At 41.4% G+C, this 119791-nt stretch overlaps 9 protein-coding genes across 14 annotated transcripts; 3 read left to right on the forward strand and 6 right to left on the reverse strand.

Moving 5' to 3' along the window:
- Nucleotides 1-593: 593 nt before the first annotated feature.
- On the forward strand, nt 594-14076 carry syk (spleen tyrosine kinase). The gene is made up of 14 exons (XM_076164073.1): nt 594-797; nt 3668-4117; nt 4375-4535; nt 5697-5835; nt 6188-6269; nt 7597-7652; nt 8449-8517; nt 9697-9769; nt 10239-10398; nt 11832-12041; nt 12414-12603; nt 12712-12852; nt 13138-13250; nt 13340-14076. The coding sequence occupies exons 2-14, from the start codon at nt 3716-3718 to the stop codon at nt 13410-13412; spliced, it is 1869 nt and encodes a 622-aa protein (XP_076020188.1). The 5' UTR covers nt 594-797; nt 3668-3715; the 3' UTR covers nt 13413-14076.
- A 1879-nt stretch (nt 14077-15955) lies between these two features.
- On the reverse strand, nt 15956-21734 carry auh (AU RNA binding protein/enoyl-CoA hydratase). Its single transcript, XM_076164225.1, has 10 exons — nt 21440-21734; nt 20800-20867; nt 19945-20032; nt 19692-19778; nt 19453-19545; nt 18738-18794; nt 18174-18361; nt 17987-18037; nt 17023-17070; nt 15956-16619 (listed from the first exon to the last, which is right to left on the reverse strand). The coding sequence occupies exons 1-10, from the start codon at nt 21717-21719 to the stop codon at nt 16542-16544; spliced, it is 1038 nt and encodes a 345-aa protein (XP_076020340.1). The 5' UTR covers nt 21720-21734; the 3' UTR covers nt 15956-16541.
- Nucleotides 21735-22857: 1123 nt separating this feature from the next.
- nfil3 (nuclear factor, interleukin 3 regulated) lies at nt 22858-29448 on the reverse strand. Its single transcript, XM_076164328.1, has 2 exons — nt 29278-29448; nt 22858-25271 (listed from the first exon to the last, which is right to left on the reverse strand). The coding sequence occupies exon 2, from the start codon at nt 25172-25174 to the stop codon at nt 23798-23800; it is 1377 nt and encodes a 458-aa protein (XP_076020443.1). The 5' UTR covers nt 25175-25271; nt 29278-29448; the 3' UTR covers nt 22858-23797.
- Nucleotides 29449-30761: 1313 nt separating this feature from the next.
- On the reverse strand, nt 30762-64799 carry ror2 (receptor tyrosine kinase-like orphan receptor 2). Its single transcript, XM_076164348.1, has 10 exons — nt 64697-64799; nt 63915-64014; nt 47287-47358; nt 40395-40682; nt 39785-39815; nt 35844-35965; nt 35262-35576; nt 34893-35147; nt 34299-34501; nt 30762-33641 (listed from the first exon to the last, which is right to left on the reverse strand). Exons 2-10 carry the CDS (start codon nt 63976-63978, stop codon nt 32184-32186), a joined length of 2808 nt encoding a protein of 935 aa, XP_076020463.1. The 5' UTR covers nt 63979-64014; nt 64697-64799; the 3' UTR covers nt 30762-32183.
- A 55-nt stretch (nt 64800-64854) lies between these two features.
- On the reverse strand, nt 64855-71707 carry sptlc1 (serine palmitoyltransferase, long chain base subunit 1). Its single transcript, XM_076164349.1, has 15 exons — nt 71616-71707; nt 70172-70279; nt 69996-70090; nt 69112-69205; nt 68914-68986; nt 68652-68784; nt 68368-68497; nt 68172-68261; nt 67909-68016; nt 67628-67723; nt 67297-67393; nt 66928-66982; nt 66605-66722; nt 66295-66368; nt 64855-65657 (listed from the first exon to the last, which is right to left on the reverse strand). The coding sequence occupies exons 1-15, from the start codon at nt 71667-71669 to the stop codon at nt 65564-65566; spliced, it is 1419 nt and encodes a 472-aa protein (XP_076020464.1). The 5' UTR covers nt 71670-71707; the 3' UTR covers nt 64855-65563.
- A 718-nt stretch (nt 71708-72425) lies between these two features.
- ythdc2 (YTH domain containing 2) lies at nt 72426-86952 on the reverse strand. Of its 3 annotated transcripts, none has more exons than XM_076164345.1 (32): nt 86833-86952; nt 86165-86269; nt 85818-85983; nt 85644-85734; nt 85300-85487; nt 84721-84923; nt 84452-84618; nt 83958-84060; nt 83647-83803; nt 83404-83508; nt 82755-82879; nt 82399-82534; nt 81882-82008; nt 81541-81606; nt 81168-81346; nt 80954-81050; nt 80570-80657; nt 80040-80120; nt 79864-79946; nt 79575-79680; nt 79213-79332; nt 78808-79080; nt 78400-78526; nt 77882-78087; nt 77276-77471; nt 75940-76037; nt 75587-75706; nt 75200-75354; nt 74556-74706; nt 73734-73931; nt 73381-73563; nt 72426-73240 (listed from the first exon to the last, which is right to left on the reverse strand). In XM_076164345.1, exons 3-32 carry the CDS (start codon nt 85975-85977, stop codon nt 73187-73189), a joined length of 4143 nt encoding a protein of 1380 aa, XP_076020460.1. In that variant the 5' UTR covers nt 85978-85983; nt 86165-86269; nt 86833-86952; the 3' UTR covers nt 72426-73186. The 3 variants fall into 3 exon arrangements, with proteins under 3 accessions (XP_076020460.1, XP_076020461.1, XP_076020462.1); XM_076164346.1 differs by having other exon boundaries at nt 86896-86931; XM_076164347.1 differs by lacking the exon at nt 86165-86269.
- Nucleotides 86953-89502: 2550 nt separating this feature from the next.
- reep5 (receptor accessory protein 5) lies at nt 89503-95982 on the reverse strand. The gene is made up of 5 exons (XM_076164112.1): nt 95791-95982; nt 95464-95557; nt 91866-92004; nt 90058-90226; nt 89503-89781 (listed from the first exon to the last, which is right to left on the reverse strand). Exons 1-5 carry the CDS (start codon nt 95906-95908, stop codon nt 89732-89734), a joined length of 570 nt encoding a protein of 189 aa, XP_076020227.1. The 5' UTR covers nt 95909-95982; the 3' UTR covers nt 89503-89731.
- Nucleotides 95983-98043: 2061 nt separating this feature from the next.
- dcp2 (decapping mRNA 2) lies at nt 98044-104968 on the forward strand. 2 transcript variants are annotated; one of them, XM_076164199.1, is made up of 11 exons: nt 98044-98304; nt 99241-99392; nt 99720-99847; nt 100456-100554; nt 100653-100805; nt 100906-101018; nt 101165-101257; nt 101851-101926; nt 102132-102236; nt 103221-103272; nt 104078-104968. In XM_076164199.1, exons 1-11 carry the CDS (start codon nt 98237-98239, stop codon nt 104209-104211), a joined length of 1173 nt encoding a protein of 390 aa, XP_076020314.1. In that variant the 5' UTR covers nt 98044-98236; the 3' UTR covers nt 104212-104968. The 2 variants fall into 2 exon arrangements, with proteins under 2 accessions (XP_076020314.1, XP_076020315.1); XM_076164200.1 differs by having other exon boundaries at nt 102132-102221.
- A 2618-nt stretch (nt 104969-107586) lies between these two features.
- hmgcs1 (3-hydroxy-3-methylglutaryl-CoA synthase 1 (soluble)) lies at nt 107587-114512 on the forward strand. 3 transcript variants are annotated; one of them, XM_076164093.1, is made up of 10 exons: nt 107587-107733; nt 109025-109473; nt 109637-109762; nt 109873-110037; nt 110387-110555; nt 110999-111169; nt 111268-111374; nt 111503-111628; nt 111774-111931; nt 112229-114512. In XM_076164093.1, the coding sequence occupies exons 2-10, from the start codon at nt 109026-109028 to the stop codon at nt 112313-112315; spliced, it is 1557 nt and encodes a 518-aa protein (XP_076020208.1). In that variant the 5' UTR covers nt 107587-107733; nt 109025; the 3' UTR covers nt 112316-114512. The 3 variants fall into 3 exon arrangements, with proteins under 3 accessions (XP_076020208.1, XP_076020207.1, XP_076020209.1); XM_076164092.1 differs by lacking the exon at nt 107587-107733 and adding an exon at nt 108046-108161; XM_076164094.1 differs by lacking the exon at nt 107587-107733 and adding an exon at nt 108049-108231.
- The last annotated feature ends 5279 nt before the right edge of the window (nt 114513-119791 follow it).

The raw sequence follows: 119791 nt of genomic DNA on the forward strand, positions 1-119791 counted from the left end.
TGGCCTATATGGATTGATGCAGGTTGACCCAAAGAATAAAATAAATTTGATTCTAGATCTCAGGGTTCAAAAGTTACAAAACTACCATGATCATTACAGCACCACTATCAGGCCAATCAATACCAAAATGTTATTGATTCTGAGATAATTATCCCTCGGATAATGTCGAACCTGCCCACCAGATATCATGAGAATTGGTTCATAATGTTTTGTGTAATCCATCTGATAAACAGACAGATAGATGGAAAGACAAACACTTGGTGGAGGTAATGAGGTCATATTAATGCTGCTTGATATAAAAAAATCGAACATAAATGAAAAATGAAATGTTATTAAAATAACAATTTGAATCAACACACTATGACAAATTTATATACTTCACTGAATCATCATAATGATCGTTGAGTAGAGGTCACATGAATACAAAAACTTAGTTATAACATTACAGTCACATCAGCAAAGTAATCAGCATGTGTCATTGCAATATTTGGAAAAGTTGTGCTGGTCAGTGTTTCAGATGAGAAAAAGGAAGTGCAGCTATTACAAAATTCTACAGTAAAGGAAGTCAGTGAAATAAGGAAGCTTGAGAGCGCCGTCTCATTGCTCTGTTTCAGTACAGCGGGGTTACTAAGTTCTCACCAGCTGGAGGACAGACTGACTGAGAGATTGACTTCATGTGGTGTGTTGTTTTAGTTTCGGAGGCAGTTGGATGGAAGATGCCCTGCTGAAGTGCTGACGAGCTGCACACGACACTAACAGGATTATCAGTGTGAAACGGTATCTGCACTGCATACACGGTAGGTCATCAAGGGACGCTCTGTCTTTGTTGTTATACATTCTTCAACACTTCTATCATGTCTGTCAGTCTAAAGGTCGGGGTTTGTTGATCTATTTTCTAGAAATGTGTGTCACTATCTTGAAACAATGCAGAAAAACAGCTTTGGAAAGGTGCTATATAAAATTAAGATTACTAATTTAACTCAATAACTTTTGGACCTCTTGTTTAGTTTTTAGTTTTTTAAACATATGGCTAACAGCTGTTTAACACAACATATTGAAAAGTACATCAAAGTTAAAAAAAGTCTTGAGGCGTATTTCGATTTTGCACTTGTGATTGGTGGTATGTGGGAGAGTGTGTGTGTGTGTGTGTTTGAAATGTAAAAAAGACAGCAAAAACAGGATATCAGTAAATATTCAAACTATAGCTATGATCAAACAATTACATTATGGACACTAGAAGTAGCATATAGATATCAATAGATGATCAATAGATTATATTTGCAATACGCTCGTAAAACATGCATGTAAAAAATCGAACTGGCTGACACAGAGACATTATTGTGGGGTCAATGTTTGAGTTTGACCTTAAACGTTATAGGATTCACAATGAATGGATTATGTGGATTTGTAATAATTTCGTCAGCCGTAATCTTCATCCTGTGCCAATTGGCCATGCCTATAATTCCTAATGAAAAAATCGTACAGTAAATTAAATGTTTTATTTCAAAAATCACAGAGGTTATGTGATAATATCTTATTAATTTGGTCTTTTTTTAAACAAGCGTTTCTTTATTTTGAACCCTTTATCTTTCCTGGTTGATAGATATGGAGGATGTGACGGAATAGTTAAATTCTAGTATGAATTGTGATTATTTAATGAAATCATTTGAACATTCTTCAGCGGCACGGAGACATGTTTCTTCCAAATAGGGAAGAAAACATCTCACTTTACTTCACTTCACTTCACGCACACCAACTCAAACTATTATTAAGATATAACCCCTGTCATGCATGAAGACACTTCTACCAGGAAACTGTGCAGCTGTAGCATATGTTTATGTGTGTGTGTGTGTGTGTGTGTGTGTGTGTGTGTGTGTGTGTGTGTAGTCTGAAGCAGATCATTCAGCGCCAAGCCAAAGATGTAACATTTTCATCGTAAATGTCTTTGGATTTCGATTAGTAAATTACAGTGAAATACACACAAAATCCCCAGATGCATGCAGGTAGATCATCAGGTAAAAATCAAGACAATGACATTCAATTGGATTACTAAAACAAGTCGTGTTTTAATTTGCTTATTGGAAGAAACATTTAGGTCACTAACGACTTTGATTTCTTGCCATGTAAACCACAGTTCTGTGTGTTCAGAAAACCATGTGCAGTGCAAAGTTTAGATAGGTTTAGCATTTTTGGTCTGGTTTTACTTTGGAGTTTAGCAGGTTTGTTGTTACAGCGACCTGGATGCATATAGACAGACGGCAAGAATGCACGGCAGCCATTTATTAATAATCTGACCTGCGATGGTGTGAAACACTGTACCACACTAAACTTCTACCTAAGCATTCTGGTTACACTTTTATGCCATACTAACTAAAACGCTGGACGAGCACTTCAACCTAAAAGTAAACAACTCTGGCCACTCAGCTTTCTGGTTTGTCTGTCAGCATGTAGCACGTCTGAAATAAGCAAGAATAGGTTACCTGAATGATTAATAATAAACCAATTGCAAACTACAACACAACATGCTGTACCACCTGCCAGAAAGTAAAAGCTCCTAATAGAGACACACCGACTCTGAACCGTCTTATAAAGTAGAGCCTCTGTCTGGATTAAAGTTATCAATGTGTGTATGACAACAGAGAGTGCTGTCAATGTAAACATAGATGTATTAGTGTGGCGGGAGTAATGGGGATGTCATGGAGAGTCATGGGGATATGATTGCCTTCTTATCTAGGATCATGTCTTTTTCTCCGATTCAAGAACAGGTGGTTGAGCTCAGAGCGGGCAGAGACTGTGTATCATAGTCTTTGAAGGGTAAACAGAGAATGGCACAAGCAACTTTAGTGGGTGCTTAGTGCCACACCATCAAGAGTGGCCAGTTTAATTTAGTTATCCACCTAAGAATTGTTGATGGTGTTAGTAATAAAAACCTTTGGGTTTGGGAATGGTCTGCTCTACAGATACATGGGTCCAGATTTTCCACCAAGTCTATTGGCAGGTGGTGCCCCATGTCCCATGGTGACATTGATGCAGAAAGTGTCAGTGTCATTCTTCTATAGCAACAGCAGACATGCAGTATGGCCACTGTCTGGGGGTTTCAGTGTACATCCCGCTAACCTGCTAGTGAGGCAGTGAAGTGGTCAAATTATGAGATAACAAGTGTGCAATGGCTTGACCAGCATACTCAGACTGGGATGATGATCTTGAAACTGGACTCCATTCCATTCTGTTAAAGTGGCTCAGACAGAGAATGTTAATCTGCAACACCTTTTGTGTTTTCAGCAGTGGGGTAACCTCAGCTTGCTTAAATGCTGTTGTGAAATGCCTGGTGTGAGTGCTATGCGGAGTTGAGAGTAGATGAGATGGTCTGCAGCAGGTTGGAGGGTTTGGACGGGCTCTTCAGTTAAGCAGAGTCATGTCCCTCATGTCCCTCCAGGGGAGCACCATTGTTTGTCATTATGACAAATGTAACACATTAATAACCAAGAAACACAGTAAAAACAAAAAATGTTCGACTTATTATTTTAGGTATTTGTATCATTTATTAGTCATGCGGAAATGTTTCTTTCATTCTGCTTCCACAGGAGACTGAATACTACTGGTTAAATTTTGTAAATTTAGATACGATTAAATCAGTCTCACCTTTTGGTTCTGCTTTTATCTATAGGTGACCCTGTGACTGAACCTTTAGTTTAGTTAGCTACCAGCCACCAAAATGGCTGACAGGGTGAACATGTTGCCGTTCTTCTATGGCAACATCACCCGGGAGGAGGCGGAGGAGTACCTGCGGCATGCAGGCATGGTCAACTGCTCATACCTGCTACGGCAAAGCCGAAACTACCTTGGCGGCTTTGCACTGTCTGTAGCCTTCACAAGCCATTGCTACCACTACACCATTGAAAGAGAACCCAACGACACTTTCGCCATCGCTGGAGGAAAAAGCCACAGGGACCCAGTGGATGTGATTGATTACCACTCTCAGGAGCTGGATGGCCTTGTGTGTCTGCTAAAGAAGCCTTGCAACAGGCCCAAGAATATGCAGCCAAAGGTGGGGCCATTTGAGGACCTCAAGGAAAAACTGATACGGGAATACGTAAAGCAGACCTGGAACTTACAGGTGAGTTTTCCAAAAGGAGAAGGATAATTGTGCATAACATTGGAAGGGAAGAAAGAACAGTTCATTTTGACATTCACTATGGATGCCTTTAATAGTGTTTAGCCTAGCATTTAATAGTGTTTAGCCTAGACACAATAGAGTCAGGGAAAATAGAATCTGGGGGAATTTCAAGATAGCCTGTTTTTTTTTAGCCCATTTCTCCTCCTCACAAGCATTTAATGAAAGCACAACTCAAAGATGATGTACTGTTTGTCCAGGGTGCAGCTTTGGAACAGGCTATCATCAGTCAGAGGCCTCAGCTAGAGAAGCTAATAGCCACCACTGCTCACGAAAAAATGCCCTGGTTCCATGGTGACATCACCCGAGACGAGTCTGAGCCCAGGCTTCAAAATGGCTCCCGCATAAATGGAAAATTTCTGTAAGTATTTGGCTACTGTCAGTTTGTATTACTAGTTTGGGTTCTGCGTATAGTAAATGTTGTGATATTAATTAGTTTAGTATTCACATAAGCTTACAGCAATGAATGCACATAAATGTTGAATGTAGGTAGCATATTTTAAATGTGTACTCACTTCTAAGCATATTCAAGTATATATAGCTTTTGAAGCTTCAGCCGAACAGTAGTGGTCTCAGCTGAAGAAGCACAGAGGAACACGCTGTGGTTTCCGCTTTGACGGTTTGCAAAGGACTTCCTGAAATAGCCAAACAAGAGGAAGAATGACAGCAGGGCTATACAGATGTCTCTTTTCTCAGCAAACATCTTAAAGTACTGTAAAGTAACTGCTTTTCCACTGAAACAGTCTGAACTTTTGAGAACAGTGGAGACAGGATGTTGTATCCATGGCTGGAGTGTTTTATAACAGCAACAAAGACTGCTACCACATTTTTACACATTTTAGACCCCCACCTCTCTAAAGTTGAGAGGTGGGGCCAAAGTCAGGGTTCAAGTCTGCTAATTTGTGACTGAAGTACAAGTTGAATGTAAGTTGTGGAAGTCAAGTTCAAAGCCCAACTAAAGTCAGTTTCATTTTTAAATTAAGCAGCACAATAGAAAGAAAGAAAGAAAGAAAGAAAGAAAGAAAGAAAGAAAAAGAATATTGAAGTTCTTTTTCTTGACCAAGATCAGTCAATCAATTTTTTTAAATTTAGATTCACCAAATTTACAAATTAGGTTAGGGGGGAGAATGTATTTTTTGATGTTGTCATGATATTCTGGATTCAAATACACGAGTTTCAAAGAGTATTGACTTGATCCAAACCAGGGTAATCATGTACAATCAATGGCAGCTTCACATTCCATTGTTGGTTCTTCCTAACAAAGGTTGAGACCCACTGTCACTCCATATAAGACATAGACAAGACAAGGTGCATACGTTAATATTAATATACTACAAATACTACTACCACGTCTACTACCCCAACTACTATGAAAATAAAGAATATAAATTATAATTATATTTGATTGTTGTTTAATAAAGCAGATTCACGTGTTTTTCTGTATTTGCGACACTCATTCATCCTTCCTTTTTGTGGATTTGTCTATTTTTTGTATTCCAAAACCTTTCTTCTCTTAATTCAGAATTCGACAGAGGGACATGAACGGATCCTACGCTCTGTGTTTACTACATCAAGGACAAGTCATGCATTATCGTATTGACAAGGACAGGTCGGGCAAACACTCCATCCCAGACGGCAAGAAGTTTGACACCCTGTGGCAGGTGAGCAATACATTTCATATCTTATTGTAATTTCATGTTGATATATATAAATGACAGCAAGGATATGTCCCACTTCTTCCATTACTTTGATTTGGTTCAAGCGGAATCACTTGAAAAGCTTCAAATCAGATTTTTGCATGTGCAGAATGTTTGTTATCATATTGACTCTGGCTCATAAAAATAGATTTGACGTATTAAGCCTTATGTCCGGTAAGGCTCTAAGAATAATTCTTTGTTTCTTGAAATGAATATTTCAGATTTTATATATAAATCACCAAATACACATCTTTCTGTGTATTGAAATTCAGTACCTAACTGATCAGCTAAATCTGATTTTCTTCTATAATCACAGCTGGTGGAGCACTACTCATACAAACCAGATGGCCTGCTCCAAGTGCTAACCGAGCCCTCCCCACGACCTGCAGGAGAGAGGGGTAAATACATTCACTATACATGTTTGTGAGTACTGCAAAGGTCAGATTCTGAAAACGAAAAAAATATTTGACTAAGTCTATGGGCCCACTAAAATGCAATCTCAGTATCTGGACATTAATGGCATCTGATTTCAGCAATGTAATCGTCTCACGTCAGTTCTGCCTGGAAGACTCATAGTTCACGTGACTCATTTATCTGGTCCTCCAATCAAAGTCATACCTTTTTTTTCTAGTAGGCTAAGTCACGTTCCATTCATTACTTCTCCCAATCAGGTCTGTTTTCCGCCTGTTAACTAGCTTAGTCACATCATCATTCATAATTTAGTCTGCACAATCACATGCACGCTCACCTTTTAAAATACCATCCACTGACCTTCGATAATGATTTTCTTCAGAATTTGTAGTTCAGTTACATTTCCTAAAATGTCTAATGATGGCTCTTCGTTTTTGCGGAAACTCTTTTGGACCAAGAAGACATTATTCCAACCGCTCTTGCTTCACCAGCTCCCCGCACAAATGTGTGCATTCAAACTTTGAACTCTCCATGGGCACACTGGCCCTAATAGTCTGACATGGCTTCTCATACCATTTCTATGACAACATCCCCCCCTCCTTTCCCGTCAGAGGACTATACAGTCTTAGAGATCAGCATGCTTCACTAATAGACACTTGGGTGGCACGATTGATAACCATCTGACCTTTATGGAACATGTTGCTTCAAGGCCTCTGTTTTGAAGATACTGTATATAATCTTGAGAATTTCAGAATTTGTCTCAAATATAAGAACAATGGCACGGGACGAAAACAAACAAACTCTTTCTGCTTCTTTTGATGCTTTTTGGTGGTTGGCATCCATACTGTTGCATTACTGCCATCTGCTGGAGTGTCCCTTGCCCACTCAAATCCAATATGCACAGCCGTGGCATGTTTGATTAAACACAAAAGGAGCAAATTGGGATTATCTACTATCAAATCTGAGGGGCAGATGGTCTCCGCAGCATTTGCCCCCTATATGATAAATATTGGTAGCATTCATAATTGTGTGTGTGTGTGTGTGTGTGTGTGTGTGTGTACAATTACGGTTACTCCAAGTAACAAACCTACATTATTATGTAAATAGATGTATTCAGGCATATATGTGGTCTGACCTTTACTACACATGTGGATAACTCTATCTGGACAGATTACATGTAAATGGAGGTATAATTCTGAAATGGGGCTTTTCATGCTGGTGTGCTGTGGTAAATCAGTACCTGTATGTGCTCTGTGATTTCTCTGTGTCTCTATGTTAAATTATAAAGAAATGTAATGAATTCCATTTTGACAGGGACTATAGGAAGGCCAAATCCACCACAGGACCATCCTGGAATAGCTTCAGCTTTGGTAAGTTCTCTCTCTCTCTCTCTCTCTCTCTCTCTCTCTACCACAAATTATTATAAGTATATTGAAAACAGAGTGCAACAGTAATTTAGATCCTTGGCTTAAGAAAATTACGGAAACAGCAGTCTTAGTGTTTTCAATTATCCAGAGGAGTCAGAACAACACCTACATCACCCATTGGCCCACAGCAAACAGTGGACTCACTCTGCCTCACACACAGACACCAAACCACCCCACCCACACCAGTAACCTCTCCCGATCAGTGCCCATTAGAATAAAGGTGAATAGTGTGAGGGTGAAGGTCTAACCTCTTACACTTTCATCTTGTGAAAGACACTTTATACCAAAGACTATAATCATGTTGCAGTACTATACTATTATTATTGAATGTGTTTTGATTTGTCTGACCTTTTTATCTGCTTTTTGTCCATGAAGAACAGGAAGTAAGAGTATTGATCTGAAGCCAGTCACCCACTTTGTTAATTATAGATTTGTGGCTTTAAAAGATGGATTTAAAGTTGTAGTGCTTTGTGTTGCTTTTGCATGACACGGACTTCTTTGACAGTTAACGTGTTATTGCCCTTATGAACCAATTGTTTCTCAACTTCCTGTATTTTCAGTAGAAATAGTGAAGGCCATGATCCAAGACATCGACACATCACATGTTTGGACTCTGAGCTAACTCCTTCTCCTTAAACTGTTCTTACTGTAATGATCACAGGCATGCGTCATTACAAGGTCACGACTGATAATAAAGGTGTATCTTATATTATAACCTCTCTGAAATTGTGGTTTCTAGCATGTTGCAGCAGGTGGATTACTCACCAGACTCAAAAACTACTCTGTTCCCATACCTGGCCGAAAAAAGGTGCACTAACTGAGCGGTAACATTCGTGTGCAGCCCCCCCTAACACGCCCGATTTGATTGTGCTTAAATGTGGTTTGCTACCCACAGTACTAACAACCCTCAGAGACTTCCTGCACCCTTTGCTCTGTCACTTCCCTTCTCCATTCTTCAGATATCACATAATGGAATAGAATGATGCTGATCACACACACAACATTTTCATTTCAAAGTGGTCCATGTGCAATTCTGAAAATAGCCAGCACTCTAAATGCCCCAGTATACTTCATGAGGAATCAAACTTTCATCCTCTCCTGAAACCAGCCTCAACTGAGCCATTTGAAATCAACATCACACACAATTTACTATCATATGTGGCTAAAGCATCTTCTCTTCCACACCCTCAACACTGGCTAATATTTATATAATACAAACACTTAGATTTGCGGATGCATAAGCCCTGCCCACTTTGACAGTTGCCACACACACTTGGAGGTAGCCCTACCACACACAGCTAGCTCCAGTCTGCAGAGATATGTTAACCTTCAAACCTCTGAACTCCTGAGCTCCACACCCTCAGCGTAACCCTCCAACACACTAAATGAATGCTCTAGTTTTGAGTGCTGGCTATTAACCAGTTCCACATTTTCTTTGAGGTTTCAGTTCAGCTCATTTTTCTAAACTAAAAGGAACAAGCATGAACATGAACATGCTTGTATTTTTTTAAATGGATATGAAACACTGTTTGTCAGATATTCAGCTTATTGACCGAAACCATCTATTAGGCAGTTGCTGATATTTTTGAATAATAATTATAATCATTCTATGCCCCTCTTTAAATGCATGTGAATCAAGATGTTGACTCTTGCACTTGTTCTTTTCCTCTTAATCCTTTTGTATGGACAATCATACAATGTCCCATTTCATGGACATCTTGTATTACAGTGGTATTGAGACAATAAATAAATAAGCAATTTCCTGACAACATCATACCGTCACATTTTCCCAGACAACAGCAAGCTATATTTATGTTCCAGGCCTTAATGCTATAATGCAAATGCAACAATTTATCACTGTAATACACCATCCATATAAGACTGGCAGCTTGCTTCACAAGGAAATGTTTTTATTGTCACCTGAGTATTACTGTGATTGACATGAGCTCACACATAACCAATATGTTGTCTCATAAACTAATTGCAGAGCTCTCAACGTGGCCCAGTGGATAATCTAAATCCTTATGAAACCAGAGTCCCAAATAATCAAACAGCCATCGGTAAGTAAACAACAGATATTGCGTTTATGGATGTTTTCACACAGACTCTGTTTGGTCCAGTTGGGTTGGGCGGGTTAGGCGTTAGTTTCTCCTGTGCAGCACCCTGAAAGCAGCACATCTGTTTCATGTCATGTGAAGTAACATTTGGAGAACCGCTTGCTCCCTGATCACTTCAGATCATGAAGGCTTGGCAATCTTCTTCTGATCTTTATGCCAGCAAAGCCCTCCAGTGTAGTTATACAGTCAGAGATCCATCTTCTGGTGAAACTGCCCGGAATTCAAACTCAGGGGAGGGGCCCAGCATTCACACTGGCTCACTAAATTCACACTATTTAATTTAGTTGGTTGTTATTGATTTCACAGTGCACAAATCTGAAATCTGATGATGAGATTGAGGATTACACGCCATTGCCAAAAGCAGTAATATGTCACTAACCATCACCCACATGCATGCTTCTTTCTCCATCAGAGGCCATGCCTATGGACACAGAGGTATATGAGAGTCCCTATGCAGACCCAGATGAATTGAGGAGTTCCACAGTGGAACGCTCTCATCTCTTCTTGGAAGATGGAGAACTGGGTTCTGGCAACTTTGGTACAGTCATAAGGGGTATCTACAAGATGAGGAAGTAAGTAGTTTGTATTCAACACACTTAGAAAAACACTTCTGTGGAACTCTGCAAGCCCAATGTGTTGATCAATGCAAATGTTAACTTCAAACATTTTAATTGGCTATTCCAGGAATGCTTGTATGGTCAACTACAGTGTGGTTTATCTATGGTTAAGTTTATACAACTAAAACAACTTGGTTAAAGTTAGAGAAAGCTTGTGGTTATATCAAGGTAACAGTTATAATTTTGTTTTATATTTGATGGTTGCTTCATACACACTACATCAGCCCTGACCTCTGACCTCTGCCCTCTGACACCCATTTACTAAAGGACTGACACACCAATTTCTGTTTTGACAGTCAAACTAGCATTGACATAAATCACAACCTGAAGAGGTTTCCAGTATTGATGTTTTCACTGGGTAGGCCGGCTGTGTGTATGACATCACAATGGGGAATATTAACCCACCGCAAATTGCAAATTTTAAAGGGTATTTCCAAACACTGAAGAGATGTAAATGAGCAGAGCTGCAGCGCAGGTCATTTGAATGAGGTACCACGAATAAGGATCAGCTGCTGCACACGTCAAAGACCCGAATAAGCATATGTGGAAGGAAGCTGAGCGCAGCAATGTCTCTGCACAGGCTGATAACTACACCAGAGAAATATTAGATATATATTTGATCTGGAGATATTTTTAAAAGTCAGTTACTTAGGACTGATAAAAGATCAATCTGGGAATTCTGACAATGTTTAAACAAATTAGGCTTGGTTTTGCATATCAGGGGGATTTTTTTTTTTTGATGTAGAAATAAAAAGAGGATCAGTGCTTTGACAGTCTTGGGAAATTTAGAGAACAAGGTCTATTTTTGTTTTTACTTCTGTGAATCTTAAGTGTGTCGTCTTATCGCCAACAGTTAGACATAGGAGAGCAGAAGTTTATTTCCTCTTAACCGGTAATGTTTTGTTTAATTTTAAATGAGATGAATCAGCTGGATGAGCATGATGGTGCACACGCAGTCATTACTGGAACTACAGACAGCTGGTGGATCAGATCTGCATCACATTGTGATGACCGTATTGATGATTAATCAGAGAAGAGAACAAAGTTTGTTTCCTTGTTTGTTTGTTTTTTAACAAACTGAATGTGTTTGTGAAAGCGGATTAATGGTTTGAGGTGCATGAGGGCCTGGGAATACAGGCAAATTAGTGTTTACTGCTTCACCAATGACCCTTCATTGCCCTTTCCCTGCCAAACCCTGAGGGGCCCAGACAAGCCACAGCAAATGCTATAAGATAGACACATTTATGTAATTTGGTTTGTCTCTGCCCTTTCACCAACTGACCATGGTGCAAAAATATTCTCTCGTCCCTCTCTTGATGTGATGGTCCATAATAGCACTCTTTGGCAGTGTGAGTACAAATCTACAACTAACCTTTAATTTTCATTAGGACAGAGAAGCCAGTAGCAGTCAAGATCCTGAAGAACAATGATAACAACCCTGTGATGCATGAGGAAATGATGCGAGAAGCCAGCGTCATGCAACAGCTTGACAATCCTTACATTGTCCGCATGATTGGCATTTGTGAGGCGGAGAACCTCATGCTGGTCATGGAGCTGGCTGAGCTCGGGCCACTCAACAAGTTCCTGCAGAAGAACAAGTATGTGCTCCTACTGCTTCCTGATCTGTCATGAGGCAATTTAATGATAATGGTATTCAACTGTATGCATGCTCTACTGAATTTCTCATGCAAAGTCCTGCTATTGGCCGTCATCCAGATAATGAATAGATGAGGTTATAGTTATACAAATTCAGTGGTTCTCAATCATCATCGTGGAATACAGTACTCTGGTTTGATGTCTGGTTCAAAACTTGACCAAGTGTGTGGTTTAAGTTTGGTTGAAAAGACTATTGACACCTCTATTGACAAATTTACTTCATTATAAAAGGCGATCCTGCTGGAAAAGTCCAGACTTTTCATTATAAATGTTTGGGCCTGCCATTTGGTAATTACAAATTGAATCCTCTGCAGGCAAACAAGCGTCAAGAATGTCACAGAGCTCGTCCACCAGGTGTCCATGGGGATGAAGTACCTAGAGGAGCATAACTTTGTCCACAGGGACCTCGCTGCCCGGAACGTGCTGCTGGTCACTCAGCATTACGCAAAGATCAGCGACTTCGGACTCTCTAAAGCGCTCGCTGAGGAGGAAAACTACTACAAGGTGATGGCTCTCTGTCTACAGCAGGACCTTTACGGTTCTTATTTTAGGAAACTAACGAACAAAACCACAGCGACTGATGCAATGTACTGTATGTATCATCTCCTCCAGGCCAAGGGTCATGGGAAGTGGCCAGTTAAGTGGTACGCTCCAGAGTGTATAAACTACTTCAAATTCTCATCTAAAAGTGACGTGTGGAGCTTTGGGGTGCTGATGTGGGAGGCATTCTCCTACGGCCAGAAGCCATATAAGGTATGAATCACACTGATTAATTAGCCAGCTTCGTATTGTTAAAAGAAATGACAAAAGAGTAATTATGGGGCAGAAGCTGTGTGTTTGTCTGGATTAGTTTGTTCTGAACAATCAGATGATCAAGATGCAGTGAAGTATATTAAACCTCAGCTTACAAGGCAGAGTGTCACCCGCTGCAGCTTCTCATCTATACTTTTGTAAATCTCTACTCCACTACTCAATTGTTGTCTCAAAATGCCTGCTGATGTTGCTCTACGTCTAACTATCGTTGCTATGACCTCACAGGGAATGAAAGGAAATGATGTCATGCTGATGATTGAAGGTGGAACGCGCATGGACGCTCCACTGAATTGTCCCACAGAGATGTATGACCTGATGAGGACATGCTGGACATACAAGTAAGTGCCCAGATGTCAATGTCTGCAGGTCTGTGCAAAGGAGAATTGGTTCTTGTGTGGCTGATTCATAGTTCTGTTCTGGTTTACAGGGTGGATCAAAGGCCTGCGTTTAAGGTTGTGGAGCCCAGACTGAGGGAGTACTACTACGACATTGCACAATAAATACTCATTTGGATGTCATGATACTATGCAAACTAGATTCAATTGAAGGATGAATCAAATGCTATTGTCCAGCCTGGCTGATATACTATAACTTTCAAACATAACTTTTGATTTTTCTTTCTATAAGTTACATAAAAGTTGTAATTAACAGAAAAAAGCATGGTTTCTACTGAAAAACAACGCTTTATTTTATACCTCTGTTTTATTTTGTAGATGAGTTTATATAAATCAGGGGTCGGCAACTATTCTCCCTGGGGGGCTACATGAGAAACCTAGTTTTGTTGAGGGTCTAACAGTTTTACATGTTGTAGCTTCATTAACATCATTACATTGGAATTATGTTTTGAAAACCTATGGTGCACTTCCTCTTCAGTATTCATATTTAAAAGGTTTGTTTTATTGAACCGTGGAGCAGAACCAGACTCTGTAATTAGTGCTTCTGAATCTTGTATTGCCCTGTAAATTATGTTTTGTTCAACTATTAATAATAAGTAAATGACATCAAAATGGGACTGGGAATGTTTTTACTTTAGTTTCAGCTTCCTTTGAATATTTTCTGTTGTGCAGATAAAAATGCAAACTGCTAAACTGTGTCCACTTCAACTTCATCACGTGTCTGTTGCTCCATTTTCCTGTTTCTCAATAAAAATGCAGATGTTTTTAAGATGTATTTCACTGGCTTCAAAAATGCAAAAAAGACCAAGGTGAGCAGGTCACTTTGAGAGAACTCCTCTCACTTCAGAAATTGTTTACAATGTAGAACTTGGAAAGTGCAAATGTAATGACTGTAATGAAACACTAGGTGGAGACAACACTGGATGAATCAGATGAAACACATTCCTACTGTACTTTTAATAGCGAACTCCCACTTTCCACCACTGGATAGCACTGTATTTGAGGTTTACATCCACAAGGCTTTATATCAAAGTTTTCCTTCAATATCAACGTAGCGGAGCTCGTTGGATGTGCTGCCTGTTTGAAAAGGCATCTTATACGGCAGGATGCGCTCTAACCTCACAACTGGCACTTGAGCAAACGCCTCTGTTGTGACATTAGGGCAAAAATAAAGGGTCGTAAAAGGGTCCACACACTAGTCTAAGTCTAAGTAATTTCCAAAATTGTGGATTGTTTGCAGTCGCATTGGGAGGCTTTGGTGACATCACAGGTGACACAGGTGACTTTTGCATTTTGACTTAACTTCAAAGTGAGTGAGAACACTCTACAAAGACTAGTGTGACGTGGTTTGCTTTCCTACGGTGATCCAGTGAGTTTATGGGATGTCTAAAGTGATGGTGTGTAATGGTCACCAGGCCAGTGCACATTAAACACAGTAAATACAATGGTTGTATGAATGATTAAAATATATTTTAGTTATTTGATGTGATTCCCTCATACAAGGAAGGAAGGAACACAGAAAAAGAAGGAAGGAGTGAGGGAGGAACAGAAGGGAAGACAGAATGAAAGAAGTAGGAGTGAGAAAGTATGGAAGGGGTGGAGAGAACAATGGGAGAAAAGAAAGACAAATATATTAAGGGTTTTTAAGAGCAAATCTATGATCAAGTCACTGCAAATGTTAAATACATTTCTGCCGCGAGAGATTTTCAAATTGAATCTTAAGTTATTGTGGGCGATTGAAACACACAGCTACTCATCAATTTGAAAATACATTTGATGAAATGAAATACATATTGTACCAATATCCTGATAAGCTTCTGTATCAGATGTGGTCCTTTAACTGAACCGTTGCTGCGCAGTGGATAATAACGGTAACAGTTTCGTGTTTAAAATAGCAAATTGTAGCATTAACGTTGAGATGAATTTGACCTTGAGTATCCTCAACACCTGCTGATAGTCAGTTAAAGTTGAGTCAGACACAGCCGCTATGAAGGTTCAGGGAGGAAGACACCAATCCCCGAGACTGGGTTGACCTGCTTGGTTACAGTTACACCTTGGACGTTTCCCATGAGACTCGGGAGGCCTTCAGTATCGGGGAGCCTCTATTTCTTTGCGCAACCTTTACTTGTGGTGGGATTCCCCTCGGCTTAGTGCTGGGACATCTGCCGGAAGGAGGTCAGCCACAGTGGGGATGTCAGGCTGTGTACTGCAGCAGCATGAAGCCACAGGGCAGCCTGCAGGCAACCGCTGGCCGAGGCCTCAGCAGACTCTTGCTCTGCACGCACGTACACGCATCCGCACACACGTGCAGACACGCTAAAGGCTTGTGCCAAACCTAAAGCGTGAGCCCTCGGATGTGTTATTCTTACTTTCGTGACACATTTGACTGAATTTTCACTCTGAGCAGCTTTCTTCATGCTGGCCCAGAAAAAGGTCAACGTTGGTCCTTAAGAGAGGAATAGATGACAAATCCTGAACAGCAGTGAAACTAGATATTAAGAGTGAATACCACAGTGGCCTTTTCAGCATTTAGGGATAAAAGATGAGAGATATGTCAAAGTTATTGGTTTCTTTCTTTTAAACAGGTGACTAAAATCATTTTTCACCAAATACTACTAATTATTCATTACGAGAAGAAAACAAGGAAATCTCCATAGTGCTCCTTTAATCTCAAATCCAACATGTCCTCTGCTGATTATACAAGTGAGGGAAAACATTTAGTCCCGCGATTTCATGCAGATATCACTTACTAAGTGCTGGAAGCACAAGAATACATTTGTATCTCTCTAAAAACCAATAATCCTTCTGACACACTGTGCAGTCTAGTGCAGCACAACTTCACGGAAATTTACATGGCGATCGGATTACTTCAGGTGGATTTGTCGACTCATCCTGGAGGGTTACCGTTAGTGACTATAACCTTCAATCAAACAGTAAAGAGTAAGAACCAGTGTAACTACGTCATGTTACAGGTTGCAGAAATATGATTTACAGTGTTATAAAGCAATGGTCAATGCCTAGTTAGTATGATAGTTCACAAATCTGGAAATTGACACAATCAGCAAGTGCTTTAGATTTTCACCCAACCCTGGGTGAACCCTGATCTGTGCACACATTCCAGACGGCGTCTCAGGGGTCCGGGGGGCCCCTGTATGGGTTTGTGGTGACAGGGTACCATTGCACTCCTGAATATGTTGGAAGCAGTAACAGGAGAGATTTGCAGCGACTGTGACTTCACTCCCCTTTGAAGTGAGGACGCCGCTTCTCCTTGAATGCAGAGAGACCCTCCAGTCTGTCTTTAGTGGGTATCACCTTAAAAACAAGACAAAAAGGTTCCCCATTCACTCACTGCTGGCTTGCTGTTGAAAACATTTTGAACTTACCATTAGCAGTTCTCCGGTAGAGGTACCTCACTACAGCCAATTTATGATTTTCAAATATATGCCTATATGTGCCAGTTGTTGCTTGTAGGTACAGTAAAATTTGCCAAATTAGCACAATTTGTTTGGCACCTTCTTTCCAGTCTGTGGGATCTTAGCACCTGGATTGGCAAATTCTCTTCAGATCTATTCACAAAAAATGCTAGAAGCTTATTTTTACTAAGGAATGGGGAGGATAAGATAGAAGAAAAGGGTGAGGTGGACCTCCCTCCTAAGAGTGTGTGTTTTGTGAAAGATCCAAACGCCTTTAATTAGCGAGTTATTGAGATGATCACCTGAGCATAGCACGCCTCTTCAATGGCCAGACCGGTGGATAAATCGACCTGAAAGAGAAGCGATCAAACTTCAATGAGGGGAAACGTGTGGGTGAGCGCTATACATGAAGGAATCCATGCATCCTTTGCTTCCTGAATACAAAACTGGTTGCTTGAGTGGCTTTGAAGAGGAAGTTGAGGAAATCCAGGCGTCAAATGTTTATGCCCAGTGGAAACAAATGGAGTGACATACAATCTTGCACAGTTTACACAATCATCCACTTATACTTATTGGAAAATAATTCTGCACTGGCACATTCACATTCAGTTACTTTTCCTCCGTGACTCTGAGGTTGCGAGTTTCTTCCTTTAGTTGCTTTCATTATTGCAAGGAACACCTTCTTCTGGCAAGGACAGTAATGACCCCCCCACCCCCCACTCGGCAGTGCAGTCACAGCTTCAGAGTAGAATGAGATTAGGTCCAGTCTACCCATTCACTTTGTCACAATATTAAAGAAAGTCACAAGGTTACAATTTTGTCACACATACTGTTTCTTCCTCATTGACACATTTAGAGACTTCTGTTCGGAACTTTTTGTACATTTAGTACTGTAAGATAAACTAATGCAACCCTACCAGAGTGGCACCTGGTAGGGTCAGTTGGAGAGTGTGTTCTCTCCCCTTATAAACACACACTGTGGACAAATCTATCCACAGTGTGTGTTTGTCTACCATGTGTATTATACCACTGTGAAACTGTTTACCATGTGTATTATACCCTTTCACAACAGGCTCCTAATGGAAGGTCATGGATAAGTTGTTTATAACATTGTTAGTAAGTTTGTAAGTACACACCTCGACTGTGTGTACTTATGCAGTCCACCAGTACTGAATTAGTTGTTGAAATAATTCACCTCATAATCCTACAGCGTGAACATTGACAATGTATTGGTATGTCTGCAGATGTGTTTGGAGTAAATCTCACCTCTATCCCCTGGTTGATTGACAGTTTTGCCATCCTAATTGCAATTGGACCCTGTAGAAATAAAAAATGAAGCAGATAATAGTTTAACTCATCGCCGTCTGTGGTTTGATGAGTTAGAGTTTAGCAGAGGAAGGGACTGTAGTTGAAGCTTCATCAAACAACATCACATTTTCTTATGTTTTTATACCTGAGGGTTGATTTCACGGGCAAGCTCCAGGGCCCGAAGGTAGGCGGCATCTCCGCTATCATTCTGCTCCACGGAATGGCTGACGAGGCCCAGGCGGTAGGCCTCTACCCCGTCTATTGCTCGGGCAGCAAAAATGAGCTCCTTGGCAAGAGAAACTCCAATGACCCTGGGCAGACGCTGTGTGCCACCTGCAGAGGAACGAGACAGGAGAAAGCTGTGACCCTGCACGCTTGGCTGCACACTAACAAGAGAAGAATAAAGTTTATAAATAAGGTATGCATAACAATCTTTCATTTTATGATCCTCCTGTGAAGAATTTCTACAAGTCTCTTCTGAAATACTACTACTACAACATTTTCAAGGCCGAAAATTCAAACACTCATCGTGGAAAACAAAAGGTATTCAAATCCTTAAAATGGTACTTTGTCCAGACCTTGACAGAACACACAGTTCTCCTTGGTGCCATGAGGTCTTTTTGCTCAAGGGTTCTACGTCATATCAAGTATACGGTCCTAAAGTAAAGGTATATTAAACTGCTGGATAATAGCAAGGGAAACGCCTCACCTGCCCCTGGAATAATAGCAAGTTTAGTCTCCACCAGTCCCATTTTGGCAGAATTGGCTAGAGAAAGAAAAGAAAGAGGAAAAAGTGAAAAGACTTAAAACATTCACAAAGCAGATTCAGGTCTTCATAAAGTGGCACAACTTCATGTTTTCAATTTTCAGCAAATCCTGACTTTCACTCAGTCGGTCTGCATGCACAGTAACATTTGTCCCTCTGTTTGGGGCTGCTCACTTTGACTTTAACCATTGGGCAGCCACAGTGCAGTGCCAACTTCAGGTCTACAGCCTTGACCTTTATGAAGGACATTGGCAGGATCATAAAAGCTGCAGTATAGCTCATCTGACACACCGGTGGAGGATGAGGAGGAGGAGGAAGGAGCACTGATGCAGCCACTGGCCACTTGTGACGAGATCAGAAAATGAGTAAGGGCAACCTTTTTCTGTAAGCACCAACTCTTTCCAGCACTCTGCCTACACTCCTCGGATGATCTGACAAGAGATAATATCAGGTGATCACAACATAGAAACTGTAGTAGTTGTCAATATCGTTTTTGGGGAAACTGGAAATAATAATATTAATGAACTGACTAATTTGAGTATTAATTGTACCACTTGTGCCAGTCATCTCCTTTCTCCTGCCCCTAGACACACCTGTCACTTCCTGCATTGTACGATATTCAACATTCTATAAACTATCTAAAGTTCCCCCTTCTTACATGAAATTCTGATGTCACAAGCCAGAGCCATTTCCAAGCCACCTCCTAACGCAGCTCCATCGATTGCAGCGATCACTGGCATCGGGAGATTACCTGTAATAGAAAACCCAACACTTTCACTGCTTTCAGTCTTTGTGCTGAGTGGACTGAACACACTATACACACAGGTGCAATCCAATGTCTTTCCTTCTTTAACACACAAGACACAACCAAGCCCCATCCATCACTAAAGCCTGTACCGAGTTCTGTGATGAGCGCTCTTGCTTTCGACACAAACGGTCCCACTTCACTTTGGTGCATCTTGGCCCTTTCCTTCAGGTCTGCACCTGCACACAGGGACAAAGCGTCAACAAGGTGCAGCTTCCTCCCACTCATTATTTCATTGTAGGCACTAATATTCTGTGAAATTCTATGTTTACATAGTTCAAGGGCATCAAAACGTTGAATTTAGAGCTAATTAATGTTGAAAAATACACAAATAAACGTATGTACCTGCACAGAATACCCCAGGAACTAAACTGCATAAAATGACACTCCGTACTTTGCCGTTCTTCTTGATGTCCTCCACAGCCCCAAACATCTAAATACAAAAATATTTTATTAGCAGTTTGGAAAATGTCACAGTTTCAGATATCATGTTTCACAACCAGTTGGTAGCAGATCTGAAACCAAAAAGCAGAAGGTGTGTGTTATTTGTCACATAAACTGAACTAGACCACATTTATAGCACGCATTCATATACGGTGTTTAGCTATATAAGGAAAAGCACGTTTAAGGTATTAATGCACGCAGGATGCAGGTTGGATGACCTTCTAATCAAACTGCATCCTGATTGCTACATTTGGATGTGGAGTCCATAAACACACGAGGATGTGGTCTGGCTCGCACCTGTGCCAGTGACAGCTCACACAACAACATACTGGATGGATGATGATGAGCAGTCACTCCAGCTTTTTGTATTTTCCATTTTACAGTATAAATTTCTCCAAAAATGCAAAGATTATCAAAGTTGTGTGTGATGAAGCAGGCAGCGAAACACATTTGTCACAGAGCAGCATCCTAATCTAAGAAATGTAGAAGTGGTGTAGCAGAAGTTAATTGCAAACGCGAAACAGATGTTAAGTTTCATTTCAATTTGGTTCACTTAAAAGTTGGTAACATAAATATTTGTACAAACAATGAATATGAAACATGTTAAATGCAAAGGAGAGGTAAATAACAGATGATTTCTTTATTTTCGTATTGCTGCGGAAAAGGAGCACCACAGAAAATGATGCGTTCGGTGTCATGCTTATTTCTGAGATTGCATTTTGAATTATAAGATAAAAAGCAAACAGCCATACATACCATGTTCACTAGGTTTCTGCTTATGGCATTTTTGGCTTTTGGACGGTTTATTCCAACAACGACAATACCTGAAAGACATTATTTCAAGGACATCACACACCAGACACATCAAACAATACGATCTATTTTTCATAACATCAGAAAACATTAACAACATTTTTGTTTATTACTTAGGTTTTACATGCCATTCTATAGGCCTAAGAGAAAAAACATTGTTTATATTTGTTTTTCTTTAAATGCGAAACAGTTGTGTATTCATAACCTTTGTAAGTTAACATAATTTTGTTTTTTATATGTTTTGTATCAAATTAATCCTTGGTTACGTTGTGGTTTAAGTGAAAAAGATCAACATACATATACCTGTATACAACATAGTGGGTTTAAATGTTCTTATTTCACAAATGTGGTGATTCTGGTGGTCAAAAATGATGTGTAAATGCGAAAATGCAGCGTTTTTAGTTAAATATCTACAATTGTTGGGAAACCCCAGGTGTTCCATTTCCTGTTTATGTATTTTTGGAGTGACGTAGGTTCCGGTCTTTTCTGCAAAGTGGTAGTGGGGGGGTCTCTTCTGTTTAAATCGCGGATTGTGTCTTTACGTCTCTCCTGTATCCATAGAAACGCGGTGGTGCAGTCTTACCTGCGTCCTCTCCATCCAGATGTCTCACTTTCAGCTCGTCCTTTGAGTCGGAGCTGTAGTGGCGAGTTGCTGCTGCGTTCGGGCGACCGGCAGATATTTTGCCGGAGGAAGCGAAGAGCCGACATGCTGGTCCGAGCCGAGCCGAGTCCGCACCCGGGAGGCGGAATGCTCCTAGCAACACATTGCGCCCCAATAGGACCGCCATGTTGACAGCCGCAGTGTTGCTTTGACTTTCAACTCTGAACCCAGTGATGTCAGCAGTCACGTGGGTGCTTTGCATGGCGGGTATATTTCTATCTTCTGCTCGCCGTAAAAAAATGTGTTTTATACATTATCTATTACTTCACCTACTCTTTTATTCAGAGAGAGAGGGAGAGAAACAAGTCATCATCTAACTGCTTTCTCTCTTTTATTACCTAACGTTTGAGTCCTGATCCAGGAAGAGGAGCTCAAGTCCACAGGGAGGTCAACATAAACCACCAATAAAGTTTTTTGTTTTTTTTACCAGCTTTGCAGGTATCAAGTACAGAATGAGTGTATATTTATTAAAAACAAAATAATGTTGATCACTTAACATTAATAATCTTGTATTTGTTTTCAATAACCTATGGGTTTTTATTTGCATTTCACACAATGTCTCAGGTTTTTTGGGGAATTTTGGGTTTGTCTTCCAAAACTAATATCCATATACAATAACACCACCATAGCCTGAATAAATTGAGCCTTTATACCTGATAAAATAGTAACTTCATGTTTAATAGGATGTGTATGTATTGATGGGGAAATTAAGAACACACATTAAAACAGTGAACACAAACATTCAGTGACAACACATTTATTGTAAACAAAGACAGTCACATTTACAATAAAACTTGAGAAATGATTTAGAAACAGGTAGCTGGAAATCAGGCTGCTGAGCGAAGAGAGTTCTCATCATGACAATGTGCCATAATGTGACGGTAAACCCACACACCATTCCTCTGCAATTAACTGCATTATTTTACATCATGTCAACCAGAGTTGGTTATCTGCATATTACACATCATCATCATGAGGTATGATGTAATTATCTCTAAAGATGGCAAACAGAAATGAATAGTTCGGCAGTTGTTAATATTCCACATCATTTGACCTCCAGCTGGACGGTCCAGCTGCACTCCACTCAATAACACTCATGAATCTCCAGCCACAGACTTTCTCAGTTTAACCAGAAGCTTTGGCGGCTCAAAAATAGAAAGAAAATCTAGTAAAAACAAACTATAAGTAATGGCTGGCTGGTATCATTAAGGTGTGGTTCCCAAATGAAAGGGCTGAACTAGTGAATGTACAGTATATAAGTTATAATAAACTCAGATCAAAGCTAAAAGCGTGTTCAATGTGTTCAAACTACAGCAAAGGAGACAGGGCATAATGTGTGCTTTGTGAATGCATTTCACCTCATTGTGGTTTGGACTACTGCCGATGGACACTGGATGCCTTCCTGCTGTTTTCATTTGTGTGCTGATGGAACCAAAACACTTCCACTTGCTAAATAATTGTATTTCAAAAGATCTGCAGACATACAGTACAGTGCCTCTGTATGAGGGAAAGTCCAGCTTGCATCCACCCTGCATGTAACGCATCTGCATGGAGCTTAAGTCCAAATGTGAGTCTGAAAGCTGGACACAAATTTTGGTATTAACTCCAATTTCCATTTGCATGTCTCAACTCTCAATACGCCCCTACACACCTAACTGCCACACAAAATCCAAAGTCTATTTTTCCACTTTATGCACATTGCTTTTTTGGGCTTTGAGCCTTGCTGACTTGCAGCTGTTTCTCTTGTGCATTTAATGTGCTGCTTTTGCTGGGTCACCAGTGTAGACAAGGTACTGACACAAATGCACAATGTGATGTGAAATAGTGAGACGGCACTGGCATTCCCAACAAGTGCAACACAACAAAACCTGATCAACTCTCAAACATTTCACTACACTCCACTAAACAGATGGCTATAACCACCACACATTAACTGAAAGACATTAAAGATTGTAGCTTTAAGGCAAAAGATGGTCAGACCACCAACAAATCAGCAGCATCTGCCAAAGTACCACCCAGCTGAACATGTAACATACTAGGTGGCAGCACAGCAAGCTGGGACCAACTGCTCAATAACAAACTCTCCCAGCACCACAATGTATAAAGCAGGATAATGTTCACTGAAAGCTATCATGAATAATTTGGAGAAAATTAACAGTTTATAATGTCTTTCAGCCAACAAATACACACATCTAACAAAATATCACTTCGAGATTACACACACCTCACAGTGTAACAGCAAACACAGTGGACACGACGTGTTGTGCAAACATACATAGCTCATTTAGAGGAACTTCCTTTTGATAAGAATGGCTGATGCTGATGCTGATCAGTGGTGCTTTTGGTTGACTCGATCACAGACTCCTGCCGTGTTGTAGTCAGTCTTCTTAGAGAGGCTGTGTTAACAGAAAGGTTGGTAAGGCCCTGTTTCAGAAAAGAGTCTTCAGTGTCTGTGTGTGCATAGGAAGGCTCTTTCGCATCCACAACTGTTTGGTTTGAGCCTGGGCTTGGGGTAAGCCTGCTTCTCTGACAGATGCCCTGCAGTCTCTCTGTGTTGCTTTTGTGCCATTGGTCAGACCGTGGGTTCCAGTTTTGCATGTTGTTGACTTGTGCTGACAAAGGAAACAGCGACGACTGCGTGTACACTAAAGAATCCTGAGGTGTTTGGTAGCATCCCCCCTCTGATGTGTTGATGGGAGAGGATGACTCATACTCGGGGTCAACAGCCTCCACTTTGATTTGTATGGGTTTGGCTTTGATCCGCAGTTTATGTGGCAAAGCTGAAGAAGTGGCATCTGGCACTTTGTGTGTAGATACAATGACATTTCTTAGGTCTGCGATAGACGGCGTCAAACCTTTGGGGACTTGCTGCTCATCCTCACCATCTGATGATTTGCTGATGGCTCCATCATCTGAGCTTCTGGGGGAGTTACTGGATGACCTGGTGATCTGCAGGAATGAAGCGGGTTGGGAATAGCCTCTTGGCAAAGGGCTGGGCATATAACTCCTATACAGCTCATAAGGACTCCTGCTCTGTTGTGCATAGTTGCCATTTTCTGCTGGTTCTTGTTTGACCTCTGTAGTCTTGCTGACAGTGAAGCTACCCTGAGTTGCAGCACATTTACCAGACATATCTGACAGCATGCTGTGAGGTGAGTGCTTAATGACTGATATGCAGCTGCTGCGCAGTTGAAGAGGCTCCAAATCCCTGCTGGAAGAACATTCCCCAGTGTTGTGTGTGAGGAAATCCTGGTAGAGGGCGGCAGTGGTGGCGCTGGATAATTTCTGAACTTCCTTTGCATACGCTGCTGAGCTCACCAGGCCAAACTTCAGCTTCAACGACAATAGCTCTGTCTTGAGAGATGTATTTTCCTCCCCGAGTGCCATCAGTTTGTTCTCCAACACCACATCATTGATGCGACGCTTCTCTCTGGAGCGTTTTGCTGCTTCGTTGTTTTTACGACGCCTCTCCCAGTACTGGTTGTCTTTCTTCTCATCTGGGATGAACTCTCTTTTGCGGCGATTTGCTGTCTTAGCCTTGTATGGCATTCCACAGCCAATCAATTCTCTGTTGCTCCCCTGTAAGGCCACAGCGAGGACCTGAGCATCGTCTGCACTGCACTCACTAGAGCCAGCCTCTTGCTTGACCGATTGCATATTATTACTATTCGCTACAGTGCTCACAGGTGTTCAGCATTCAGCAGCCATGTTCAGCATTCAGCACACTGACCAGATCCACAGGAGACCAAGAAATCTGTGGGAAAAAAACAACAAACGTCTTCAGATATTAGTATCAAGTCAAAACATTAATAACGGTTAGTTAGCAGAATGTATAACACGACCAAAAGCAAAGAAAGTATCGGTTTTGGTGCAGATAATGCCATTATGTGGCCATTTAGAATGTTTCATCACGCGCAATTATGGCTCTCGGATAGAAACTTCAATGGCCCTGTTGTGTCTACCACAGGGAAGCAGGTCAAACGGGTGATCTCCAGGATTTAAAGGGTTTTTTAAGATCCTTGGTTGCTCTGCTGAGGCAGTGAAGGCTAAAGATGTCCTCCAAAGAGGATGAACAGCCAGTAATCATCTGGGCCAATGTGATGGGTCTCTGGAGAGCAGAGCAGCTGGCATACCAGACGGAGGTGCAGTATGCCAGCACACACAAACAGAATTTCAAACTTAAATAATGGAGAAAGGTCAGTCAAACTGACTCAGGCAGACAAGAGACATACAGATATACTTTGTCATCTTTGAATTGTCTGTTGTGCCACCAGCATCTTATGACAAGCACAGCTGGACTCCTGCCACCTGAGGGTCTTTTCTCTCACAAACATTAACCTTGGGAAATGTATTTATTGTTAAAAATAACAAACCTAAATGGGATTATGAATACATGGAAGCATTAAAGACAGCATTAAAGCATACTCCAGCTAAAATCTAACAGACTGAATGTTCCCAAACAAGATAAATGTTGAGATGAAATAGTATGATGTATGACTGATTCAATAAATGACTGAATCAATACAGATAGAGAGGCTCCATTCCCCTCCAGAGGGAAACTGCATGTCCCTTATCACCTACAGAGTTCTGGTCAGGTGGAAAGAATGAATGGAATTATCAAAAATACGCTGACCAGACAAGGCAGTCCAGACAACAGGTCTGAAATGGTCAGAATCATTGCCCTTATTCTATCATAAGTATACCAAACTGAAAGACAGGTCAGAGCCCACATGAAGTATTGATGAGAGGACCAATGTCCACAGGGGCCAGCCTGCCAATAACAACCCACAGAGCAACCTGTGAACTGATGAATGACTCACTATTCATTCTCCCTAACTAACACCTTGATAAAGTACCATCGGATCAACTGATACTTGATTGTGTGAAATCACTTAATAGATCAGGACGTTGTGTGCGCTCACATTCCACACACACAACTGGAGGAGTAATGCAACTAACTCTGAGGCCCTTAACAGGTCCAGACATGGTGGGTTGGTTACTAGCCATGCAGACAAAAATGCTGTACTAGGAGGACAGGAAGCCTAGTAGTGACCTTAGATTCTATCAAGACGTCACTAATGGTCTCATGACATTAAACCACATATGATTAGTCATGCACTGATGATTACATCGCAATGGTTCTTTTGTTTATGGTGATTATATTTTGAAGCGTAGGACAAGCATTTTGCAGAACACTGTCAACCTGGGTCTGTCTATTCTACAGCTATCTTCTGCCCCTCTCCTGGTCGGTGGTTAGTCACTGGCCTTGCACAGAAGAGGGCGCTGTTTCCCGTGTCACCAGTGACCCACCCCTGGCCAAAATTATAAAGTTTTTGAAAACAGGAGAACAGGACAGAGATTGATTGGTGACTGAGAGCACAATCTGGATCTGTTCCCTGACAATCCACAGAAAACTAAAAATATCAACTTCTACCATCTCTCTTTAATAGTTCTTTCCATCTCTTCTTTTCTTAACTGGCCATTTTTGTAACATGAAAAGCAGTCTCAGTTGGAGTTCATAATAACAACGCAAACGCAAGTTACACAGACAATTAATCAGTCAGTGTATGAAATGTTTCTTTCAATTCATTTTTTTGTCTGAACAGTAGGAGTTTAAATGAGAGCAGGGCAGTCTCACATTTATTTATTACCATAGAACAATGACTATTTTTTTCCATTTGTACTTTTTAAATTACCAGAACAATTAATCAGCAGATTGTTTGCTCACTGTCAGCAGATAATAGTGATTCCATTAGTCAGCAATGTTACACCACTGGCTAAAAATAGAGCTTCCTAACCTTTGTTATTATTAGCATTAGTAGTAGTAGCAGTAGTACTAGTAGTAGTAGTAGTAGTAGTAGTAGTAGTAGTAGTAGTAGTAATAGTAGTAGTAGTAGTAGTAGGAGGAGGAGTATCATTGCTGTCTCATTCCGATATGTAACTTTGTTTGTTTTGTTGCTTTGAACCTGTTTTGAAAGCCATTTCTTGTGAACATGTTAGCGAAAATGAAAACTATGACATCCGTCCACCACAGTGAACAGCATCTTCAAATGTTTAACATGTATTTATTTTGTCATTCCTTTCTTTGTGGGGTTCCAGTCTCCTTCCGTTTGTTTATTTTCCCGCACTTTTTTGTCAGACCTTCATGTAAGACAGTGAAAGAATGCCCAATGACCTTTACATTACACTTGGGTTGAGGTAGGCTGTGTTGATTTGATATGAAAACTAGCCACTTGACAAATTGTGCTTTTTGAGGCTAGCAGGCTTCCATCCCTCCACACACACACAGACACAGAAGGAACAAAGGACTACAGACAGCTGTGAACATAACACGTGGCTGCAGAAGCTCAAATACCAAAATACTCGGTCTCCATTAAACACAATAATAAGACGAAACAGAATGTGTTTGATCTGTAGCAGATATTAGTTATGGAGGAGAAGTTGTGCGTTACGACAGAACGTATACGCCAACACGTCTGTCTGCTATGTCCTCATATTGTCCTTTTTGGGAGGGAATGTCTGAGGAAGAATTTATACATAACAGGTACACACCAAGTGCAGCCTGTGTTAATATAAAGTCAACTTGAGGCTTCGATTGTGATTATATACAACACAAGTTTCTTCCGCCACAAGTAAACGTGAAAACTCTTCAGATTCCTTCGTCACAAACCCAAATATATCCCTCAGCCAAAGCCGATTTAAATATATATTCTCTTAATGGCGAGAGGGGGACAGATTGTGAACATTTTAAATGCTGATGATGATCACTCCCTTTTGTCTTTCCTAACGAGGCAACACATGACATAGTTACTAAATATGGAACACACGTGATATATATATAAAAAAAATCGTGCTTATATTACAGCAACGTGAGCGAGATGTGAGAAAGCGGCGCTGGTGGTGAGTTCACGATCGGCTCGACGCCGGTGAGCCGCCTGCCCGCTCGCCTGTTCTGCTTGGTTTCCACGTCCTATGGCCCCAAATACCTTCATTGTGTCCGGATTACACAATAACACCCCTGCGCTCCCTCCACCCCAGTGCCCCCGTCTGCCAGTCATTTCTATGGTCGCAGACATTATGCAATATATTTTGGTAACAACAACAACACACAGCTATGCGCATATAACAGGCAATGTATATAATAACATGAATCAGATATTATCCAGTACACGAAGAGACTAAGTAATAAGCAAGTATCAGATGACGTGTATAACAGGCAGCCGTTGAACAATGTAGGCATTCAGCCTGTTACATGACATCATTGCCGTGCTTACTCATGACAGAGGCGACTGAAGCGTGGCTCCATCTACGCCCTAAAGTACATTACAGTGAGATAATAACGCACTTACTACAGCGCTGTGCATCAAACCCCGATTTTCTACATCTCAACACATGTGCAGCAATAATTTTAAACAGATAGACACACAAACTGGGTCATGCTGTTGTGTGGCGATCTGTAAACTCCTGTACTTACACCGATCAGCCTGATTATAAGCCAGTAAATGTTCCACATGTACAAACCAACTATTTAGTCCGATGTCTAATATTCATCACAGTGAATACAAATACGATAAAAATGATAGTCAGTGTATTCAAATGTGTGTTTAGTCAATAAACAGTACGGCTAGGTCACAGTGATGAAAGATAGCAATGCCTGTCTAATTCTGTCTGGTTCACGGAACGTAAACATCACACTGCTAATTATAAATCTGTAAGCGATAAGGATATGGTTAATATTACCATCAAAATAAAACTCCTACCTTTTCTACCACCTGGCTAAAGCGTTTGCCCCCGTTGTCCACTGAGAATCAAGCACAGCGCAGGAGTTGAGCTTTTCCATCTGCTGGTGAGGGAAACAGTTGTTTGATAAGATCCAACAAGTTGTGTGGCGCCGTGTACTTCTTAAGGTTCTCCCCCTCTGAAACAGTCCCTGATTCATGGATTGGTGTTAGTAGGTCAGTGGTAAAATGTATTGGCAGCGTTGGAATAAAATGACAGCCCGAGTAGCCAGTGAGAACGCAGGATATTTCAGTTTGAGCCAATCAGGTCACAAAGCTCAACGCAAGTACACGTATGTGACGTCACCACAAGTAGTTTGGTTCTGTGTGGCATTCAGGTGCGTCAGTTCACTACTACCTACGCACGCACCATGGCACTTTCTTCAGATAATACATGAACTGACTGGTAACAGAAGAAGATAAACATATTTGTTCTCATACAATAAAAATGCAAAAATTGCCCAGACAAATTATGAAGTCACTTGAGTATTTATCCAGATTAAAAACATCTTCAGATGAAATAACCCTGGCGTGTTACCATACAAATTTAATGTTTTCTATAACTATGTGAAAGTATGAAGTCTCTCCGAGGACAAATTCGCAAGTCAAAAAGCAAATTCGTGACTTAAGTCCAAGTGGAGTCTAGGTTGTGCAGTTCATGTCCACTTTCTGGCATATAGGGCAATAAACGGGAAGTAACTCTCAAAGTTTCCCCTGAGTATGTATGAGCTGATCAGTATTTGTTTAGTGCTTTGAACCTGTTTCGAAACCTATTTCATGTGAACCTGCTACTGAAAATGTTAAATATGACATCTGTCCATGACATCTACAAATATTCAACATGTATTTCTTTTGTAATTTCCTCCTCCATCCTACTGTCGAATCCCGTGGATTTCACCAAGCATTCGTGCACATATATGGCCTTTGACTAAGGTTCAGAAGACACTCAATATGCTGACATTCAGTGACATAACCACGGTTAATTTGGGCTTTTTGAAACTCGTAACAGTTCATGTAAGTGTGCTTTTGTAACGTTTATGGTGTATGTGCTAGTTAGTACGTGTAGGGGGCGCTGTTGGACAACTTATATAAACGTCCGTATGCTGAAGGTTTTGTCTTAAGATGGCTGCTGCTGCATACCTGAGTGTTTGAAGTGGATGTACTCGGTTTTTACAACTTTTTCCACTTAAAACTCACTCAGTAAAACAAGTCATTCCACATAGAGGCAGAGGAGGGTTGAGTCATTGTGCAAGTCACTGGTCTCAAGTTACAAGTCCCAAATGAAGTCATGCAAGTTATGCCCCATATACTGTACCTTTAGTTTCCAGTCCTAAACAAGCTTTTACTGAATGTAACACCAGAGTGATGAATTTATATGATCAATTTACAAAAGCTATTTGAACAATGTCTCACTCATTTCCAGATAAACACATAATTAGATGAAAATACACATAGTTGTTACCTTAAAAAATATTTCCAAGTGTTTCCAAGGACAAAGGCTCCGGTCCAAGTGAATTCACAAGTCTGTTGTGTCAAAGGTATGAAACCTTAATGAAACTGAGTCACAAAAAGGCAAATGTGTGACTCAAGTCCAAGTCGAGTACAGGTTGTGCAATTCATGTCCACCTTCTAGCACAAAGGCCAATCAAAGAGAAGTAATCTCTTCTCTCTCAAAGTTTGCCATTATCATGTTTAAAGTTCTTACAAATAATAATTCTGTCTCTTCTTATTCCAACATTAGAGCAGAGCTTTACAATGCACACTGAATCTGGACTTGATGATTTTGTGGCTACAGTTGTCACATGTAGTCATGGATACCAGTGGTGGTTAGAGCAGGGATGAAGATCTTAAAAGCTTTTTTGTGATGTGACATAGTTTTGATTGGTTTATTTTCATTTTTCATCACAGAAATTAACAGTAATAGTAATAATGAAAATCTAAAATTAAAAGGAAATTATGTAGATGAATTAAGAAAAGACTTCTTTTATAAACAAATGTACACAAGGAAATCCAAAGGTGTGAATCATGTAGTCATCAACACACCTCCACTTCTACTGTGCATTGAAGTCACTGCGTGTGTTATGAGGGACCAGGTGACTGAATGTGATCATCAAGTGGTACATCAGTTTTCTTCATATCACTTTATTGGATATCCATAGAAGGATGTACACAATATATGGTTAGTACATTATAACTGTTTGGACAAAGCAAACATCTGGTGTAAAGGACTTTATAATGTAATTTTCACCAATAAGGAAAACTAAAAACAATTAAAATGTTTCAAATCAAATTACATAAATTACAAATCTGTACAACTGCCTTATTAAAGTCAAAGTCAAAGTTGATGGTAAGCAATACAATGTGGGGAAATAAGGCATAGGTGAATCTCTTGAAAACACCAAAATGTAACGTGTTTTGTTTTGTTTTGTTACGTGGCGGTGAAAAACATTTCATTAAGCATTATCATAACATATCCAGATACTTTGCACGCTACAAAATATCTACCTGTTGTACATTCTATTGTTCCATCATTGTGTCTCTATACCACCTAACAGAAAGCCACAAATCCCCAGACAATACAAAATTGCTTTCAACCTCTGAAGTACTGTGTTCTGTGTTGCACAGCAACAGTAAGAACATCAATTTTGAATGGCATCATAATGAAACCAAAACCTACGAAGGAATGCCTGATTCATTTTGCTTCACCTTTGACACGTACAAACCTGAGAAACACATTCAAATAGATCAATATCAGATAAAGAACCAATAAACATTCTGTCACTGTTTCATAAAAAAAATGTTCCCTTCACTTCAGGCTGCTCCGTACATTTCTTGCAAGCAAGCAGCACAAAATATTTCAGTCCTTTTGTTGTTCAGCTGAACTCCACTTATGCGTCTGATAAACGTATGACCAATTCATCAGTCTGTGTAGGATCATTGTCACCTAATAATTCTGTTTCGGGCACAGACAAGTCTTCCTTGTGCTCCAGTCCTTCCTGGGATGGCCTATCAGCTACATCCTCTTCATTGGTCTTGGAGTCCTCATTTAGCAAAGCAGCTCTCTCATTGGCTGAAGTGTTGGAGGGTGCAGTGGTGGCGTAGCCTGTAGAAGTGGATCCACTGCCGCTGTGGTGAGAACCAGCTTTGCTCACAATCTGTGGTGGGTGGTGCATCTGCTGGTGAGCTAAGGGTAGTGGGATTTGCATGGGGTAGAAGTTCTGCAGGTAAGGATAGGCTGGCATGGGATGATAGCCGTTGACTGGTATGTAAAGCTGCGGGGGCAACATTGGTCGGTGTATCTGACCCTTCATAGGCATGAACTGAGGCTGAGGATAGTGTGAGCTCTTCTTGGGGCTCATGTAGCGTGATGCATTCACTGTGCTCATGCTGATGTTGCTGACAGGGCTGGTGCTTAAAGAACTGGTCTGGGTGGTGTTGCTGGTGCCAGAGGTCTGAGCAGAACTGTTGTAGTTGGACAAGTTCTCCCAGGAGCGCAGACGGCTGTGGATGTCTTTAAAGCGCGGCCTTCTTGCGGGGAATTCACTCCAACACTCCAGCATGAGTGTGTAAATCCAGGCCGGGCAGTCGTCCGGACAAGACAAGAGCTGGTGGTTCCGTACCATCTCGATCACGTCCTGGTTGGAGTAACCACAGTATGGCTGCAGACCATAGCTGAAGATCTCCCACAGGACCACACCGTACGACCAGATGTCCGAGTCAGTGGAGAACTTCCCGTACATGATAGCTTCTGGGGCCATCCAGCGAATAGGGAAAGGATTTGTGCCCATGAGATTGTAGTAATCAGCGGAGTAGACGTCACGGAACAGGCCCAGATCCAAGATCTTGATGTTGAATTTGTCAAGGATCAGAATGTTTCGAGCAGCGAGGTCTTTATGGACCACCTGATGGCTGGAAAGGTACTCCATGCCAGCAGCAATCTGGGTAATAATGTGAAGGAAATCAGCCTGTTCCAGGGTAGACTTGACTGTCTTGTCATCGTCAGAGCTGCCTACATCAGAGTTGGGGGAGCGCATCACCAAGAACTCATGCAGGTCACCGACGCTGGAGTAAGTGAATATCATGCTTGTCGGCTGCTCTTTGGTGACCATGCCCAGCAGGCAGACTAGATTCTGGTGCTGGAGGTGAAATCGGACCATGGCTTCGTGGCGAAATTCCTCACAGACAGTGGGATCGACCTTGTCCTTTAAAGTCTTTATGGCCACCACCTGGGCCTGCTCACCAGGTGCAGTGCTGTACAGGTGGCCCTTGTAAACCTTCCCGAAACGATCCTCTCCGAGCTCCTCCATAAAGCGCACTGCTGACATGTTGATCTCACGTAGCTTGGCCTGAATTCACAAAACAGTGAAGACCTTTAGTCATCAAAATGCATTGCCAACAAGTTTACCACTTAGATTATGCAACAGTTCCTAAAGAGAAAACAGATGGCAGCAAAAATAATATAATTTAAAATATAAAATTTAATTAATATATAATACTTTTATCTGATTTGGAGTAGAAGCCTTCCATTTTTGTAGAATAGTAATAATAATTATAGGCTCCCGTGGCGATCCCCTGGACTTAAATGAATACATGACCTAACCACCTCACAATGTGCTGTTGGAATGAGTTGGGACGTTCACACAGTGTTTTTTTGTAAACCAAGCTGTCTCTAACTGAAACCACTAATGTCTCTTCTTATTAATTCCTTGTCCCAGATGGAGAGCAGCTCCAGACATTTATTTACAAAGGAAAAATAAGCATGGGGATCCAGGCACCGCATTTAAATTACTTCCTCATCTCGGTGTCTCCATCATTCTCACCCACTTCTAGTTTGCATCTTAATACTGAAACGATTGCAGTGAATAGTTCAGATCTGGGTAGGAGTATCACTTTAATTCCCTTCAGTGAAATGTCTAAGAGCTGTGTGTCACTCTCTTTAGTGTAGGATTAATGTAAACAAAATGGTTGTTACATTCAGGAGCAAGTGTTTATTTAAAACCTACTTGTTTTTGTTGAGTAAGCATAGACAGCTCCATGTCTGGGCTGGGGGAGCCGGTGTGCTGGGAGCGAGGGGGCGTGTCCGTTGAGGCCTTGTGCTTGTTGCGACACATGCAGACCAGAAAGAAGAGGCAAGCGATGACCAATGGGATGGCAACTGCAGGGATCAGAATGAACAGGATCTCCCTTTTAGGGTTCTCTGGAGGATCTGGAGAAAAGCACAAGAAAGAATGAGAATGAATACTTTCTTGTAATTCAGTTAATAGGTTTTGTAAGTTAAATATCTGTTTTTGCCCATTTAACTGTTTTCCTGTAGAGCATATTTCAACAGTATAGTGCATTTTACCTTGCTAACAACACACAAATCACCTAAATGAGCACAGAATGTCATTAATTGTGTCAAAGAGTTATGGGCTATGAATCTTAACCAAGTGTTAATATTTTCTTGACCAGTGGAAGGTTCAATTTCCATTAATATCTGTCTTTTGCAGCTAACGAAAATTGGTACTTCTACATCTGCGACTTATACTTCTACTATCAATTATAACAATATTATTAGTTGTAGGTGGTTTGTTGTTATTCCGGTGTGATGTACTTACTGCAAGGTTCGATGTCACACAGTTCCACCCTGACCTGAGGGTCCATGGTGAAACACCAGGGGGCCGGCATGTGGCCACCTGGGTTACGACAGAAGTTATGGCTTGCCCACAGCTCAGGGAAGTCCCGAGAGAGGTGGTGGCTGTGAGGGGACTGAGCACTCCAAGGCTGGCAGTGGTGACCAGACCTAGTGATGCTGACTGTGCCCTTGTAGTCGCCCCCACTCTCCATGTAGCAGATGTGATCGGAGGGGGAGTCTGAGGAATAAAGGGGATTTATTTACAGCGTGATGGATACATTCACTTACATTTTACTTGTAATGTGTGTGTGTGTGTGTGTGTGTGTCTGTTTATGGCAAAGCATCCACCTACATGAACCCAGCCTCTCTGCCGGCACGCCTATCCTCATACAGGAAGCAGCTTCAGATGAGCCCGGCCGTGGCAGCAGGTGGCAGTTGGGGAGCTCCAGCTGCATGAGGATCATAGGGTTGGATCGGGCGATGGTGTACTCAGCGTGACACAGGTCGTTCTCCAGGGCCTCGCATTCGTCTCGGCAGAGCTGTCGCCGGCGAGGAGCTCGAGAGCCCTCGTCACACAGGGGGAACACATAGTAGCAGAAGGACGGGATTGCAAACTTGGAGCACTGATCGGACAGGTGGGTGGAGGTACCGATCATTGTGAAGGCAGCTAAGAGAAAGAGAAAGAACCACGAATATAAGTGCATATAACAGAAGATGGCTCAAACTACTCTTTAATCAATAGCTCTTTGTTTTAAATATCCTCTATGTGGCTTGATATTAACAAAATAAAGATAAAACAAAAGAACAATGCCTCCAGCCTCTAATAATGATTGATTGATTGATTGATTGAAATATATAGCATGTAAATATGAGTGAAATTATCATTGAAAATTGTGTCAGTTTGTCCGATACAGCCACAGTTTCTTCTTCTTACCTGTAATGCGGTTTTCGCTCTCGCCCTGCATTTGCAGAGACTCAACATAGATGCTCTGATTACCAATGAAGCGAGCACAGGCGATCCCTCGATACGGCTGGCAGAAACCTTTTTCCCTGGATCTGGAAAAAAACAGATGAACCACCGTTACAGAGGACATTCTCTAAATAGGAACCTCAGAAAACACTTCTGGAATATTGCATGTTCTGTGCCCATAGTGCCAGACTTACAGTAAGAATAATAATTACAGTAGGTCTTGTTAAAAACTGCATGGAATCAGTCCTGTGTGGTTTCCTGTTTAGGAACCTGTGCCGGTTAATCTGAGGGATTCTATCTAATCTGTACATGTTTACAAAGGTTGTCCTTCTTCAGATTTTGTGTACATTGTGCTTACACTGGGTTTAGTCTCTTTCCAATCTGCTGAATGGCTACCAGACATAACCAAAGTCTTAATCTCCAAAACAAACACGCTGAGCCTGAAGCAGGGCGTGAATACACAGACAGCCTGATCCCAGACTGAGAGCAGAGACACAGGGACAAAGTGTGAGGCCATCAGTGTTATTCTGTGAATTCTATGATGGGAGTGTTATCGCTTTTGCTTGGCCGCAGTCACATTTGTGTGACAGGAGTTGTTTAATAGAGCGGAATTTATGTGCAATAACAACTGAGAATATAGATGATGGTTGTATGATTCTGTAATTGTAGCACCATCTTTGGGGTTTGGTCAGATTCTGTGCCAAAATTTAAATGTTTTGTTATATAGAAACCTGGTGAACTTGTAAGTGACAGATTGATGACGTCATGTTTACCTCAGAATGTGTTTATAGCTAAGCAGTGATGAGAGCTCAGCCCGGTGGTCCTCAGCACTATTATATGTCTCGGAGCAGAGCCGACTGGAAAACACTGTGACCTTTCTCTGCTCTACTGAGGTTTATTTAACTGGAAAAACACTGTCTCCCTCAACAAAGGGGAGCAGAGAGTAATGGCCTTACTTGTACTTTTAGCTCAGTACATAGTGAGACACAGTTCATAATGACACAGACTTACACAGTATGTTTACATGCACATTATGGTGTCCATTATACTCCAAATTAAGGGAATACAGAGCATATAAACACCATAATTAGACTGAAATCACCATAATCTGACGTTGGTGAACTCTGAGTTACAGATCCAGGCTGTGCATTTACAACCTCATGTCACCTCAGAGTATAATATCTGTCGGGTCATTACAGTTTTGAACTAAAAAGTTTAACCCTTCTGCTGGATTTAATCATGTTAAGTTATTAAATTAACATTTCTGAGACATGGAGTGTTACAGTAGCTTAAAACTACAGTGATGTAGTAGAAGAAGAAGAAAGGATACATTAATAGAACACCCAATAGCCCCAATCATCACATGCAGCAAGATGTCTTTTGGCACAAAAAGGTCTCCATAGTATGAAATACACTGGGGCCTTTTTACACCCTGAAAGAACCCCCCTCTCCCCCACACACACACACACACACACACACACACACACACACACACACACACACACACACACACACACACACACACACACACACACACACACACACACACACACACACACACACACACACACACACACACACACACCTCCATGTCCATCTCCATCAGTCGTGCGCACTTAAGTGTTACTTTGCTTTCCAGTGTCCCTTCAGACGTGGACACACACTAAGGCTAATGTGAATGGTAAACAGTCGGGATGTTTAACAGAAGGCGTCAGCCATCAATAACCACATATGATCCTTCCCAGAATAGGCTCTTTGTTTGTGAGAAGAGTGGTCTGTCTGTCGGCCCCTCGCTCGCTCTCTGTCTCGCACACAGAGGGGATTGGTAACTTTTAACTACTTAATAACCAATGACACCTTAAACACCTGCAAATATGAATGTTTATTATGTTAATATAATGGTGAATATTTTGAAATGAAACCCTTCACATGCAAGTATGGACATCATTTGGTTGTGTTTGTGCCTGTCCATGTATGAAGAAAGCTGGAAATACCAGTCAGCAGTTACTGAGATGGTGTGTGTGTGTGTGTGTGTGTGTGTGTGTGTGTGTGTGTGTGTGTGTGTGTGTGTGTGTGTGTGTGTGCGCACCAGCCCTCCGCAAAGAGACTGTGATTTATTTGTCAGAGGTTCTGTTATGTTAGGCATGTTTGCATGTTCAATCGCTCTGTATCTCTCTCTCTCTCTCTCTCTCTCTCTGTGTGAATGACTTGGAACACAGAGTCAAACTGAGAGCTTGTGTACTCAGTCGTATGGCGCTTAAGGGCCACTGGATTTATGATCATGGAGAACGGGGTGTGAGGAGGCGATGATTCTGCTCTGCTAGTTTGACTTGATCCTCCTTCCTTGCTAAGTGAAGGAAAATGAATAAATAACATTGCTATTCTTAGACCTTAATCAGTAGTGAGTGAGACTTAGAACTTGTGCCAAATGTTTTCCTGTGGATAGCGCCAGAGAAAGCTTAAGGGGTATAAGATGTTTTGACATCTTTGGAGCAGAAAGTTTTAGAAGGGAAGATTAGAGTGTGACAAATATCCATGGTTTTACTGTTTAAAAAAAATTGCTAAAAGAGAGGAATTCTAGGCATTTTATAATTAAAAGTCCCATATATTATTGCTACAATTTTGTGCACGACTTCAAACATTAAAATATGCAGTGTTGTCATTGGTCCGTATATATCAAACAAACTGTGCAGACGCATGAAAATGTTAAGCAAACCACATGTTGCTTCACGTTTGGGCTGCAAAAATAATCATTACAATACTAAACTAGAGCAAAGCACCCGCATCAGAGTGGAGGAGCGGCTCACTGTTTGAACAACTCCACATTTTCTGTCTGATATGAAATAATACACTGTATATAACTGTATATTAATCATGTATATTATTAACCATATATCATGCTTAACAAAAATCCTGATTTTCATTTAATTTTGATATTTGTTGTGTACATAATTCTGTCCAGATGATGGCATTAACAGAAAGGTCAGGGGTCATCAAAAAAGATTAAGATGCTTCCTGGTGTATTGTAACATTTTATGGAATTATTATTATTATTATTATGAAGAAGGGCATTAGAAGGCAGACCGTATTCCCTTATGGAGTTGTGTGTTCATGTTGCTGCAGTGGTGTCGCAGCATAGAGTCCTCTCACTTCCAGCATTGCCACAGTGCTTGAGTGGGTGAGTGTTGTGTAATGTCAGCGAGGAATTCACTACAACAACAAACTTCTAACTCTAAAACTAGTGTATTTTTGTTATGTTCATGGCTGAGCTTCAGTTTGCAGTGAACTAGCGGCACACTTGAGAGTGGAGAGAGGAAGGAGAGTATAACAACTCATTTCTTTGTTCTTTGTACTTCAAAAAGTACAACTAAAACGGCAAAAACAATCAAATAGTTTGGCTCATGAGTCTGCACCCACATCCTGCTGTAACAGAAGACATGAAAGCAGCCATGTTGTCAGCTGATGAGATAAGCCCCCCGAACGAGGCACTCAGAAACACCGAAGACATGAATCAGCATTCTTTCCACTTCAGAGAAGCTCCGTCCAAACCGCTAGATAGTGTCTGACTGCTGCTGGAAAAACCTATTCTGAGCCCCATGCTGGTGAGTCAAACCCACAGGAGGAATAGAGGAAAGGCGGCATGTCGGCTGCCCTCATGGCTTTGCTGAGATCAATCAATGATCCTCGGTCTTCACCATTACTGAAGCTGTTAGGGCGACGTGTCTTTGCATGTCCAGTCTGAGCCAGAACCTCACTTTATTCCCTGTCTGACACACACACACACACACACACACACACACACACACACACACACACACACACACACACACACACACACACACACACACACACACACACACACACACACACAGACACAAAGACACACAGACACACAGATCACTTACGTTTCGTCAGGGCCATGTGTGGGCATCTGTCCTGTGAATCACAAAACAAATGATGTCAGCACAAACACAATTCTTATTAGGGCTTATTGTGGGGGTCTTACATTTTTATACATGGACTATACTTATCCAAAATGCTTTACAAGAGACCTCACATTCACCCATCCATACACTGATGGCAGGGGCAAACCATACAAGGAGCTAAACTGCACATCTGGGGCAATTAGAGGTTCAGTGTCTTGCTCAACAACACTTCAACAGGATCTCTAGGAGCCTGGAATCGAACCAGGTACCTTTCAAGAGCCAATCCGTATGCAGCAGAAACAAGATCACTGATCCAATCTGTTTGAATGATGATGTGGGAAACAATTCACTTGGTAAAGGGAATTCAGCTGTGCTTCACTTTTCAAATGTCAGGGCATCTCATCAGACATTACCGGTTATGTACAATATGTACTACCAAACCCACACAGCATTTTTTGCACCATGTTATTTTCATGATAAACTACCTCTTGATACTTTAATCTTTTATCCAAACAAGCCTTTCTTCGATATGGATTTGTCCTTGTGTTTGTGCAGAAGTAGGCAAATTAAATCCCAGCATACACCTTACCTAGTTTCACATAAAGGACGCCTGTAGCAGAGATCTCTTTGAGCGAGTTGGAAGCTTCACACTGATAGTATCCTGTGTCTGTAGTGTCCAAGTCTTGGATGCGGAGCTTAGAGCCTGTCTCTGTTTTCCGGATGGAGATGCGTCCTTGCTCCTGGACCACCGGGGCGTCATTCTTCAGCCAACGGATGGACGGTCGCGGGTTTCCTGTAACTTTGCAGTGCAAGGTGGCTGTCTGGCCTTGGAAGTGGGTAATGTTGTTGACTGGCTCCTGGAACTCCAGGAAATAACCTTGAAGAGATGAAAAACAAAGGCTTACAGGGGGCGGTGGGGCTGTTTGTGACTGCTAACCAGCTGATCGTGTCTGATATGTCTGACAACTACAATGTGATGGTTCAGTCACTTTCACAGTCAATTTTGAGAGTTGGTTACACACTGGACACTTGGACCAGAGATTGTCTGACACTATAAAGGGGTTAAATGAGACGATGATGTAAATGGTCTGTAGTTAATTAGCGCCTTTATCCAAAGCACTGTACATTGATCTCACATACTCCAGACCTTGTACTCCAATGCAGGGGAAAACCATGCAAGGAGCCAACCTGCACATCAGGAACAGTCGGGGGTTCACATCAACAAGTTCCCCCGGAGGAGCTCGGAGTGGAACCAGGAACCTTCAACAACCCTGGACAACTGCTCTATCTTCCTGAGCCGTGCAGCCAGATGTGATGTGTAATAATAAAGCCTACACAGAGGGTTTTACAAGAAGAGAGCAGCCCCGGTTTAACCTAAAAAACCTCCGTGGGGACAAACAAACAACTGAACATGTGGTTAAACCATCCAGCAGCCAAGGGCGCCTGCAGCGTTCTACACACGCAACAGAGGAGGCCAGACCATAGACTACATGAAACAAAGCCAGTAATTAGGACTAACCTTACAACATCATGTATGTTGTATTTATCACTCAAAGGGTTGCAGTATGCATGCAGATGTTACGGGACTCACAGCTGGCTGATCTCTCGTAATGGAAACGTTCCGCCATCACAGATTTCAATGCAAAATCAACAAAATACAGGAAAAAATCTGTGGTTTTGACTGCAAAAGTAACACAAAACAATAGCAAAATCATGAGTGGACTGAACACAAACCCAGATGTCTTCTGGATAATTCTAACAACACAACAGGCTCATGTTGAAATCCACTTTTTACATCTTCAGAGGGTTACAGACTTTGGTTCCTCAGTGAATGTAGAAGTTTTGGACCTTAACACGTCCATAAATGAATTTTCAATAAAGAGAACAAACCTTACCTGCTCACCTGTTTAAGACACAAACCTGAGCAACCCCATTAAAATCAATGAAACTTGCGGACAGAAAACCAAATTAAATCCTGGGTCATATCTTGTTTTCTAGAGAACCAAAATCCTCTGAGCAGATGTTTCTTAGCACACTCGGCCCCCTGTGACAGCTCAATGATGCGTTGTTATTCAAGACATTGTTTCAGTGTGATTCAACCAGCAGCGGTCATGTAACAAAAAAAATTTACCCTGGCTGTCCCAATTCAGTCTGACTAACTCTTATTAATCTTTCTGGTTCTTGTCTTCCATTCTTTGTCTTATCGCTTTGCTCATTTTTGAAGGTATAAACACGACCAGACTGTCCAAAGCCTGCATACTCACTGTCATACACACATTTATCTCTGGGAGACCAACAACGCAGCCATGATATGCGGATTACGCAAAGCAGACATTCATGGTGAAATAAATATTTACTTTCTCTGGACCACAGATTTGGTCTGGTTTGGGAGATAATGAATGTTTAGTTTTATTGCTGCAGAACCCAAAGTAACTGCATGTTCTTTTCTTTATTGCTTCTGTTTTCATGCATTTATAAATAAGGGCTGCACATCATTTGAGGGTACAGTCAGGTGGGAAGTGGGTGTTTTGAGAATGATTTGTTTGAGTGTTCATCCTAATCTTTACACTGTGCCTGTTATCAGCTTCAGTCACAGTCAAGCTTGCCTGTGATGGTAGTAGAAGTAGGTGCTTCAAAATGGACAGAAACGGGTTTAAAGTCATTTGAAGAACACAAAAAATGAGCAGGAATATAACCAAAACTACACCTGCAAACACAACATTATCCAGAGTCCAGAATCCCCCTCTCCCTCTCTCTCTCTCTGCCAGCTCACTGCTTACCTACAGACGTGTTCAAAATGTTTTTAAATGATCTTTTCAATTGTACTGTATCTCTGTTTTAAAGAGATTTAGAAGTGATTTAAAAGTGTTTTAATATAATATGTAAAAGGCACACATAGGAAAATTATGTCCAGCAAGGTTGCACATCCTTTCTTTTAATCGAATAATTGTTAGAAAATGTTTAGAAACCAGAGCCCTCTTGGCTTAGGAACTATAAGAGGGTTGTTCCTCTCTGAAGACTTAATAACTCACACTAATGCTCCGTTGTTCATATATCTGCTTCTCTTACGTTCCACTCTCTTGCTCTACACTAATAACAACCACAGATGAATAAATGTTGGATAAATGGCCTGTGGTAATGGAAACACAAGGACAGAAAGAAGGAAAAACAATGCTTAGACAGGACAAAAGCTAAACCACTGGCAGGCCATTGGAGAGTGGGCAGTGTTCCATGCATATTCCAATTGGAAAATGACTACACAGCACTGTTTCCCCCTGCTTCTTCAGGCCTGAGAGGTGGTTGGCTGGTGCCCAATTGTTGATTTAAACAAATTAGCTTAAAAATCCTTGGAGTCAGACAGATAGGAGGCTCTTGTTGTCCTCATTGGAGGCTGAGGCAGAGGAACAACTCCACACCGTCTACTAAATCCTTCACCATCACATTTCTGCTTGTTTTTTTTTTTTTTACTATTTTCATGGCAGAGCCCAGCTGGTTTATACATCCATCTGTCAGTCAGTCTGTCCGTCTACCCATTCATCACATAATCACATACTTTGGACCAGAGTGAGTTTGGTATTTGGTACAGATGCTAAAAACTGTTAGTTCCAGATGTTAATTTTTACCATTTAACCATTAGCCCTCTCATGCAGAGTGCTCAATTCAGTCAACGCCTGTTCAAAAACTATTTTCTTGGATATGCTTGTGTTTCACTGGCGTTGCTGTGAGACTCTCAGTTCTATATTCAAATACTGCTTTAATGTAACCATGTGTCCATTAAACTGGACATCATGCATCACAAGTTCTATTTCAACTCCAAATCACCAAATACTGCAACTTTATTATAGTGGAAAGACTCATTCCATCATAACAGATTTTTAGAGCTATAAATCTGTTATTTTCTTTTATATTTATGGGATTTTTAGATGATTTGCAAATGAGGTCATGCATCTCTTTGATGACACACCACAGCTTCAGTCCACTCCTTCAGACATAACAGCAGCAGCACACACACACACACACACACACACACACACACACACACACACACACACACACACACACACACACACACACACACACACACACACACACACACACACACACACACACACACACACACACACACGGCGAGTGAAGTCAGATTTCACAGTGATTCTACTCGCAGACATGCAGCTGCATCCCTTTATGGTTCAAATTTGTAATTCCCATGGCCCAGATCATTCTCAGTTTAAAAGGTACAAATGTAATATCTGGGTTTTCCCATACGGGCCTATAAACGCTGATGTCGATGGTGCGAGAAGGTGGTGAGAAATTCTCTGTTCCAGATCCACGTCTGGAATGCACAGAGCTGCTGAAATGCTGCTGTGCTCAGGAAAACACACTCGGCTGCAGCTCTATTATCTTTAATTCAAGGAGCATGTAAAGCTATGACATGGATGAGGTTACACGTCTGTTCATCAACAGATTTGCTTCCTACTTATCGGAGTATAAATAAGCTGGTATCAATGATGCACAATGACGAGACATGGATCTACCAGGACTGCACACGATCCTTCTTTTGTTTAGGATTCCACTGCTAAGGACACCAACAAAAACATTTAGCCAACAAGCAGGTCAATTTCTGTCTCTGAAGAGTTGCGCTTCTTTGTTTTGCGTTCTAGTCTCCATTTCAAAAGGTGAAGTTGTGTGCAGGTGTGTATGTGCACAGCTTTATAAATCTCTTTTTTTCGTTGTGCACAGCATTTCTATCTTTCAGCACATGCAGTGTTTTAGTTGGTATTCTGTTGTTTTACAAATGAGGCCCCTGGTAACTATGCAGAGTACTGTATAAGGGAATAAAGCTGGAATGCTCGGGCAGAAAGACAATGATAAACACACACAGACACACACATAAACCATCCGTTGCCTGGCTCTTGGTATCATATGCATTTAGGGCAGCAGGCTCCAGAGTTTACGCAATGGAAAAACAGAAACCTGTGCCCGGCTTCCCACCATCACCACAGCAGCAGAGCCTCTCCATACGGCCTCACACAGACAGATGATGTCACCAAGCAGCTATTTCATTCTAATTTTTTCATGTAATCAATGAATCAAAGATGCACAGCACTTTTTGGAAGAAATGAAAAGGAAGAGAGATAAAACGTGTGTCTTTCTTGCAGTTGTACAACAAGAATCAGATTCTTAAAATGGAAACACAACACAAAACAATACTGATGTGCGACCAGTAGAGGGCATCGCAGGGGCCCAAGCGTTCTTAATCTGCGTGTCAATCCTGTTTTATACCTGCTAAATCAGACTACACAGACTTTATATCAGCTATTGACATGTTCTGTCCAGTGTTCCATTCATCAGCACAAGCAGCCGTCGAGACAGCAGGGGGCGCCACTTGGATAAATATTTTTCTTTAATTACTTTCGCACCGTTTGAGCCGCACTAAGTAGCAGAAGCTTTCAGGCAATGTGTCTCGTGAAATTCTGCCAGTCATGATTTCGGTTAGCTTCACTGCTTCCTGTCTCCATGATAATGTTTTCTGCTCTTTTTCTATCCATTCCATTCCGTTTTAAGGGAATTTTGACATATTGAATAAAATGTGTTGGCTAGAAATGGCAACTAAATATCAAATCAATATACACAAAAGTTGGTAAGCAGGCTTGAGATGGTTTCATAATATCTAAAATGCAGTTGCTGAATAAAAAGGTGACACAAACAGAGTGATGTCATCAGATAACCAGCTGTTTTCATGTTGGACAGTGGCTACAGCATGAAAGCAAAACAAACAGGCGTCGGGGGACTGAGTAAGAAATAAAAACCTTTCTGAATCCCATAAATGATATAAGTAACAGAACTAAGAACAACAATTCGGAGCAGTTTAAATGCCAGAAAACCACTTATCACATAGCTCAGTATTCAAAAACAGGACTAAAACTTATATGTCAGTCCTGCAAAAAAAAGAAAATTAATCAGAAAATCATCAAGAGAAACCAGCAAGAACAGAAACTCCTGATTTAACAATGCCTGTCTTGGAGAGCCCGTGTATACTGACTGACTGTTCTAGTAATAAATTGTATCACTGTAGTGGCTGTGATATTTATTTTTGATGCTTTACCTCTAAGTAACACCTCTAAACCCCTAAAGAGGCCTAACAACGCACCGCTTTACCCTCCAGGGCCAGGAGACAAATTGCATAATTAATCCCCACAGAATAAAATGTGGTTTTTGAGGCGAGTGTGCACTGAAGTGCAGGTCTGTTTGCTTCAACTGTATTTTGAATCCGGTCTAATCAATTCCTGATCTATTTTGGGTCAGACATGTGTGAAAAGGGATTTAGTGGAAAAACTCTGCAATGCATGTTGGTTGTAAAATATTGAATCAACATTTCAAATTTTCTCCTCCTCATCATAAATATAACAAACTCCAGCTAAGGCAGTGAAGGCAGCACGCTTGAATGCAGGGCTTTCATGAAGCCACGAGGAGATGCAGACATCAACAGTCCTGGTCACAAGCCAAACTACTTTGTGACTGGTAAGGACTCTAGTGGAGGCACAGCTGTCTCGGATATCAAGGCTGAAGTGCTTGATTGATTGGTCGAATCCCCGAGAGATAGAGGTAATGAAAAGCAGCTTTCTCTCCAAACCTGCTATCTGGAAAGTTTCCAAAACCTTCGTCCATCCGGACCCGCAAGTGACTGAGCAGGACAGTAAAGGTGATGATAGACTATGAAATCTGGTATATGAGACTCAGTTGCAGGACGGTGCTGCATCGATGAGGTCTGTTGTAGAAATTTCGATGGGCAAGATGTACACTATGTACAATATGCAAAAGAGGACATGGATGAGTTCAACAGCTAGGATGGAGCTCTTTAGACTGACTGGTGCTGCTTTAATGCCACAAAATCCCAACAATATGGCATCAATGGAAGAATCTCTGTGAACACCCTGATTTCATAAAGGAAGAACTCATTTTGGTCCTTGGTCTCAGAGACAAGATGGCCAACTCAAACGGCCAGCATGTTGCACCACTCCTTAGCCTTACCCTGGTATTAAACAGACCCTGCCACAACAGCCCGGAAGCTTCCGCTTAAATTATAGCATGATTGATGTTCACAGGCCAGGAGGCTGCGTCGAACACCCACTTTGCTGCATGCCAGCTAAGCTCACAGGCAGGCCTTAAAAGCCTGAAGGTCATATACAATCTGATGTGAGCAGAGCTATTAACAAGCCATTTTCTAATCACTAATGACCCTGAGAATACAAGACACACAGGCCAACATGCTGTCAACACTCCTCCAGGATTTAAGTGAGATATAGTAGTTTGAAAACAACAATACAATTGAATAAATCATGTAATCGTTATTCATGATATAAAAATGAATAACTGTTTAATAAAGGCAACACTGGGTGAGAAAGGGCCAGAAAAACAAAGCATACTTCCATGTCTAGACTGGTAAAGGGTCAGAGCCCAAATGGAAAGAGTGACCTTACCTTCAGCTGTAGGTGCAGCTCCACTCTGAGCTTCAGCCAGACCATCTGCATCCACTGACAGACCCCCATAAGCTGCAGAGACCAGAGAGAGAGAGAGAGAGAACAAACACATGGTGAGAGGAAACCTTAAGAGATGTTTATGGGTTCACCCTATGGGGAACCCTGTTCAACTGGAAATAGGGTGTAAAAATAAAATTTGAAGAATTGGAGTCTCCCCGATCTTGATTGTTGAACACATCGGATTTACCTCATGGAGTGTGTTCAGAGCAGGGAGGGATGTAAAACCTGCAGAGCTGGGGACACCAGGGCCAGATCTGCGAACTACAGGCAGGTTCAAGGGGTCACCCCAAAACACATGGATCAGTCCAGATGGACCGGCCCAGCCTGACACTAGGTGGGCTTAAGGAAACACGCTGGCAATGATGCAACAACTGAACATTTAAGACACGTTTTAAGTTGGGTTTCATGATGTAAACTTAATCCCTGACAATAAAACAATGGAATAATAAGTATTTTGCATTCTTGTTATCCAGACATGTTATTCAGAGAGCAAGGTCACGTGTTAATGCAATGATTGGATGTTGATCAGATCACTATCCACTCTGTCTGGCCACATACCTATGCTTAAACACTCCCTACCACTAGGAGAGAGACAGAGACGAGAGCAAAGTACATAATACACACATTTTTCACGAGGTATTTGTACAATGACGGATACTCTGATTCTGATTGGTGGTCTGAGTCTATCTAAGCTAATCAGGACCAGGTCCATGAAAATCTAGGGCTACAATCATGCCGTGCCTGGACTGCGATTGGCTCTTGTCTTCCCTGTAACAGAGACCATGTGCTTAACAGATGTGGGGGGTGGAGGGAGGAAATTGTTGATGGTGAGGACTCCAGAGAAGAAAACCACACAACGCTCCTTTCAGGAGGCACACTTCCCTCAGCAACTGCAGTTTAAGAGACAAGACTCCTTCAGAGCAACGATGAGGACATTCAGGGTTGTTTTCCCTCAACCAATCAACGAACATTAAGATTCAACTCTAGCAGACAGACATCCAGTTTTGTTTTGTTTAATTCACTGACTTCCTCTACTGTTGGAACGACACATTTAGGTCACTGCTGTGCTTCATCCAACAAGAGCATTTGTGACTGTGCCATTCCATCCAGCATGCCCAGTGACACACAGCCATTGTGAGGTTGTTTGATTCGATAAAGTCGAGTACGAAGCCTCTAAATAATGTTTGCACGTGATGAACTGTGCATTTCCAGTACAAATACTTTAAATGTAGTTATATTATGTGACTTCCTCTCAGTCATGTCATGGTCTCTCCCTCAGTCTGTCTGTGTGTCCTTCTGTCTGTGCCAGAGGTGTGTGACTTTCTCTCCAAACTGTTCCTACATGCACTGATGGAGGAGGCGCAACTGATCGCATATCAAACTTGATTGCAATAGTCAAGTTGAAACAAAACATAGTTTTCTGCCTTTGTGATGCAGAACAAAAAGAGGAAATCCCATTATGAATCTAAACTTCTCAGCATTTGTACAGAGACAGGTTTTTGAGTGCTAACAGACAAATGTTAACAATTCTGAGCAGGAACGGAGGATATGTGTGTTAAAATGAAACTACACAGACATCTCCAAGCCAGTAAAACCTCCAAGAGGAACATTAAAACATGTCTTATTTCCCGGTGGTGCAAGACCTGGCTGCACTCCCCCGTCCATTCTGAGACCCTTCTGACTAACATGCAGTCAGATTAGACCTCACTAGCTGCTCTGCACTCTGTTAAGTTTTATTGGTCATGTCAACACAATTGCAATCATCCATGCGAGCGTTTCAGGAAGTATTTGGTCGGCGAGGAGAGAGATGGGTGTGGAAAATCAAATGTGCAATTCGCATCAATGAGATTTCATCAGGACTCTCCAGCCAGCCGTCACTGCTCCAAGTCAGAGGACACGAGAGGCGAATAACATAATGAAGAGGAGAAGCAGGTTTAGAATGGATTTGGAGCTATTTTCGACCTGTGAATAGATTTTGAATTATACTTGTTACACTTTGGAGGATAGAGTTACCAAGCATGTCAGTGGATATTCCTACCTTAGAACAGATGGCTAAGAGATTTCCAGAGCTCTGGTATAAGCACAGATTGAAGAAATCTTTAGGAAGTTAAGGGGTTAATGATCGTGATCTCTGCGAGGAGAGCCGCACAACTTTGGTTCGTGTACAAGACGAGTAAACAAACAGCAGGAACTCCAGGTCGAAATGATTATAACATGCACTCTTCCTCTGCCTGGGCTTTCATTTTAAATGTTTTGAGGTAGACTGGGGATTTAACAGCACAAAGATAAAACACACTGGTGTGTCGATGTTGTCTCCAACCAAGAAAACATCATTTAGAAGTGTAAATCAAAGTGTAATCACTAGTTAAAATTAATTAAATACATTATAAGCATTGCATTCTCTTCTTCACTGGTTTGATGAGGCTGCTATCTTCTTATAAGAGTGTATATGAACCTGACGTTTAGTTTTCTCTCCCTCCTCAATCAAAAACACGTTGCAAGAACATAAACAAAGAGACAGCATGTGGCCAAATGTAGATGGACACAATGTGTGTGCATAGAAAATAATAATAATATACACCACATGGAACGAAACTGCAATTATTGATAACAAATAGAGATAAAGGTGAAGAAATGCCCCTTCAGGAAAAGAGAGAAGGGAAATTGTGTGTATTGAGAAAGCTTAATGAAAAGCAGATCAGCAGTGTTTCAGCCTTTAATGCCTGTAGTTTCCTATGACAAACTCTTTCAATTCAGACCAGAAGCCTGGAATCCATGCTGTTATGTGGGTATTAGATGAAATTGGAGAGGATCGGTGAATCCAGTATTCTGTTACCTCAGAACAGATCATACATATTGTACTCAGCATTAGATAAAGTAGATTATTACCTTTAACCTAGTTATAGAAACCTCTTATTATTACTGTACTGTTTTCTCATTGTAAACAGAAAGAAACCAAAGAAAGTCAAAACTCTTAATGATGGGTGCATCAGGCAGTGACTGTGATTGATTATATGTGGAACATGAGGGTTAGGGGCTACGAGATGCTTTTCCATCCAGGGCAGAAAAAGACTGCAGGCTGTTGCATTCCAGCAGCCTGCAGCCTGCAGCCATGAAAGGGCCCTTTGAGAGCAGAGAGGGCAGGCCGAGGCTCCATCTACTGGGGCTGTGACTGTGGGCCTTCTGGCACACCTCAACACTTTCCTTCCCTCTCCTGTATAAACTGGGTGCATGCTTGTATGAGTGTGTGTGTGTGTGTGTGTGTGTGTGTGTGTGTGTGTGTGTGTGTGTGTGTGTGTGTGTGTGTGTGTGTGTGTGTGTGTGTGTGTGTGTGTGTGTGTGTGTGTGTGTGTGTGTGTGTGTGTGTGTGTGCATCGCCTCTTCCCTCCCGCTCGTCTAACTTTTGTCTTCGTTCCTCCCCCGTCCTCCACCTTTCCCTGCTGAGGTGGCCCACATCCACATCCACACTTCTGCTGTTCCTTCACGTCCAAACTATCACTGAGAATGTTTAAGGCCAGAGTTGATTTTAACAGTTGGGGAGAGAGCAGCGAGGAGTTTTAGTTATACAAACACGTCTAACAGGCAGACGTGAGCATGTTGGCTGAATTACGCCTCAATGGATGGAGCCAATTAACCACAAGGAGGAAACCATGACTGAAATTTTAAGTGTAGGTTTTCTTCTCTCCAATAATGTGAGCGGTTAATGGTGTCTGTTAAAAGCTGCAGTCTGTTTCTTCCTTCTTCTTTCTTACGGAATTCAGTCTGAAAAAAGTCCTCAAATGATCGTCTTCTAAAGATCAATAAACAAGAATTGCTTTATCACTGATGCATTCTTTGGCCATGTATGATGTAATGTCATACGGTGACAGTGTGAAATGACAATTCTTGGTTTCAGTTTTTTTACAGTTAAGACTTTTTTTCCAGTGTGGAGAAAAAGAAAAGTCCTTGGATGAAAGTAAACGCGGAATTCTGACTTTACCCTCAGAACTCTCTCAGATCTCTTTTTTCGACGTGGCCCTTATCCTCCTCCTCTACAGATGAAAGTATAACCGACAGAGCATCAAAGGCATTCATGCTTGATCTGTTCTCCATTTAAGTATTCTCCCAAATGACGGGTGACAGTAGAGAGAAAGAATCCTGTCAAACTGATAGTTGTCAGGATCCCAAATCACAATTTTAACATACCAACTTCTTCCAGCATAGAGCAGGCTTCAGCTGCAGCCGAGGAAACCCAGTAGAACCAAAGAAACCATATCTACATGACACAACCAATCCTAGGTAGAGTAAACAGATTTACCATACATGTCTTATGGGTTGTCTCATGTCAATGCTACCTGATACTGCCGATTCCAAGTCTGAAAACAGCACTGTACTGCTTCCTTTCTAATACACCACTCATCTTGGAAAGTGAGGAGGCCCTGAATAAATCCCCCGACAGAAAGCTGAGAGGCTGAGAGACAGAGGAGGCCCACACAGTGAAAGAGGAGGCCCACACAGTGCTCTGGATTGGATATCTCGAAGGGAGAGGTTGACCAGAACTTGACTTATTTAGACTGGGGAGATAATGGGTGCACCTCCAGCTACACTGCACTGAAGCAACGTGCACAGACTCTGAACTGGACCAGGTCAACTGCCGGATTTACTGATAGAATGCAGTTGCTTGTGCCGGTGCTTTTAAAAGGTCATGACTCTTCAAAGTAGAGACACTTAAAGATGCAAAAAGGGAGTCACGACACATAGGAGGTGCTTTTATCACAAGAACCATAGAACCGTTGTGATGCTCCTGACATTTAGTAATGTCAGGAGCCGTGCCACTCTGGCTTACAGTTCTCACTATTAAACATGGATGGCAACAAACTTAGGATACACACCAGCGTAAATAAACATGAAAGACAACAAACATTACCACATATGATCTCTATTATACAAGAAATAACTATTTTTACACACTTAGTCCATTCTGTAAACCCTTGCAATGTGAAGGCGAGGAGTAAAAAGGGCCTTGCTGCTTATAAGGAGGATGAGGAGGCAGGAGGCAGCCATGATGAGAGGACAGGTAGAGATTTAACAATGTTTTGAATGTCTCCTTATCATTTGTTAGTGTTAAAATTATGCATTGTTGTTTCTTTGTCCTCCCTCATTGAAGGGGAGATACACGTGTGTGTACTCACTCTGGGCCTGGTGGGGACGTTCCCAGGTTAGGACACTGGAGGCATGTCGCAATTCTTACTTTATTACAGGGCGTGAGTACAGGTGGAGTTTCCTTTTATTCATCTACTTACTATTTGAATAAACATAAGTTCTACAGAGGAAAGTCAGCTACTACTTTGCTTCTGTTTATCTACAATTATTTACCTTTTTATGATTGTAATGGATTAAGACAGAGGGCTTCTGATACTTCGCCTACCTGTAGTTGGTGCAAATATCACAACTTGCTGTGAGGGGTCAGTGGGCGGAGCGCAACCAACCATGTGATATTTAGACCAATTACAACCAGGTGCAGGTATACAAAATAGAAAAGATGTCAATTTCTTCTTACCCTGGACAGAAAAAACACCAAAATAGCTTAAATCAGTGTCTTTTGGGCTTTGTGAGTTGTCTTTTTGCTCTGAAAGTTTACATCTTAAGACACCAGAGTCTTTTGTCAGGGTTTAGTTAGTACAAATTGATGGAAACAAAAATGGAATCCATTGTGACCGAATTCAAGCTGACCAAAGCTATTTTGGTCTACAGTGGTAGTGGTTTAAGACGCAGTGCGTTCCTGCTGGAATAACACTTGCATCTGTCAACTTTCCCTCCTTTCTGTGTTAGAGTCAGTTTGTAACTACATGACAGTGTACACAGTGTGGATTAAATAAACTTTCCACTCCATGTAAGTTCAGTTATCCACAAGGACAAACTGTCGGCCAGCCTGGGATCAAAGCAAAGACCGCTGCTTACAGCCCGACTTCAGCTTTCACGGCACTAATCACCTCACACTGCGCTCGTCAGCTCTCACAGACCAACATTACAACATGCACTGGATTCCCACAGAGAAAGATCCATCCGGAATGAACATCAAAGCATTGTCAAACATTCCTAAACTAACACACAGTGAAGCTGAAATGATAGATTGATCGCCTGTCACAGAGCACTTTTCCTCCGATAAATACAATCTCACACACTTTCACCCTGTAAGCTTTGTCGTATCTTTCCTAAGGTCTCTGCAGTGAATCACAAATGGCAGTGTTCTCACTCTCTTCATCACAATGCACCCCATCAAGTTGAGATTCATCCTGCATTAGATATCAGGGACTGTGTGGGGAGCACCAGGGCCTAGAAGATGACAATATGTAATATACAGAGAACAGATCGTTGGATTTGTGGACAAGATTCTGTCCACTACTGCAACTGTTCTGAAGTATAATCTGACCAACAGCAACCACTCTTCCAGCTGTGAGTCAGACTCCATGACATGATGTCTATGGTAAACGTGATCTTCCTAATTCAGACAACATCAGAAGTACCTCAGCCTCTGACTATGCTATCCTACATTTCAATATTAAGTGGAGGTGTGATTGTTTTGGACCTTAATATCCATATTAAAACCATGTGATTCATCATTTAACCAACCCCGTGGCTTTAACAGTGATACTGATTCATTTTTCCTGCATACAAACACAAACTCTTACTTCAACTGTGAAACGTAAGACTGCAATAATGTTGGATTTTTACAAACACATACTAAAATGCCTACTTCCCATACGACTCAATGTTGAGTTCCGCACGGAGGGTCGACTGTTTTGAAGTGTTTCTCCCAAACACTAACCATGTCCAGATGGCTCTACTTTTGTCAAACAGCCCTGTCACTCTTATGATGGAGACATAAACAGGCATGTAAAACACATTAACAGTCTTCCTAACATAATGACTGTATGGTGGCAGTTTTGTGGATTGTCAGATAGTATCACATTGCTTACAATGGAATTTCTCCTGAACTGGCTCTGATGCTATCTTCCCACCCTGCTCGCCCTCATCACCCAGGCAACTCGCACAGGGTAACTCCATCCCCTTGACTGGAGTTAAAACAACAATGCCCATCTCATAAAAAGGAAGCACTTCCCTTTAAATATTTGACCATTTGGAGACTCAAAGACAAGACAATAAACCAGGCTGTGGCTCTGATGTGTTTGCTTTTTAGTGTCTCTCTGATAAGCCGGTGCTTATGAGGCTCAGTCTGTGGAAAATTGTGCACAGTCAACTATGAAAAAAAAGCTTTTAGATGCTTGTAAAACAGTGTGTCAGTGTTGGTTGTTTGTCTTGTTCCTTACCCGCGCTCAATCATTCTTTCCAGTCTGCGGGAACTCGTGGAATTCAGTGCAGATCAACGCAGCGCTGCGCAATATTTAAGCACTCATTTAGTCGTCATTTAGCCGCCCAAGCAGCTCAGCTCAGCGCCCATTTTCTTTTAAACTCTTTCTCTTTGGCCTTCTTTGACCACACTATGATTAACAAAGCATCTGTGAAGAGAAGGAGACACGGCCGCTCGCTGTGAGTGTGCAGAGTTCTGCTGTGGACATATTTGCACAGAGCCGTGGCAGATCACTTCACCGCTTTCTGACATGTTTCTGGATGTGCCGATCGGCCGTCTCATGGAACAGATCAGTACAAATCAATTTCATCTTTGGTACATTTTGTCTATTTCTTTTCTGTGTTGTGCTTTCTGGTGAAACATAAATGGCACAACAATCATTCAGAATTTCAGATCGGCAGATGTGGTTTTATCAGATAAGATCAAAGATGGAGGAATTCAAATCAAAAGGGAGTTGGCGGAGCAAACAGTACAAACACAAAATCTATCCCCCGGTCACTAAGAGCTGACTCATCTAGACCATAAATCAGTTGAATTCCACCACTAATGAACTCATCTTCTGTTGTGAAAGTCACAGAGACATGAGTGTGAGTGTCTGTTCTTCTCTCAGCGTTAGCTTTCTGCGAACACATCAGAACATCTGGTTACTTCATCAAATCTCACTTTTGCTGAGGTTGAAAATGAGCAAATGCTTCTATTCATGAGTGAATTGTCTTAGAGAGTGGAGAGGGGCGGAGCCTAATACGCAAAACTAACCTGAGATAGTTTCCTCCTGGCTGATTTAAGTAAACATGGGGAATAACACCTCATGATCCAGGCACACTTACTTCTGATTTGATGTTAAATTGATTTAGAAGGTCAAGATGAAATGCCTAATCTAAGTTCTTTTATAATATAATGTAAAAATGCAATGGGCCTTTAATTACCTGACAACATAAACTGATGGGAGTTTGTGAAATATGTCAATACACAAAAAGGTGTTGTAATTATGCCTTTAGAAGTTAAGAGTGCCGAAGTTACTCAGACATGCTGTCATTTAGCCACGTATCAACACAAGAAACTCAATCATTAAAACAGCAGACGTGAAAAATGGATGTTTTGGAGTTTTAGGTGAAAAAAGCACCTGTAAAATATCTAGTAAAACACAAGACACCATCCTGAGACAAAGTAAAAGGCTAATAAGAAGCAGATTTCACTTCACAGCCCAGAGCTCCAAACACGGTACGCTCATGATGAAACTCTCGTTCATCTGGAACAAATAACACATTCTCTGCGTAGAGCGATCACAACAAAGCATTTGAATTCAAGTCAAATGGAATTAATTCAATCAAATGAAAATATTCTTGATTAATAACATGCAGGGAAATAAAGAGACACATGAAGTTTAACCGGCTGCACAACCAGAAGTGGAAAGTGAAGGAGTGACTGTGCACATTTCCTGCAGAGATGTTGAGCTTCTTACTCCTTTGCTCTTTCATTAGGAGTTATTTTGTTCAATTTTACAAGACAAAATATCATTAATGATTCTTTTCCTTCTTTTTCTTGTTCCCTTAATTTGCTTCCTCTGTAGTTCTCTCTCCGTCTTTCCTTCTTTTCCATATCTGTTCCTTGATTCTTTCCTTCCTTCCTTCCTTTTCTGCCCTCTTTCCTTCTTGACTAACACAGAAAATCAATTCAACAATTTCCTTCACTTCAAAGCATTTTACATTTTGATTTAATTTTAAATCTTTTTTGCCATCATTTTTTTTCAATCATTACATAAATAGAGTTCACCCTGACCTTTCACCTCTGTGTGTGTGCGTGTAGTTAAGGGACGACACAATTTATGTTATGCAGGTCAAGCGCTGATCTGAACAATCTTCTTAACCAAACATCTAATAAAACACCCGGACAAAGAGACACCCAGCACACCGAGGGGAGTGTGTTTTATTACATCTGTGTTTTGTCTCGTGTGAACTAAAGCTGTCGTTTCCTATCTGAAAATCCAGCCAGCCTAATCCACAAAGGCGCTGTCCTACATCCTCCCATTTCCAGAGCCTAAAAAATCCCTTAGTGGGAAGTCAATACACAGAAAGTTAATGTGATTCAGGCAAGAGCTCTAAGTGAGAACATTACCACTTCCACCGCAAGCTGCACCTACAATCACATCAACACCAACCACCAGTGTGAACCCACCAGTGTGAACCTAATCTACACATCTCTGTCATCACAACACAACCTTAACCCCAGTGGCCATAGGCTGTTATAAACGTGTCAAACCTATACCTAAAGACCAAAATTCTAATCTTAACCAGGATATACTTTACCCGGAACTACCCTATGTTTAAAAAAACAAACAACCATCCACTCTATCATGAAGATCATGGAAATGACGATCGACTCACAAGACCAAACATCCTGGATCAGCACAGAGCCTGTTTTTGTAGTGTGAAAAAAATATCAAAAACATTCATAATCAGAATCTGGAATCTGGAAAGGACAAAAAAAATTTAACAATTAAAACAAACTATAAAAAGAAGACATTAAACAGCCGTGTGGTTGGTCAGGTTGGTCAGAGGAATTGCCTTCAAAAGGTTAAGATAGCTGACAGTAATCCTGCAAAGGCCAAAGTTAATGACGCTACCAGAAACTGTGGCAGAATGTGAGGTATCAGAATGTGAATGTGAAGAATGTGCCGCGGAACCTCCTTCAATTTCCCATTGCACCCCAAATAATCCTGCCGATGTAATCCTGGACCCCTAATCTCCTGAAACTGAATCCATTAAGGTATGAAATTCCTTGCTATAAACTTTGGTGTTTGTGCAGTTAAACTTGAATCGATACATCAAAACCCAGGACTACGATCGCCAAGTAAACAGGAAACTGCACCAAAGTGGCCCGGCTAATGTGCTTGTCTATGAAGCAACTCAAACTGAGCTCGTGCATGGGAACATCCTGCATCACTGTAATTAGTCCCAGATCACGACTCTAATTAGTACCAGACGCAGGCAGACCAGCATACATGGACGTTCTTCCTGACTGTCATTCGAGTGCCCGCCTCATCACAGCTCACATAACATGCTTACAGGCTGTTTTCACTGTGGCACACTTATGAAAGAGCTCTTACATTTTGTTATTTCCAACTGCCATCTAAATCACAGTGAAGGTTAGAATGTCAGCTGAGGAACGAGGAGAACAAGAGAAGAAACTAAAACCATGGGGCTTTCTCAAGCTATGAAATGAGGATAACAGAAAACTATTTGAAATGAAATGTTTTTCTTGAGAGATATGACCTGAAATGGATAAGAGGACAGTCAAAATACATCCCCACGAAAGAGTGAGCAGCTTTTCTTTCCACTTGAGATGCCTACATCTACCTGCACTTCAGTTCAGCGCCACGCACCACATGATCAGAGGCCATAGCAACAAACAGACCCAATTAGACTGAAACCAACCTGCCTCAGGTCTTGGCCAAGTGGACTCTTAAGACCTCTAGCCCATGAACCAACTCCTATTCCACAGCCTACATGTTTTGAGGGTGGGAGACACACACAGAAAGGACCATTGTCTGAATGGCGCTTCTTCCAACCTTCTTACAGTGAGGAGAGTGTGTTACCCAATGCTGCACAATGCCATGGAAACATTTCTGGAATTTAGTAAAATTCTGATTTGACTTCTTTCACATGGGTACCTCGGAATCAATCATGCCAATAAGCAGTTTCCTTTTGTCAACAAAATAGAAGTTGTTTTTACCTTGCAAGTCAATAGTAAAACAGTGATTTCCACCAAGTAGATTGAGAAAATGTTTTTCCAATTTTAGTTTCTGAATCAAGAATCCAATAACCAGACCGTCATCACTCACTTTCATGGTGTATTTCATAAACAGCACCTGGAGAAGAGAACAAACCATACAACCTGGGGCCTTATGGGGCTCTGCTTACTGTCATGGCGTTGCTCGGCGTATATCAACACAATATCACCCTGTAGCCTTCCTCTGGCTGTTTCACACCCTTTGAATGCTTGTCACCAGCCAGCAATTACCTTCAGCTTAGAACAAAGCCACTACTGTTGCTCTCGGGACGCTGGCAGCGCTGATTGCCAGCAGCACTGATGGAATTGGCTTTGCTATGATGAGCTTTCATTACAATAAATGGGCTGAAATGTGTAGATTCATCATCCATTGCTCACTATATTCACCACTGCGCCCAAAAAGCCCAACATTTCCCCCCTGCATGCTCTTATTAACTGTGATGCATTTCAACACAAAATTTTGTGTGTGGATATACTTTCTTTCAATATTTGCTGCCATACAAATAAGTTGAACTTCTACTTTATTAAATTACTATATGATTCACTAAAAGAAAACTCAAGTCATTTAGTCAATTATCATTATTAGAGCTCAATAAACCCTCGAAAACAAGTTAAGCTTAAGCAGGTGCCACCACAAGGCTTCATTTACATCAGTGTACATTTTATACAAAAGGATGAATCAGAGTCATCTCATGACCCAAATACTTTAAAAGCCAAACATTAGCAGTTTATTACTTTGATAGTTTCATTAGTTTTCTAGCTTTACAAGTAAACTCCGTGTCTTGTCTTGAACCTACCATGGGCCTAAATTAGTCCAAAGGGCCGTGTCTGACCACCTCACGGGCCACATGATGCCCAGGTCTGGAATAGGTATTTAGTGAGTCAGACTGAAAGGAGCCAATAGGCCTCAGAAGAGTCCCATCAATCAAAACACATGAGGGATGGTTACTGTCCTAGGAATCAAAAACAACTTTAGCTTCAACAACACTTATTGCTTTAAATGAGTTGTGACAAATTACATTTAACAGGATTCTGCAGCTTTTCAAGGATTGGAACCAAGCACACTTCCAGGCCACCACAGCAGCAGCAGCCATCTTGTCATCCTTCCACTACTGTTGAATACAACAAGTCTGTAACCATAGAATTAAACTTTTCACAATATATATCTTTACACCTGCAAATCACAAAAGCCTTGAATCCTTGATAGGAATCCTTAAAGAACACAACATTAAATTCAGGTTCAACACCCCCAGCTGTACCCTGCATGGCAGCATGATAAAGTAACACTTTCATACTTTAGCACAGCATTACAAGGTTCTCGTCACTGCGGAACATGAGGGAAAACTCCAGGCCGTAAAGACTTCCCTCACATTTTAATGCACTGACCTCTGGCTAACTCCTCAGGCTTGTCCAGTGCTCTGCATTGCTTCCCTTCACAGTTACAGACGGGGGAAGGGGAGGCAAGAAAATTGGGTGTAATATAAGAAATGGCGGGGGCAATAAAACTGGGAGAACCTGTAGTCTGTCTGGCATCAGGCAGAATTCCACAGCAAAGAAACACTGAATTGTTTGAACAATGTACTATAAGTAAAAAAAACAGTCAATTGACTTTTTAAAAAATGTATTAATGTACCAACATTGGGACATTAGTATCTCTCCAGTCCCCTGAATTTCAAACCTCAGCTTCAGTGAAAGAAAAATCCAATGTTTGCCTTTTTATGTGGCATGTGTTGGAAATTACAGGAGATTTTACTAATGTCATATTTATGGTGTATTGTACTATATGTGAGGGTTTGACTCAATCATCTCTAAGTACACAACTGCTCACTGAATTGGGAAATGTGCTTCATAATTTATGCCACAGGCCTCCCCAGTCGACCCAAACGCAAACTGTGTGGGGAAAGGTACCGATGTTTACTCCCACCTGGCACACACTCATTGCTGATACAGTTCCATCTACTCTATGAAAATGGCTGGACGTGTGATGACACTGACACTGGTGGAGGGATGTCAAAACAGCGTTTTAAATAATCTCCTTCAGAAGCAACAATTAGAAATGGCATGCAAAAAGATTAAGAGGGAAGAAACTAAATTAACGATAAATAAATAACTAATATTGAGGGCAGATTTTAAGCTTTGTGACTCCATCACATAGGCTCACTTCACAAAGCGATCGGTTGCAAGTGGCGACGCAGGGCTACATTCCTCTCTCAAGCTCATAACTCCCAAAAGCCATGGTTAATATATTATTTCACTTTTTAAAGTCCAATCACTTCATGGTTTTCAACGGCATGAGCTTCTATGGCTGTTTTTGGGTGTCTCTGGGTTTCCAAGTCGTCCTCTCTCTCTCAGGGTCAAACATATTTATCAGCATAATCATTGTCATGCGCTGACAGAAACATTGTTTATTGTTTTGCCGTGTGCACGTCATTGAATCAGGCATGTGAACCTGATCATTATCCTCAGCCTCCCCAATGGGTCAGAGGTTAGATTTAAGTAAACAAAGCAGCAAATTAAAAGTGATTTTACAAAATAATTGATTGTTCTTTGTGACTTAACGACTTGTTAGAGGAGAGAAAATTGCAAATGGGATGTTTGTGGATTACGTCACTGCCTGGCCCGTGGCTAAATACCAAAGCCATTAGTTAATAGGTGAAATGCAGAAAGCTTCCAGCCCGCAGTGACACAAGTGTTTATTAAACTGTCTATGTAATCCAACTGCTGGGGCTCTTCATTGCAACAGCATGAGTGGTTTGTTTCCACTGAGAAAGCATGAGCCCTCACTTTAATCACTCTCACCTGCTGTTTTATGTCTGATTTCTATTTGATTTATAAGAAAGGATGGATTTGAAGTGGAAGGTTGTAAGATAAAATTATAGTAAAGCAGTTACAAGGTTCTTGTAATGAAATGAGGTCCAACAGTCCAACCTTCACAGGGGGGGGGGGGGGGGGGGGGGGGGGTGTCTGATAGCCGAGCTCAATCAGAGATACACCTACACACATCCCAGCAGCTCTGAGGCTGTGAGGTTTACAGGCTCCACTGGATGACAACAAACCATACATGGCATTCAGAAGAATATATTTTACTGCAGACCACATAGGGAGCTTTTCACTTTGCACTTCATAAAAAATTATATGTGGTTTAAAAACTCATTATGCAACAAAAGTATTCTGACAAACTTAATTCACCCCAAAAATGTAGCATTTCTTAAACTGGGCAACAATCAATACTGGACTAGGCTCAACTGATGAAAGTTAAAGTTACATTTTCCAAATATTAATTTATTTGCAATTACAGAATCAATGCTGTATTGTCGCTTTAAAACACACAGAGAGCTTCATCCAGCACAATGATCATAGTTGGAAGCAGGTGGAAGACCGCTTTCTACAGGTTAATTCAGGGACATCACCTCCAATCTGAATCTGTCACTCCAAGTATGAAGTGGACATGTGAACTTTTACCACACATCTCATCTGACTCTAGGTTTGATGAGACATTCCTGCCACACAACAACAGAGAGCAACACACCAACATTCACCAAGAATTGATACGTTTGCCCCCTCTTGGAAAGCTTTGCCATAGAAACAAACCAAGACGTTTACACAGGAAGGATCTATTTAATCACCATGTTTGGTGAGATAACGGCCTTGTAGGTTTACAAAGCATTCTGAGTTGGTCAATGGGCCGACTTTCCTCTTGCCCCAGCAGTTTTTAGTTAGATGTGCTCACAGACACGACTCTCCTGCAGTTAAATACCCTTACACCCCCCAAGCCCACCCCCATTTTCACCCCAAGGGGACAAAGCCGGGCCTTTTCTGGCCCCATGCAGACCAGCAGCAGCAGCAGCACTGCCTCTCCACCCTATAACCCCAAATCGGTGAGTCATAGTGGCTGTGAGTACTCATTAGTAACATGCCTCCACCTCATTCACAGCTACAGCTATTTCCGTTTCTCTCTCTACGCAGTTCTCGCATTGTTCCACTTTATAAAACTCAAATCACTGTTTAAATTCACCTCTCAGCTCCATCTTCATAATGTTTTCATGGATTCCTACCTTGACCACAGATACTTAGTTAGTTCTACTTACATAGTTCTATTATCTAAAACAATTGTAGAGAATGTACACTTAACCTTCTATTGTCTTTCCTTATCTACATTCTTCTTTCTTCCTGCTTTTCCCTGTTCTTCCTTCCCACAACTAACCCTTCTGTTCTTCACAAAAAATCCTTCTAACACTCAATCACCTTTTGGTATTAACAAAAGGTGTATTTCAGTGAAGCTGTGAAGTTCATTTCTGTGCCCTCCACCTATTCTATTCCTACAAAACAGAGTGTAAGAAGAGGGCATCTTAGCCTACTTTATGTCTATTCCGTCAAAGAAAGTGTGTGTATCTCAGTTCATCCTGCAAGTTTGATTGTTCATCCCATCTTATTCACTTATTGCTACTTACAGCTAAATAAATTAATAAATAGAATAAATAAAGGAATTTCACTTCAAAAGTTCCTTTGTAAATGTAATACTTAAGAACTGTGACTCCTGATGATGAAACCTCCACTCTATGAATGTGTCTTTCTTTCAAAGATGAACGGTGTCTTGTCCCTCTTGTGTCTTAGGGGTTCTTTTTAAGGGAAAGACCTTTAGCACCTGAAGTGGTGTATTGAGTCTGACGGGAGGGGGGTCGCCCCAACCCCCCACGACCCTTTCACTTCATACCAAATGGTATGAGGAGCCAGCAACAGGAAATCTGCACACATCTCACCCCCCGCAGCGGGAGTAAATTAATTAGCATGAGTGACAAAGGGGAGAGAGATCCCCTCCAGCTATGCGTCCAATTAACATGACAACGACACAGCGGCCCTCTGAGCCACACAAACACTTTTCTGATTATCCAAGGGCCTGACCAACAAGCTGGGGGAGGACAAAGAACCAGCAACACCTTTAAACCTTTCACATTAGGGTCAAATGTGAGGAGTTATACAGTCGTTTCAGTTCAAAACGCACGAGCCTCACAGACCGAACCAAGTCAAACCACCGAGATGCCTTCACGGTTTAATTAAGGGGAAATAAATAAAGGAATAAAGCAATTTATAGGACACATGTACAAATAGAAGTTATGTTTAAACTTCTCTACGTAGCTTCTTAAGTGATTTCCATCCCCTGAGGAAATAACTTCAGCTGCAGAAGACTGAACACATTTGAACTACAAGGAAAACTTTTGCCCGGTGACTTTATAAAACTTTTTGTTAAAGTTCACATACTATTGTATGAGAAATTTCCAAAATAAAACTTTGTATTGCCACAAGGTCTTTTTCAGGTTTCGGGTCTGAATGCTGCGTATTGAACAGGAGACGTGTTGTGTCAAGCATCCGACCCCAACTTCCATACAGAGATATGTGTTATGTAAAGCGGAGTGTGAAGGACACTTACCCTGGCATCTCAGCTTTGAAGCGAATAAAAGCACCCAAAGTAAACGGTGCAGGATGGAGACCATGGCGTCACTGTTCACTTTAGTTACGCACAAAGGGAACTGCAGAAGGAAAAAAGTTAACTTTAACAGAGGATTGTCGCATCCAGCTGAGATCTTCTTCTTCTTCGTCTTCTTCTTCTTCCAAATCGCACAGAGAAACTATAGAAAAATGCGGATTCCAAGTTCCCAGAGTGTAAAAGACGAAGGTGTGGGACGACTGGAGAGTTAGAGAGGAGAAGAAAGCCGCGTTCATCCCGTGGAGAAGAAAGGAGAGGCGGCCAGAGGCACTCGGGCTCCTGCGCTGAGGTTGCTTCCCAAGTGGCCCCTCACTGAAGAGAGGTGAAGCTCGTAAAGCACACACACACAGAGACACGCACACACACACGCACAGCTTTTGCAGATGGCCCCATCTAGCGACAGAACTGTGACACAATCGAACACATCAAGAGGATAACCAAACTACATACGTATTTACTGTAAATTAAACCTTTCTTGAACTGAACTGATTCGATATTTAATGCATTGTCTTGACAAATCAATAAAACGTCTTTATCTTCAAAACTTGACTTTTAAAGGGCAATAAAGTGATTTCACATAACTATTTCCAGGCCGTTCTGAAAAAAAGACTTGTGAAATCACGTTGTCTCTTTTCTGTCATATTATATTGCTTTAAAAGAGACGTGTTGCCACTTTAACACATTTAAGTGTTTAAATGTGTGGAGACAATGTGACTCTCACCTACCTTATGCACAACTCCAGTTTTCCTACTCCAGAAGATGAGACATGATTGATCCAGGGTTGCGACTCTCCCTGGGGTAAACAAGATTCCATCAGTAGACACAATGTCAGGAGAAGTACATTAATTGTGTACTGTAGCTTTAAAGGCACACTTCCAAACACTGCAACTAGAAAATTCATTTTATTGTTTGTAGTTTTTACAGGTGCTCTCATTCCATTCATCCTCGTTCATCCTGCACAGGTCAAGCGGAGAGAATACCACAACGTAATGATGACTCATAGGTGTGTATGTATCTGAACTGAATTCTCCCAAAGGAGTGCTTGGTCATCAAAAACAAAAACCCATAACAGTTTAAATCAGAAATACAGAATTTTTACATTTCATAAAAAGTGGTGTGAAACGCAGTAACGTAATAAACCTAACAACAAACACCTTCAATCTAAAATATTAACCTTTCGATCACAAGATATAGTCTTTGGTCAATACATAAAAAGCAAAAAAGGAATTTGGTCCGTGAAGATCAAGTAGTTTCAGACTACAGGATGCTCCTCTATTATTTGTTTGTTTTGTGGCCAATCAAGGAAGAAGGACGACTGATGACACGTTCCTCCATCTACATTCATAAGATAACATTAATGTGAAGGCAAAGTATAAATACCTCACCAGATGAATTAAACAACAGAAGGAATAATTAAAGGCTGAAAGGCAAAGCTATGAAACATAAAAATCCATGTTCATCATTTCAAGATAACGACAAGACGTCTATTTGTATGCAAGGCCATCGGGTTTCGGATGATTCAGTAGTTCCATAACAGTGATGCACACTGTGAGTCCACTGACTGGATTCGGGGACTCCATTCCTGAGGTTCTTTATTGGAGGACAGCTTCTACTGCCTCTTGGATACAAGACACTGCCTTCTGGATCTCCTCTTCCGTCTGTTCGATGGTGACCACCACTCTGATGCTGCGGAGGCAAAGGCCAGGCAGTCGTTAGGGACAACATCAGCTGTACATAAACCTATCATGGAACATTTTTAACACCAAATTCAAACACAAAACACTGAAGAAAAGTTCATTAAATAATTGTTTTTCATGAATCTTAATCTTAACTATTGTGATGTTTCTTACATTGTATATTTAAAAAAATCTCATTCATGGCCTTAATTTGAACAAGACTACAACATCAGCTATTGCGTCTGCACACACAGACTGTGAGAAGTAGTAGAGGTAGGACAAAAAAGAAAAGAACTTGAGTGAAAAAGTGGCAATGTCAGCTGTTTCCACACTTAGCTGCCCTCTGGCTTCATTAAACCCCTGGACACAGCATCCCCACTTTCCTCCCTCAGTGCAAACACATGCTGGTTCGCTGAAGCAGAAACACTAAAACTGCCCAAATGCGAGCATGTATTTGTGTGTTTAAGTGTGCGAGATCGCCCGTTTCATAAACGATCAGCTGGATATCCGGGGCCATTCCCAGCGGATCCAGCAGAATATACCGTTTGTGGTCAGTGAACGTAGTTGTGGCCGCTCGTGTTTGCCTCTGTTTTGAAGTATAAATTGGTTGCGTGCTATGCGGGTTCATACAGATAAATCAATCGTACCTGGGTGGAGGGAGGAAGCGTTCCTCTTTTTCCAGGTAACGTGCAATGGTGAGAGCCACCTGCCTTTCCAAACACTGAGAGAAACAGCAAATCAAGTCAATCAATCCCCCACTCAATCACATCAAACTAAACATCGGTCATATGAGAATGCAGAAGGAAAACAGAAGTTGGACTGTAAAAGATATCATTTTAAACTTATACATATGGAATAATTCAGTTTGTAGTGTGGGAAAGGGTGAAAGATGTTTGGGATTAAACCATTGCTTTACATTAGGCTAGTATTTGTTGTGAGAGAGGAACAATGTCTTACATAGTCTACAATGTTGCGGAGGAGCTGCAGGTCATCGTCTCTGGAACCAGAAGTCTTCTCCAGCTGTAAGTGAAGCGCCGGGGCAAAGGAAGCTCCAACTAGCTTCAGACCTGAAATTCTTAAAATAAAAAAAACACAGATTTCAAAATCCCCCCCGGTTCTGAACCAAACTCATCTATTGACATTCTATCATTGGGCAAACATGTCTGATCTGCCTCAGTCTTCCATCCAATTTTCTCTGCCTCTGCCCCCCCCCCCCCCCCCCCCCCCCCCCACCCCCCAGTAATGACATCAATTTGCAGAGAGAAATCAAATGAACTTACTCTTGTAAAGCCATGTACACACGTTCACACTTTTCCCTCAGAACAGCAAAAATATCTGCAAAACCAAAAAGAGCATATGAACGAATGAGGATTTGGACCACATTGGGGAAAAAAAGAGATTGACGTCATAATTAAAGTTTAGAGTCGAAATTCTGGCATTTACATCACAAGATATCATTTTGGCTGCAATGTCAAACCCAGATGACTTAGTAAAGCTGTACCAGTAACTGCTTTCTGGTATTTATTTGCAATTTACACATTACAACACTTCTGGATTCGGGGGTTAGTAGTTTCAGTGGATGTCTGCGTGTCCTATTAACTAGAATGATATTTCATTGTCTGATGACTGTGATCGGCTGCTGCTTGTACCTGGATCCTCCTCCATGATGTTCAGGGCCTCTATGGCAGCAGCAGCCAACATGGGGGGCAAGGAGGCAGAAAAACAGTAGCCTTGTCCTGAGAGACGCTGTGAAACATAGAACAGACAGAAATGTTGTTTGTATACAGAACAGAAGGGGGGAGGCAAGTGATAATGACGCACAATGTGATCAGAGCAGACAGGGAGACTGCTTGGATCCATTTTGGTATAAGACACATTGACATACTAAATTCCTGCAACTGTCGACCCAGCAGGTGCAACTCAGTTTTACTATTCAACTCTGGTGACATTTGAGAGAAAGACAAAGAGAGAGAGATTTACCTGATGGTCGATTACAAAGGAGCGACCGCAACAGAAGCCACCGATGGAGGCCACAGCGTTTTCCATGTTGGCACTGATCAGGTCGATGTCATCTATCTGTAAGGTGATGACCACAGAAGAAACAACCTTCACATTATTATCATTATACATATGTTAAAAAAGTATTTAGAATTCTCCTTTATATCCTTCATCTTCTGCAGTGGTTACCGTTAATATAGCAGCGTATCTCCACTAAGGAAAATGATCAATGTATGTGTTAAGAAACGGTTCAGTGTACTCACATCGACCCCAAAGTGTTCTGTGACTCCTCGGCCGTGCTCTCCTAACACACCGAACGACATGCTCTCCTCCAGAAAGATGCGCACTTTGTACTTGTATTTCAGCTTCACCTGGTGGCGAGACAAAGACCCATTAACAGAGCGAAGATCAAACAACGGAAACATCTAGCAGCACAACCGCTGTATGTATTAAAGAGCAGAAGGCATTATTGTATTGTAGTCATGTTTCCTCCATTCATTCAAGTGTTTTGCAGCGTTGCTTGTACCAATTCAGGGAGCGGACAGACATCTGCAGTGTTGATGTACAGCCCCTCCACTACGATGAACTTCCGGGTCACTCGACCCTTACGAGGATTCTACAACAGACAGAAAGAATGAGGCAGTGAGACATTTCAGATGCTTCATTACCCGACAGAATCTGTGCTACTGAGTATTGAGTCAACCTGAATCATCAGTACAAACCTTCTGATCTTCCAACTCCTGTTCCTTGAGCAGCCTCTCCAGATCTTCCATGTCATTGTGTTTGAAGTATTTGAGAAAGCTGCGTGATGCCTGAAGACCTTTCTGGATGGAGAAGCACGCTGCCTCATCCCTACACATGCAGCCGAATACACACACTGTTCCTTTACACCCTTTACATCATATAACACAAGTCCAACAAGTCATACTAATAACGTCTGCATCTCTTATTTGATTTAATGAATTGATCTCAATCAGCAAACTAAGCCAAAGAGAACACTACTCACACAAAGACGATGTCGCCTCTCTTGGAGTAGGCAGGAATTGCACTGGCGATGGTTGCAAAGCCGTAGGAATAGATGATCGCTTCTTCTGTTTTCATGAACTTGGCCAGACGATTCTCCAACTCCAGGTGAACATCTTAGAAATAAGATTAGAGTAGAAACAGCTTTCAACACACTGCAATCTTATACACAGCACAACACTGCAGTGTCTTCTTGAAATCTCTACACAACCATAAATGGGGACAAGATTGAAATGTTCATTCACCGAAGGTTCCATAGAAGCCCCTGGGACCACATGTGCCGACTCCATACTTCTTCAGAGACGTCAAGGCTTTTTGCTATCATGAGGAAAAAAGAGGAAAAGAACATTTATACAGCAATCCTTAAATTCACGTGCATGTCAGCGACAAGAACATACAGCCATGTAGATATAACTCTTTCAAAAACAGACAGAGGTACCAACCTTGACCCGCTCGTTGTCAAGGAGACCCAGGAAATTAAATGATGCAAAGTTGATGCACTCTTTTCCATTGATGATGATTTTGTGGCTGGGAGGACTGTGATAGAAAAACAATGTTTAGTTGTTAAAATCACAAACATCAATACAAAAACAAACTTCCCTGCTACAAGTTATTCTCTTTGTTTGTTTGTTTGTTTGTTTGTTTGTTTGTTAGCACCTCTCCGCAGGTCAGATCGGCTTCAAATTATGTCGGAATGGGAATGTCCTAAAAGTGATTCCAGTCATTATGTCACATCCTTTTCTGAACATTTGCCTTTTCGGCCACTTTGCCTGGACTTTTGAACATTTGTCATCTTGGTCACCATTTGTTTTTCAGATCTCATGGCACTTCTCAAACAACAGGAAAGTTGTGTGAAGAGTTAGAGAAGCACACAGGGTTACCTGCATATTTTGGTTGACATTATATTGCTTTCAGTCCTTTATTGGATTTACAGAGTTGTACTGTATTTGGAGACTGATGGAGTTACAATGGCTAACAGGAAGGTATAAGAAGCAATTGACAAAATGTATTAAGATCAAATGTAGAATGACATTTTGGAGGTAACTGTTGTCTTCTTTGGTGACAGATCCTCCCTGATGTCTGTCTTTATGGACATCACTACATTTCCCTTTTTTATCATCATTTCTCTTTTAAAGAATGGCCTCCTGTACAGTACAGCATTGTAGATAATGATCTTATCAGGACGTGTTCGGTGTACATTAAAACCATAAACATGTGACCGCAGTATCTGCATAATATATCCGAAAAGCAAAGACGGATGTCAATGCAAGGTGTAAATAGGCATAATAGGTTTCTCCTAAAGCAGAGGGTGTCCTGACTGGTTTACCCTGTAACAACATCATAGCTGAGGGAGGGATGGTCTCTGGAAACAGGGGGAACAAGGGGGTCTGGTTGCCACTCCTCTATTAGGTCCTCTTTTTCCTGCACATACGACACACACGTTAGTGGCACACAAGTTTCCACTGGTCCACATTGCGTTTGACTTTATTGCAGTAATCTTACCTTTTCTGTGAGTTTAGAGGTCTCGTGGAGTTTGTATGTCTTTGAGAACAGAAGTCTGATAATCCACAGTATGAGGATCCCCTCAAGAATCAGGTGATAAGCAGGAGCCTGATGAAGATGTGACATGGACATGAAGTCAGTAGGTGATGGAGGGGGGGGGGGGGTTAAATACAAGAATAACACCCAACGATAAACACAAACAAACAAATAGAAGAAGAAAAACCGGCAACAAGAAGAATTAATTGTTTGTGTCTTTACATGAAAACTGTCAACAGTGTAAAGGTTCAGGTTTTGGGACAGGAAGTGTGCAACGCACGTGTTTTAGACTGCTGCAATTCCTACTTCTGCCAGGAGTTGCCGTGATTGAGCAAGGTTTCGAAATGATTCAAAACGAAATTGAAAGCTTGGAAACTTTTCAAAACCTCGAAATTGCCATTTTTAATAAATAATGCATGATAGAAGTATTAGTAATGCTTCCTTTCGCCATTTCTTTTCCGACACAGAAAATGTGTTCTATCCTCCCGGTGTAATATAATCTGCCAATACTCAACATGAGAACAGATGCACTGAATGACGTCTCTTGAATGTAACCATATCAGTCCAACTCTTACGCAAATACATTTGTCTCTTTGACTAAAAAGGTATACTAGTGATGTCAGAGCAGCCAGATAAACGACAATACTGACTTATAAATGACAATGTCCTGCTGTCATAGCACAAAAGTATGCAGTGAAAAACTACAGCACGCAAAACGGCCTGTTTAATAACATCAGAATATCCACATTAGCTGTTAACTGTAACCGAGATAGACAGAAATGGTACAAAAGTGCTTGGTGCTCGGTGTAGGCCTACTTTTTTAATTGCATAATATGCCACTAACTGTACTGTAAACACGAGTTACCAGCCACACTAATACTGATGTAGATCCAGTTTAGTTATCTTTATATGGATTTTGTAGTTCTGTATTTTACTTTGAGTTTAATCATGTTTTTGGTGTACATGACTTGAGTTCGCAATGACAAAACAATATCTGTGGGAGTAATGAGCCGCTTAACACCGTCAATGCAAAATGTTGTGTATCGGTTTAAGCAATTCAGCGAAGGATATTCTTGCTTCATTTACTTTAATTAATAATACACGACGGTGAAGAATTGTTGGGACAAACCAACTTCCTCGTTACACAAGGAAACGCCCTTTGAATTTTCGCGGCCTCTGGTTGGCTCTTAGGCAGTAATTCGGAGAGCAGCTAATATGTGATTGGCTAAAATTTTCTGTCAAGCAAATTCAAGAAGACATACTTCCTGACTAAGTTTTACGACAAATTGAACAACATCGGGATTGGCGGAGGGAAGACACCTCCAGCATCTGAACAATATATAACTGATGTACACGCGAGCAACAGAAAGAGTTAACAAACAGGGTTTAAAGAAACACAGAAATTTACCTCATAAAAGGCTTGCACCATCTCCACCAACACCCACTGCTGCCCCGACGCCATGTTTGTTGTCGTCGTTCTGACTGCAGCGTCATCAGTGCTGATGCGTTTAAGTCCCGTACGAAAAGCGGACATCGACGCTCAAAATGATTTAAAGCAAACGTATAATATATATACCAGATTAATCTCAGAAAACACGGTGAATACAATAAGTTCATTTTATAACTTTTCAACAGAGTGGCTTAATATGGCAAGCAGTTTAAACATTCAAAAGGTGTCACTTGACCTTGTAGGTGTATAGTACATTTTACAAATTCCTTTTAACTATTTAGAATTATTATTGTAATGATAATTCCAGATATCATCTATATAGCACCGAAAGCGCTTTGACAAAGGTCAAACGAGCTACTTCTCCCCACTGATTCTGGTGCTATTTCGGTTCTAATTGTCCTTGACCTAAGTCAGTGGTTCTTTAACTTCTTCTTTCGCGCCCCCCTTTCATAGATCATAAGTTTTTCGCGTTTTTCATAACGTGTTGTCAGTGCCGTTCCCGGCGCCGCGCGCGCAAAACCGGGAACCGGGAACGTTATGTTATAGGTCTTTCGGCAGCCCCCGGTAGTTCAGCCAGATTATGAGGTATCAGTGTGGATGCTATCGGCTCCTAGAGTTTAAATATTATTAAATTATTATTATTTAATATTATGGGGTAGGGAAAATACATTACAGCACCGTCACCAGCCCTGCCACACACCCCCTACAAAATGGCTGTTATAAACATTGCACACAATGTAAAAAGAAATGTACACAAACAACTAAAGCTCTGACAAATAATTTAATCACCTTAATAGAAATTCCTCCTGAAAGTATAAAACATTGTATTCAGTCAACCGAATCCAGAATACAAGCAGCAACTTTAAATCATCTGTGATATATAAACATATTTTCACCATTTACATCAACATCAACATCAACAGATTGTTAGAGAAGAAAGCAAAGAAGTATTAAGGATAGAAATCTTTATGAGTCTTCTCACAATGCCATCATCTGAGCCCGCAATGACTGGAAGCGATGTTCTTGTACTTTTTAATGGTAAAGCACGTCTGATTCGATGAAAAAATACAATAATATAAAATACATACTTATTGCACAACTCAATTGATCGTAATCATCTTGTGTTTCCGAATTGTCCAGTCATTTGAAGTTTCAGTAGAGCTATTTTGAAAAATTCAATTTTGGGGTTTTTCTGGTCCAAATACATAAAGAAATAATCGTTTAAATAAACGTTTTTCCAATTTCATGAAGCCTAAATTCAAAGATGACTGAAGTTGGCATATGATAATTTTATGGGAATGGTAATGCCAGTTTTTTTAAATGTCATTTTCAGTGTTCGTGAGATGAGGCTGAGGGAATAAACTCATAAAAGTCAAACTCTATGAAAGCAAAACGCTTTACTTGGACATTTAAATTCAAAACCAAATATGCTTTGGGGCAGTTCTGTTAGCACTTTGCTTGAAAATCAAAGTGGGTGTGAATTGCTGAACTAATGTGGAATGCTGCTGTGACAAAGATGAACTTGAGTCTCAGAGTTTGTCCCACATTGACAGCAGCTGAGCACCGGCATGAGGCTCCAACTCCTACATGGGACCAAACAAGAGGGGAAAAAATTAAGAAATGGTTTAAAATGTAGCAATGTGTTATCTACAAACAGAATTCTTGATATTGCCAACCCTACTTCAGGAAGGGAAGTCGTGAAAGTGCGATATTTCTTTCTCACCTGTCCATCCCTGCTGATCTGGACTTTATGGTTGTCATTCCACCGGTTGACGATGTGATTGACGGAGTGGAAAGGTACAGTCTCCTTATGGATCCATTCCAAACTAAAAACCCCTCCAAATTCCATCAATCCCCATTCCTGGCAGTCTTCCTGACGCACAGCTGATGTCATGCAAGCATAGCCCTGTGAAAAGGACAAAACAGTTCAGCACTTCACAAACACAAACACTAGAACACACAACCTTCGATAGGCCAATATATTGATGCATTTCCCCTGATAGATTTGTAATTATGATAGTAATCTCTTGTCATATAGTTTATGTGCTTGATATTTGTTATCTGTTAGCTTGAGACCTGGAAGTGTCCGGAGCCTCGGACAGTGAAAATGAGGATGATGATGTTGTTCTCCAAGAAAGCTTTGTTGAGTTTATGCTCATTGCACGGTGTGGTGGACCAGATGTTTTTCTGCTGAGAAACTTCAATGTTCCTCGGGTGGCTGCTCTTCATGATGAAGTACTGCACTGATGAAAAGGGCTGCATGGGAGATGGTGGCTTTGAGCAGGAAGCGAGGAGAAAGAAACAAGAGGAACATTTACTCAAAACATACTTCCATCCAATTTAACAGTATTGATTTCCGTGGGTAGGAATGGGACAACAGCTCATACATCTTAAATAGAAATAAATCCACATCAGGAGCTTCAAAAGAAGGTGTTGTCCTAAGGAAGCTTCTACGATTTCCCTGCATTCCAACGAACACACAAACATTTGGTGCTGATCTGGATCCCGATACTTTCTAATCATGTGATGGGTAGAATCTGGTTCTCCCTCGGCTAAGCATTTCGCCTTCACACCCACAATAATACACCCAAGATGGGTGAATGGTGTGCACATGTCCCTAAATTGACACAGCAAATTCAATTAACCCCAAGTGGAGACAGTCTAGGAGGGAGACAAAGAAGAAGAAGAGAGAGAAAAAGGCACTTGACCCATCTCTGCTTCTTTCTTCATTTTGGGAGAGCAGACAAGCATATTTTCCTTTGAGGATGCACAAGCACACCTACACACTACTTATGTACAACCCTAATAATAATCTCATTTTAGCAAACACTTCACTTGTTGACAAGCATGGCTGTCTTGAAATACGCAGATTGAAGTATGCTCGGAAGACACAAATACCTTTCCTGCAGTGGAGGCACAGGCTTTGCCAAAGGATCCGTGGAAGCCCATGGACAATGAAGAACAATCATCAAAGGGCTGATTTATGGGCAGCGAGGCCTCGACTCTGCTATGGGTCTTTATCTGAATCGGGCCAGAGGCTGATGGCATCCTGAGGAACGACGTGTATATTAGTGCACTATATATTGATATAAGAGTGAGAGAAAACCTGCAATGAGTTTATATATAAAAAAAATAAATGATACAAAAATTATAAACTTATAGCAAATGTTAACTATAGAATATCATGATTCCTTCACATTATTCACAGATAAAGGAAATGCAGAGAACATGGTGCAATCAGAATGTAATTGGAGGTGTAAAGGGATCACTAACACATATGCTGAGCTCTGTGGTGCACCCACACACTCACTGCCTTGTGATGTGCAAGCAACATCTCAGTCCAGACACACCCAGCATAATAAAGCTTGTCTGTTTATTCTATATACTCCCCAATTTCATTAGCCTCTTCAGTATTGATTCTCCTCGGCTCTGTCTCATTCTATGGGCAGCAGCCTTGAAAGGGTGCATTTCAAGACACTTGACTAGACTGTCCATTCTTGAATCATGTAAAGCTAAAAACACGGAAAGATAAGATGACTTGCCTGTCATTGCTGCTGTTGGTTGAGGTGGGGTGAGAGGTGCTCTTGGTGTCCTTCACAGAGGTATGAAGCCTCTCATTTGATGACATGGGCCGGGGCCGCTGGCCAATGCCAGAGGGTTGCTGCAGGCCCACTGCCTGTTCCTCTGCTGAAAGTACCTGTGGAAGTTAGTTTGATTAGTCCAAATCCAAAACAAAACACTGAAAATGGGAGTTAAATTTCCCTGTATTTGTGAACATTATTGGCCGATTCTGATTCTAAGCCCACTCATCCTTCCAATGATCATATTGTTTATTTAAGTAGAAAGTTTGATCTGATCTTCCACACATTATAGTGGCATCGTGCCTCTTCCTCAAGCATCAACATCTAATAATATAATTGTTAACATACAGAAACCAGTGTTCGGATGGTGGCCTCATCTTGTTGAGACCAAGGCTTTGAAGGAGAACTCATCCTCCTGAGGAACAAACTGTGCCACTTTTGCCTCAGCTCAAACACCAGCTCAGCATCCTGAAAAGAAGACAGAGGGAATACTTTATTTCTAAAGCTTTTTTTAAAAAAACATGTGCAAATGTGACTAAAATATATAACAGGCATTCGTGCAACCCAAACATTTTCATTTCAATATACTGATGGACATACAAATGAGAAAATACTGAAGTAACACCGAATAGTCGGTAGGCATTGATGAATGGAAAGACACACTGTTTTTGCTGTCAGAATAAAGCAAAGTTTCTGCTCACCTCTCTGTCCAACTGGAAGGAGAGCCAGTCATCAATCTTCATCTGAGAAAGCTCTTCCGTTATACTGTCGCTGTCACTGCCGTCGTTCGGATGACTGTCTAAAGGAAAGAGAATGGCGAGACTTTAGTTCGATGCATGGAAAGACTTCTGGATGACTTGCATTTTCAGAAACAAAAGAATTATGAGCCCTTTGTCATAAAATCAGTAGTGCATTATTTCCAACACACTGGAATGGATTGTTCATCAGACCACAACACGTTTCAACTGTGCATCAGTGTTTTCAGATGCTTGCATTTGTAGATGCAGTGACAGAACAGTTGTCCGAAAGTATTTCCATTACCAACGTTTTTGACCTAGATCGTTACACAGATTTTTTATGGATTCACGACTTAAATAATATAATATTATGGACTGAAAGCACAAAATTCCTTGCAATCATGCGCTGAGAAATGTTGTTCTTACTGTTTGCATATTTGCTCATGTAGTTTTCCACAAATCGGTGAAGCTTGAAAACCTCAACAACCCAGCCATTTATGGATGCTCATTTTATACCCAATCATGATTCCCTCACCTGTTTCCTATGAACCTGTTTTTCTGGGGAATGCTTTTCGAACTTTCCCCAACATTCCCAGTCTCATATTGCCCGTCCCAACCTTTTCGAACGTGTTGCAGACATCAAATTTAGAATGTAAAAATTAAGTTGACCAGTTAAGATGAGAATCATTTTGTACACATTTTAAAAGGTACAAATTTAATCAAGTCAAATTTATTTACATTTTACATACCATCTCAACTTTTTGGGAATTGGGGTTTATAGAGTACATTGATCAGTCAGTAAAATCTCCCACTCAAAAGTGTCTCCCTTAAATAAATGTGTGTAATATTAGGTTTAGCTATTGTAGTGGTTCCCAAACTTTTTCTGCAGGGCCCACTTCTATAGATAAGAATATTTTCGCTCTAAATTTTTATGAAAACTGCACAGGATACCTTCACAGGGTCATTGGCTGAAAAATTGGCTGAGCTACTGGGGCGGCAGTAACTCAGTCTGCTGGGTCGACAGCTGGGAACCGGAGGGTCGCCGGTTCGAGTCCCCTGTGTGGACCAAGCAAGCAGACTGGTAGCTGGTGAGTTGCCAGTTTGCCTCCAGAGCACTGCTGAGGTGCACATGAGCAAGGCACCGAACCCCCACCTGCTCCACGGGCAGCCGAAAAATGGCTGCTCTGCACCCCCTCTGGGGTGCAAGATAAATTCCAATTGCATGTAATTTGTGCGTGAATTGCATGTAACATGATGAATAAAAAACTTAATCTTAATCTTAATCTAAAAGTATACATACTTTCCAGGACAGCAGGTTCGTCCAGGGCAGACCTTGGTAGTTTGGAACCCCCCCCAAAAAGGGCCACAGTGATGGGAGTCACCAAGGAGCAACAGCGGGCACTAGCAAACCTATGACCTCGGGTCATCTCATCATAGATTAACCAATCAGTGGGAAGGACCGGGGCGGACGCCGATTGCCCCTTTCCTCGAGCGTCCTAAAAATCAGTTAATGTCAATTAATGTCAACCATTTCATTGAAGCATTTCGTCAAATTTGTTTTTCACATTTACATGTAGGCTAGCAGGTCATATTATATTCCAGTTGGAGGGAATTTTGTGTGCATTTACACCTTACGAACAAGCTTATTTTTTGTTTGGGTACAGGAGCCCAGGTAGTGTTCAGTAGTTGGATCATGACAACATGAACACAGCATAAATGTTAAGTTCTTCAAACATGTACTGGCAGAGGCTAAAGACAGATGTTGTGGAGGTTCTCCTGTATGAAGCCCTGGAGCAGCTGTAAGGCCACTGACGTTTATGGCTCAGTTGATCTTACCTGGAGTCATGTAAACAAGATTGTGATGACAGTATTACTAAATGTGACCATTAAAAAAAGGCTTTCTTACCCCTTTACTCTGGAAGAGGCTAAACAAAGAGGTGGGGTGGAAGTGGAGCTTCTTCTCCCTGCCAGTGGAGAAAAGGAGGGTTTCTTGGTTGACATGGATCAGGTTTGGATACATGCCAGCTACCAGAGCTGCCTTCACCACTGCCCAGTTCTCAGAGTTGAGGTTCATGTTATGGATGTCACTGCCCCCACGTGGCCGCACAAAACCTGGAGAGCAACCAGTCAGTTCAATATCAACGGTCGTAAATATTCTAATAAAAACATTAAATTAGAGACATTACCATCAAGTTATTTGCCGATACTCTAAGCACTTCAAAATTACTGTAGGTAACTGGTGATACAGAATCCAGCCAAACATTTATATACTTTTGTATTTTTTCAGTTTGTTGGAGCTGTTACGTAAACATGACAACGACACTAAAAGCCAAAGGCCATGCATAGACAAAACACAATATAATTATCCTGGTTCATGCCACACACACTTGGTTTAGGAAAATGGAGTGAGAAACTTTAACTGACCAATAGCACGGAGCTGTGCCAGCAGATGTGTTCTCATGCCGATTATCATATCCATGGTGGCCTGGGACAGAAAGTTGGTCTCACAGAAATGTCTCTCCCAGCCATTACTTCGGGCCTTCTGCCAAGCCTAACAGGACACAAGAACATATTATTAAATTGTAAGGGTTCAGGTCTTTGGCCAAAACAGTGTGCCATCATTTTACGAAGGAAACACTGTCAGGCAAGATTCAAACCCAGAGCAAAGCAGTTCCAAAATGGCTTCATAAGATCCTTCTGACAATCAATACAATCTGTCAGAAAGCAGCCAGCTGAGGTAGTTTGAGCATCTGATCATGATGATGCCTGGATGTCTCCCTAGGATTATTTCTTCCTACATTAAAATTTTACCAATTAATAAGGCCCACTCACCTGAAAGGCCCGGAGCAAGGCCATGTGGTCGCTCAAGGTGCCAGCAGTGAAACGGTTGCGACAGAGTAGAGCAGCCCTCTTCTGAGAGGCCTGGGCAGGTAGGGTGAAGGGGTCCCGGTAAGCCAGTGTACAGGCAATTGTTAGGATCGGGTCCAGGCACTTGAGTATTACAGCGCACAGCACCATCTTGCCTAGGTGGGGATCCACAGGTAAGTCAGCCAGAAGACGACCAAGATCAGTTAGTTCCTCTGAATCGTCCATAGCATCTATTGTCTGAAAACAAAGGCGGAGCAAATCAGTACAAAAGCAGAGCGTGTGCAGAGTTTATGTGACTTCCAGTACTGTGGAGCACTCAGTGGAAGATGCAAACCCAGTCCCTTCAGTTTGTGACCACCATCTACTCACCTTCAGCATCTGCACAGCATTTCTAATAGAATGGATTGGAGGTGGTTGCGGAGCTCTGGACAAGAACTCAGCAACCGGACAGGTGGAGGGAGCCAGCAGCTTAGTCTGGAGACACAGCTCCTGAAAACAAATTCACAGATTAACATTCTGATCCTTTCATTACTTATGTACAGAAGGTAAACCAATTAATGGGAATACCAAATATAATGTTTGCCACTGCAACAAATACCAGTTATATGCAACTCGTTATGTTTGGTGAAAGAGGGGAGTGTGTGTGTGTGTGTGTGTGTGTGTGTGTGTGTGTGTGTGTGTGTGTGTGTGTGTGTGTGTGTGTGTGTGTGTGTGTGTGTGTGTGTGTGTACCTGCAGCGGCATTCGCAGTAGTTGCGGGACCTGGAATTCCAACATGTTGCTGAACCTGAGTCGACTGAAGAGGTGGAAGCAAATCCCTGGCCTGCATCGTCCAGCTCTGTCGATTTGTTCATCAGCAAAATTATTTCAGTGCATTCCTGAGTCACTAAACTGACAATTACAAAGTCACTAGAGAGCCAATTATACTGCACTGTACTGTAGACGATGTGTCTTACATGCACAGCATAGATACATAGATTGCAGCATGAATGCAGGGACATGTTCCAACTAGTGATGTTACCTTCCTTTCCTCTGCAGAGCGCTGGCTTTTGAGATCCAAACCATCTTCAGCATAGATACGTTACTGAGGGCATCAAATGATTTCTACAACAGGAAAAATCTTTCATTAGTTGATTTGTTAATTATATCACACATTAATTTTTTTATTGCATATTTAAAATCTCTTCTTCATCATACCTCTTTTACTTTTCCCGAATCGATGACAAAGACCACGTCATTGATGGTGATGCTCGTCTCAGCGATGTTAGTAGAAAGTATCTAAAGGGAAAATGACTTGTTCAAAATGATCTATTAGCGAGAGTTGTTGCATGCTATGTAACACAAACATTCATGAATTATCTCCAATATTGCTTCAAAAAGTGATGGAAATATTTCTATCTCATTACTCTTCTACAAAATGTGATACATGAGGAGACCAAGCTTGCTGCTCCACTATATTTGTTGTTGTAACCGCATTCACTGCTTTTACCATTAACATGAACTGCCACTTCCTGAAATTGATTGTTACAATAATGGTTTGTGTTCAATGCAGCAGTTTGCTTCATCCAACACTGTCCACCAAACTCTGCTTTTGTTATAGAGAGGGTCTAGGTCTTTGTAATCTCATCAAGGTTACTAATATAAGAAAAGATTCATTTTAGGAGAAATGTAGCCCTACCTAATAAGCATAAGCATACTGTGGCCTTAACAGAGATGGAAAGACTCACTATTTTCCTGACACCCGGCAAAGTGTTCTTCATAGCTTTCTTCTGGTCCTGTGTCTGCATGTCGGAATGCAGTGTGAACACCTGGTACCTGAGGACAAAACACATCTCTCAGGTGCTGTACTCACCTGGACATTTGATGTCGCTTAAATAATATAGTATTGTAGAGGTTACTGTTGTTGGCTCAAATTTACTCAATATTAATTACAACTGAAAATTGGGACAAAACAGGAACTGTGGAGAATATTGCCTGAACATGAAACAACAAACTCTATATGCACAGGAAAACAGAAGTAGGTTTGATACACTGAAAGCAAAACCTGAAGTGGATTCTAAATATCTCACTGCAGTCGGTTTGTTGTACAATGAAGAAATCCTTTCATTTACCTTTCAGAATGGGTGGAGAATCTCTTGTCGTCACAGAGTATACGGTCCCTGAGTGCAACAATCTCATCATATCCAGGGAGAAAAATCAGAGCAGCACCTGGGAATACAAACTCAGTCCATAAGTACGTGTACTCTGTGAAATCTGACTGGAGATACAGTAAATATCACGTTCCCATTGCTGCTCAATAATGTGACAAATGATTGTGACCCTCACCATCACTGGAGGTCAAGCAGATGTTGTGCAGCAAATCCATGATGAGGTCTAGGTCCACCCGCTCATCATCAAAACTCTGATGGTAGGAGTTCAGCATGTCCTGATCTTCAACGCTTAGCTCGTCGCCACCACACTGCACCTGTGCCGACTCATCCAGTGTGCTCTGGTCTAAGCGGGATCTAGAGGATGAGAGGAAAGTTTAAGAAGGAGGAAGCTGGCCCAGAATGTTAATACTTGAATACTTTTATTATTGCTTAATGTTCTAGTGCAGTGGTTCCCAAACTTTTTCTTTCGTGCCCCCCATTTTTAGATCAGAAGTTTTTTGCATAATAATGATGTTTTGTACTTTTAAATTGAAAAACAGAATACTCACGTAGAGGATTTGAGAAGATCCATAGCTTCCATTTGGTTGAAGTGCTGAGCAAAGTCTACTGCAGTCCTGAAACACAAGCAGAATATACTCTCTGATGTTGAGTTGGCAAATTTAAGGTCAGAATCCTTCCACTGTTGATTGTAGATGTATTGACTGAACAGCACATTTGGAAATGCAATTTGTCTACAAATGTTTCAATGAAATTAACACCATAGAGTGAGTAATGACAAAATGAAAATCTGTGTGAATCAAAGGAAACTGTTCTACAATTGGAAAAATAGTTTAGTGCATTGAACAAAGTGATTAAAACTGTTAGGTAATGTAATATGATGGGTGCCCACCAGCTGTTAGCTGCCTTGATGTTGATGTTGGCGCCCATGCTGATCAGCTGCACCAACTGTGGGAGGAAACCTCGACCTGCTGCCACCATCGCTGCTGTGGTGCCCGTCTCACTGTGCATGTAGTCCACTTCAGAAGAATATTCAAATATTATAATCAAATGTCGAACTCTGCACAAATGAGCCTTAACACTTAAACAAACTGGACTAAAATCCTGTCCGGTGACAATGGAATAAAAATCCCTGTATAAACACATTTCCTGGAGGACGATCGGGTCTCAATCATCATCAGGAGGTCTGTGGTGCATGGAGTGAAAGCTACAGGTGCCAATGCAGTGGATATCTTCTCCCGACACACTGTGATGCACATACTATGTTTTATATGTTCAAATAAATGTCAGATTGTCAGATATCTTGTGCAAGCTCATGACGTTTTACATCCCATCCACCAGAGGCAACATCTTAGACCAGAACACTTGATCATAAAGTATTTCATAGAAAACGGCCATGAAAGACACACCATTCACATTTTCATAGAGGATGAGGTTGAAGAGCTGAATGAATGCGTCCTGGTCTTCAATTAGGAAAACGTTGGAAATGCAGGTGTCCATCTCCTTCTGTAACCACGGGGCCAACTGTGCTGAGCCATTGTCATTCTAAGAGCACAAAAACAATCACACAGACTTAAACCGACTGCTTACAAAACGCAAAAACATCAAGTCTAAATGATTTTACTCTTCATCAAATACTATCAAAACCACACCCAGATTGCATTCAACTGAAACTTCCGTATGCTTGAATGAATTCGACAGCTTCAGTTGAGAGTCACAGGAAATCAGGTTGGATTACTGGCTTATTAAAGGTGGCAACACTTACTGTTTCCATGGAGCTGCTTTCTTTGCAGAAACTTGCAGCAGAGGTGGGGGCCCTCTTTTGTTTCTGAAGGGACGGGTTCTCCACAGTCTTACACCACTCGGTCAGAAGTTTGTGCTTCTCTTCCTCTGAGAACCAAACCACACAATAGATTAGGAAAATACCAATGCATGATTGCTATGATGTTATACGTTTTCACTTGAACTTGCTATTCTGTTATATCAGCAGGATATCTCAAAAAGTAAGAATTGTTTTCCGCATACATTTCTACACTGGTGGGAGAGGAATCAAGGAATTGTTGATTAGATGTCTAAGCAGCTCCAGATGAAGTTTCAGATACTAATCCAGATGTGGCATAATGCTGAGTCAGGTGGAACATTTATCATTGCATCACTGCACTTATGAACAAGTAGGTGTAGAAATATGTGACTCCCCCCAGTGTTGAGCTGAGAAGATGCTGATTCTGCAGCATGACACAGATTTGAAATATTTTCAAGAGTTACGAATGCAGATCCTGAATTGTGTCCACATTACCAAAGTACAGTGACTGCAGAGGGTTCAAAGAATTAACATAATGTGGGCAGAGGGAGGAGCTATTTTTTGTTGTATATTCATTCGGTGAATCTGAATGGATTCATAAATAAAACCTTACTTCTCTGTGTCTGTTCCTTGTTTTTCAAGGTGTCCTTTTTATAGCCTGTTATCCTCAGAATGTCCTCCAGGTATAGTTGCTTCACTTCAAACTGTCTTCCTTTGACTGGAATAAACAAAGGAACAAAACATTCATAAGAACAGTAGCTGACCAAGACACTCACAGGTCCTGTGTTTTGAAGTCAATTCTGAAACCTATGGCGATTCATTTGACAGCATAATGTATAGAATGACTGGGTCTTACTGTGAATAACTGGGCAGGAACCAAAGTACTGGAGAAAAAGCTCCATATCCAGTGCAGCACTGGAGAGGACAAGCTTCAGCGTGGGAATGTTCTGGAGCACATCCCGCATCTTTGTCAGCAGGAAGTCAGTGAGACCATCACGCTCATGCACCTCATCCTGTTTAAACATGGAAAATGTTCTTCGGTGAGTTCAAGCTTTAAAAAAGGTCTACAGCATCTCCAACAGAAATATTTACGGGGGGCATTTCACAAAGAGAAATGAGCAGAATGAGACGGCCATCACTTGTGCCAGCAGTAATGTGTATGCTCACCACAATGACATGTGTGACAGTTTTCAAGGTGGCATCTCCAGACATCAAGGTCCTGAGGAAGACTCCAGTGGTGCAGAACGTCAGCATGGACTTTGGGGAGACTCTGTCAGAAGGTACCAGAATCATTTACAGATTCTCCAGCAGTGGCACAACTATGTGACAAGCTATGACATAAAATCTGCAATTTGTTTCACTCAAAGACAAAGCATTTCTGCCTGCAGCGCCAAGAGAAGGGAGTTAGTTAAAGCAAGACAGTCTAACTATTATAAAGTATAATATAGTAATTATATTTTTTCCTCTCTGAATAAATGATAAATTACCAGGATTACTATGAATTTCTAAATAATAATACATCTCGCCAAAGTTTTAAGTCTGATGTTTGTGACAGCAGTTACTTATATTGAACAAGATAAATCTGAATTTCAATCTATTTAGCCTTGATGTGATTTACATGGTGTTTTTTTTACAATAATACAGTCGCTGCTCTAATCTACCTGCTCTGTAGTCTGATGTGGTAGCCAACAGTCTGTCCGACACTCTCGCCTCGCTCAGCTGCGACCCTTTCGGCCACAGAGATGGCAGCCAGCCGTCTTGGCTGAGTGCAGAAGATCCTGCAGGGCACTCCGTTCCTACTGGCGTCATCTAGCAGGAACTGAGGGATCTAGAACACAGGCATTTGATTCACAATTACAGAACTATTTGCCTAACGTGCACCTTAAAAAAAAAATATCAAGTAAAGCAAGTAGCAAAAGGCGTTTCCTACCTGCGTGGTTTTGCCAGAGCCGGTCTCTCCAGCCACCAGGACCACTCTGTTGTCGTTGATAATCTGGACAATCTCCGCCTCACGCTCGTGAACAGGCAGCGAACATCTGAACCCGTCCAGTTCGGATGGACTCCTCTTCTCGGGCACCTGAGGAATGCCGTGGTTCAAGCTTCCACTTGCCCTGTTTCTGTCACAGCTTCTGTCTGAGGGAAGAAGAGAGGTACTCTATGAACACTGTGAGGGCCACTGACATTAATGGCTGCATATAAGCGGTATGTCTGTGTGTTTCTCTCCCTCCTTGTCTCTGTCTGTCTCCCCGTGTTTGAGTATCAAATAAATTAATTGAATTGCTGTGACATTTCAAGAGAGCAGAATGTGTTCACCTGTCCTGTTATAATGGCACTAAGAGGTGAAGAGCAGAGAAATACCTGCTTCTGGGAAAAAACAAATGATTTTACCAGCCGCAGCACACAGACAGCCTCACTACATCTAAAATAATTGTATGTGTGAGTGTGTGAGCCCTCACTTGCTTAGGCTCTCTGCAAAATAGAGGTCAGAGGACAGGGACAAGGAACTCACCATCCTCTGCAGACGTACCACTTCTGGTATTACGCTGCAAGTCCATACGTTCCTTGCTGGTGATAGGAAACCGCTGAAGCAGGCTGCGTACGCAATGTACGGAGTTGACAGAGAGTGTGAGTGGCATGGACGGCCGTTTTTTGCCTCCATCCTTCTTCCTGAGGGTAAGGAAACGGCTTGATCCTTTCCTGAAACAAAATGTGTGTGATCAATATAACCAAAATTAAGACTGTTAGTGTTTCTTTAACCATTATAATGATGTGGTGTGCTGTCTCATGTCTCAAATGTAAAGGAAAAACTGAAATCACTATCATCCTAAAAGGTTCTTAGCAAGAACAACTTACCCTGAGCTTTTAGAAATGTAACCCCAAGACTGTGCCAAACGATGAACGAAGGCCCTCTCAGTACTGGTAAAAGAGCATGGAAATTCCATTTCTGTTCAGTCAGGAGAAGGGTCAATTAGTAGAGTAATTTGCAAAATTTTACCATTTAAATGAAACATTGCTTTAAACAAATACCTTTGTCATCACTGTAGCGAAACCTCTCCAGAGCGGAATTCACTGCGATCTTGACTTCTTCAGCTATGCAGATGTTCTTGAGGCCTTTGGAAATGGATCCCCGAGATGAAGTCTTCTGGCTCTTTGTTGGATTTTGTGGGGATGCTCTAAAACGTGACATCGTGCACTGCAAGAGAAAATTGGATTAGTGACAGCAAGAATCCACATGTGCACTACGTCAGAGATTCATTTTTCTGATTTTTCCAAAGAAACTAATCCTTTGATGAAGCATTAATCTCATCATTACTGTTTTAGTTGCAATCCTTGCAGTGTGAAAACGCCTTAAAGCAAGTAAGAAACATACATACTAAAGTCTGTCTGCTTTCCACAGAGAATCTGGAGGTAGATAAAGAATATCCTCAGGAAATCAAAGGGATGTTGCCGGTTTCTAAACACCGTATCCTCGCCCCGCCCTACCGAGAGAACAACAAATTATACATGCTGTTAATTTCAACCACATCCTGCAGTAGCGGTGATGCTATTTTCCAAAGGAGGTGATCGGTCTAGAGGTGGTGCTTTATATTTCTGCCCACCTAAACTCGATTATAACCTGCTTATACCAGGCTTGCCCTGAGTTACCGTGGCAACAGAAGTGAGGCAGGCTCATAAATCATGACATCGATAAGTCAGACTTGAGCCTGGGTTAGCTAGCAAACCCCTTCATCTCGCATTGAGGCTGAGCTCATAGATGTGCTTGTTGTGTTGAAGTTGTAAGCAGTGCCCCGTGTGTTGAAACGGCCCCGGAACCGAGACGCAGCAAAGATATAAACCTGAGAGCAGGTAGATGTTGAACTTTCAAATGGACCCAAGCAGGGTTCTTGTGAAACTAAACAAGGTTAGCTCGCCTTGTTAGCGCTATTCTGATAATATCATTTCAACAAGTGAAGAAAGTTAGCTATCATCAACAACAACTAACTTTAGCTGGCTGAAACTGTGAGAAGGGAATACAACAGAAATGTATGTGTAAATGTCCAACCTTTTCATATGACAATATGAAGAAGCCGCCGTGTTTTATGGAAAGCGTTAAGTTTTGGTTTACCGGGAATTGCTCCTTGTTCAATTACGCCGGTGTTCTTGGCACCAGTGCGGCCAACCCCTCAGTAAGGAAAGTAGCTATTGGCTGTCCTAAAAATTGCTGAATGGCGTCATAATTTGCATCATTTCCACTGGTGACACTTCCGGCCCGGTTTCTTCATAATAAAAGCGTAATCTCGACGACCACGGCGGTGGTGCTTAAATCAAACAACAAAAATCAGACAATTATACCAGCCCCCAGATGTCTAACGTTGGATTTGGGTTTACTTTGCTACAAAAAAGGCTGTAGACCGAATAAGCAGGTATAGAAATTAGATTGATGCGGGGTCTTAGCCAACTAAATCCGAACCGCAGTATCTATTTCAGAGTGAAAAATAAAAGTCGGGAATATAACTTCTCCTGAGTGTCTGCCCAGCAGCTGTGTGTATGCGTGTGTGTCAGTGGCGATTGAGTGGAGTGGAATGAACCATCCCAAGAAGTTATGCGCTTTTATCTTGACCCCAAAACGTCCAAAATTCAAATATGATAAGCAATAGTTTGATATTTTTGGACAGGCGCTAATAGGGCAGTTAGTGGAGCTGCGTGGGTCCTTCGTTTGCTGCCTCTTGACCAATTACGTGAGTGTCGCAGCGCAGAGAGGAAAAACAACAACGAAGACATGGCTCGTCCAAAACACGGAAGAGTTGACTCCGAAAACAGAGCGTTTAAAGATGAATGACCACAAATATGCATTCATTCGACCTGTAACAATCACGGGACGGCCAGTGTGTCTTACATGTTCTGAGTATTCTCGCCTTCATGGTAAATGCATTGAAACGTAATTTGGCAAAGTTAGGTTGAGGATACACAAGTGACTACGTCCGCTTTTCAAAATAAGACAGTAACGCATTCTTACCTTGAAATTGCTTGTCTGATATTTGAGGGGATGTGAAATATTGATTCCTCATACTTACTGGCAATGCTGACACGGTTGCGTTCTTGTCCTGTCCTCAGGGATCGGTTATGTGCACAGAATTTCCTTCACAAAAAAGCAAATGGGTTGTTTTTGTAGGTTTAATTTTGGTACAACTATTTATGAAAAATAAATGTGATCAAAATGAATGTTTTGTAGAGATTTCTTAACCTCTTTCAATCTCTTTCTTTTTTCCTACCTAAACATATCTTTGACTCTTTAGACAAAGTGATCAGCGCCTTCATTTGGGGTGCAAAGCCTCCAAGGATCTTTGCCTCTACACGTACACAGGGTCAACTTTTCCAAATCAAGATTGTCTGAAATGTACACAGAAGTAGAGGGCAAATGTGATAGATGCTCGAATCTACACTGTAACCTCAGCACATCTCTTTTTTTAGCCACATTTTTCCCTGCCCCAGGCTACACAAATACTGGTCCGGTTACTTCAAAACAATATCTACCCTACTGGGAATGCAGGTTCAACCATCTCCTTCATATTTCCATCTTCGTAACCCCCCACGTCAATTTAACACTGCACAAAAAGAAATGATCATTTTCAAATCTCTGCTCGCCTGCCTTTGCAGTGGAAAGCCCTCACCCCTCCCTCTTTTCCACAATGGCTGAGGGACATGATGTTTTTCTTAAACTATGATGACGATATGATGATAAGTTCTATCAGCAATGGCAACCATTTCTTTCCTATTTCACAGATCTACAGGCTATGCCAATCCAATGACTGTAAACCTGAACACCAGACAGTTTCTTTATCACAGGCGAGCCAGGATGGGGTTGTGTGACTGTTAGGGTGGGCCGGGTCTTTAGGTCGGGTCTCTTCCCTTTTAGTTTTTCTCCTCTCTCCCTACTTGTGTCTCACATTTTTCTCTTTTTCTCCGCCCACAGCCTATGATGCGATCTGTAGCTGCCTGCCCTGCTGTATGACATCATCCTGTACCTGTACCTGTGTATCCTGAGGACTTTGGAGACAGAGGAGGAGGACACTTCAGCAAATCTAGCTGTATAAACAGTAGTTCCAGGCTAACAGGTTCCAGTTAATGTCAATGTTGTAAGTTGTGTAGTATTCTTGTTTAAACCCCAGAGAGAATTTAAGTGTGATTATGCTCCAGTATTTCTGCAGACTCAGCCAGCCTACACAGTGCTGATCCCACCTGGAGTCCCGCTCCTCCATGGACTCCCTCTTCCAGACTTTGTATTTTTTTTCTCATGAAGCATTTTTGAATATGTCTGTGGTTCTCAGTGGGCAGCACCGTCTTCCTGGTTTCCATGAAATCTACGGACCGAATGTTTAATCCATCCATCCTAAGTGACAATACAAGCTTAAGTTTTTAACACAGAGCTGCAAGAGTCAGTGTAAGAGTGTGTATACATGTGACGCCAAATCAAAGTGAGGAGCCAAAAAACAACAAGCTGCTTAACAGAAGAAATTTATATCACTTGAGTGGCCAGAGTAGTTTGGAGAGCTCTGTGGCAGGAGTATTTAACTAGAGATTGTGTCCGTTTGATCAGCATTTTATCTCACCTGTGTCTCCAACAACACTGAATCTGTCACATCTGTGTTAAAAGAGATGTTTACATTCTATCACAACCACTAACTCCACATCTTCCATGCTACGACTAAGAGTTGAAAGAACCAAACAACTATTGAGCAATTATATTTGGTTTATTAAGCATACCAGGTGTGACTTAGTCATCTCAGCCTTTACGTTAGGCACATTTAAATAAATTGACTTAAGAAATGGCTTGTTTGATAGATGTGCAATGTTACCATCTACCTCAGCTTCAAAGGACGAAGACTAAATTTGCTTAACCACAATCACTGTAAAGGCAACATTTCTTCTGTAAAAGAGTCGTTGGGGTCAGGAAACCTTCTCTAGGAGCTCTTCTTCTCTTCAAACATGATGTTTGCCGTGGCTCTTTTAGCTGTGAACAAAGCATACACACGTCAGCCGTATTCAATTGGAGAATGATTAATACTGTATAGTCCATTGGTTTTTGTTGAACAGTTTGAACAAAGAGGAACAGTTTGAACATTGTCTTGCTCTTATCTTATAACATCAACACAGATTTTGGAGGATGCTGACGTTAGAAACTCTTCATGGCAGCAGTTAGAACAATTATACAATGTGTTTATACAGTTCTAAAACTTGTTTGCTTAGATTAATTAGTATACACAGTGGCAATGGTTAATTAACTTACCCTCATCTTTGAACTTGTCAGCAGCCTCTGACGCCTTGTCTGTCAGGTTCTTCATTGCGTTGTCGATTTTGGCTTCATTCTTGAGGAAAAATGGCCGAATAATGCGAGTGTATATCAGCACTGATCCGTTAGAGGGAGTGGGAGCCATGCACCACACCAGGAAACAACACTGGGGAAAAGGAAGAGAAGAGGAACATGATTGGACAGAATTAAAGAACAGTCTTCTCAGATCTATTAGATAAAAACAAGTGAGACATTGGTACGGTGTTTCTTCTTACTGACCCTCTAGAATGGCTCATGAAACAAACGATTGTAAACATTGCTGCTGTTTCAATAGAATCAAACACATGGGAGGGAGAGGGAGGAGAGGAAAAGAGAGAGAGGAAGAGAGAGAATGAGATGAAATGCATTTGGGTGTTGGCCATCTCTCTCTCCCACACACAGCACAGCACAGACGGACAGCCTGTGGTGCGCCTGCCTGCTGTCAGATCTGACGCAGTTCACAGTGAACAGACCTCAGTGATCACAGTGCAGTGAGCTCCACCCTGAACATGTCAACCAGTTCTTTATCGTAAAGTAAGCAGCAATAAGCATTCACCCATAAACCCGTGTGAAAGATCAGTTCACACCCCAGCAGCACATGTACTTGACTTAACATGCCATAAAGAAGTCAAGTTGCTGTTGTTGTACAGAAACGAGGAGTGACATCAGACTCACGACCGGCTAGGGACATTTGATACTGCAACTCTGCATGTTGTAACAGTAATTGGGTTATAATCTTATCAAGAATGACAAGAAAGATGCAGGTAAGTATCCAGAAAACAACCAATTACTTTTCTGGGCTCATTCAAATATGATCTGCTTTGGAATAGATTTGTATTGAAGAAAGCATTTGACCTGACAATGAGCGTACAGTTATCAGTTAGGGCATTTTGGTGATCGTGTTTTGATACAGAAAGAGGGGAGAAAAAGAGAGATGTTGGCTGGGACCTTTGGAATGTCATACACACGTGGCCAAAATGTATAAGGAGACGAGGGGGAGGGTGATGAGGGGGAGGGTGACGAGGGGGAGGGTGACGAGGGCCGCTGGATTGAACAGTCAGGTTGTTTATAACAGTATACTTGTGTTCAGTGTCAAAGTAAAGGTTGTGAGGCCACCTTATCCCACTTCTGCTAGTTTGACCTGTGTGTGTAGCGCACTTCCATTTACAGGTTTTTTATTTTATTTTTTTAAACATACAGGAGGGAAGAGAGGCAGAGAGTTAGAGAGAGAAAGGAGAACTGAGACCCTGAAGAGAACTAGGCAAAGTAATATTCACGTAAATTAAGACAGTAGGGTGACAAACGGGACAAGAGTAGAAAGCCAAGGCCGCCGAAGGTTTTGTAGAAATGACAGTAGTGTGGACGCAGAGTTCTGCAGGACATCAGTGTTGTTGGTTCGATGATCTCAGGTTTTACAGGATGATGTCATACAGCAGTGTAAAGCTACAGATCGCATCATAGGTTGTGGTGGGGGAAAAAGAGAAAAAAGAAAGGAGACAAGAGGAGGGAGAGAGGAGAAAAAACAAAAAGGGAAGAAATCCCATCCAAAGAATCTGAATTATATAAAGATAATTCAGATTTCACCACATTCATACTGCTGAAACATAACATTAGATGAAGGCAGGTTTAAGTTTTTGTGGGACATTGTGTTTTAGGAATCGCTTACTCCATATGCAAATGAGGAAATACCATGGGAACCAAGGCAAACGCTAAAATATGCAGGTAGTGTGGCGTGAACAAAGGAACATTGTTGTGTGATGGATTACCTTCCCAATATAGTAGAAGGGGAACCAGGAGAGGAAGATATCAGCAAAGAACTCAGCCACACTGAAGACGCCATACACCACCCAGTAGGTGAGCCATTTAGTGTCGTCGTCTTTGGTCGCACTTTCAATGGCCTTTATTCTGAAGGAAAACAGGAAGTAAAGAAGAAACATGATAAAATATGCAACACTTTGAGGAAAAAGGTTTACACACACATTATAACATTTGTGTGTGGAAAGTAACGGAGTGTGTATTTGTGAAGGAGTGTGCCGTTTGCAGATGAAGACACAGATGACCTCATCGCTCCTCTGACACCGTTACAAACACGATTTACCTGTTTGCTTTTGCTCAATCATCAATATACACATAATTACCACACCGAAGCCTTGTGTTCGGGCTTGTATTTGAGCTTGAATGAAGCTGTTGAAGTGAGAATAACACAGCTGAGAATGTTTAAGATGGAGCCAACATGATTGAACTGAATGAACTTTTAAGTCTTTGTGCTGGCCAATGTTCAACCTCACTATCAACAAGTTGTAAAGAAAAGCACTTATCCATCAAACTCCTGTTCACCCTGTACTTCTCTGCTGTCCTAATTGTGACACAGCTGCACCGTTTCATTATCTACAGAATTTCAACATCTGCAACCCTATACCACACACTCCCACGTCCTCGCCTGTGAGGACTCAATCATCTGCTTTCAAACTAACGCTTCCGCCTCTCCCTTCTCTGCTGAAGCAACATTGAATTACCGAGTACGTTTAACATGTAAACAAAAAGTGACATGCCGCACACATCCTACAGTCATGTTCTGTCAGTGTTCAGCCACACACAAAATTCTTGGAGGTCATTTGCATTATTTACACAGCTTCTCTGTCTCTATTTGCATCAGGCCTACTACTACATGGACTATCCTGATTTGACTTTGGCTTAACTTAAGCCTTTTACCTTCAGCTTTAGCTATTCATTGTAATAACGACAGTAATATCAAACCTTAGCACAGTAGATGTGGTGTATACAGACTGCAGTATAAGGGTGAAATAAAGCTAGTTTAGATGACACTTCCTGTAACACATAATTTAGGGAAGTAACTACAAACGCTTAAGACTTCCCACTGTTTCCAATATTGACACACTGCTGCATGATTAAAACAGTATTTCATTATTGGTGCATGTTGTTTTCACTCGGTTTCAGGATCATAACTCCACCCATTTTTGATCAATAAGCAAAATGTTTACTTTGTACAGAAATGGACTGGAAACTTTTTTTCTTGGGTTTTATATTTTTGGGTATATTCAACATTTCCAAGTTCCAAAACTGTATGGGAAAAAATCTTTAAAAATTTCCATATTCCCATATATATATATATTCAAATGCATGTTTATCTCTCCTGTGATTCATAGATATGGAAGAAATGCAAATACAACTGCAAAATCGCTCTATGAAACCTAGGAAGCTCCAAATACTTTCAGCAAGTAACTTCAAAAACCTTCAGCAGGGTTCTTACATTACAGCGTGTCGCCAAAATGTTAATGACAAGTTTTTAAAATGTAACAACTCGTACTTTTCAATAAATTGTATTTGATTATGCATGTTTTTGTTCACCAAAACAAATGGAGAAAGTATTCAAATGGCCCTCAAAGCTTCTCTTTCAGCTCTGTCACCTTGAAATGGCATTTTTATGTGCGTGTACTGTAAACACAAACAGACCTGCATTGTGTACATTAAAACAGTACGTTACCCTGAACCTCCTGCTCCCCGTCTCCACAGGTCACAATGTACTGTGCGTCTACCAATTTCTTTAGAAAAGCATATTGCAGTTGAACATGAGCCTTATCTGTCATCTCATCTGTGCACCCTCATTCTGAATGTCTACATTCAAGCAGGTTGCTCTACTTTACCACATCCTGCTGAGTGAAACCACAGCAACCGTTTCAACTTTAACAAACGACAGAAAACACATTTGCTCTCGCACTTCACACCCTCTTGCTGTTTGTGTTGGAAGTTTGATTTGATCCAAACTGCAACCAAACTCCTGCAATTCTATGGATCAATACAATGGAAAATGGATCCACCGCACCTATACAGCCATCCACATATACAGGGGACACACCCGAAAAAATCAGAAGCTGCTATTCTCTGGAGTTAGTGAGTAGATCGGAGCAACTCCCTCAGTATGGCGTCATTGCCCTGCCATAATTCTAGAGCATCTTGTGGCAGTTTGAGAGTGAGATTTCCACACAGATTCCCTCTGCTCGTGCTCAAAACATTGTGTTTGCATAGGTTAGTCCAAACAGTAGCCCTTTCTGATTGGTGGAGGAGAGGTAACACTGCATGTTCCGTGTGCCAGCAGACACATCTGTTTGCCGGCACAAGGTTTTGAGCACGAGCAGAGAAAATCAGTGTGGAAATCACGCTCTCAAACTGCCACATGATGCTCTCCAATAACGGCAGGAAAACGACTCCATTCTTCGGCAGTGTTGTTTCAGAGCACGGCAAGCATACACCACAAACAATTATCCAGTCATCTCTGAGCCAATATGAGCCGCCCCTCCGTTTAGCATACACATAAGGCATTAAGCAGTTCTTACCTTAATGCACTTCCTCTGCAACCGTCGACGACTTTCAATCCCACCACCCCCCTCAGCTCAAACAGACCACTGGATGCACTTTGTACACATTACTGTGTATGTATGTATGTGTATTTGCTTAGTTCTGCATTTATATATATTTTGTTTAATGATTTTGATTGCATAGATTAAAAATAATACATTTTGGATCTACATTTCCTGCATTACTTATTTAACACGGGACATAAAGGAATAATTGCAAGTGATCCTTCAGACACTACATATCTAAATAAACAAAGGAGCTAGCATTTGTTTGGAATCTAACCTAACTAAAGCTCTGTTACCACTGACTGCACACTTCCTGGCGCGGCTCCATCTTTAAGAGCATTTGATAATGGTCTTTGCTGGAAAGCTTTTATTGTGAGACGCCTGCCGGAAGAGTGAAGCAATATATTGCAAATGCAGCGATTTGATGTAAGATAATAGATTTCTTAAGCTATTTTGTGGGATAAAGACACACAGGGAAATGGCTGGCATAGATCAAGAGAAATTAGTTTTACATTTTAGTACAGTACACATGCGAAATCTATTTAACCAAAAAGCTTGTCATAAATTAATAAATGGGTAAATCAATAATAATGACAACATTGTTTAGAATCCATTTTCAGTGAAATTTGTTTTCGAAGCTCAATTTCAAAAATAAAGTCCTTTGTTACTCGTCAACCTCTTAAATTGCCATTTTCTGTCGTGAAAGGAGCAAATGTGGATCAACTTCAGGATTCAGCTTCATCATAGATCGTAGTTTTCAACAAAATTTTACAAGAAGAACATGTGTCAGACGATATGAATCATATTTTTATTCCATTTTAAAAAAGGAGCTTAATTGGAAATGAATCGACTTTACTGCACTGTGTGTGTGTGTGTGCGTGCGTGCGTGCGTAAGCGTGCGTGCGTGCGTGCGTGCGTAAGCATGAGTATGTGCGTGTGTGGCCCCTCCTTGAATAAACTGAACTAAGAATAAAACACTTACGATATGTAGGCTGGATAAAGGAATCCGATCAGGTTGCACAGTAGCGACGCTCCGTATCCGATCACCAAGTAAATCGCGACGATGGCGATGACAGCTAGAAAAGAGGATCACACAGCATGTTTGACCAAATAACAGTTAACGATCATGATCATAAACAGCTAGCGACAATCAGTGAGACGTATGGTTTATTATTATAACGCCAAAGTAAAACCAGCTCCTTGTGCCACGACATGATCCGCTTCTCTTTCAACCATCCTTTATTCTATGATGCAGTATGCCTCCGTCTGTCTGCCTGTCTGTCTGTCTTTATGTCCGGCTTTCACTCACCGAGAGCGATGTAGGTCCTGCTCACTCCAGTTTTTGCTTCGATCTTTGCCAACACATCGGTCATAAGATTCTTTTCACCGAGAAACTTCTCAAATCTGTCTTTGAGGCCCTGCGCCATGGCTGCACTTCCCTCTTCCACGCCTTTGCTGAATAATGAAGTAAACCAAACTGCGACACCCTACACCCCGACAAGGCGCAAGAATCAGCTACACATACCGGAAGTAGGCACAAGACGCCTCAAAATAAAAGCCTCCTCACTCACATTGGATGGTTTTTAAACAAGGATCACTCCCACTATTACAACAAAGCAAACGTCAAACAGAAGTCGGTAAAAACAACAATAAAAGTTCAATGTGGTTCGACGTCGTTTTTTATTCACAAAATTCAGCGTATACCTACAAACCCGTTTTTTTAATTAAAATCCTCAGATGTGGACCTGAATAATGAGATTGCATGTTGATGACTGGATCTCTGTCAGGTGTAGACTCTGTCAAGTAGTAGTCATCATGTCAGGACATATCAGGGATACTGACATCACAAGGATCACTTCTTGTTGGTACTGAGAAGTATATTAGTATATTTTTTTGGATTAGCAATTTTCAATACCAACACAATCACGACCACCATTTACAGAAAAGTGACACACGTGATGTCATAATGATAATATTGCAGGCTACAATTGAAAAGACCTTTATACCATTCGAAGAATTTGGCGTCTACATTTTGTTTGCTATTATTTAGAAGGCCAGATGCAGGAAATATGGATCTAAATACACGCAGCTTCATGCAAATATGGTTTACAAATGTATAGTTTTTGCCCTGGTTTAGGGCTTTCAGGTGTTCTCACCGTTACATTCTGTACGCTACTGCCCACTACAAAATCTACAATAAAAACCTTATAATTGGGTAGGTTTTGTCAAAAGCCGCTGTTTGGATTATTAAACTCAAATCTTACTGAAGTGGCAGTGCTTGGTAGGGGCAGCATACTGAAAGGCCAAGCTCAGGGCATAGATACCTAATTTAATTATGTGTCCTGCGCTGCCGCACCCTTGTTTGCTTTGATGACATTGCAAAATATAGATGCAAAATTAAAACGCAATGTACAGAGAACACGCGACATTATTTTCACAAGATATTGATTTAAAAAAAGATTATTTTTATGATTATTATGATTATTATGACTATTATGATTATTATGATTATGATGATGATGATTAGTATTGGGGTTAGGGTAGGGTTAATATAATTATCATTATATTGTGGCTATGTGACATATTGGGAATCATTTAGACCATCTTTGATGTGTCATTGTCAGGTAGATTTACTAGGTTACTGTGGATACCAGGCATCTTGGCTTGACTATAGCAGCACATACGTTCAATATTGTAAACATGTATTAAATGTAAGCTGTAAAAAGTGATGCATGGCCGGTTAAGGAGAGGAGCCAGATCGCCTCTGGCAGATCAAGACCTTTAAAGCTCATGTGAATCTATGATGACTTCTTAATCAGCCACACCTAAATTGGTGACAGGAGATTAGGGCCCTGTGGGAGAAAATAATAGGTCACTATAAAGGAAAAACAGCCTGAATTGACCTTGATTTTCACTCGTTGTTTACTTTGGAGCAGGTCCATGCCAAAAAAAAACACACTGGTGATGCAGAGCTATCAGACACCCACAGCACATGCAGGATCTTCATTCAAGTTTGTTTTGTCTACAAAGTGTGGTGCAAATTATGATATGTACATGAAATATTAAAATGCTAATTATTCTTCTTCCTACAATACATTATATATTAATATCGTTCTAATTCATATGGTTAGACGAAACACTTTACTTAACATTTTAAAAAGATGTCCATATCTGTAATGAAAACAAAACGACAACAAGTAATAACAATAATACACGTAAAACTTATCTAAAACAACAATTCAAATAAAAATAATTATTATTAATAAGAATAATAATAATAATAATAATAATAATGAGGAGGAGGAGGAGGAAAACCTTAAAGCACAGACATAAATGGCGGAAATGAAAAAAAATTCTCTTGAAAATCATAATTTGTTTACATGGCCTTCTTAGTGTAGCGGAGTTCTACCACGAGCCTCAACCTATCTTGCTAAAGTTCTTCCCGTACATTACAAGTGATAGACATCGAGATGACCCAATAGTCTTTCGTGCAGTCCCCTCGCTCCGCCTTCCTTAGCGTCTGATTGGTTGCCTAACTTCCGCTATTGACGTATACCAGAAAACGCTCGAAGTCATTTGAGTTGCGTAGTGGTGCTGTAGTTTCCTTCCGCTCGCCGCTTGTTTTTGTTGATATGAGCCTTGTGTGTTGTAAAGTTAGTGCTCTGCTGAGCAGAAAATGAGAACGTGAGTTGGGAAATGCGGAATTGTTTGGATCGAATGGCTTTGGCTCCTGCTTCTCCTGCGATACCGTCGGGATGTTTTTAACCAACATGGAAACAAAAAGAGTGGAGATTCCCACCGGGGTACTAGACGACCTCTGCAGGTAACCAAGCGTCTCACCGACATTTATCTCAGCCGCGTGGTCGTCGTGATGCGTCTTACTGCATTTACTAAAACTGCTGTTCGGTTATATTTGTCTAAAAACCCACCAAATGACTCACAGCCCTTTGCCATTGGTGCAGCACTGAGTCAGACCCTCACTGGTGCCCCCCTCCTTCAAACACCTCCCATGGTAACCAATACAGCAATATACGATCATTTCAAGCTCAGACAATGGAATTCAGCCTTTGATTTTCCAGACCCAGACAAACATTTCTGATCATCAAGCTCAATCACTGCTTGTGCCTGGCTTACACTTCCTACACCTTTTATTTGCTTTCAGTTGTGATGCCTGTGCACCATATTGTTAATATGTAAGGGACGTTATTTACACGAGATCTCGTTACATGGATACATTATTCTGAAAACATCGAGCCAACCTGAATAGCTTTTTGTGATCAGATCTCTGTCACAGATAGCTTTGTGGCTTCAGGAGATAAAATCCAGCCAATATGTGAAATCATTTTTTCTCTCCTCACTGTTATAAACGCTTAAGGTACTTTATCATCTAATTCTAATCTCATGATGAGAATCGGAGGTTAAGCCATGACAGATTTGGACCTTTCTCCCACAGGAAAGATGGCTGCCCGTCCCAATGATTCATGGTCTAGTCGACTACCTGTTAAATTTCATAACTGGGAGTAGGAGCTGTAATCAGAGGAGTGTTGAGCCTTCACAGACAGATGGATGCTCCTCTTGTATATAATTCCTATGCTTTAAATGAAAAATGTGTTTGTAATGCTTCTGTGTTTACACATATGTCATTTATAATGGAGCAGAGACATGGGAGATTGCAGCTCTCTGTGTCAAATGCATCATACACAGTAAATCCTACCAGCATCCACGATATCACTTGTTCTTCCTCCCTGTGTTTCTCCAGCCGGTTCATCCTGCACATCCCCAGTGAGGAGAGAGACAATGCCATCAGGGTGTGCTTCCAGATTGAGTTGGCCCACTGGTTTTACCTGGACTTCTGCATGATAAACACTCCAGGCCTTCCCCAGTGTGGGATAAGAGATTTTGCCAAAGCTGATATCCTTACATATGAAAAGGAAGCCCTCCTCATATCGATAATGCAGTCCTATACATTTCTAACTAACTGAAGCCTCAAATCCTATCAAAGAACAATAGAGGTACTGGATTCGTTTGTGTTAGTTAGGTCATAAGTTTGTACCTAATACTGCTCACTTAGTGGATAGTGCCTCGTGCTATAGAGTAGGGGACACAGTTATACAGATTTAATATCTCCACCAGTAGGAAACCTGGAATTTAATTACTAGACCAAATGAAAATGTTCTTTGCCTTTGGGACGGAGTTGTGTTTCTCTTTTCATAGCTATTCTCCTTGACACCTACAAACTTTTCCATCACTGTCCATTTCTGTTGCCTCATGGGGAGGATGTACAGAAAGTTCTAGAACAGTGGAAGGAATACAAGATGGGCGTCCCTACCTATGGTGCAATTATTCTAGATGAAGCTCTAGAAAACGTGAGTACACTTTTTTTTTTGAGTACACTGCACACTTAAGGTCCCAGGATACCTCATAAGAAGTTGAACATTCAGGTCAAATAGGGGTCTCAGGACCTTGTGCTAGCCTATTCTTTGAAACATGGGCCTATGCATCGAGTCGATTGTCATACATACATAGTTATTGGCTTAGCATCAATCACCCGCCCAGTAACACCTTCTAAGCCACACCCACATCCAGACATACAGTTGCTACACCATTGACTCAATCTTGACTGTGTACGATTTCCAACAGCTACTTCCTCAAGAAGTTATGACAAAGTTGACAAAAGGGTGTTGTTCTGGTTCCTATGGAAGCACATTTCTGATTTTGTTGTTTTCCTCTCATAAAAAACCCCAACACGGCTCACCTTTTATTGAGCTCTACCCCCCAGGCCCTCGTGAAAGGTCATGTGATAATTGCAGCAGTTACACAGAGGGAGAAGTACAAATGACAAGTTCATTGGCCTGTCGTCTTGTCTTTTGAAGTGTTAAGGGACCTTCACACATAGCAGCGGTCCTGACCTATAGTAGTTTACAGTCATAATGTCATAATGATGGATTTTTAAATTTTTCTTGTGTCTTTTCAGGCACTGCTGGTTCAGGGTTATCTTGCAAAGTCTGGCTGGGGTTTTCCAAAGGGGAAAGTGAACGAGGACGAGGCTCCTCATGACTGTGCGGTCAGGGAAGTGAGTTATTTATAAAGAGTTGCTGTTCAACAAAAGAGGTTTTGTTCATTTGAAAGTAAGTCATCACAGCTTTCTGTTTTTCAAAATGTGCCCTGTAGGTTTTGGAGGAGACGGGGTTCGATATCAAGGATCGCATCAGCAAAGACATGTACATTGAGCAGAAGATCACCGACCAGGTGGTGCGACTGTACATCATACCAGGAGTGTCCAAGGACACGAAGTTCAACCCTAAAACAAGGAAAGAGATTAGAGTAGGAGCAGCTTTTCTCTTTTTCCCCAGACTTGCATACAGCTTTTTGTAACCCTTCCTCTTCTCAGTCTTTAATCCTGTTCTGTTTTGGTTTTATTTAGAACATTGAATGGTTTCCTGTAGAGAAGCTGCCATGTCACAGGAATGACATGACTCCAAAGTCTAAACTGGGACTTGCCCCTAACAGGTTTTTCATGGCAATTCCATTTATAAGGTATGTGTGACAGATGATGGATCAATCTGTAGCCTATTAAAATCATGACATAGGCAATCATTACAGCAACGCACATCATACTTCTGCATACCTTCACCTGTATTCACCACTGAATTTGTTACTTTTACATGTATAATTCTGTGTAGACCGCTGAGAGAATGGATTGCCAGACTGAAGGGGGACTCTACTGACAGCGATGAGGACTTTGGTACTTCATCAAAACCCTCTGAAAACACTCGGTAATATCCCCTCATCAATCCTCAGTAGTTAACTTGGTCTTAACAGCGAAATACTTGTTTTTGTTCCTTTGTGTGGTTGATCTGCAGGAACCTTCATAAATTACTTCAACTGAAACATGCTCCTCTGTAAAGGAATTGGGATTTCAAGTATATATTAAGATTAGTTGAATTGAATGAGGGAAAGAAAGAAATGACAGTAAAATAGTCCTTTTTGTAACCATTGACACTGCATACGTATTTCATAAAATGGAAGACTTATGCGCACATTCAACCCAAGCTGGATCAAGTGCAAGATCAGGGCATTGCAGTAAGGGAAGAGGAGGTAGTCTGCACACTGAGGGCCAGATGCACTAGGCTAATCAATCAGGTTTGATTAGCCACTGGAGACGGACCACATCCTTCGGCGTCCTGAGTGAAATATGTGTAACCTCGCAAATAAAGGCTGAAGCTTAAAAGTTAGGTCTGCAATCTTCCTCCTATGCCCTTACTGCATGGTATTAGCTCTCTTACAGACCTTCGAGCTTTACTTTGTTGAGCCACAATGGTAGAATTTAAACAATGTATCTAACTCTTTATTTACGTATATCGTTTAGGTCAAAGTCACGGCCAGGAGACATCTTGGGGAAGCAGAAGACACAGAAAGCCCTGGGACAGTTGAGCCAATATGAGGTGAAACACATCGGAATGCCCTTTTGCAGTTACTAATAATGATAAAGTGACGTAGATATTTCTACAGTATTGATCAAATAGCATGAAAACCAGAATGAAATATTTTTTGTCAATCACTAAGAGTTCAGCAGGGAATAAGGTCTGTGGTTTCCTGAGTTTCTCTGTTGAAATTGAACCGTTCTTCTTTGTGTATTTTGTTCTGTAGAACCCAAATGTGAAAGGCAACGGGAGGAAATGTCAAGATTCGTCTTATTTGAAGAAAGGAACCAATGGGAATGGGGTCAGCAACCATCAGGTGAAAGTCATTTTAGTAAGTACAAAGTCGTTTGAATTGATTGTAATTGAGGAAGCTGTGTGTAAGATTCCTCACTCTTCCTTTCAGTCCTGCCTCCACAACTCCTCCCAACATTATATCACAATAACAGCCTTTTAATACACCTTTGCTAATTTGCATCTGTTCTTCAGAGGGAGACGTATTAATCTATTTGCGTGTTTCTTCCTTAAATGCATGTGCATGTGAGAGGAGCGCACCTTGTGATGACTCATGTAGCTGACATGCAAACTACGCTTTCATGTCTGTGCGCCTGTATGATACACAACACGCATGTTTGTTTTAGAGCAGAATGCGTCATGTCTGCCTCCCAAACCAGCACAAGCGGCTGAGTACATCTGGTTCTATTGTATTTAGAATGTAGTCTGACCTGTCAGCCACAGATGTGGAGTTGCATAGCGATCAGATCTCGGTCACAACTGTGCAGGTGTAAACACAACGCGTAGAGCTTGAACACTTGCAGTAAAATAGGTAACCAGGACCATGGACAGTGGCAGCCCATGCAAAAAAAGGTTATTTTGAAGGGTGTCGGTGGAGCAAAGAGGAAGCAGAATTTATTTAGGAGGGAGGAAGGCAGTGGCTCAGTGGGTAGTGCTTCCGCTTTGGAACCGGAGAGTCGCTGGTTCGAGCCCCTGCTGAGGTGCCCCTGAGCAAGGCACTGAACCCTCAATTGCTCCCCCCTCTGCGAAGGGTGGTAATGTAATGTAAGTCGCTTTGGATAAAAGCGTCTGCCAAATGATCGTAATGTAATGTAATGTAATTTACCAACCAGTCTACTGCCAATCACAATGCAGGAATTCATATTGATGCAAGATGGAAAAATGGCTTCAACTACCAGGTTTATCTCAATGGATTGATTAAATGATTTGTAGTGTGGTATGACTAATGGACTTGTGTAGTGCAAGGATACTGCTTTTTAACTTGTTTCATTTTAATTAATGTACTTTAATACTGTCCCCACAGAAAGATGACAAAAGACTGCAACCCAGACGGCTGCAAGACAGTTTTGAGAAAGGTATGATGGGTGTAGTTACTATAAACCAGGGCTATTGATTCAGTCTGTAAACAATTATAAACAAGGTTTCTATATTGACTCTTGCCCCAGTCTTCCCTCGGCCTAGAAAAGTACAGAGAACAACTCTTAACAAGGTTAAATAAAGCCTCTATGATGCCGGGAATCTTGGCGACTAGTAAACTTATACAGGAGGTTCTGTTACAGCCCTAAGAGATGGAACCCTGGAGTGAAACACAGACTGGCTATGATATTTTGGGACACACATAAACAGACTGCTATTTCTGTAATTGTATCATAAGTGAGCGCTATACAGCAGAAGGGTCTAATACCATGTGGATTGCCGTGATAGCCGCGGTTTATAACTTGCAACACAGTCCATAAATGTCCCCGTGATCTGTTAGGTCTTCAGTGAAACAGTGACCCAGATGTTTTATTTTCACAGCATGACTGAAGATGTTTACTAGAGGGAACACTGATTTCCTGTCAGCTTTACTTCCCACAAGCATTATATTACTCTTCTTGGCATTGAAGTTGACATAATCTTCAGTCCGTAGTGTGAACGTGTCTCAAGTATCTACTGCAAATGGCAAGAAACTATTGCTATTTCATGTTTCAACTATTCACAATGGCCGCTGTTTCATTACAAATCAAGGATGATGGTGTTTTGATTCTGAGTAAGATGTATACATGATGGAATACATCTCCCAAAGCTTATTCAGCTGATCTCTACAAGACTGCACACCACATTTAAGTCCAACTCTCACATTCAGGACACCTATAAAAAATCGTTTTTGTCTTTCTACAGATGGACTTCTGTGCAGCTCTAGCAATGGTCATCAGTCAGTGCACAGCAGAGACTTTGAGAACCTGCCCTCCTCCAAGGCCTTCCTCAATTTCAAATTCGACAGAGATGCCATCATGAAGTGTTTTGACTACTGATACCGCCGGTCAGTTAACTCAGATGGAACAAAAAAGTGTGTGTGTATGTGGCCAGTAAAACAACATTTTATTTCACATATTTTAAGATTTAGGAATTCAACTGTTGGTCTTTTCCACCGTTCTTCTAAATGAGTCCAAAATATGTTTGATGCTCATAAATATATGTGTGTATGGTTAACTATGAAAGTCACTCAAGATTTTATCATGAGCGTTTTGTTTTTGCAGTCAGTATAGCTTGAACTGTATTGCTCTTATTTGTTTCAATATATCCCTATGCCATATAAAACTGTATCTGTGGGTTTCAGCATGTATGGTATCACAGGACTTATAGCAATAATGAGGTTCTTTAGACGTGTGATTTTTCAGTCACACTCCATGATCAACAAATTAGCTGGTTGGTTGAAGTGAATACCTGCAGACTTGGGCCACAGACCATGATGGAGGACCGCACTGTGTTAATCTACTGTGAACATGAATTGGTTTCATTGATGGACACTTTAAGGCATTTCAAGCCACTTCAACTGAAAACATTAACATGATATAAGAACAGCATTAAGATTTTCAAATTTTAGCCTGACTCTTCAATGATGATGTTACTAAGATGTTATTCAATATTTACGGCACGGTGACTTGAAATCTCTTACTGTGATGTTTGTTGCTGAGTTCTATTTGTGCAGCTGGTCGTCTCAAGTTGTCCTTTAGCTTCAGTCGAGTGTTATGACTCAAATCTGAATATTAATAAAATCCACTTTTTCTACTCTCTGCTCTATTTTCTTTGTCTCTGCTCTGTCACTGAGTAATAATTGGCGTCAAATGAATAATCAACATACAATTTTAATATAATATCCATCCTTTGTCATCTAGAGACGATAGAAAATCCATTACTCTGAATACTAAAAATTACACATTGTACAAATTAATGTTTGATTATTAAAACACTAATTGTAGGTTAAAACAATATATTCAGTGTTATACAGTTGTTCATTGCGCTGCCCCAAAAGTTGAGTTAAGTGAGATTCAAGTGTAACGTCTTCCCTGTGGATCTTTTAACTTACACTGTCCCACTTTGCCAACTTTAAATATTGATTAATGTAGGTAGTTTGGTACTAACTGTTACTAAATACCAATTCAATTTTTTTTTACATATCTGACACCTTTGAATCTCAGCCAGTTCTGCACCTACTCAGCCTGGGCCCTGCAGAAAAAGTTTGTGAACCACTGAAGTGGAGGGCGCGCCCCTTGGTGGGGGCGCAGAGGTATTGCAGGGACAAGAGAGAAAATTGGTTGAAAGCAGAAATGCTGTTACACAGTAAAAGTTACAGAGCAATGTTCCCTCTAAACTGCGCACGAATGAAATTCAACATAAACTGTAAATGAATTAGACCAATAACCTTTTTTTCTGTACCATTTTGCAATGTAACTCAACGCTACGCGACGATCGCGGACAGCCCCCCCCCCCCTCAGTATGCCCAGACACATGAAAAATTAGACGGAACATTGTTACAGAGTATTACACAATTACACTTTTAATGGTTCAGTTGTAAAGATGATTTGTCACTTTATTGTTTATTTTGTTTTGTTAAACAATAAGTTATATGTAATATAGTTATACTTATATAATTAATTATAATAAGTAGTTACAATAAGTTTTATGAATTGCAATGTTGCAAATAAATTCCTGTGGAGTTTGGAAGCTAGAGGTGTGTGTGTGTACCCCAGCATCTAATGTTGGGGTAGGTGCAGCAAGTGAAGTCAAGTGAAGTCAGTCCGAGGTTGTTGAGGTCCTGAAGTGGAGGGGCAGGTTGTTGCACAGTTTAGGAGCAGCCATTGCAAAGGCCCACCCTCCCCTAGCTTTAATATGGACCTCAAGACAGTCAGCAAACCTCAGTGATCTCTGGGAGTGTGCAGAATTCAAAGATCAGAGTGATAAACAGGTGCTAATCCATTTTTGGATTTAAGACCAAACTAAATCTTAAAATCAGTTCTAAAACTAACTGGGAGCTGATTCAAAGTAGCCAATACAGAGCTAAATGTGGTTTTGCTTGCATGCGCCTGTTCGGAGCCGAGCGACAGCATTTTGGACCAGCTCCAGGTGAGAAAGCAGAGAGACTGCCTAACGCCTGAGTAAAGACTACTGCAGTAGTCAAGGCCAGATGAAATCAAGACATGAATCACCCTCTCAAAGTCAATGAGAGAGAGAAAAGGCTTGAGCTCGGCAGAAACCGACTTTTGTTTTTCAAATGCAAAAGTGTCACTCCAAGGTTTTCTAAAAAGGATTTATTGTTGCACTTCTGTTTTCATTTAGATGCAGAAAATGTAGTCCCATCCAGTAATACATATTATCCAGGCGGGGTTGGAGTTTCAGTAGCAGAGGAATCTGTGAGTGATCTGCACAGCAGTGATACAAAATGGCTTTTTTTAAGATAAAATGTAAAGGTATGATATACAACGATAATCCCCACTGGTGAAGGGAGTTAAAGACCAGTTTAGACACGGGTCTAAAATTAGAATGAGAACCGTGGGATCAGCACAAGGACTTCAGGACTGACTGAAGTACTGTAGCAGGTAATTGTAACTGTGACGATGTGTGACACGATGGTGAAAAGTAACAATATGTATCAGTCATGAGAAACAAACTGTTCCAAGAACAGTAACTGCAACATGTTGTGCTGTATGATTGCTCAACAATACCTTGGACAGGGTAGAAAATCATCTGCATCTATTTTTTTACCCCTGCTGGTAAATGGGAAACTACTCTTCTCTACAACTTTCACATGATTGTATTGAACAAACAAACCAAGAAATAACTGAGGCTGAATACTGTAACCTTGTGAAAGCTTGTTTAATATGAGTACATTGTTATGTCTTAACTCAGAGGTTCCTAAACTTTTTCTGCAGGGCCCCCCTTTTCTAGCACTTTGTGACCTGCTGGAGAGTCGGCCTCAACTAATGTGAGGAGACAAAACGTGTAATCACAATTATATCAAAACGTATTCTATCTTTATACATTTAATTTGAACTGTTTGTGCTTCTTTAATTTGTTTCTTTCTTCGTTTTTCTTGTTTTTAGGATTAACTTTTAGAGTCGTGAAGTATGTGGGATGGATTGACATGACACCACTTCGCCGGAAACGAGGTGGAGCGTAGCCGCCGTGGTTGCCATAGACACGTTGTAGCGCGCTGCCCTTTGCCTACCGCGCCAGGAATTGCGTTGGCGTCCCGATTGGCCCGCTTTCCATCGCCAGACATCGTTCATCTGACGGCATTGGACCGCTCCCGATGCTCTGGCGCGTGGTTTATGATTCCTGACGTCTGATTGGTCAGAAGGCCGCTGGTCTCGGTAGCGTCGTATGTTGACATGTGTGCGTGAGTTGTGATTGGCGGGGAGATCCGCTGATGGAGGACAGGGTGTTGTTTTCTGCCTGCGTCCATTCAGCTCATATAAAGAGCGAGCTGAGGGGAGAGGAGCGAAGGGAACTCACGGAGTCTAAACTTGAACACACTCTGCTCGCAACTCTTCAAGGTGAGTGCAAGACTCCTACGCCGCTTTTCATAATTTACATTTACAGTACGACAAAAACTGTACGTACGCGGTGACTTCAAGTATTGATATGTTAAATTAACCCGTGTGTTTACTTCTGAAGAAAGCAGGTGTGTTACTCACCGGTTTTTGCGTGACAATGTCAAAAACGCTCGTTAGGTGCTGTGTGTGGCAGTAACAGTTTATTCGTGGACCTGACACACGCGTGGGGCCTAATGTTAACAAATATATTAAAGACAGCTCTTACTGCCGCAATGTGAAGTTATGGCGGAAACTGGTCCGTCAGCTAAATCGTCCGGGTAGCTGCAGTCATGAACGGTCATCGTCGTTTCCAGTAAATGCCCTTTCACCCAGTTGGGCTCTGTTCGGTCTGTCTGACTGTCTGTCTCTCACTCGTACATGAGCTCCAGGTATCTACATGTAATCACACGTTACATGTTGATTATATGTCATTTATACATCTGTAATATTGTTGCCAAGGTTACTCGTGGCTAATAATTTCACGTTCGTCATTCACCTAAAAGTAGCTTCAAGAGAGAAACGTTTAGGTGTGTTTAAATAACAAACAGACATTATTCGAATACATTTTGCATTCTTACATACTTACTGTACGTATTGGTTGCTCGTTTGTTATTCCTGGCGTTAATGTAGCTTTTGGGGAAAGTGTGGACGGGCTAACTTTACATCATGTATCAGATTTAGGCCATTCGACTCACTTAAACTGGGTAACGAGCTAACTGGGTAATTGTGTAATCTGGCAAACGTGAGCTGTCCTTAGTTTGAGTGGCTTACTTGCGCGATCAATACTTGTCAATAACCTTATTCGTCACCCTAGCTAGCTGTTAGGTAACTTGCTGTTTATCTCTCTTGGAATGTGGTTAATCATGTGATATTGGTTAGATGCATTCCAACCTACTCAATTTCCCAACAAATGTATGTCAGATCAGTAAGAGGCCTCTTTATTTATAACATTACATTACATTACATTACGATCATTTGGCAGACGCTTTTATCCAAAGCGACTTACATTACATTACCACCCTTCGCAGAGGGGGGAGCAATTGAGGGTTCGGTGCCTTGCTCAGGCGCACCTCGGCAGGGGCTCGAACCGGCGACCCTCCGGTTCCCACTGAGCCACTGCCTCACCATAAATATAAATAAATGACGATGCAGAGCTAACACTACAAATTCCACCGGTCTTTATCTTGTGACTTATCTGTCTGTCTATCTTTCTGTCTGTCTATCTTTCTGTCTTTCTATCTGTCTCGTACAGTATGCCTGGATCAGCCTCAGCTAGCTGCATGGGACCATGGCCTCAAGATGTGGGCGTTATTGCCATGGAAGTGTACTTCCCCTCGCAGTATGTGGAGCAGTCTGAGCTGGAACAGTTTGACGGTGTATCAGCCGGTAAATACACCGTGGGCCTGGGCCAGGCTCGTATGGGCTTCTGCTCGGACCGTGAGGACATCAACTCCCTGTGCCTGACGGTGGTCCAGAGACTAATGGAGAGGAACGGCCTGTCTTACAACAGCGTGGGTCGGCTGGAGGTCGGCACCGAGACCATCATCGACAAGTCTAAATCTGTGAAGACGGTTATCATGCAGCTGTTTGAGGACTCTGGCAACACAGATGTAGAAGGCATTGACACTACCAATGCCTGTTACGGCGGCACGGCGGCACTCTTCAATGCTGTCAACTGGGTGGAGTCCAGCTCCTGGGATGGTGAGACAACATGTTGCATTTCAGTGATACACTACAGTTACACTGTGTACTCTACACTGCCGTTGGCATTGCACTGATTGATACAATGGAACAACATTGCGCTATTTAAATGTAGAAGGGAGATTTGTTTTCCTCTAAACTGTGTATTTTCCTCTCTTTATAGGGCGTTATGCATTGGTGGTAGCAGGGGATATTGCCGTCTATGCCACAGGAAGTGCTCGGCCTACAGGGGGCGCTGGTGCAGTGGCCATGCTGGTCGGTTCAAATGCTCCTTTGGCCTTTGACAGAGGTCAGTACACAGATGTAACATGCAGTCGTAGTTACAGAATACTCTACATGTTAAGCATGATGTAATGAGCACCACCTTTACAATGTCTTTGTGTTTTGTCTTTGGTTAAGGCCTGCGAGGAACCCATATGCAGCATGCGTACGACTTTTACAAGCCCGACCTTATGTCCGAGTACCCTGTGGTGGATGGAAAGCTCTCTATTGAGTGCTACCTCAGTGCCTTGGACCGCTGCTACGCCGTTTACCGCAACAAGATCCATGCACAGTGGCAGAGAGGTGAGTGTAAATAGTTTTCTAATTCCACTGTAATTATACATGACATGTTGTTAAATCAGAGTATAAGGAGAAGCAGTACAGTAAGAGAACAAAGAGCATAAAGTGAAAGGACAAAGTGAGGTGACTTGAAGGATCAAACCTTAAATCCCTTAAGAGGGATAAGGACATTACCCTTAACCTTAAACAGGATTTATATAGCATCCTGGACTTAGAAGCTTACTCAAGTTCAGGGACCATACCAGATTTGGTGAAATGGACCATAATAAACAATGGCACATTCCTGAAATCACACCCAAAATAATCAAGAACCACGTTTCCTGACTCATTGCTGATGTGTTTTTGTTGACAGATGGCTCAGAGAACTCCTTCAGCCTGGAGGACTTTGGGTATTTAGTTTTCCACTCCCCGTACTGCAAGCTGGTGCAGAAGTCACTGGCTCGTCTGATGCTCAACGACTTCCTGAGCCAATCGAACCCCAACACTGAGACGGGACCCTTCGTGGGTTTGGACTCCTTCAGGTATATACTGACAATACTCCCAACACTGGACAGGGCACAGGAGGGTGGATGCTGCGTAAAGGAACACCGCATATGCACATAAAGACGCAGCTTACACACAATGTCTAGTTCAGGTGTCAGATACATGAGAAGCTGTAACCGCTTTTCACATTCACTCTCCCAGCCATTATCTTTGCTCTGTGGCAGTCTGTGAGGCTTTTTACAGAGTAAGATGACAACAAGTAGACTATTTGTTTGACTATTCAAAGTTTCATTTCCACACTAGATGGAAGATATGATCACTATCTCGATCATATCTTTACTACTTAAGCAGTGCCTGTGTTTTCCCTCTCATCTGTAATTTTACACCGCTGCGTATAATGTTTCCTTTATTATGCGACACAAAAGAATGCCCCTTTCACGTTGTCAGGATTTGTTTGCTTATCATTTCTCTGTTGTTGCAGAGGCGTGAAGCCGGAAGAGACTTACTTTGACCGGGACGTGGAAAAAGCCTTCATGAAAGCCAGCGCGGATCTGTTTGAGAGGAAAACCAAGCCTTCCCTCCTCATCTCCAATCAGAACGGAAACATGTACACCCCGTCTGTTTACGGCTGCTTGGCGTCCCTCCTGGCACAGTACGATTCACTTCATCATTTTCCCTGCAATTTATCAATGATCAAATTTTAGCTGGAATCAGAATAGAGACTGACACTCGATCGTGTGTGTGTTGCAGACGTTCTCCCTCTGAGCTGGCAGGTCAAAGGATCGGTGTGTTTTCGTACGGCTCAGGGTTTGCTGCTACACTGTATTCTATCAGAGTAACACAGGACCACACACCTGGTGAGTGAGAAACACACTGTACTGTACACTGCATCCCACTGTGATATTAAAAGCACACAATAAACACAATAAAGTAGTTGTATGAAGTGGTAAGATGCCATGTAAAATGTTTCAAATCTTTGTTGTAGGCTCTAGCCTGGATAAACTCTTGTCCAGTCTGAGTGATCTGAGCGTGAGGCTGGACTCCAGAAACAAAATGTCTCCTGCTGACTTCACCGAGCAGATGAAGCTGAGACAGGAGTCCCACCACCTGGGTAAGAATGTAACGTCTTAGCTGTAGGTCAGAGACAGTTAAAACATGAACGTACTTGTATTTGTAATGTTGCCAATTAAATATGTAGGTAAAATCACAGCTTTCTGTTTTTTATACCGTCTCATTTCATTTATATGTCCCTCCAGCCAGCTACGTCCCCCGAGGATCAGTGGACGATCTGTTCCCAGGAACATGGTACTTGACTCGAGTGGATGACAAACACCGGAGGGAATACGCCCGGCGACCTATTAACGACGACCTGCCAGCAGAGTCTGAACTGGTTCGATCCAGCTCTACCACAGAGGTATTATATTACAATTACACCCATCCACAACCAAGCAGGTTTCTTGTAATCACTGCTATTCAAACGCTTAAATTGTCAGTTAAAGTAAGACTAATCATTCTGCAACATGAAAAACAGACACATACCGATCGATAGCTGAGAAAGATCATTTGTTTAGTGGGTAGGTTTCCATAGCGGCCGGTGTTTACAGGCTGTGAAACACATTAGTATCCACCACATGATTTGTCCGTCAAAGCTCTGGAGCAGACACAATCTCTTATTATGCCACATAAACACATTCCTCTCCTTTTTTTCCAGCACATCCCCAGCCCAGCAAAAAAGATGCCTCGCATCCCTGCAACCACAGCTGGCGCCGACAGCACCATTAGCAACGGAGACCTCTGATCTTACCTCTGGGAGGTAAATGGGTCCAGTAATTTGGAAACCATGAAAACTAGACAACAGTAGAGGTCACGAAGATAGCTGGACAAGAAACTATATTTCAAAATCATCATAGTAGATCTCACTATTTTCCGCAGTGTGAAGGCCTCTGGACACTGGTGAACTGCCTGCGCTCCCTGCAATCATCCCCTATATCTTATACTGTTCTACAGTAAACTCCTTCCAGCTTGAGTTTATGTCCATTGGCTTCAGCTGCACAATGGTCGCATGTATTTTCGGAGGACAGGAGGAAGACATTTGCAGTTAGTGTTAGTGTTACTATCATGTTACACCCACAGACTTCTTCCGGCATCTGGCCAGCGAGTTTGGGGAAATTTAGCTAATTAAAAATGGCTTCAGACCTCCTGCTGATTTAAAAGAACAGAGGGAAGTGGGCCTCAACTGTGTTTATGCATCAAAACAGTGCTGCTTCTGTCATGACAACCTGCCATGACAACTCCTACAACCCTTTCCTCCGCCGTATGTGTTCAATACCTCAATTTGCAACAGATGAATAATGTGTAAAAAATGGGACACTCCAGGTTCTTCAATGACCAAATGTGACCAAAAATATCAGGGACAGTGTGATTGAAGACATTATGTGCCTGCTGTAGCTGAAATCAGGCACGTCAACACGTTCACCTGGTGAAACATTGATCCACGGAGACGATGTGGAATATCTCATTCTGAATCATTTTCATTTGTTTAGCCTCAGAAACATCATCTCTGGCAGTTCTGTTGGAGATGAAATAACCCTAACTAATGTGAAGCTACAGATGTTTGATGGTAACGATCCGCCAAGGGTGATACACGTCCCTTTTGTTTTTTCCCATTTGTCATTTTTTAACCTATGAACCGTCTGAACCCATTGGTGTGTTTGTCGGCGTCCTCTTTCTTTATACTTTGCCCCATTGTCAGATATTGCAAATTCATAACAAGGTCAACATGAAATTTGATCAGCAACAAGTAAGAACTAAGTTGATGTTGTGTAACATTCAACTGTTCTGAACCCCTTCAACATTTAAATGATGTGCTGGACTCCTTCCTTTAAATCCACACAGTCTGGCAGTAATGGTCAAAGATAAGAATTTAAGCTATTCCCCCTCGAAAAATGCTCTCAGTATGAACTTCAATGTTATCGTTGCTTTTTTTCATGTCTGGTTCCATGAAATGGTTGTGAGATAACATTAAGGCTCATTGTCTTCAGTTTTCTGTGTTTTGAAACAAATGAACAAATCCACATATGCACCAATTTTCACTGTAGTTTAACGTTCTAAAGGCTTTTATGTTTACAGCTTCTAAAACTCGGTGTTAACTGCGATTTGAAATTCGAATTACACTACACTTCAGTCATAAAAGGGAAAGATAATCACTTCAAATTCCTGGGTTTCTGTTTTTCTACACAAGAACTGAAATTAATGAGCTGTATCATTTGTCTTATAATATATGCCTTAATATCAACAGACTCTCGTGTAAAGAGGTTGTGTTCACTTCAGCTGTTTAGTCTACAACCACATATTCTCTCTCTCCTCTTGTCATTGAGATTGGAGACATCACAATAATTCTAAACGCATCAAGGGACCAAATGTTGAATTTGGTAGAACTCAGGCAAACATCAGCCTTAAATATAACGGAGTTGGTGTCCCATCTGCTGGATTCTCACCTGGTGGTGTCCAGTAACAGGCTTGGAGGCTCACAGAGGTTTCGACGCCTTACAATAAGCAAGTTCTTTTTCTCCAGATGATGTACAGATATGCTTTTTTTTTTTAATTGGTACAGTCTGGAGGCATCAAGTCACACCAGCACTCATGACAGCAACATTTAACTTCAAATTCAACTCATTTGAAGGGAGTCACTATGTCATTTGATACAGTCTGCTCTTCGAGAATATTAACATTAGCAAGAGCACTGGTTTGATCAGAGGCGGTAGCTTTTGTTTGTAGTATCCTAGCAGATTCTGGTGTGACCGTGTTCTCTGTGACTTGGCATCTGTGTCAGAGGTCCGATGGTCTTACCAGTTTTGTTGGTAATGTACAGTACAAACTGTAAAGTTGTTTATATCTTGTAGATATAAATGAATAGATGGTTCATTTCATTTGTTTTATCCAAGCAGTTTGTGTGTAATGAGAGAAACTGAAGAATAAATTTTGATTTTAAAATATTTTGTCTGTGCTTGTGACATAAAGGTTTCACCAACAACATAGACGAACGGGTAAGAACGTCAAGAAATACAGTTAAGTTTAAGTTCATGAACATATGTAAAGTAAAGACAAAGTTGTGGTAGAGAAGTGGAGACGGGTGGATAATATCAAGCTGCCCAGCAGTGTCAGCCAGTAGCGTCTGTCTGCAAGTTCCTGGGACACTGCAACAGTTAAAAGTAGAAAAAACAAGCAGGAAGTGCAACACTTAACACAGAAGACTACAATTATTAAGTCAATGAGATTTTCACGAAAGGCCAACAACTCTTGGGAGGTACCAGAAGTGCCACTACATCATAAATGAACATGTAATCTCATTATATCGATACATTATCACGTTAGATAATTCATGTGAGGTGTGACCGAGGCTTAAATGCTCTTTCAGCTTTGCAATAGATTGAATATACAGTACCAGATTGCAGCGTTGAATGCCTTGATTGACAGACAAGAGGACTCCAAAGTCTGAAAAAATACTTTTATTTAGGCAATGAGTGAGTCACAGTTCATAGTGGTTCTTCTGTGTGAGATGTTTGACATTCTGCTGAGGTTAGGACTTCGCACAGGCTGAGCTGCAACTCCTCCTGGATGGTGGCATTTGGTTGATGGTGCTGAGAGACTTGTATGCTCAACCCAAGATCAACCATAAGATGGCAGCATATATGTACATATTAGAAGAACAAATGTTTGACAGGGAAGGAAGCACAATAAACTATGACATAGTGGAAAGGGTTAGTTTAAGCAATGTTTGTGTTCTTAGTGTATTTGCAAGAGAAGCTTGTGTACTGTAAGAGGAAATCACATGTGGTTACACACATCCGGACAGACAGCTGCTTGGGCTGAGCTGCAAACACACTTGATGTCTTTATTTTTGGGCTTTCGTGTGTGGTTAGGGAGGCAGTAGCTCAGTGGGTAGAGCTTCCGCTGAGGAACTGGAAGGTCACCGGTTCAAGCCCCTGCCGAGGTGCCCCTGAGCAAGGCATCGAACCCTCAATTGCTCCCCCCTCTGCGAAGGGTGGTAATGTAATGTAAGTAGCTTTGGATAAAAGCGTCTGCCAAAATGATCGTAATAATAATAATAATGGTTATTTCTTATCAACAACTGAAATGTGCGGAACAGGACTCCAGTACTTAATTATCAAAGTAAATATGTAAACAAATAACCCAATAATATTTCATGTAAAACTAAAACCAATTGGCTTCACGTGGATAAAAGAGAGTAGAATAGAAAGAAACTGAACAGAAATTGGCTGAAAGTGAGAAATTGCATGAAAATGAGAATTATAGCATTGCTGCCTTCCCCTTATGCCAGTGGTTCTCAAACTTTTTGTTTCGTGCCCCCCTTTTATAAGATCATCATCAAGTTTTTCGACTGAGCAACTGACCGATGGGGGGCGGTAGGGACAGTGGTCCCGGTGGCCAGAAATAATCTAAAAGCAAGTACAGGGGGACGCCTGACTCACTGGTGTATAAACTATATGGAAAGGCTGCAAAGGCAAGGCTGACCCAACTTATAATGAAACTTCCCACAAGTATTTATTCTTTCTGCAACCTTTATGTGACTTTATTTTTGCAGCCATTCTCCTCACAGATTGGCTCTATGCTCTCAAAGATCTTTATTTCTCTTATATCCTATCAAGATGATGATTAAAAGTCATGAACACTACACGGGTGTTCCTAATGATGGGGTCAATAAAATGTCTCCTTTCTTGGCTGTTCAACATCATGCCACAGATGCCTAAAGTTAAGAATAAAGAGCCAGTGCATTTAGCTTGCTGAGAGCAGGAATGTCCTGTAGAGCTGCTGCCAGAGTAATGGCTGTTCATTTCTCCACCATAAGTCGCTAGCAGCATCGTTTCAGACATTTTGGAAGTTCATTGAACAGGCCTCACAACCACATTGATTATCCACCGGTATCTGATTACTTTGTACAGCTATCACAGGCTACAATCAATAATTTGATCGATTTTAATGCGAAGGAGATGTGATCCATTGCATGAGGCGTAGTGGTCACACAAGATACTGATCAGTACTATCTTCTTTTTTCGAGAACCCCATGACTAACAAACGTCTCCCTCATCACAGCAAATCAATAGATCAGTGCTTAAAGAATCTATTTGTTGACTGATTTATGTGTATTACCTTTGAACTCAATTGTTGATATGTTGATCTATGTTTATTTTGCACAAAATATAGTACATTAGATGAAGTCTTTATTATCTCCAAGGAGCGCTTGGTGTACAACAAGCAGTCGAACAAAAAGACAAGACATTGATAACATAGACAAGACAACATTCATGCACAATACACACCACTGTGCTCTTTACAGGCAGCTGCAGGTAAAAAGGGGTTTTTTGGAGGGTCTATGGCTCAATGGGAGCAACTGAAACGGAAACAGAGCACGACTGTGGTCAGAGATGATCGCACAGCCGCTCATAGTGGCCCTGACCACATGCAGATGGGACAGCTCAGTTCCACCATCGAGACTCAGAGACTTGCATACAGTTCAAATGATTTATTGGAACATTTGCATGTGAATGAAATGAAAAGACTCATTGGTGTACGGCGCATTGTGTGAAACAGTGTTTGGCCGACGCTTAATGCCTCCACAGATCCTAGCCGGGAAGGCGACGGGGCCAAGGAGCCTACAACCCCAGACTAAACTGACTGAAAGCAGTAGAAGCAAATATTAGTGAATGGCAATTATACAAGTGAGCCTGCATGTGATGGTACATACCGCTGAAGGAACAGTGACTGAGCTAGTTAACTGGAAGACACAGACCTGATTGGAGAAAGTGACAGACAGGGACAGGGCCTTCTAGATAAATGAGTGACATGACCTATGTGTCCCCCAGGTAGAACCAACACTAGATGCTTGCAGTGACAACAGTGCCCACAATCTTATGTATGTTGTTGAGGGGGATTTGTTCTAAAATCACTGACCATTTCTTTAGTCTTCAAAACATTGATTTGCAAAAAAGACCAAACTTATTCCCTCATATTCAGTAGAGTTGAGTGTTTGTGTTCCTTGGGTTTAGTGTTTTTTCTTTGTGTTACACTTTTTTCAATGCATAATCTGATTTAAAAACACCAAAACAATACTTTGCAAAAAAAAAGGAATTGAAAGCAGTTAGACATTAGTGTGCATGTCAGCAGGGTGAATCTGGTTTGAGGGTTTGGACATTGAGCAGTCAGGCTGTTCTGGGAGGAAGTGCCCAGCCTGGTGGTGATGGCTTTAATGCTGCAGTACTTCCTGCCAGACAGCAGGGGGACAGTTGGTCTGTGACGTGGGTGGGAAGAGTCACTGTTGATGATGGTGAGAGCTTTCTAAAAGCTTTGCTTCCTGTAGATTTCCTGGATAATGGAAAGAGAACTCCAGTGACTTTCTGTCTTACTCTAACTCTCCTCTGCTGGGTTTTGCTGTCACCTCTTACTTCAGTTTGAGTACCAGGTGGTGATGTACTAAGTCACATTGCTCTCGCTCGATCGTAGAAGGTGAGGATTGGAAACTGAAAGGCAGCTGCTGCTGGGCCCGTTTAACAAGACACACACATGACAGCTGGATCCATGGATTGGTCATGGTTTCAGCAGACGCATCATCTCCATATCGCAAATGAAACAGAGAGCTGTCACACCAGATTCAGTGAACTTGTGTCAAATGTAGCCTAGGTAATGTGGTGCCAACAAGATCACACTGAAATGCTGGTGAGGGTGATTGAACATTTTTCATTTTAAGGACTTCAAGAGTGGGAACATAATCCCTACTGTGCACTCACAACCAATTCTTTTGAGTCAATTCACCGTCTGCAAACTGAGGTGATTGATCTGCTGGGAAAAATGTCTGTGCAGGAAACACATAATGACCCTGTGTGTCACTTCCTTCACAAATGCTTCTTGCTATAGCTGATCCTCTCCTGTAGAGGGCACCCTTCATGTTCTCAACATGTGTGCTTCAATGCACTGAAGACAATCCCTACAGCGATTCTGTGTTTTATGCAAATTCAACAAAAAGCCGCAGATTTTCTACCACAGTGTTTAATTCGGTCTGTCTTTTATATACATTGCTTTACTTATAGATCTAGTTCAATGTGTTTGTCTAAACTACCATTGACGCAAGATTAGGATTCCAATATTGATGATAATGCCCTGGTGACAAGAAAATAAAGGTTGTTCTATGCATAGTGTTTGTGTTTGTTCAGCATGTAGATCTATGTAAACTTTAAATATAAATAAAACTGGAAAATTAAAATCAATGGCGTAAAAAAGAAGCAAAGTTTCATTCAATGTCAAATCAATTATTTTGATTGCAAAAATCACAAATTTAAGCTTAACTCTTTTTTAATCCTAATAATGATAGCTTAAGTGGAAAATACAAAACCCCTGAAGTCCAATAATGTAAAAACCAGACAAATGGTTTCATTATGGTTAAACTATTCAGTGAACTGTGGAGGTGTTATTTTTAGGGTTTCCCCATTTTCACAGTTCACAAGTCATTGTAGTAGAAGTGATGAGTCATGGCTCTCAATTCTCAAGTCAAGACAGAGAGTTCACACTCACGGGTCTTGAACTTTGAATTTTGAGTCATTATGTGCCTTATACACTAAAAATAGTTTATATTTTTACATAGTTTTTAAGTTTAAGTTATTTATTTCAGATAGGCCAGGCTAATAATTTCACTTTTTATTCCCTGGTTTGTAGAATGCATCAAGTGTTTCTGAGTCTAATGGCTCAAGTCAAAGTCAAGTCACAAGTCAGTGGTGGAGTTGCATGTCTTTTTTTTTGATGATGTCAAGTTGAGTCTCAGGTCAACATATTTGTGATTTCACTCATTGAAAATCTTTGTCACACACTCTTCCTTTCACATTTTCCCACATTTGCTGCATTTTCCCTCTGGGGTCATTGACAGGCTGAGGCAACTCCATCAATTGCGTGACCTCTGAAAGGTCTGAAGGAAGAGGAGGGGGATGGAACTGATGGCGATGATAGCGTAGTAGGAGATGATGGGATCAACAACACAAGCCAGTTCTCTCCGTTTGATCCACACACCAACACACAACTCCCGCTTAAATTCAAAAATGGCGCCGCTGTGTCCGTGGTAGGGAGCGTAGGGTATTCATGTTTAACTGCAACCATAACATAAAATAACCCACCGACCAATACCTTAAGGTAAATTATGTCCTTGTGTTCCTCCAATAATAACATAACTGCAATTATAATAATAACATAAATCATACTCATTCACAGG

Source organism: Genypterus blacodes, unplaced genomic scaffold, assembly GCF_046128005.1.
Source record: "Genypterus blacodes isolate CSIRO-AG114 ecotype Tasmania unplaced genomic scaffold, CSIRO-AGI_Gbla_v1 ptg000133l_1, whole genome shotgun sequence".
Classification (NCBI taxonomy): domain Eukaryota; kingdom Metazoa; phylum Chordata; class Actinopteri; order Ophidiiformes; family Ophidiidae; genus Genypterus; species Genypterus blacodes.

What these genes read in the sequence shown, in the direction of transcription:
- syk (XM_076164073.1), top strand. Translation starts at nt 3,716, where the DNA reads ATGGCTGACAGGGTGAACATGTTGCCGTTCTTCTATGGCAACATCACC. An exon ending in ACGACCTGCAGGAGAGAGGG is followed by an intron (nt 6,270 to 7,596) that starts GTAAATACATTC and finishes CCATTTTGACAG; the next exon opens with GGACTATAGGAAGGCCAAAT. An exon ending in CCATACCTGGCCGAAAAAAG is followed by an intron (nt 8,518 to 9,696) that starts GTGCACTAACTG and finishes AACTAATTGCAG; the next exon opens with AGCTCTCAACGTGGCCCAGT.
- ythdc2 (XM_076164347.1), bottom strand. Translation starts at nt 85,977, where the DNA reads ATGTCACGTTTTAGAGCATCCCCACAAAATCCAACAAAGAGCCAGAAG. An exon ending in ATCAAGGCAGCTAACAGCTG is followed by an intron (nt 81,607 to 81,881) that starts GTGGGCACCCAT and finishes CTTGTGTTTCAG; the next exon opens with GACTGCAGTAGACTTTGCTC. An exon ending in CCTTCCAGTTGGACAGAGAG is followed by an intron (nt 75,707 to 75,939) that starts GTGAGCAGAAAC and finishes TCTTCTTTTCAG; the next exon opens with GATGCTGAGCTGGTGTTTGA.
- sptlc1 (XM_076164349.1), bottom strand. Translation starts at nt 71,669, where the DNA reads ATGGCGTCGGGGCAGCAGTGGGTGTTGGTGGAGATGGTGCAAGCCTTT. An exon ending in TGGTGCAAGCCTTTTATGAG is followed by an intron (nt 70,280 to 71,615) that starts GTAAATTTCTGT and finishes CATCTTCATCAG; the next exon opens with GCTCCTGCTTATCACCTGAT. An exon ending in CCTCTAAACTCACAGAAAAG is followed by an intron (nt 70,091 to 70,171) that starts GTAAGATTACTG and finishes TCGTATGTGCAG; the next exon opens with GAAAAAGAGGACCTAATAGA.
- auh (XM_076164225.1), bottom strand. Translation starts at nt 21,719, where the DNA reads ATGCAAAGCACCCACGTGACTGCTGACATCACTGGGTTCAGAGTTGAA. An exon ending in CAATCAACCAGGGGATAGAG is followed by an intron (nt 17,071 to 17,986) that starts GTGAGATTTACT and finishes CTTCTCTTTCAG; the next exon opens with GTCGATTTATCCACCGGTCT. An exon ending in AAGAGGCGTGCTATGCTCAG is followed by an intron (nt 16,620 to 17,022) that starts GTGATCATCTCA and finishes CTTGTTTTTAAG; the next exon opens with GTGATACCCACTAAAGACAG.
- reep5 (XM_076164112.1), bottom strand. Translation starts at nt 95,908, where the DNA reads ATGGCGCAGGGCCTCAAAGACAGATTTGAGAAGTTTCTCGGTGAAAAG. An exon ending in CAGGACCTACATCGCTCTCG is followed by an intron (nt 95,558 to 95,790) that starts GTGAGTGAAAGC and finishes CCTCTTTTCTAG; the next exon opens with CTGTCATCGCCATCGTCGCG. An exon ending in CTTTATCCAGCCTACATATC is followed by an intron (nt 92,005 to 95,463) that starts GTAAGTGTTTTA and finishes GTTTTCCTTCAG; the next exon opens with AATAAAGGCCATTGAAAGTG.
- ror2 (XM_076164348.1), bottom strand. Translation starts at nt 63,978, where the DNA reads ATGGTCTCCATCCTGCACCGTTTACTTTGGGTGCTTTTATTCGCTTCA. An exon ending in GAGCGAAAACCGCATTACAG is followed by an intron (nt 35,577 to 35,843) that starts GTAAGAAGAAGA and finishes TCTTTCTCTTAG; the next exon opens with CTGCCTTCACAATGATCGGT. An exon ending in GTGTGACATCGAACCTTGCA is followed by an intron (nt 34,502 to 34,892) that starts GTAAGTACATCA and finishes GCTTTTCTCCAG; the next exon opens with ATCCTCCAGAGAACCCTAAA.
- dcp2 (XM_076164199.1), top strand. Translation starts at nt 98,237, where the DNA reads ATGTTTTTAACCAACATGGAAACAAAAAGAGTGGAGATTCCCACCGGG. An exon ending in AAGAGATTTTGCCAAAGCTG is followed by an intron (nt 99,393 to 99,719) that starts ATATCCTTACAT and finishes ACACCTACAAAC; the next exon opens with TTTTCCATCACTGTCCATTT. An exon ending in ATCAGGTGAAAGTCATTTTA is followed by an intron (nt 102,237 to 103,220) that starts GTAAGTACAAAG and finishes CTGTCCCCACAG; the next exon opens with AAAGATGACAAAAGACTGCA.
- nfil3 (XM_076164328.1), bottom strand. Translation starts at nt 25,174, where the DNA reads ATGCAATCGGTCAAGCAAGAGGCTGGCTCTAGTGAGTGCAGTGCAGAC.
- hmgcs1 (XM_076164092.1), top strand. An exon ending in TCCTTTGGCCTTTGACAGAG is followed by an intron (nt 109,763 to 109,872) that starts GTCAGTACACAG and finishes TCTTTGGTTAAG; the next exon opens with GCCTGCGAGGAACCCATATG. An exon ending in TTGGCGTCCCTCCTGGCACA is followed by an intron (nt 111,170 to 111,267) that starts GTACGATTCACT and finishes TGTGTGTTGCAG; the next exon opens with ACGTTCTCCCTCTGAGCTGG.